Here is a 144,179-nt window from a genome sequence, read left to right as displayed (position 1 = left end):
AATTTGAGTAGAAACCTTTCAGGGTTTTTCCACACCAGCACAATTTGAGTAGAAACCTTTCAGGGTTTTCACCACATCAGCACAATTTGAGTAGAAACCTTTCAGGGTTTTCACCACATCAGCACAATTTGAGTAGAAACCTTTCAGGGTTTTCACCACATCAGCACAATTTGAGTAGGAACCTTTCAGGGTTTTCACCACATCAGCACAATTTGAGTAGAAACCTTTCAGGGTTTTCACCACATCAGCACAATTTGAGTAGAAACCTTTCAGGGTTTTTCCACACCAGCACAATTTGAATAAAAACCTTTCGGGGTTTTCACCACATCAGCACAATTTGAGTAGAAAATTTTCAGGTCTTTCACCACATCAGCACAATTTGAGTAGGAACCTTTCAGGGTTTTCACCACATCAGCACAATTTGAGTAGAAACCTTTCAGGGTTTTCACCACATCAGCACAATTTGAGTAGAAACCTTTCGGGGTTTTCACCACATCAGCACAATTTGAGTAGAAACCTTTCGGGGTTTTCACCACATCAGCACAATTTGAGTAGAAACCTTTTAGGGTTTTCACCACATCAGCACAATTTGAGTAGAAACCTTTTAGGGTTTTCACCACATCAGCACAATTTGAGTAGAAACCTTTCAGGGTTTTCACCACATCAGCACAATTTGAGTAGAAACCTTTCAGGGTTTTCACCACATCAGCACAATTTGAGTAGAAAACTTTCGGGGTTTTCACCACATCAGCAGAATTTTAGTAGAAACATTTCGGGGTTTTCACCACATCAGCACAATTTGAGTAGAAACCTTTCAGGGTTTTCACCACATCAGCACAATTTGAGTGGAAAACTTTCGGGGTTTTCACCACATCAGCACAATTTGAGTAGAAAACTTTCGGGGTTTTCACCACATCAGCACAATTTGAGTAGAAAATTTTCGGGGTTTTCACCACATCAGCACAATTTGAGTAGAAACCTTTTGGGGTTTTCACAACATCAGCACAATTTGAGTAGAAACCTTTCAGGGTTTTTACCACATCAGCACAATTTGAGTAGAAACCTTTCAGGTCTTTCACCACATCAGCGCAATTTGAGTAGAAACCTTTCAGGGTTTTCACCACATCAGCACAATTTGAGTAGAAACCTTTCGGGGTTTTCACCACATCAGCACAATTTGAGTAGAAACCTTTCAGGGTTTTCACCACATCAGCACAATTTGAGTAGGAACCTTTCAGGGTTTTCACCACATCAGCACAATTTGAGTAGAAACCTTTCAGGGTTTTCACCACATCAGCACAATTTGAGTAGAAACCTTTCGGGGTTTTCACCACATCAGCACAATTTGAGTAGAAACCTTTCAGGGTTTTCACCACATCAGCACAATTTGAGTAGAAACCTTTCGGGGTTTTCACCACATCAGCAGAATTTGAGTAGAAACCTTTCGGGGTTTTCACCACATCAGCACAATTTGAGTAGAAAACTTTCGGGGTTTTCACCACATCAGCACAATTTGAGTAGAAACCTTTCAGGGTTTTCACCACATCAGCACAATTTGAGTAGAAACCTTTCATGGTTTTCACCACATCAGCACAAATTGAGTAGAAACCTTTCGGGGTTTTCACCACGTCAGCACAATTTGAGTAGGAACCTTTCGGGGTTTTCACCACATCAGCACAATTTGAGTAGAAACCTTTCTGGGTTTTCACCACATCCGCACAATTTGAGTAGAAACCTTTCAGGGTTTTTCCACACCAGCACAATTTGAGTAGAAACCTTTCGGGGTTTTCACCACACCAGCACAATTTGAGTAGGAACCTTTCGGGGTTTTCACCACATTAGCACAATTTGAGTAGAAACCTTTCGGGGTTTTCACCACATCAGCACAATTTGAGTAGAAACCTTTCAGGGTTTTTCCACACCAGCACAATTTGAGTAGAAACCTTTCAGGGTTTTCACCACATCAGCACAATTTGAGTAGAAACCTTTCAGGGTTTTCACCACATCAGCACAATTTGAGTAGAAACCTTTCAGGGTTTTCACCACATCAGCACAATTTGAGTAGGAACCTTTCAGGGTTTTCACCACATCAGCACAATTTGAGTAGAAACCTTTCAGGGTTTTCACCACATCAGCACAATTTGAGTAGAAACCTTTCAGGGTTTTTCCACACCAGCACAATTTGAATAAAAACCTTTCGGGGTTTTCACCACATCAGCACAATTTGAGTAGAAAATTTTCAGGTCTTTCACCACATCAGCACAATTTGAGTAGGAACCTTTCAGGGTTTTCACCACATCAGCACAATTTGAGTAGAAACCTTTCAGGGTTTTCACCACATCAGCACAATTTGAGTAGAAACCTTTCGGGGTTTTCACCACATCAGCACAATTTGAGTAGAAACCTTTCGGGGTTTTCACCACATCAGCACAATTTGAGTAGAAACCTTTTAGGGTTTTCACCACATCAGCACAATTTGAGTAGAAACCTTTTAGGGTTTTCACCACATCAGCACAATTTGAGTAGAAACCTTTCAGGGTTTTCACCACATCAGCACAATTTGAGTAGAAACCTTTCAGGGTTTTCACCACATCAGCACAATTTGAGTAGAAAACTTTCGGGGTTTTCACCACATCAGCAGAATTTTAGTAGAAACATTTCGGGGTTTTCACCACATCAGCACAATTTGAGTAGAAACCTTTCAGGGTTTTCACCACATCAGCACAATTTGAGTGGAAAACTTTCGGGGTTTTCACCACATCAGCACAATTTGAGTAGAAAACTTTCGGGGTTTTCACCACATCAGCACAATTTGAGTAGAAAATTTTCGGGGTTTTCACCACATCAGCACAATTTGAGTAGGAACCTTTCAGGGTTTTCACCACATCAGCACAATTTGAGTAGAAACCTTTCAGGGTTTTCACCACATCAGCACAATTTGAGTAGAAACCTTTCAGGGTTTTCACCACATCAGCACAATTTGAGTAGAAAACTTTCGGGGTTTTCACCACATCAGCAGAATTTTAGTAGAAACATTTCGGGGTTTTCACCACATCAGCACAATTTGAGTAGAAAATTTTCAGGGTTTTCACCACATCAGCACAATTTGAGTAGAAACCTTTCAGGGATTTCACCACATCAGCACAATTTGAGTAGAAACCTTTCGGGGTTTTCACCACATCAGCACAATTTGAGTAGAAACCTTTCAGGGTTTTCACCACATCAGCACAATTTGAGTAGAAAATTTTCAGGGTTTTCACCACATCAGCACAATTTGAGTAGAAACCTTTCGGGGTTTTCACCACATCAGCACAATTTGAGTAGAAACCTTTCGGGGTTTTCACCACATCAGCACAATTTGAGTAGAAACCTTTCGGGGTTTTCACCACATCAGCACAATTTCAGTAGAAACCTTTCGTGGTTTTCACCACATCAGCACAATTTGAGTAGAAACCTTTCAGGGTTTTCACCACATCAGCACAAATTGAGTAGAAACCTTTCAGGGTTTTCACCACGTCAGCACAATTTGAGTAGGAACCTTTCAGGGTTTTCACCACATCAGCACAATTTGAGTAGAAACCTTTCAGGGTTTTCACCACATCAGCACAATTTGAGTAGAAACCTTTCAGGGTTTTCACCACATCAGCACAATTTGAGTAGAAACCTTTCGGGGTTTTCACCACATCAGCACAATTTGAGTAGGAACCTTTCAGGGTTTTCACCACATCAGCACAATTTGAGTAGAAACCTTTCGGGGTTTTCACCACATCAGCACAATTTGAGTAGAAACCTTTCAGGGTTTTCACCACATCAGCACAATTTGAGTAGAAACCTTTCGGGGTTTTCACCACATCAGCACAATTTGAGTAGAAACCTTTCAGGGTTTTCACCACATCAGCACAATTTGAGTAGAAACCTTTCAGGGTTTTCACCACATCAGCACAATTTGAGTAGAAACCTTTCAGGGTTTTCACCACACCAGCACAATTTGAGTAGGAACCATTCAGGGTTTTCACCACATCAGCACAATTTGAGTAGAAACCTTTCAGGGTTTTTCCACACCAGCACAATTTGAATAAAAACCTTTCGGGGTTTTCACCACATCAGCACAATTTGAGTAGAAACCTTTCTGGGTTTTCACCACATCAGCACAATTTGAGTAGAAACCTTTCAGCGTTTTCACCACATCAGCACAATTTGAGTAGAAACCTTTCTGGGTTTTCACCACATCAGCACAATTTGAGTAGAAACCTTTCAGGGTTTTCACCACATCAGCACAATTTGAGTAGAAACCTTTCAGGGTTTTCACCACATCAGCACAATTTGAGTAGAAACCTTTCTGGGTTTTCACCACATCAGCACAATTTGAGTAGAAACCTTTCAGGGTTTTCAGCACAATTTGAGTAGAAACCTTTCAGGGTTTTCACCACATCAGCACAATTTGAGTAGAAACCTTTCAGGGTTTTCACCACATCAGCACAATTTGAGTAGAAACCTTTCAGGGTTTTCACCATATCAGCACAATTTGAGTAGAAACCTTTCAGGGTTTTCACCACATCTGCACAATTTGAGTAGAAACCTTTCAGGGTTTTCACCACACCAGCACAATTTGAGTAAGAACCTTTCGGGGTTTTCACCACATCAGCACAATTTGAGTAGGAACCTTTCACGGTTTTCGCCACATCAGCACAATTTGAGTAGAAACCTTTCGGGGTTTTCACCACATCAGCACAATTTGAGTAGAAACCTTTCAGGGTTTTCACCACATCAGCACAATTTGAGTAGAAACCTTTCAGGGTTTTCACCACATCAGCACAATTTGAGTAGAAACCTTTCGGGGTTTTCACCTCATCAGCCAAATTTGAGTAGAAACCTTTTGGGGTTTTCACAACATCAGCACAATTTGAGTAGAAACCTTCCAGGGTTTTCACCACATCAGCACAATTTGAGTAGAAACCTTTCGGGGTTTTCACCACATCAGCTCAATTTGAGTAGAAACCTTTCAGGGTTTTCACCACATCAGCACAATTTGAGTAGAAAGCTTTCAGGGTTTTCACCACATCAGCACAATTTGAGTAGAAACCTTTCTGGGTTTTCACCACATCAGCACAATTTGAGTAGAAACCTTTCTGGGTTTTCACCACATCAGCACAATTTGAGTAGAAACCTTTCAGGGTTTTCACCACATCAGCACATTTTGAGTAGAAACCTTTCAGGGTTTTCACCACATCAGCACAATTTGAGTAGAAACCTTTCAGGGTTTTCACCACATCAGCACAATTTGAGTAGAAACCTTTCAGGGTTTTCACCACATCAGCACAATTTGAGTAGAAACCTTTCATGGTTTTCACCACATCAGCACAAATTGAGTAGAAACCTTTCAGGGTTTTCACCACGTCAGCTGAATTTGAGTAGGAACCTTTCGGGGTTTTCACCACATCAGCACAATTTGAGTAGAAACCTTTCAGGGTTTTCACCACAGCACAATTTGAGTAGAAACCTTTCAGGGTTTTCACCACATCAGCACAATTTGAGTAGAAACCTTTCAGGGTTTTTCCACACTAGCACAATTTGAGTAGAAACCTTTCGGGGTTTTCACCACACCAGCACAATTTGAGTAGGAACCTTTCGGGGTTTTCACCACATCAGCACAATTTGAGTAGAAACCTTTCAGGGTTTTCACCACATCAGCACAATTTGAGTAGAAACCTTTCAGGGTTTTTCCACACCAGCACAATTTGAGTAGAAACCTTTCAGGGTTTTCACCACATCAGCACAATTTGAGTAGAAACCTTTCAGGGTTTTCACCACATCAGCACAATTTGAGTAGAAACCTTTCGGGGTTTTCACCACATCAGCACAATTTGAGTAGAAACCTTTCAGGGTTTTCACCACATCAGCACAATTTGAGTAGAAACCTTTTGGGGTTTTCACCACATCAGCACAATTTGAGTAGGAACCTTTCAGGGTTTTCACCACATCAGCACAATTTGAGTAGAAACCTTTCAGGGTTTTCACCACATCAGCACAATTTGAGTAGAAACCTTTCGGGGTTTTCACCACATCAGCACAATTTGAGTAGAAACCTTTCAGGGTTTTCACCACATCAGCACAATTTGAGTAGAAACCTTTCGGGGTTTTCACCACATCAGCAGAATTTGAGTAGAAACCTTTCGGGGTTTTCACCACATCAGCACAATTTGAGTAGAAACCTTTCAGGGTTTTCACCACATCAGCACAATTTGAGTAGAAACCTTTCAGGGTTTTCACCACATCAGCACAATTTGAGTAGAAAACTTTCGGGGTTTTCACCACATCAGCACAATTTGAGTAGAAAACTTTCGGGGTTTTCACCACATCAGCACAATTTGAGTAGAAAATTTTCAGGGTTTTCACCACATCAGCACAATTTGAGTAGAAACCTTTCAGGGATTACACCACATCAGCACAATTTGAGTAGAAACCTTTCGGGGTTTTCACCACATCAGCACAATTTGAGTAGAAAACTTTCGGGGTTTTCACCACATCAGCACAATTTGAGTAGAAAATTTTCAGGGTTTTCACCACATCAGCACAATTTGAGTAGAAACCTTTCAGGGATTTCACCACATCAGCACAATTTGAGTAGAAACCTTTCAGGGTTTTCACCACATCAGCACAATTTGAGTAGAAACCTTTCATGGTTTTCACCACATCAGCACAAATTGAGTAGAAACCTTTCAGGGTTTTCACCACGTCAGCACAATTTGAGTAGGAACCTTTCGGGGTTTTCACCACATCAGCACAATTTGAGTAGAAACCTTTCAGGGTTTTCACCACATCAGCACAATTTGAGTAGAAACCTTTCTGGGTTTTCACCACATCCGCACAATTTGAGTAGAAACCTTTCAGGGTTTTTCCACACCAGCACAATTTGAGTAGAAACCTTTCGGGGTTTTCACCACACCAGCACAATTTGAGTAGGAACCTTTCGGGGTTTTCACCACATTAGCACAATTTGAGTAGAAACCTTTCAGGGTTTTCACCACATCAGCACAATTTGAGTAGAAACCTTTCAGGGTTTTTCCACACCAGCACAATTTGAGTAGAAACCTTTCAGGGTTTTCACCACATCAGCACAATTTGAGTAGAAACCTTTCAGGGTTTTCACCACATCAGCACAATTTGAGTAGAAACCTTTCAGGGTTTTCACCACATCAGCACAATTTGAGTAGGAACCTTTCAGGGTTTTCACCACATCAGCACAATTTGAGTAGAAACCTTTCAGGGTTTTCACCACATCAGCACAATTTGAGTAGAAACCTTTCAGGGTTTTTCCACACCAGCACAATTTGAATAAAAACCTTTCGGGGTTTTCACCACATCAGCACAATTTGAGTAGAAAATTTTCAGGTCTTTCACCACATCAGCACAATTTGAGTAGAAACCTTTCAGGGTTTTCACCACATCAGCACAATTTGAGTAGAAACCTTTCGGGGTTTTCACCACATCAGCACAATTTGAGTAGAAACCTTTCAGGGTTTTCACCACATCAGCACAATTTGAGTAGAAACCTTTCGGGGTTTTCACCACATCAGCACAATTTGAGTAGAAAATTTTCAGGTCTTTCACCACATCAGCACAATTTGAGTAGAAACCTTTCAGGGTTTTCACCACATCAGCACAATTTGAGTAGAAACCTTTCGGGGTTTTCACCACATCAGCAGAATTTGAGTAGAAACCTTTCAGGGTTTTCACCACATCAGCACACTTTGAGTAGAAACCTTTCAGGGTTTTCACCACATCAGCACAATTTGAGTAGAAACCTTTCAGGGTTTTCACCACACCAGCACAATTTGAGTAGGAACCTTTCAGGGTTTTCACCACATCAGCACAATTTGAGTAGAAACCTTTCAGGGTTTTTCCACACCAGCACAATTTGAATAAAAACCTTTCGGGGTTTTCACCACATCAGCACAATTTGAGTAGAAAACTTTCGGGGTTTTCACCACATCAGCACAATTTGAGTAGAAAACTTTCGGGGTTTTCACCACATCAGCACAATTTGAGTAGAAAACTTTCGGGGTTTTCACCACATCAGCACAATTTGAGTAGAAACCTTTCAGGGATTACACCACATCAGCACAATTTGAGTAGAAACCTTTCGGGGTTTTCACCACATCAGCACAATTTGAGTAGAAAACTTTCGGGGTTTTCACCACATCAGCACAATTTGAGTAGAAAACTTTCGGGGTTTTCACCACATCAGCACAATTTGAGTAGAAAATTTTCAGGGTTTTCACCACATCAGCACAATTTGAGTAGAAACCTTTCAGGGATTACACCACATCAGCACAATTTGAGTAGAAACCTTTCGGGGTTTTCACCACATCAGCACAATTTGAGTAGAAAACTTTCGGGGTTTTCACCACATCAGCACAATTTGAGTAGAAAATTTTCGGGTTTTCACCACATCAGCACAATTTGAGTAGAAACCTTTCAGGGATTTCACCACATCAGCACAATTTGAGTAGAAACCTTTCAGGGTTTTCACCACATCAGCACAATTTGAGTAGAAACCTTTCATGGTTTTCACCACATCAGCACAAATTGAGTAGAAACCTTTTGGGGTTTTCACCACATCAGCACAATTTGAGTAGAAATCTTTCAGGGTTTTTCCACACCAGCACAATTTGAGTTGAAACCTTTCGGGGTTTTCACCACACCAGCACAATTTGAGTAGGAACCTTTCGGGGTTTTCACCACATCAGCACAATTTGAGTAGAAACCTTTCAGGGTTTTCACCACATCAGCACAATTTGAGTAGAAACCTTTTGGGGTTTTCACAACATCAGCTCAATTTGAGTAGAAACCTTTCAGGGTTTTCACCACATCAGCACAATTTGAGTAGAAACCTTTCAGGGTTTTCACCACATCAGCACAATTTGAGTAGAAACCTTTCAGGGTTTTCACCACATCAGCACAATTTGAGTAGAAACCTTTCAGGGTTTTCACCACATCAGCACAATTTGAGTAGAAACCTTTCAGGGTTTTCACCACATGAGCACAATTTGAGTAGAAACCTTTCAGGGTTTTCACCACATCAGCACAATTTGAGTAGAAACCTTTCAGGGTTTTCACCACATCAGCACAAATTGAGTAGAAACCTTTCAGGGTTTTCACCACATCAGCACAATTTGAGTAGAAAACTTTCGGGGTTTTCACCACATCAGCACAATTTGAGTAGAAACCTTTCAGGGTTTTCACCACATCAGCACAATTTGAGTAGAAACCTTTCAGGGTTTTCACCACATCAGCACAATTTGAGTAGAAATCTTTCGGGGTTTTCACCACATCAGCACAATTTGAGTAGAAATCTTTCGGGGTTTTCACCACATCAGCACAATTTGAGTAGAAACCTTTCAGGGTTTTCACCACATCAGCACAATTTGAGTAGAAAATTTTCAGGGTTTTCACCACATCAGCACAATTTGAGTAGGAACATTTCAGGGTTTTTCCACACCAGCACAATTTGAGTAGAAACCTTTCAGGGTTTTCACCACATCAGCACTATTTGAGTAGAACATTTTCAGGTCTTTCACCACATCAGCACAATTTGAGTAGAAACCTTTCGGGGTTTTCACCACATCAGCACAATTTGAGTAGAAACCTTTCAGGGTTTTCACCACATCAGCACAATTTGAGTAGAAACCTTTCGGGGTTTTCACCACATCAGCACAATTTGAGTAGAAACCTTTCAGGGTTTTCACCACATCAGCACAATTTGAGTAGAAACCTTTCGGGGTTTTCACCACATCAGCAGAATTTGAGTAGAAACCTTTCAGGGTTTTCACCACATCAGCACACTTTGAGTAGAAACCTTTCAGGGTTTTCACCACATCAGCACAATTTGAGTAGAAACCTTTCAGGGTTTTCACCACACCAGCACAATTTGAGTAGGAACCTTTCAGGGTTTTCACCACATCAGCACAATTTGAGTAGAAACCTTTCAGGGTTTTTCCACACCAGCACAATTTGAATAAAAACCTTTCGGGGTTTTCACCACATCAGCACAATTTGAGTAGAAAACTTTCGGGGTTTTCACCACATCAGCACAATTTGAGTAGAAACCTTTCGGGGTTTTCACCACATCAGCACAATTTGAGTAGAAACCTTTCAGGGTTTTCACCACATCAGCACAATTTGAGTAGAAACCTTTCAGGGTTTTCACCACATCAGCACAATTTGAGTAGAAACCTTTCAGGGTTTTCACCACATCAGCACAATTTGAGTAGAAACCTTTCAGGGTTTTCACCACATCAGCACAATTTGAGTAGAAACCTTTCAGGGTTTTCACCACACCAGCACAATTTGAGTAGGAACCTTTCAGGGTTTTCACCACATCAGCACAATTTGAGTAGGAACCTTTCACGGTTTTCACCACATCAGCACAATTTGAGTAGGAACCTTTCACGGTTTTCACCACATCAGCACAATTTGAGTAGAAACCTTTCGGGGTTTTCACCACATCAGCACAATTTGAGTAGAAACCTTTCAGGGTTTTCACCACATCAGCACAATTTGAGTAGAAACCTTTTGGGGTTTTCACAACATCAGCCCAATTTGAGTAGAAACCTTTCAGGGTTTTCACCACATCAGCACAATTTGAGTAGAAACCTTTCAGGGTTTTCACCTCATCAGCACAATTTGAGTAGAAACTTTTCTGGGTTTTCACCACATCAGCACAATTTGAGTAGAAACCTTTCAGCGTTTTCACCACATCAGCATAATTTGAGTAGGAACCTTTCGGGGTTTTCACCACATCAGCACAATTTGAGTAGAAACCTTTCAGGGTTTTTCCACACCAGCACAATTTGAGTAGAAACCTTTCGGGTTTTTCACCACATCAGCACTATTTGAGTAGATCATTTTCAGGTCTTTCACCACATCAGCACAATTTGAGTAGAAACCTTTCAGGGTTTTCACCACATCAGCACAATTTGAGTAGAAACCTTTCAGGGTTTTCACCACATCAGCACAATTTGAGTAGAAACCTTTCGGGGTTTTCACCACATCAGCACAATTTGAGTAGAAACCTTTCAGGGTTTTCACCACATCAGCACAATTTGAGTAGAAACCTTTCAGGGTTTTCACCACATCAGCACAATTTGAGTAGAAACCTTTCAGGGTTTTCACCACATCAGCACAATTTGAGTAGAAACCTTTCAGGGTTTTCACCACATCAGCACAATTTGAGTAGAAACCTTTCAGGGTTTTTTCACCACATCAGCACAATTTGAGTAGAAACCTTTCAGGGTTTTCACCACATCAGCACAATTTGAGTAGAAACCTTTCAGGGTTTTCACCACATCAGCACAATTTGAGTAGAAATCTTTCAGGGTTTTCACCACATCAGCACAATTTGAGTAGGAACCTTTCATGGTTTTCACCACATCAGCACAATTTGAGTAGAAACCTTTCAGGGTTTTCACCACATCAGCACAATTTGAGTAGAAACCTTTCGGGGTTTTCATCTCATCAGCCAAATTTGAGTAGAAAACTTTCGGGGTTTTCACCACATCAGCACAGTTTGAGTAGAAACCTTTCGGGGTTTTCATCTCATCAGCCAAATTTGAGTAGAAAACTTTCGGGGTTTTCACCACATCAGCACAGTTTGAGTAGAAACCTTTCGTGGTTTTCACCACATCAGCACAATTTGAGTAGAAACCTTTCGGGGTTTTCACCACATCAGCTCAATTTGAGTAGAAACCTTTCGGGGTTTTCACCACATCAGCTCAATTTGAGTAGAAACCTTTCAGGGTTTTCACCACATCAGCGCAATTTGAGTAGAAACCTTTTATGGTTTTCACCACATCAGCACAATTTGAGAAGGAACCTTTCGGGGTTTTCACCACATCAGCACAATTTGAGTAGAAACCTTTCGGGGTTTTCACCACACCAGCACGATTTGAGTAGAAAATTTTCAGGGTTTTCACCACATCAGCACAATTTGAGTAGAAACCTTTCAGGGTTTTCACCACATCAGCACAATTTGAGTAGAAACCTTTCATGGTTTTCACCACATCAACACAATTTGAGTGGAAACATTTCAGGGTTTTCACCACATCAGCACAATTTGAGTAGAAAATTTTCAGGGTTTTCATCACATCAGCACAATTTGAGTAGAAACCTTTCGGGGTTTTCACCACATCAGCACAATTTCAGTAGAAACCTTTAAGGGTTTTCACCACACCAGCACAATTTGAGTAGGAACCTTTCGTGGTTTTCACCACATCAGCACAATTTGAGTAGAAACCTTTCAGGGTTTTCACCACATCAGCACAATTTGAGTAGAAACCTTTCAGGGTTTTCACCACATCAGCACAATTTGAGTAGAAACCTTTCAGGGTTTTCACCACATCAGCACAATTTGAGTAGAAACCTTTCAGGGTTTTCACCACATCAGCACAATTTGAGTAGAAACCTTTCAGGGTTTTCACCACATCAGCACAATTTGAGTAGAAACCTTTCGGGGTTTTCACCACACCAGCACAATTTGAGTAGGAACCTTTCAGCGTTTTCACCACATCAGCACAATTTGAGTAGGAACCTTTCGGGGTTTTCACCACATCAGCACAATTTGAGTAGAAACCTTTCAGGGTTTTTCCACACCAGCACAATTTGAGTAGAAACCTTTCGGGGTTTTTCCACACCAGCACAATTTGAGTAGAAACCTTTCGGGGTTTTCACCACATCAGCACTATTTGAGTAGAACATTTTCAGGTCTTTCACCACATCAGCACAATATGAGTAGGAAGCTTTCGGGGTTTTCACCACATCAGCACAATTTGAGTAGAAACCTTTCAGGGTTTTCACCACATCAGCACAATTTGAGTAGAAACCTTTCAGGGTTTTCACCACATCAGCACAATTTGAGTAGAAACCTTTCAGGGTTTTCACCACATCAGCACAATTTGAGTAGAAACCTTTCGGGGTTTTCATCTCATCAGCCAAATTTGAGTAGAAAACTTTCGGGGTTTTCACCACATCAGCACAATTTGAGTAGAAACCTTTCGGGGTTTTCACCACATCAGCACAATTTGAGTAGAAAACTTTCGGGGTTTTCACCACATCAGCACAATTTGAGTAGAAAACTTTCGGGGTTTTCACCACATCAGCACAATTTGAGTAGAAAATTTTCAGGGTTTTCACCACATCAGCACAATTTGAGTAGAAACCTTTCAGGGATTACACCACATCAGCACAATTTGAGTAGAAACCTTTCGGGGTTTTCACCACATCAGCACAATTTGAGTAGAAAACTTTCGGGGTTTTCACCACATCAGCACAATTTGAGTAGAAAATTTTCAGGGTTTTCACCACATCAGCACAATTTGAGTAGAAACCTTTCAGGGATTTCACCACATCAGCACAATTTGAGTAGAAACCTTTCAGGGTTTTCACCACATCAGCACAATTTGAGTAGAAACCTTTCATGGTTTTCACCACATCAGCACAAATTGAGTAGAAACCTTTTGGGGTTTTCACCACATCAGCACAATTTGAGTAGAAATCTTTCAGGGTTTTTCCACACCAGCACAATTTGAGTTGAAACCTTTCGGGGTTTTCACCACACCAGCACAATTTGAGTAGGAACCTTTCGGGGTTTTCACCACATCAGCACAATTTGAGTAGAAACCTTTCAGGGTTTTCACCACATCAGCACAATTTGAGTAGAAACCTTTTGGGGTTTTCACAACATCAGCTCAATTTGAGTAGAAACCTTTCAGGGTTTTCACCACATCAGCACAATTTGAGTAGAAACCTTTCAGGGTTTTCACCACATCAGCACAATTTGAGTAGAAACCTTTCAGGGTTTTCACCACATCAGCACAATTTGAGTAGAAACCTTTCAGGGTTTTCACCACATCAGCACAATTTGAGTAGAAACCTTTCAGGGTTTTCACCACATGAGCACAATTTGAGTAGAAACCTTTCAGGGTTTTCACCACATCAGCACAATTTGAGTAGAAACCTTTCAGGGTTTTCACCACATCAGCACAAATTGAGTAGAAACCTTTCAGGGTTTTCACCACATCAGCACAATTTGAGTAGAAAACTTTCGGGGTTTTCACCACATCAGCACAATTTGAGTAGAAACCTTTCAGGGTTTTCACCACATCAGCACAATTTGAGTAGAAACCTTTCAGGGTTTTCACCACATCAGCACAATTTGAGTAGAAATCTTTCGGGGTTTTCACCACATCAGCACAATTTGAGTAGAAATCTTTCGGGGTTTTCACCACATCAGCACAATTTGAGTAGAAACCTTTCAGGGTTTTCACCACATCAGCACAATTTGAGTAGAAAATTTTCAGGGTTTTCACCACATCAGCACAATTTGAGTAGGAACATTTCAGGGTTTTTCCACACCAGCACAATTTGAGTAGAAACCTTTCAGGGTTTTCACCACATCAGCACTATTTGAGTAGAACATTTTCAGGTCTTTCACCACATCAGCACAATTTGAGTAGGAACCTTTCGGGGTTTTCACCACATCAGCACAATTTGAGTAGAAACCTTTTAGGGTTTTCACCACATCAGCACAATTTGAGTAGAAACCTTTCGGGGTTTTCACCACATCAGCACAATTTGAGTAGAAACCTTTCAGGGTTTTCACCACATCAGCACAATTTGAGTAGAAACCTTTCAGGGTTTTCACCACATCAGCACAATTTGAGTAGAAACCTTTCAGGGTTTTCACCACATCAGCACAATTTGAGTAGAAACCTTTCAGGGTTTTCACCACATCAGCACAATTTGAGTAGAAACCTTTCAGGGTTTTCACCACACCAGCACAATTTGAGTAGGAACCTTTCAGGGTTTTCACCACATCAGCACAATTTGAGTAGGAACCTTTCACGGTTTTCACCACATCAGCACAATTTGAGTAGGAACCTTTCACGGTTTTCACCACATCAGCACAATTTGAGTAGAAACCTTTCGGGGTTTTCACCACATCAGCACAATTTGAGTAGAAACCTTTCAGGGTTTTCACCACATCAGCACAATTTGAGTAGAAACCTTTTGGGGTTTTCACAACATCAGCCCAATTTGAGTAGAAACCTTTCAGGGTTTTCACCACATCAGCACAATTTGAGTAGAAACCTTTCAGGGTTTTCACCTCATCAGCACAATTTGAGTAGAAACTTTTCTGGGTTTTCACCACATCAGCACAATTTGAGTAGAAACCTTTCAGCGTTTTCACCACATCAGCATAATTTGAGTAGGAACCTTTCGGGGTTTTCACCACATCAGCACAATTTGAGTAGAAACCTTTCAGGGTTTTTCCACACCAGCACAATTTGAGTAGAAACCTTTCGGGTTTTTCACCACATCAGCACTATTTGAGTAGATCATTTTCAGGTCTTTCACCACATCAGCACAATTTGAGTAGAAACCTTTCAGGGTTTTCACCACATCAGCACAATTTGAGTAGAAACCTTTCGGGGTTTTCACCACATCAGCACAATTTGAGTAGAAACCTTTCGGGGTTTTCACCACATCAGCACAATTTGAGTAGAAACCTTTCAGGGTTTTCACCACATCAGCACAATTTGAGTAGAAACCTTTCAGGGTTTTCACCACATCAGCACAATTTGAGTAGAAACCTTTCAGGGTTTTCACCACATCAGCACAATTTGAGTAGAAACCTTTCAGGGTTTTCACCACATCAGCACAATTTGAGTAGAAACCTTTCAGGGTTTTTTCACCACATCAGCACAATTTGAGTAGAAACCTTTCAGGGTTTTCACCACATCAGCACAATTTGAGTAGAAACCTTTCAGGGTTTTCACCACATCAGCACAATTTGAGTAGAAATCTTTCAGGGTTTTCACCACATCAGCACAATTTGAGTAGGAACCTTTCATGGTTTTCACCACATCAGCACAATTTGAGTAGAAACCTTTCAGGGTTTTCACCACATCAGCACAATTTGAGTAGAAACCTTTCGGGGTTTTCATCTCATCAGCCAAATTTGAGTAGAAAACTTTCGGGGTTTTCACCACATCAGCACAGTTTGAGTGGAAACCTTTCGGGGTTTTCATCTCATCAGCCAAATTTGAGTAGAAAACTTTCGGGGTTTTCACCACATCAGCACAGTTTGAGTAGAAACCTTTCGTGGTTTTCACCACATCAGCACAATTTGAGTAGAAACCTTTCGGGGTTTTCACCACATCAGCTCAATTTGAGTAGAAACCTTTCGGGGTTTTCACCACATCAGCTCAATTTGAGTAGAAACCTTTCAGGGTTTTCACCACATCAGCGCAATTTGAGTAGAAACCTTTTATGGTTTTCACCACATCAGCACAATTTGAGAAGGAACCTTTTGGGGTTTTCACCACATCAGCACAATTTGAGTAGAAACCTTTCGGTGTTTTCACCACACCAGCACAATTTGAGTAGAAAATTTTCAGGGTTTTCACCACATCAGCACAATTTGAGTAGAAACCTTTCAGGGTTTTCACCACATCAGCACAATTTGAGTAGAAACCTTTCGGGGTTTTCACCACACCAGCACAATTTGAGTAGAAAATTTTCAGGGTTTTCACCACATCAGCACAATTTGAGTAGAAACCTTTCAGGGTTTTCACCACATCAGCACAATTTGAGTAGAAACCTTTCAGGGTTTTCACCACATCAGCACAATTTGAGTAGAAACCTTTCAGGGTTTTCACCACATCAACACAATTTGAGTGGAAACATTTCAGGGTTTTCACCACATCAGCACAATTTGAGTAGAAACCTTTCAGGGTTTTCACCACATCAGCACAATTTGAGTAGAAACCTTTCAGGGTTTTCACCACATCAGCACAATTTGAGTAGAAACCTTTCAGGGTTTTCACCACATCAGCACAATTTGAGTAGAAACCTTTCAGGGTTTTTTCACCACATCAGCACAATTTGAGTAGAAACCTTTCAGGGTTTTCACCACATCAGCACAATTTGAGTAGAAACCTTTCAGGGTTTTCACCACATCAGCACAATTTGAGTAGAAATCTTTCAGGGTTTTCACCACATCAGCACAATTTGAGTAGGAACCTTTCATGGTTTTCACCACATCAGCACAATTTGAGTAGAATCCTTTCAGGGTTTTCACCACATCAGCACAATTTGAGTAGAAACCTTTCGGGGTTTTCATCTCATCAGCCAAATTTGAGTAGAAAACTTTCGGGGTTTTCACCACATCAGCACAGTTTGAGTAGAAACCTTTCGGGGTTTTCATCTCATCAGCCAAATTTGAGTAGAAAACTTTCGGGGTTTTCACCACATCAGCACAGTTTGAGTAGAAACCTTTCGTGGTTTTCACCACATCAGCACAATTTGAGTAGAAACCTTTCGGGGTTTTCACCACATCAGCTCAATTTGAGTAGAAACCTTTCGGGGTTTTCACCACATCAGCTCAATTTGAGTAGAAACCTTTCAGGGTTTTCACCACATCAGCGCAATTTGAGTAGAAACCTTTTATGGTTTTCACCACATCAGCACAATTTGAGAAGGAACCTTTCGGGGTTTTCACCACATCAGCACAATTTGAGTAGAAACCTTTCGGGGTTTTCACCACACCAGCACGATTTGAGTAGAAAATTTTCAGGGTTTTCACCACATCAGCACAATTTGAGTAGAAACCTTTCAGGGTTTTCACCACATCAGCACAATTTGAGTAGAAACCTTTCATGGTTTTCACCACATCAACACAATTTGAGTGGAAACATTTCAGGGTTTTCACCACATCAGCACAATTTGAGTAGAAAATTTTCAGGGTTTTCATCACATCAGCACAATTTGAGTAGAAACCTTTCGGGGTTTTCACCACATCAGCACAATTTCAGTAGAAACCTTTAAGGGTTTTCACCACACCAGCACAATTTGAGTAGGAACCTTTCGTGGTTTTCACCACATCAGCACAATTTGAGTAGAAACCTTTCAGGGTTTTCACCACATCAGCACAATTTGAGTAGAAACCTTTCAGGGTTTTCACCACATCAGCACAATTTGAGTAGAAACCTTTCAGGGTTTTCACCACATCAGCACAATTTGAGTAGAAACCTTTCAGGGTTTTCACCACATCAGCACAATTTGAGTAGAAACCTTTCAGGGTTTTCACCACATCAGCACAATTTGAGTAGAAACCTTTCGGGGTTTTCACCACACCAGCACAATTTGAGTAGGAACCTTTCAGCGTTTTCACCACATCAGCACAATTTGAGTAGGAACCTTTCGGGGTTTTCACCACATCAGCACAATTTGAGTAGAAACCTTTCAGGGTTTTTCCACACCAGCACAATTTGAGTAGAAACCTTTCGGGGTTTTTCCACACCAGCACAATTTGAGTAGAAACCTTTCGGGGTTTTCACCACATCAGCACTATTTGAGTAGAACATTTTCAGGTCTTTCACCACATCAGCACAATATGAGTAGGAAGCTTTCGGGGTTTTCACCACATCAGCACAATTTGAGTAGAAACCTTTCAGGGTTTTCACCACATCAGCACAATTTGAGTAGAAACCTTTCAGGGTTTTCACCACATCAGCACAATTTGAGTAGAAACCTTTCGGGGTTTTCATCTCATCAGCCAAATTTGAGTAGAAAACTTTCGGGGTTTTCACCACATCAGCACAGTTTGAGTAGAAATCTTTCGGGGTTTTCATCTCATCAGCCAAATTTGAGTAGAAAACTTTCGGGGTTTTCACCACATCAGCACAGTTTGAGTAGAAACCTTTCGTGGTTTTCACCACATCAGCACAATTTGAGTAGAAACCTTTCGGGGTTTTCACCACATCAGCTCAATTTGAGTAGAAACCTTTCGGGGTTTTCACCACATCAGCTCAATTTGAGTAGAAACCTTTCAGGGTTTTCACCACATCAGCGCAATTTGAGTAGAAACCTTTTATGGTTTTCACCACATCAGCACAATTTGAGAAGGAACCTTTCGGGGTTTTCACCACATCAGCACAATTTGAGTAGAAACCTTTCGGGGTTTTCACCACATCAGCACAATTTGAGTAGAAAATTTTCAGGGTTTTCACCACATCAGCACAATTTGAGTAGAAACCTTTCAGGGTTTTCACCACATCAGCACAATTTGAGTAGAAACCTTTCAGGGTTTTCACCACATCAACACAATTTGAGTAGAAACATTTCAGGGTTTTCACCACATCAGCACAATTTGAGTAGAAAATTTTCAGGGTTTTCATCACATCAGCACAATTTGAGTAGAAACCTTTCGGGGTTTTCACCACATCAGCACAATTTCAGTAGAAACCTTTCAAGGTTTTCACCACACCAGCACAATTTGAGTAGAAACCTTTCAGCGTTTTCACCACATCAGCACAATTTGAGTAGGAACCTTTCAGGGTTTTCACCACGTCAGCACAATTTGAGTAGAAAACTTTCGGGGTTTTCACCACATCAGCACAATTTGAGTAGAAAACTTTCGGGGTTTTCACCACATCAGCACAATTTGAGTAGAAACCTTTCAGGGATTACACCACATCAGCACAATTTGAGTAGAAACCTTTCGGGGTTTTCACCACATCAGCACAATTTGAGTAGAAAACTTTCGGGGTTTTCACCACATCAGCACAATTTGAGTAGAAAACTTTCGGGGTTTTCACCACATCAGCACAATTTGAGTAGAAAATTTTCAGGGTTTTCACCACATCAGCACAATTTGAGTAGAAACCTTTCAGGGATTACACCACATCAGCACAATTTGAGTAGAAACCTTTCGGGGTTTTCACCACATCAGCACAATTTGAGTAGAAAACTTTCGGGGTTTTCACCACATCAGCACAATTTGAGTAGAAAATTTTCAGGGTTTTCACCACATCAGCACAATTTGAGTAGAAACCTTTCAGGGATTTCACCACATCAGCACAATTTGAGTAGAAACCTTTCAGGGTTTTCACCACATCAGCACAATTTGAGTAGAAACCTTTCATGGTTTTCACCACATCAGCACAAATTGAGTAGAAACCTTTTGGGGTTTTCACCACATCAGCACAATTTGAGTAGAAATCTTTCAGGGTTTTTCCACACCAGCACAATTTGAGTTGAAACCTTTCGGGGTTTTCACCACACCAGCACAATTTGAGTAGGAACCTTTCGGGGTTTTCACCACATCAGCACAATTTGAGTAGAAACCTTTCAGGGTTTTCACCACATCAGCACAATTTGAGTAGAAACCTTTTGGGGTTTTCACAACATCAGCTCAATTTGAGTAGAAACCTTTCAGGGTTTTCACCACATCAGCACAATTTGAGTAGAAACCTTTCAGGGTTTTCACCACATCAGCACAATTTGAGTAGAAACCTTTCAGGGTTTTCACCACATCAGCACAATTTGAGTAGAAACCTTTCAGGGTTTTCACCACATCAGCACAATTTGAGTAGAAACCTTTCAGGGTTTTCACCACATGAGCACAATTTGAGTAGAAACCTTTCAGGGTTTTCACCACATCAGCACAATTTGAGTAGAAACCTTTCAGGGTTTTCACCACATCAGCACAAATTGAGTAGAAACCTTTCAGGGTTTTCACCACATCAGCACAATTTGAGTAGAAAACTTTCGGGGTTTTCACCACATCAGCACAATTTGAGTAGAAACCTTTCAGGGTTTTCACCACATCAGCACAATTTGAGTAGAAACCTTTCAGGGTTTTCACCACATCAGCACAATTTGAGTAGAAATCTTTCGGGGTTTTCACCACATCAGCACAATTTGAGTAGAAATCTTTCGGGGTTTTCACCACATCAGCACAATTTGAGTAGAAACCTTTCAGGGTTTTCACCACATCAGCACAATTTGAGTAGAAAATTTTCAGGGTTTTCACCACATCAGCACAATTTGAGTAGGAACATTTCAGGGTTTTTCCACACCAGCACAATTTGAGTAGAAACCTTTCAGGGTTTTCACCACATCAGCACTATTTGAGTAGAACATTTTCAGGTCTTTCACCACATCAGCACAATTTGAGTAGGAACCTTTCGGGGTTTTCACCACATCAGCACAATTTGAGTAGAAACCTTTTAGGGTTTTCACCACATCAGCACAATTTGAGTAGAAACCTTTCGGGGTTTTCACCACATCAGCACAATTTGAGTAGAAACCTTTCAGGGTTTTCACCACATCAGCACAATTTGAGTAGAAACCTTTCAGGGTTTTCACCACATCAGCACAATTTGAGTAGAAACCTTTCAGGGTTTTCACCACATCAGCACAATTTGAGTAGAAACCTTTCAGGGTTTTCACCACATCAGCACAATTTGAGTAGAAACCTTTCAGGGTTTTCACCACACCAGCACAATTTGAGTAGGAACCTTTCAGGGTTTTCACCACATCAGCACAATTTGAGTAGGAACCTTTCACGGTTTTCACCACATCAGCACAATTTGAGTAGGAACCTTTCACGGTTTTCACCACATCAGCACAATTTGAGTAGAAACCTTTCGGGGTTTTCACCACATCAGCACAATTTGAGTAGAAACCTTTCAGGGTTTTCACCACATCAGCACAATTTGAGTAGAAACCTTTTGGGGTTTTCACAACATCAGCCCAATTTGAGTAGAAACCTTTCAGGGTTTTCACCACATCAGCACAATTTGAGTAGAAACCTTTCAGGGTTTTCACCTCATCAGCACAATTTGAGTAGAAACTTTTCTGGGTTTTCACCACATCAGCACAATTTGAGTAGAAACCTTTCAGCGTTTTCACCACATCAGCATAATTTGAGTAGGAACCTTTCGGGGTTTTCACCACATCAGCACAATTTGAGTAGAAACCTTTCAGGGTTTTTCCACACCAGCACAATTTGAGTAGAAACCTTTCGGGTTTTTCACCACATCAGCACTATTTGAGTAGATCATTTTCAGGTCTTTCACCACATCAGCACAATTTGAGTAGAAACCTTTCAGGGTTTTCACCACATCAGCACAATTTGAGTAGAAACCTTTCGGGGTTTTCACCACATCAGCACAATTTGAGTAGAAACCTTTCGGGGTTTTCACCACATCAGCACAATTTGAGTAGAAACCTTTCAGGGTTTTCACCACATCAGCACAATTTGAGTAGAAACCTTTCAGGGTTTTCACCACATCAGCACAATTTGAGTAGAAACCTTTCAGGGTTTTCACCACATCAGCACAATTTGAGTAGAAACCTTTCAGGGTTTTCACCACATCAGCACAATTTGAGTAGAAACCTTTCAGGGTTTTTTCACCACATCAGCACAATTTGAGTAGAAACCTTTCAGGGTTTTCACCACATCAGCACAATTTGAGTAGAAACCTTTCAGGGTTTTCACCACATCAGCACAATTTGAGTAGAAATCTTTCAGGGTTTTCACCACATCAGCACAATTTGAGTAGGAACCTTTCATGGTTTTCACCACATCAGCACAATTTGAGTAGAAACCTTTCAGGGTTTTCACCACATCAGCACAATTTGAGTAGAAACCTTTCGGGGTTTTCATCTCATCAGCCAAATTTGAGTAGAAAACTTTCGGGGTTTTCACCACATCAGCACAGTTTGAGTGGAAACCTTTCGGGGTTTTCATCTCATCAGCCAAATTTGAGTAGAAAACTTTCGGGGTTTTCACCACATCAGCACAGTTTGAGTAGAAACCTTTCGTGGTTTTCACCACATCAGCACAATTTGAGTAGAAACCTTTCGGGGTTTTCACCACATCAGCTCAATTTGAGTAGAAACCTTTCGGGGTTTTCACCACATCAGCTCAATTTGAGTAGAAACCTTTCAGGGTTTTCACCACATCAGCGCAATTTGAGTAGAAACCTTTTATGGTTTTCACCACATCAGCACAATTTGAGAAGGAACCTTTTGGGGTTTTCACCACATCAGCACAATTTGAGTAGAAACCTTTCGGGGTTTTCACCACACCAGCACAATTTGAGTAGAAAATTTTCAGGGTTTTCACCACATCAGCACAATTTGAGTAGAAACCTTTCAGGGTTTTCACCACATCAGCACAATTTGAGTAGAAACCTTTCATGGTTTTCACCACATCAACACAATTTGAGTGGAAACATTTCAGGGTTTTCACCACATCAGCACAATTTGAGTAGAAAATTTTCAGGGTTTTCATCACATCAGCACAATTTGAGTAGAAACCTTTCGGGGTTTTCACCACATCAGCACAATTTCAGTAGAAACCTTTAAGGGTTTTCACCACACCAGCACAATTTGAGTAGGAACCTTTCGTGGTTTTCACCACATCAGCACAATTTGAGTAGAAACCTTTCAGGGTTTTCACCACATCAGCACAATTTGAGTAGAAACCTTTCAGGGTTTTCACCACATCAGCACAATTTGAGTAGAAACCTTTCAGGGTTTTCACCACATCAGCACAATTTGAGTAGAAACCTTTCAGGGTTTTCACCACATCAGCACAATTTGAGTAGAAACCTTTCGGGGTTTTCACCACACCAGCACAATTTGAGTAGGAACCTTTCAGCGTTTTCACCACATCAGCACAATTTGAGTAGGAACCTTTCGGGGTTTTCACCACATCAGCACAATTTGAGTAGAAACCTTTCAGGGTTTTTCCACACCAGCACAATTTGAGTAGAAACCTTTCGGGGTTTTTCCACACCAGCACAATTTGAGTAGAAACCTTTCGGGGTTTTCACCACATCAGCACTATTTGAGTAGAACATTTTCAGGTCTTTCACCACATCAGCACAATATGAGTAGGAAGCTTTCGGGGTTTTCACCACATCAGCACAATTTGAGTAGAAACCTTTCAGGGTTTTCACCACATCAGCACAATTTGAGTAGAAACCTTTCAGGGTTTTCACCACATCAGCACAATTTGAGTAGAAACCTTTCGGGGTTTTCATCTCATCAGCCAAATTTGAGTAGAAAACTTTCGGGGTTTTCACCACATCAGCACAGTTTGAGTAGAAATCTTTCGGGGTTTTCATCTCATCAGCCAAATTTGAGTAGAAAACTTTCGGGGTTTTCACCACATCAGCACAGTTTGAGTAGAAACCTTTCGTGGTTTTCACCACATCAGCACAATTTGAGTAGAAACCTTTCGGGGTTTTCACCACATCAGCTCAATTTGAGTAGAAACCTTTCGGGGTTTTCACCACATCAGCTCAATTTGAGTAGAAACCTTTCAGGGTTTTCACCACATCAGCGCAATTTGAGTAGAAACCTTTTATGGTTTTCACCACATCAGCACAATTTGAGAAGGAACCTTTCGGGGTTTTCACCACATCAGCACAATTTGAGTAGAAACCTTTCGGGGTTTTCACCACATCAGCACAATTTGAGTAGAAACCTTTCAGGGTTTTCACCACATCAGCACAATTTGAGTAGAAACCTTTCAGGGTTTTCACCACATCAACACAATTTGAGTAGAAACATTTCAGGGTTTTCACCACATCAGCACAATTTGAGTAGAAAATTTTCAGGGTTTTCATCACATCAGCACAATTTGAGTAGAAACCTTTCGGGGTTTTCACCACATCAGCACAATTTCAGTAGAAACCTTTCAGGGTTTTCACCACACCAGCACAATTTGAGTAGAAACCTTTCAGCGTTTTCACCACATCAGCACAATTTGAGTAGGAACCTTTCGGGGTTTTCACCACATCAGCACAATTTGAGTAGAAACCTTTCAGGGTTTTTCCACACCAGCACAATTTGAGTAGAAACCTTTCGGGGTTTTCACCACATCAGCACAATTTGAGTAGAAACCTTTCAGGTTTTCACCACATCAGCACAATTTGAGTAGAAACCTTTCAGCGTTTTCACCACATCAGCACAATTTGAGTAGGAACCTTTCGGGGTTTTCACCACATCAGCACAATTTGAGTAGAAACCTTTCAGGGTTCTTCCACACCAGCACAATTTGAGTAGAAACCTTTAGGGGTTTTCACCATACCAGCACAATTTGAGTGGAAACCTTTCGGGGTTTTCACCACAGCACAATTTGAGTAGAAATCATTCAGGGTTTTCACCACACCAGCACAATTTGAGTAGGAACCTTTCGGGGTTTTCACCACATCAGCACAATTTGACTAGAAACCTTTCAGGGTTTTCACCACATCAGCACAATTTGAGTAGAAACCTTTCAGGGTTTTCACCACATCAGCACAATTTGAGTAGAAACCTTTCAGGGTTTTCACCACATCAGCACAATTTGAGTAGAAACCTTTCAGGGTTTTCACCACATCAGCACAATTTGAGTAGAAACCTTTCAGGGTTTTCACCACATCAGCACAATTTGAGTAGAAACCTTTCGAGGTTTTCACCTCATCAGCACAATTTGAGTAGAAACCTTTCGTGGTTTTCACCACATCAGCACAATTTGAGTAGAAACCTTTCGTGGTTTTCACCACATCAGCACAATTTGAGTAGAAACCTTTCGGGGTTTTCACCACATCAGCTCAATTTGAGTAGAAACCTTTCGGGGTTTTCACCACATCAGCTCAATTTGAGTAGAAACCTTTCAGGGTTTTCACCACATCAGCGCAATTTGAGTAGAAACCTTTTATGGTTTTCACCACATCAGCACAATTTGAGAAGGAACCTTTCGTGGTTTTCACCACATCAGCACAATTTGAGTAGAAACCTTTCAGAGTTTTCACCACATCAGCACAATTTGAGTAGAAACCTTTCAGGGTTTTCACCACATCAGCACAATTTGAGTTGAAACCTTTCAGGGTTTTCACCACATCAGCACAATTTGAGTAGAAACCTTTCAGGGTTTTCACCACATCAGCACAATTTGAGTAGAAACCTTTCAGGGTTTTCACCACATCAGCACAATTTGAGTAGAAACCTTTCGGGGTTTTCACCACACCAGCACAATTTGAGTAGGAACCTTTCGGGGTTTTCACCACATCAGCACAATTTGAGTAGAAACCTTTCAGGTTTTCACCACATCAGCACAATTTGAGTAGAAACCTTTCAGGGTTTTTCCACACCAGCACAATTTGAGTAGAAACCTTTCGGGGTTTTCACCACATCAGCACTATTTGAGTAGAACATTTTCAGGTCTTTCACCACATCAGCACAATATGAGTAGGAAGCTTTCGGGGTTTTCACCACACCAGCACAATTTGAGTGGAAACCTTTCGGGGTTTTCACCACAGCACAATTTGAGTAGAAACCATTCAGGGTTTTCACCACACCAGCACAATTTGAGTAGGAACCTTTCGGGGTTTTCACCACATCAGCACAATTTGACTAGAAATTTTTCAGGGTTTTCACCACACCAGCACAATTTGAGTAGAAACCTTTCAGGGTTTTCACCACATCAGCACAATTTGAGTAGAAACCTTTCAGGGTTTTCACCACATCAGCACAATTTGAGTAGAAACCTTTCAGGGTTTTCACCACATCAGCACAATTTGAGTAGAAACCTTTCAGGGTTTTCACCACATCAGCACAATTTGAGTAGAAACCTTTCAGGGTTTTCACCACATCAGCACAATTTGAGTAGAAACCTTTCGGGGTTTTCACCACATCAGCACAATTTGAGTAGAAACCTTTCAGGGTTTTCACCACATCAGCGCAATTTGAGTAGAAACCTTTCAGGGTTTTCACCACATCAGCGCAATTTGAGTAGAAACCTTTCAGGGTTTTCACCACATCAGCACAATTTGAGTTGAAACCTTTCAGGGTTTTCACCACATCAGCACAATTTGAGTAGAAACCTTTCAGGGTTTTCACCACATCAGCACAATATGAGTAGAAACCTTTCAGGGTTTTCACCACATCAGCACAATTTGAGTAGAAACCTTTCGGGGTTTTCACCACACCAGCACAATTTGAGTAGGAACCTTTCGGGGTTTTCACCACATCAGCACAATTTGAGTAGAAACCTTTCAGGTTTTCACCACATCAGCACAATTTGAGTAGAAACCTTTCAGGGTTTTTCCACACCAGCACAATTTGAGTAGAAACCTTTCGGGGTTTTCACCACATCAGCACTATTTGAGTAGAACATTTTCAGGTCTTTCACCACATCAGCACAATATGAGTAGGAAGCTTTCGGGGTTTTCACCACACCAGCACAATTTGAGTGGAAACCTTTCGGGGTTTTCACCACAGCACAATTTGAGTAGAAACCATTCAGGGTTTTCACCACACCAGCACAATTTGAGTAGGAACCTTTCGGGGTTTTCACCACATCAGCACAATTTGACTAGAAATTTTTCAGGGTTTTCACCACACCAGCACAATTTGAGTAGAAACCTTTCAGGGTTTTCACCACATCAGCACAATTTGAGTAGAAACCTTTCAGGGTTTTCACCACATCAGCACAATTTGAGTAGAAACCTTTCAGGGTTTTCACCACATCAGCACAATTTGAGTAGAAACCTTTCAGGGTTTTCACCACATCAGCACAATTTGAGTAGAAACCTTTCAGGGTTTTCACCACATCAGCACAATTTGAGTAGAAACCTTTCGGGGTTTTCACCACATCAGCACAATTTGAGTAGAAACCTTTCAGGGTTTTCACCACATCAGCGCAATTTGAGTAGAAACCTTTCAGGGTTTTCACCACATCAGCGCAATTTGAGTAGAAACCTTTCAGGGTTTTCACCACATCAGCACAATTTGAGTTGAAACCTTTCAGGGTTTTCACCACATCAGCACAATTTGAGTAGAAACCTTTCAGGGTTTTCACCACATCAGCACAATATGAGTAGGAAGCTTTCGGGGTTTTCACCACACCAGCACAATTTGAGTGGAAACCTTTCGGGGTTTTCACCACAGCACAATTTGAGTAGAAACCATTCAGGGTTTTCACCACACCAGCACAATTTGAGTAGGAACCTTTCGGGGTTTTCACCACATCAGCACAATTTGACTAGAAATTTTTCAGGGTTTTCACCACACCAGCACAATTTGAGTAGGAACCTTTCGTGGTTTTCACCACATCAGCACAATTTGAGTAGAAACCTTTCAGAGTTTTCACCACATCAGCACAATTTGAGTAGAAACCTTTCAGGGTTTTCACCACATCAGCACAATTTGAGTTGAAACCTTTCAGGGTTTTCACCACATCAGCACAATTTGAGTAGAAACCTTTCAGGGTTTTCACCACATCAGCACAATTTGAGTAGAAACCTTTCAGGGTTTTCACCACATCAGCACAATTTGAGTAGAAACCTTTCGGGGTTTTCACCACACCAGCACAATTTGAGTAGGAACCTTTCGGGGTTTTCACCACATCAGCACAATTTGAGTAGAAACCTTTCAGGTTTTCACCACATCAGCACAATTTGAGTAGAAACCTTTCAGGGTTTTTCCACACCAGCACAATTTGAGTAGAAACCTTTCGGGGTTTTCACCACATCAGCACTATTTGAGTAGAACATTTTCAGGTCTTTCACCACATCAGCACAATATGAGTAGGAAGCTTTCGGAGTTTTCACCACACCAGCACAATTTGAGTGGAAACCTTTCGGGGTTTTCACCACAGCACAATTTGAGTAGAAACCATTCAGGGTTTTCACCACACCAGCACAATTTGAGTAGGAACCTTTCGGGGTTTTCACCACATCAGCACAATTTGACTAGAAATTTTTCAGGGTTTTCACCACACCAGCACAATTTGAGTAGAAACCTTTCAGGGTTTTCACCACATCAGCACAATTTGAGTAGAAACCTTTCAGGGTTTTCACCACATCAGCACAATTTGAGTAGAAACCTTTCAGGGTTTTCACCACATCAGCACAATTTGAGTAGAAACCTTTCAGGGTTTTCACCACATCAGCACAATTTGAGTAGAAACCTTTCGGGGTTTTCACCACATCAGCACAATTTGAGTAGAAACCTTTCAGGGTTTTCACCACATCAGCGCAATTTGAGTAGAAACCTTTCAGGGTTTTCACCACATCAGCGCAATTTGAGTAGAAACCTTTCAGGGTTTTCACCACATCAGCACAATTTGAGTTGAAACCTTTCAGGGTTTTCACCACATCAGCACAATTTGAGTAGAAACCTTTCAGGGTTTTCACCACATCAGCACAATATGAGTAGGAAGCTTTCGGGGTTTTCACCACACCAGCACAATTTGAGTGGAAACCTTTCGGGGTTTTCACCACAGCACAATTTGAGTAGAAACCATTCAGGGTTTTCACCACACCAGCACAATTTGAGTAGGAACCTTTCGGGGTTTTCACCACATCAGCACAATTTGACTAGAAATTTTTCAGGGTTTTCACCACACCAGCACAATTTGAGTAGAAACCTTTCAGGGTTTTCACCACATCAGCACAATTTGAGTAGAAACCTTTCAGGGTTTTCACCACATCAGCACAATTTGAGTAGAAACCTTTCAGGGTTTTCACCACATCAGCACAATTTGAGTAGAAACCTTTCAGGGTTTTCACCACATCAGCACAATTTGAGTAGAAACCTTTCACGGTTTTCACCACATCAGCACAATTTGAGAAGGAACCTTTCGGGGTTTTCACCACATCAGCACAATTTGAGTAGGAACCTTTCAGGGTTTTCACCACATCAGCACAATTTGAGTAGAAACCTTTCAGGGTTTTCACCACATCAGCACAATTTGAGTAGAAACCTTTCTGGGTTTTCACCACATCAGCACAATTTGAGTAGAAACCTTTCGGGGTTTTCACCACATCAGCACAATTTGAGTAGAAACCTTTCAGGGTTTTCACCACATCAGCGCAATTTGAGTAGAAACCTTTCAGGGTTTTCACCACATCAGCACAATTTGAGTTGAAACCTTTCAGGGTTTTCACCACATCAGCACAATTTGAGTAGAAACCTTTCAGGGTTTTCACCACATCAGCACAATTTGAGTAGAAACCTTTCGTTGTTTTCACCACATCAGCACAATTTGAGTAGAAACCTTTTGGGGTTTTCACCACATCAGCACAATTTGAGTAGAAACCTTTCGGGGTTTTCACCACATCAGCACTATTTGAGTAGAACATTTTCAGGTCTTTCACCACATCAGCACAATATGAGTAGGAAGCTTTCGGGGTTTTCACCACACCAGCACAATTTGAGTGGAAACCTTTCGGGGTTTTCACCACAGCACAATTTGAGTAGAAACCATTCAGGGTTTTCACCACATCAGCACAATTTGAGTAGGAACCTTTCGGGGTTTTCACCACATCAGCACAATTTGAGTAGAAACCTTTCAGGGTTTTCACCACATCAGCACAATTTGAGTAGAAACCTTTCAGGGTTTTCACCACATCAGCACAATTTGAGTAGAAACCTTTCGGGGTTTTCACCTCATCAGCACAATTTGAGTAGAAAACTTTCAGGGTTTTCACCACATCAGCACAATTTGAGTAGAAACCTTTCAGGGTTTTCACCACATCAGCACAATTTGAGTAGGAACCTTTCGGGGTTTTCACCACATCAGCACAATTTGAGTAGAAACCTTTCAGGGGTTTTCCACACCAGCACAATTTGAGTAGAAACATTTCAGGGTTTTCACCACATCAGCACAATTTGAGTAGAAACCTTTCGTGGTTTTCACCACATCAGCACAATTTGAGTAGAAACCTTTCGGGGTTTTCACCACATCAGCACAATTTGAGTAGAAACCTTTCGGGATTTTCACCACATCAGCACAATTTGAGTAGAAACCTTTTAGGGTTTTCACCACATCAGCACAATTTGAGTAGAAACCTTTCGGGGTTTTCACCACATCAGCACAATTTGAGTAGAAACCTTTCGGGGTTTTCACCACATCAGCACAATTTGAGTAGAAACCCTTCAGGGTTTTCACCACATCAGCACAATTTGAGTAGAAACCTTTCAGGGTTTTCACCACACCAGCACAATTTGAGTAGGAACCTTTCGGGGTTTTCACCACGTCAGCACAATTTGAGTAGGAACCTTTCGGGGTTTTCACCACATCAGCACAATTTGAGTAGAAACCTTTCTGGGTTTTCACCACATCCGCACAATTTGAGTAGAAACCTTTCAGGGTTTTTCCACACCAGCACAATTTGAGTAGAAACCTTTCGGGGTTTTCACCACACCAGCACAATTTGAGTAGGAACCTTTCGGGGTTTTCACCACATTAGCACAATTTGAGTAGAAACCTTTCAGGGTTTTCACCACATCAGCACAATTTGAGTAGAAACCTTTCAGGGTTTTCACCACATCAGCACAATTTGAGTAGAAACCTTTCAGGGTTTTCACCACATCAGCACAATTTGAGTAGAAACCTTTCAGGGTTTTCACCACATCAGCACAATTTGAGTAGGAACCTTTCAGGGTTTTCACCACATCAGCACAATTTGAGTAGAAACCTTTCAGGGTTTTCACCACATCAGCACAATTTGAGTAGAAACCTTTCAGGGTTTTTCCACACCAGCACAATTTGAATAAAAACCTTTCGGGGTTTTCACCACATCAGCACAATTTGAGTAGAAAATTTTCAGGTCTTTCACCACATCAGCACAATTTGAGTAGGAACCTTTCAGGGTTTTCACCACATCAGCACAATTTGAGTAGAAACCTTTCAGGGTTTTCACCACATCAGCACAATTTGAGTAGAAACCTTTCGGGGTTTTCACCACATCAGCACAATTTGAGTAGAAACCTTTCGGGGTTTTCACCACATCAGCACAATTTGAGTAGAAACCTTTTAGGGTTTTCACCACATCAGCAGAATTTGAGTAGAAACCTTTCAGGGTTTTCACCACATCAGCACACTTTGAGTAGAAACCTTTCAGGGTTTTCACCACATCAGCACAATTTGAGTAGAAACCTTTCAGGGTTTTCACCACACCAGCACAATTTGAGTAGGAACCTTTCGGGGTTTTCACCACATCAGCACAATTTGAGTAGAAACCTTTCAGGGTTTTTCCACACCAGCACAATTTGAATAAAAACCTTTCGGGGTTTTCACCACATCAGCACAATTTGAGTAGAAAACTTTCGGGGTTTTCACCACATCAGCACAATTTGAGTAGAAAACTTTTGGGGTTTTCACCACATCAGCACAATTTGAGTAGAAAACTTTCGGGGTTTTCACCACATCAGCACAATTTGAGTAGAAACCTTTCAGGGATTACACCACATCAGCACAATTTGAGTAGAAACCTTTCGGGGTTTTCACCACATCAGCACAATTTGAGTAGAAACCTTTCAGGGTTTTCACCACATCAGCACAATTTGAGTAGGAACCTTTCAGGGTTTTCACCACATCAGCACAATTTGAGTAGAAACCTTTCAGGGTTTTCACCACATCAGCACAATTTGAGTAGAAACCTTTCAGGGTTTTTCCACACCAGCACAATTTGAATAAAAACCTTTCGGGGTTTTCACCACATCAGCACAATTTGAGTAGAAAATTTTCAGGTCTTTCACCACATCAGCACAATTTGAGTAGGAACCTTTCAGGGTTTTCACCACATCAGCACAATTTGAGTAGAAACCTTTCAGGGTTTTCACCACATCAGCACAATTTGAGTAGAAACCTTTCGGGGTTTTCACCACATCAGCACAATTTGAGTAGAAACCTTTCGGGGTTTTCACCACATCAGCACAATTTGAGTAGAAACCTTTTAGGGTTTTCACCACATCAGCACAATTTGAGTAGAAACCTTTTAGGGTTTTCACCACATCAGCACAATTTGAGTAGAAACCTTTCGGGGTTTTCACCACATCAGCACAATTTGAGTAGAAACCTTTCAGGGTTTTCACCACATCAGCACAATTTGAGTAGAAACCTTTCAGGGTTTTCACCATATCAGCACAATTTGATTAGGAACCTTTCAGGGTTTTCACCACATCAGCACAATTTGAGTAGAAACCTTTTGGGGTTTTCACAACATCAGCACAATTTGAGTAGAAACCTTTCAGGGTTTTCACCACATCAGCACAATTTGAGTAGAAACCTTTCAGGGTTTTCACCACATCAGCACAATTTGAGTAGAAAACTTTCGGGGTTTTCACCACATCAGCAGAATTTTAGTAGAAACATTTCGGGGTTTTCACCACATCAGCACAATTTGAGTAGAAACCTTTCAGGGTTTTCACCACATCAGCACAATTTGAGTGGAAAACTTTCGGGGTTTTCACCACATCAGCACAATTTGAGTAGAAAACTTTCGGGGTTTTCACCACATCAGCACAATTTGAGTAGAAACCTTTTAGGGTTTTCACCACATCAGCAGAATTTGAGTAGAAACCTTTCAGGGTTTTCACCACATCAGCACAATTTGAGTAGAAACCTTTCAGGGTTTTCACCACATCAGCACAATTTGAGTAGAAACCTTTCAGGGTTTTCACCACACCAGCACAATTTGAGTAGGAACCTTTCGGGGTTTTCACCACATCAGCACAATTTGAGTAGAAACCTTTCAGGGTTTTTCCACACCAGCACAATTTGAATAAAAACCTTTCGGGGTTTTCACCACATCAGCACAATTTGAGTAGAAAACTTTCGGGGTTTTCACCACATCAGCACAATTTGAGTAGAAAACTTTTGGGGTTTTCACCACATCAGCACAATTTGAGTAGAAAACTTTCGGGGTTTTCACCACATCAGCACAATTTGAGTAGAAACCTTTCAGGGATTACACCACATCAGCACAATTTGAGTAGAAACCTTTCGGGGTTTTCACCACATCAGCACAATTTGAGTAGAAACCTTTCAGGGTTTTCACCACATCAGCACAATTTGAGTAGGAACCTTTCAGGGTTTTCACCACATCAGCACAATTTGAGTAGAAACCTTTCAGGGTTTTCACCACATCAGCACAATTTGAGTAGAAACCTTTCAGGGTTTTTCCACACCAGCACAATTTGAATAAAAACCTTTCGGGGTTTTCACCACATCAGCACAATTTGAGTAGAAAATTTTCAGGTCTTTCACCACATCAGCACAATTTGAGTAGGAACCTTTCAGGGTTTTCACCACATCAGCACAATTTGAGTAGAAACCTTTCAGGGTTTTCACCACATCAGCACAATTTGAGTAGAAACCTTTCGGGGTTTTCACCACATCAGCACAATTTGAGTAGAAACCTTTCGGGGTTTTCACCACATCAGCACAATTTGAGTAGAAACCTTTTAGGGTTTTCACCACATCAGCACAATTTGAGTAGAAACCTTTTAGGGTTTTCACCACATCAGCACAATTTGAGTAGAAACCTTTCGGGGTTTTCACCACATCAGCACAATTTGAGTAGAAACCTTTCAGGGTTTTCACCACATCAGCACAATTTGAGTAGAAACCTTTCAGGGTTTTCACCATATCAGCACAATTTGATTAGGAACCTTTCAGGGTTTTCACCACATCAGCACAATTTGAGTAGAAACCTTTTGGGGTTTTCACAACATCAGCACAATTTGAGTAGAAACCTTTCAGGGTTTTCACCACATCAGCACAATTTGAGTAGAAACCTTTCAGGGTTTTCACCACATCAGCACAATTTGAGTAGAAAACTTTCGGGGTTTTCACCACATCAGCAGAATTTTAGTAGAAACATTTCGGGGTTTTCACCACATCAGCACAATTTGAGTAGAAACCTTTCAGGGTTTTCACCACATCAGCACAATTTGAGTGGAAAACTTTCGGGGTTTTCACCACATCAGCACAATTTGAGTAGAAAACTTTCGGGGTTTTCACCACATCAGCACAATTTGAGTAGAAAATTTTCGGGGTTTTCACCACATCAGCACAATTTGAGTAGGAACCTTTCAGGGTTTTCACCACATCAGCACAATTTGAGTAGAAACCTTTTGGGGTTTTCACAACATCAGCACAATTTGAGTAGAAACCTTTCAGGGTTTTCACCACATCAGCACAATTTGAGTAGAAACCTTTCAGGGTTTTCACCACATCAGCACAATTTGAGTAGAAAACTTTCGGGGTTTTCACCACATCAGCAGAATTTTAGTAGAAACATTTCGGGGTTTTCACAACATCAGCACAATTTGAGTAGAAACCTTTCAGGGTTTTCACCACATCAGCACAATTTGAGTAGAAACCTTTCAGGGTTTTCACCACATCAGCACAATTTGAGTAGAAAACTTTCGGGGTTTTCACCACATCAGCAGAATTTTAGTAGAAACATTTCGGGGTTTTCACCACATCAGCACAATTTGAGTAGAAAATTTTCAGGGTTTTCACCACATCAGCACAATTGGAGTAGAAACCTTTCAGGGATTTCACCACATCAGCACAATTTGAGTAGAAACCTTTCGGGGTTTTCACCACATCAGCACAATTTGAGTAGAAACCTTTCAGGGTTTTCACCACATCAGCACAATTTGAGTAGAAAATTTTCAGGGTTTTCACCACATCAGCACAATTTGAGTAGAAACCTTTCGGGGTTTTCACCACATCAGCACAATTTGAGTAGAAACCTTTCGGGGTTTTCACCACATCAGCACAATTTGAGTAGAAACCTTTCGGGGTTTTCACCACATCAGCACAATTTCAGTAGAAACCTTTCGTGGTTTTCACCACATCAGCACAATTTGAGTAGAAACCTTTCAGGGTTTTCACCACATCAGCACAAATTGAGTAGAAACCTTTCAGGGTTTTCACCACGTCAGCACAATTTGAGTAGGAACCTTTCGGGGTTTTCACCACATCAGCACAATTTGAGTAGAAACCTTTCAGGGTTTTCACCACATCAGCACAATTTGAGTAGAAATCTTTCAGGGTTTTTCCACACCAGCACAATTTGAGTAGAAACCTTTCAGGGTTTTCACCACATCAGCACAATTTGAATAGAAACCTTTCAGGGTTTTCACCACATCAGCACAATTTGAGTAGAAACCTTTCAGGGTTTTCACCACATCAGCACAATTTGAGTAGGAACCTTTCAGGGTTTTCACCACATCAGCACAATTTGAGTAGAAACCTTTCGGGGTTTTCACCACATCAGCACAATTTGAGTAGGAACCTTTCAGGGTTTTCACCACATCAGCACAATTTGAGTAGAAACCTTTCGGGGTTTTCACCACATCAGCACAATTTGAGTAGAAACCTTTCAGGGTTTTCACCACATCAGCACAATTTGAGTAGAAACCTTTCAGGGTTTTCACCACATCAGCACAATTTGAGTAGAAACCTTTCTGGGTTTTCACCACATCAGCACAATTTGAGTAGAAACCTTTCAGGGTTTTCACCACATCAGCACAATTTGAGTAGAAACCTTTCAGGGTTTTCACCACATCAGCACAATTTGAGTAGAAACCTTTCAGGGTTTTCACCATATCAGCACAATTTGAGTAGAAACCTTTCAGGGTTTTCACCACATCTGCACAATTTGAGTAGAAACCTTTCAGGGTTTTCACCACACCAGCACAATTTGAGTAGGAACCTTTCGGGGTTTTCACCACATCAGCACAATTTGAGTAGAAACCTTTCGGGGTTTTCACCACATCAGCACAATTTGAGTAGAAACCTTTCGGGGTTTTCACCACATCAGCACAATTTGAGTAGAAACCTTTCGGGGTTTTCACCACATCAGCACAATTTCAGTAGAAACCTTTCGTGGTTTTCACCACATCAGCACAATTTGAGTAGAAACCTTTCAGGGTTTTCACCACATCAGCACAAATTGAGTAGAAACCTTTCAGGGTTTTCACCACGTCAGCACAATTTGAGTAGGAACCTTTCGGGGTTTTCACCACATCAGCACAATTTGAGTAGAAACCTTTCAGGGTTTTCACCACATCAGCACAATTTGAGTAGAAATCTTTCAGGGTTTTTCCACACCAGCACAATTTGAGTAGAAACCTTTCAGGGTTTTCACCACATCAGCACAATTTGAATAGAAACCTTTCAGGGTTTTCACCACATCAGCACAATTTGAGTAGAAACCTTTCAGGGTTTTCACCACATCAGCACAATTTGAGTAGGAACCTTTCAGGGTTTTCACCACATCAGCACAATTTGAGTAGAAACCTTTCGGGGTTTTCACCACATCAGCACAATTTGAGTAGGAACCTTTCAGGGTTTTCACCACATCAGCACAATTTGAGTAGAAACCTTTCGGGGTTTTCACCACATCAGCACAATTTGAGTAGAAACCTTTCAGGGTTTTCACCACATCAGCACAATTTGAGTAGAAACCTTTCAGGGTTTTCACCACATCAGCACAATTTGAGTAGAAACCTTTCTGGGTTTTCACCACATCAGCACAATTTGAGTAGAAACCTTTCAGGGTTTTCACCACATCAGCACAATTTGAGTAGAAACCTTTCAGGGTTTTCACCACATCAGCACAATTTGAGTAGAAACCTTTCAGGGTTTTCACCATATCAGCACAATTTGAGTAGAAACCTTTCAGGGTTTTCACCACATCTGCACAATTTGAGTAGAAACCTTTCAGGGTTTTCACCACACCAGCACAATTTGAGTAGGAACCTTTCGGGGTTTTCACCACATCAGCACAATTTGAGTAGGAACCTTTCACGGTTTTCGCCACATCAGCACAATTTGAGTAGAAACCTTTCGGGGTTTTCACCACATCAGCACAATTTGAGTAGAAACCTTTCAGGGTTTTCACCACATCAGCACAATTTGAGTAGAAACCTTTCAGGGTTTTCACCACATCAGCACAATTTGAGTAGAAACCTTTCGGGGTTTTCACCTCATCAGCCAAATTTGAGTAGAAACCTTTTGGGGTTTTCACAACATCAGCACAATTTGAGTAGAAACCTTCCAGGGTTTTCACCACATCAGCACAATTTGAGTAGAAACCTTTCGGGGTTTTCACCACATCAGCTTAATTTGAGTAGAAACCTTTCGAAGTTTTCACCACATCAGCACAATTTGAGTAGAAACCTTTCAGGGTTTTCACCACATCAGCACAATTTGAGTAGAAACCTTTCTGGGTTTTCACCACATCAGCACAATTTGAGTAGAAACCTTTCTGGGTTTTCACCACATCAGCACAATTTGAGTAGAAACCTTTCAGGGTTTTCACCACATCAGCACATTTTGAGTAGAAACCTTTCGGGGTTTTCACCACATCAGCACAATTTGAGTAGAAACCTTTCAGGGTTTTCACCACATCAGCACAATTTGAGTAGAAACCTTTCAGGGTTTTCACCACATCAGCACAATTTGAGTAGAAACCTTTCAGGGTTTTCACCACATCAGCACAATTTGAGTAGAAACCTTTCGGGGTTTTCACCACATCAGCACAATTTGAGTAGAAACCTTTCGGGGTTTTCACCACATCAGCACAATTTGAGTAGAAACCTTTCGGGGTTTTCACCACATCAGCACAATTTCAGTAGAAACCTTTCGTGGTTTTCACCACATCAGCACAATTTGAGTAGAAACCTTTCAGGGTTTTCACCACATCAGCACAAATTGAGTAGAAACCTTTCAGGGTTTTCACCACGTCAGCACAATTTGAGTAGGAACCTTTCGGGGTTTTCACCACATCAGCACAATTTGAGTAGAAACCTTTCAGGGTTTTCACCACATCAGCACAATTTGAGTAGAAATCTTTCAGGGTTTTTCCACACCAGCACAATTTGAGTAGAAACCTTTCAGGGTTTTCACCACATCAGCACAATTTGAATAGAAACCTTTCAGGGTTTTCACCACATCAGCACAATTTGAGTAGAAACCTTTCAGGGTTTTCACCACATCAGCACAATTTGAGTAGGAACCTTTCAGGGTTTTCACCACATCAGCACAATTTGAGTAGAAACCTTTCGGGGTTTTCACCACATCAGCACAATTTGAGTAGGAACCTTTCAGGGTTTTCACCACATCAGCACAATTTGAGTAGAAACTTTTCGGGGTTTTCACCACATCAGCACAATTTGAGTAGAAACCTTTCAGGGTTTTCACCACATCAGCACAATTTGAGTAGAAACCTTTCGGGGTTTTCACCACATCAGCACAATTTGAGTAGAAACCTTTCAGGGTTTTCACCACATCAGCACAATTTGAGTAGAAACCTTTCAGGGTTTTCACCACATCAGCACAATTTGAGTAGAAACCTTTCAGGGTTTTCACCACACCAGCACAATTTGAGTAGGAACCATTCGGGGTTTTCACCACATCAGCACAATTTGAGTAGAAACCTTTCAGGGATTTTCCACACCAGCACAATTTGAATAAAAACCTTTCGGGGTTTTCACCACATCAGCACAATTTGAGTAGAAACCTTTCTGGGTTTTCACCACATCAGCACAATTTGAGTAGAAACCTTTCAGCGTTTTCACCACATCAGCACAATTTGAGTAGAAACCTTTCTGGGTTTTCACCACATCAGCACAATTTGAGTAGAAACCTTTCAGGGTTTTCACCACATCAGCACAATTTGAGTAGAAACCTTTCAGGGTTTTCACCACATCAGCACAATTTGAGTAGAAACCTTTCTGGGTTTTCACCACATCAGCACAATTTGAGTAGAAACCTTTCAGGGTTTTCACCACATCAGCACAATTTGAGTAGAAACCTTTCAGGGTTTTCACCACATCAGCACAATTTGAGTAGAAACCTTTCAGGGTTTTCACCATATCAGCACAATTTGAGTAGAAACCTTTCAGGGTTTTCACCACATCTGCACAATTTGAGTAGAAACCTTTCAGGGTTTTCACCACACCAGCACAATTTGAGTAGGAACCTTTCGGGGTTTTCACCACATCAGCACAATTTGAGTAGGAACCTTTCACGGTTTTCGCCACATCAGCACAATTTGAGTAGAAACCTTTCGGGGTTTTCACCACATCAGCACAATTTGAGTAGAAACCTTTCAGGGTTTTCACCACATCAGCACAATTTGAGTTGAAACCTTTCAGGGTTTTCACCACATCAGCACAATTTGAGTAGAAACCTTTCGGGGTTTTCACCTCATCAGCCAAATTTGAGTAGAAACCTTTTGGGGTTTTCACAACATCAGCACAATTTGAGTAGAAACCTTCCAGGGTTTTCACCACATCAGCACAATTTGAGTAGAAACCTTTCGGGGTTTTCACCACATCAGCTTAATTTGAGTAGAAACCTTTCGAAGTTTTCACCACATCAGCACAATTTGAGTAGAAACCTTTCAGGGTTTTCACCACATCAGCTCAATTTGAGTAGAAACCTTTCTGGGTTTTCACCACATCAGCACAATTTGAGTAGAAACCTTTCTGGGTTTTCACCACATCAGCACAATTTGAGTAGAAACCTTTCAGGGTTTTCACCACATCAGCACATTTTGAGTAGAAACCTTTCAGGGTTTTCACCACATCAGCACAATTTGAGTAGAAACCTTTCAGGGTTTTCACCACATCAGCACAATTTGAGTAGAAACCTTTCAGGGTTTTCACCACATCAGCACAATTTGAGTAGAAACCTTTCAGGGTTTTCACCACATCAGCACAATTTGAGTAGAAACCTTTCGTGGTTTTCACCACATCAGCACAATTTGAGTAGAAACCTTTCGGGGTTTTCACCACATCAGCACAATTTGAGTAGAAACCTTTCGGGGTTTTCACCACATCAGCACAATTTGAGTAGAAACCTTTTAGGGTTTTCACCACATCAGCACAATTTGAGTAGAAACCTTTCAGGGTTTTCACCACATCAGCACAATTTGAGTAGAAACCTTTCAGGGTTTTCACCACATCAGCACAATTTGAGTAGAAACCTTTCAGGGTTTTCACCACATCAGCACAATTTGAGTAGAAACCTTTTGGGGTTTTCACCACATCAGCACAATTTGAGTAGAACCTTTCAGGGTTTTCACCACATCAGCACAATTTGAGTAGAAACCTTTCTGGGTTTTCACCACATCAGCACAATTTGAGTAGAAACCTTTCAGCGCTTTCACCACATCAGCACAATTTGAGTAGGAACCTTTCGGGGTTTTCACCACATCAGCACAATTTGAGTAGAAACCTTTCAGGGTTTTCACCACATCAGCACAATTTGAGTAGAAACCTTTCGTGGTTTTCACCACATCAGCACAATTTGAGTAGAAACCTTTCGGGGTTTTCACCACATCAGCACAATTTGAGTAGAAACCTTTCGGGGTTTTCACCACATCAGCACAATTTGAGTAGAAACCTTTTAGGGTTTTCACCACATCAGCACAATTTGAGTAGAAACCTTTCAGGGTTTTCACCACATCAGCACAATTTGAGTAGAAACCTTTCAGGGTTTTCACCACATCAGCACAATTTGAGTAGAAACCTTTTGGGGTTTTCACAACATCAGCACAATTTGAGTAGAACCTTTCAGGGTTTTCACCACATCAGCACAATTTGAGTAGAAACCTTTCTGGGTTTTCACCACATCAGCACAATTTGAGTAGAAACCTTTCAGCGCTTTCACCACATCAGCACAATTTGAGTAGGAACCTTTCGGGGTTTTCACCACATCAGCACAATTTGAGTAGAAACCTTTCAGGGTTTTTCCACACCAGCACAATTTGAGTAGAAACCTTTCGGGGTTTTCACCACATCAGCACTATTTGAGTAGATCATTTTCAGGTCTTTCACCACATCAGCACAATTTGAGTAGGAAGCTTTCGGGGTTTTCACCACATCAGCACAATTTGAGTAGAAACCTTTCGAGTTTTCACCACATCAGCACAATTTGAGTAGAAACTTTTCGGGGTTTTCACCACTTCAGCACAATTTGAGTAGAAACCTTTCAGGGTTTTCACCACATCAGCTCAATTTGAGTAGAAACCTTTCAGGGTTTTCACCACATCAGCTCAATTTGAGTAGAAACCTTTCAGGGTTTTCACCACATCAGCACAATTTGAGTAGAAACCTTTCGGGGTTTTCACCACATCAGCACAATTTGAGTAGAAACCTTTCAGGGTTTTCACCACATCAGCACAATTTGAGTAGAAACCTTTCAGGGTTTTCACCACATCAGCACAATTTGAGTAAAAACCTTTCAGGGTTTTCACCACATCAGCACAATTTGAGTAGAAACCTTTCAGGGTTTTCACCACATCAGCACAATTTGAGTAGAAACCTTTCAGGGTTTTCACCACATCAGCACAATTTGAGTAGAAACCTTTCAGGGTTTTCACCACATCAGCACAATTTGAGTAGAAACCTTTCAGGGTTTTCACCACACCAGCACAATTTGAGTAGGAACCTTTCGGGGTTTTCACCACATCAGCACAATATGAGTAGAAACCTTTCAGGGTTTTTCCACACCAGCACAATTTGAATAAAAACCTTTCGGGGTTTTCACCACATCAGCACAATTTGAGTAGAAACCTTTCAGGGTTTTCACCACATCAGCACAATTTGAGTAGAAACCTTTCGGGGTTTTCACCACATCAGCACAATTTGAGTAGAAACCTTTCAGGGTTTTCACCACATCAGCACAATTTGAGTAGAAACCTTTCAGGGTTTTCACCACACCAGCACAATTTGAGTAGAAACCTTTCAGGGTTTTCACCACATCAGCACAATTTGAGTAGAAACCTTTCGTGGTTTTCACCACATCAGCACAATTTGAGTAGAAACCTTTCGTGGTTTTCACCACATCAGCACAATTTGAGTAGAAACCTTTCAGGGTTTTTCCACACCAGCACAATTTGAGTAGAAACCTTTCGGGGTTTTCACCACATCAGCACAATTTGAGTAGAAACCTTTCAGGGTTTTCACCACATCAGCACAATTTGAGTAGAAACCTTTCGGGGTTTTCACCACATCAGCACAATTTGAGTAGAAACCTTTCAGGGTTTTCACCACATCAGCACAATTTGAGTAGAAACCTTTCAGGGTTTTCACCACACCAGCACAATTTGAGTAGAAACCTTTCAGGGTTTTCACCACATCAGCACAATTTGAGTAGAAACCTTTCGTGGTTTTCACCACATCAGCACAATTTGAGTAGAAACCTTTCGTGGTTTTCACCACATCAGCACAATTTGAGTAGAAACCTTTCGGGGTTTTCACCACATCAGCACAATTTGAGTAGAAACCTTTCGGGGTTTTCACCACATCAGCACAATTTGAGTAGAAACCTTTTAGGGTTTTCACCACATCAGCACAATTTGAGTAGAAATCTTTCAGGGTTTTCACCACATCAGCACAATTTGAGTAGAAACCTTTCAGGGTTTTCACCACATCAGCACAATTTGAGTAGAAACCTTTCGTGGTTTTCACCACATCAGCACAATTTGAGTAGATACCTTTCTGGGTTTTCACCACATCAGCACAATTTGAGTAGAAACCTTTCAGCGCTTTCACCACATCAGCACAATTTGAGTAGGAACCTTTCGGGGTTTTCACCACATCAGCACAATTTGAGTATAAACCTTTCAGGGTTTTTCCACACCAGCACAATTTGAGTAGAAACCTTTCGGGGTTTTCACCACATCAGCACTATTTGAGTAGATCATTTTCAGGTCTTTCACCACATCAGCACAATTTGAGTAGGAAGCTTTCGGGGTTTTCACCACATCAGCACAATTTGAGTAGAAACCTTTCGAGTTTTCACCACATCAGCACAATTTGAGTAGAAACTTTTCGGGGTTTTCACCACATCAGCACAATTTGAGTAGAAACCTTTCAGGGTTTTCACCACATCAGCTCAATTTGAGTAGAAACCTTTCAGGGTTTTCACCACATCAGCACAATTTGAGTAGAAACCTTTCGGGGTTTTCGCCACATCAGCACAATTTGAGTAGAAACCTTTCAGGGTTTTCACCACATCAGCACAATTTGAGTAAAAACCTTTCAGGGTTTTCACCACATCAGCACAATTTGAGTAGAAACCTTTCAGGGTTTTCATCACATCAGCACAATTTGAGTAGAAACCTTTCAGGGTTTTCACCACATCAGCACAATTTGAGTAGAAACCTTTCAGGGTTTTCACCACACCAGCACAATTTGAGTAGGAACCTTTCGGGGTTTTCACCACATCAGCACAATATGAGTAGAAACCTTTCAGGGCTTTTCCACACCAGCACAATTTGAATAAAAACCTTTCGGGGTTTTCACCACATCAGCACAATTTGAGTAGAAAATTTTCAAGTCTTTCACCACATCAGCACAATTTGAGTAGGAACCTTTCGGGTTTTTATACCACATCAGCACAATTTGAGTAGAAACCTTTCAGGGTTTTCACCACATCAGCACAATTTGAGTAGAAACCTTTCAGGGTTTTCACCACATCAGCACAATTTGAGTAGAAACCTTTCAGGGTTTTCACCACATCAGCACAATTTGAGTAGAAACCTTTCAGGGTTTTCACCACATCAGCACAATTTGAGTAGAAACCTTTCGGAGTTTTCACCACATCAGCACAATTTGAGTAGAAACCTTTTGGGGTTTTCACCACAGCACAATTTGAGTAGAAACCTTTCAGGGTTTTCACCACATCAGCACAATTTGAATAGAAACCTTTCAGGGTTTTCACCACATCAGCACAATTTGAGTAGAAACCTTTCAGGGTTTTCACCACATCAGCACAATTTGAGTAGAAACCTTTTGGGGTTTTCACCACAGCACAATTTGAGTAGAAACCTTTCAGGGTTTTCACCACATCAGCACAATTTGAATAGAAACCTTTCAGGGTTTTCACCACATCAGCACAATTTGAGTAGAAACCTTTCAGGGTTTTCACCACATCAGCACAATTTGAGTAGAAACCTTTCAGGGTTTTCACCACATCAGCACAATTTGAGTAGGAAGCTTTCGGGGTTTTCACCACATCAGCACAATTTGAGTAGAAACCTTTCAGGGTTTTCACCACATCAGCACAATTTGAGTAGAAACCTTTCAGGGTTTTCACCACATCAGCACAATTTGAGTAAAAACCTTTCAGGGTTTTCACCACATCAGCACAATTTGAGTAGAAACCTTTCAGGGTTTTCACCACATCAGCACAATTTGAGTAGAAACCTTTCAGGGTTTTCACCACATCAGCACAATTTGAGTAGGAACCTTTCGGGGTTTTCACCACATCAGCACAATATGAGTAGAAACCTTTCAGGGTTTTTCCACACCAGCACAGTTTGAATAAAAACCTTTCGGGGTTTTCACCACATCAGCACAATTTGAGTAAGAAATTTTCAGGTCTTTCACCACATCAGCACAATTTGAGTAGGAACCTTTCGGGTTTTTATACCACATCAGCACAATTTGAGTAGAAACCTTTCAGGGTTTTCACCACATCAGCACAATTTGAGTAGAAACCTTTCGGGGTTTTCACCACATCAGCACAATTTGAGTAGAAACCTTTCAGGGTTTTCACCACATCAGCACAATTTGAGTAGAAACCTTTCAGGGTTTTCACCACATCAGCACAATTTGAGTAGAAACCTTTCAGGGTTTTCACCACATCAGCACAATTTGAGTAGAAACCTTTCGGAGTTTTCACCACATCAGCACAATTTGAGTAGAAACCTTTCGGGGTTTTCACCACAGCACAATTTGAGTAGAAACCTTTCAGGGTTTTCACCACATCAGCACAATTTGAATAGAAACCTTTCAGGGTTTTCACCACATCAGCACAATTTGAGTAGAAACCTTTCAGAGTTTTCACCACATCAGCACAATTAGAGTAGAAACCTTTCGGTGTTTTCACCTCATCAGCCAAATTTGAGTAGAAACCTTTCGGGGTTTTCACAACATCAGCACAATTTGAGTAGAAACCTTTCAGGCTTTTCACCACATCAGCACAATTTGAGTAGAAACCTTTCAGGGTTTTCACCTCATCAGCACAATTTGAGTAGAAACCTTTCTGGGTTTTCACCACATCAGCACAATTTGAGTAGAAACCTTTCAGCGTTTTCACCACATCAGCATAATTTGAGTAGGAACCTTTCGGGGTTTTCACCACATCAGCACAATTTGAGTAGAAACCTTTCAGGGTTTTTCCACACCAGCACAATTTGAGTAGAAACCTTTCTGGGTTTTCACCACATCAGCACAATTTGAGTAGAAACCTTTCAGCGTTTGCACCACATCAGCACAATTTGAGTAGGAACCTTTCAGGGTTTTCACCACATCAGCACAATTTGAGTAGAAACCTTTCAGGGTTTTCACCACATCAGCACAATTTGAGTAGAAACCTTTCAGGGTTTTCACCACATCAGCACAATTTGAGTAGAAACCTTTCAGGGTTTTCACCACATCAGCACAATTTGAGTAGAAACCTTTCAGGGTTTTCACCATATCAGCACAATTTGAGTGGAAACCTTTCAGGGTTTTCACCACATCAGCACAATTTGAGTAGAAACCTTTCGGGGTTTTCACCACATCAGCACAATTTGAGTAGAAACCTTTCAGGGTTTTCACCACATCAGCACAATTTGAGTAGAAACCTTTCAGGGTTTTCACCACATCAGCACAATTTGAGTAGAAACCTTTCAGGGTTTTCACCACATCAGCACAATTTGAGTAGAAACCTTTCTGGGTTTTCACCACATCAGCACAATTTGAGTAGATACCTTTCAGCGTTTTCACCACATCAGCACAATTTGAGTAGGAACCTTTCGGGGTTTTCACCACATCAGCACAGTTTGAGTAGAAACCTTTCGTGGTTTTCACCACATCAGCACAATTTGAGTAGAAACCTTTCGGGGTTTTCATCTCATCAGCCAAATTTGAGTAGAAAACTTTCGGGGTTTTCACCACATCAGCACAGTTTGAGTAGAAACCTTTCGTGGTTTTCACCACATCAGCACAATTTGAGTAGAAACCTTTCGGGGTTTTCACCACATCAGCTCAATTTGAGTAGAAACCTTTCGGGGTTTTCACCACATCAGCTCAATTTGAGTAGAAACCTTTCAGGGTTTTCACCACATCAGCGCAATTTGAGAAGGAACCTTTCGGGGTTTTCACCACATCAGCACAATTTGAGTAGAAACCTTTCGGGGTTTTCACCACATCAGCACACTTTGAGTAGAAAATTTTCAGGGTTTTCACCACATCAGCACAATTTGAGTAGAAACCTTTCAGGGTTTTCACCACATCAGCACAATTTGAGTAGAAACCTTTCAGGGTTTTCACCACATCAGCACAATTTGAGTAGAAACCTTTCAGGGTTTTCACCACATCAGCACAATTTGAGTAGAAACCTTTCAGGGTTTTCACCACATCAGCACAATTTGAGTAGAAACCTTTCAGGGTTTTCACCACATCAGCACAATTTGAGTAGAAAACATTCGGGGTTTTCGCCACATCAGCACAATTTGAGTAGAAACCTTTCGGGGTTTTCACCACATCAGCACAATTTGAGTAGAAACCTTTCAGGGTTTTCACCACATCAGCACAATTTGAGTAGAAACCTTTCACGGTTTTCACCACATCAGCACAATTTGAGAAGGAACCTTTCGGGGTTTTCACCACATCAGCACAATTTGAGTAGGAACCTTTCAGGGTTTTCACCACATCAGCACTATTTGAGTAGAACATTTTCAGGTCTTTCACCACATCAGCACAATATGAGTAGGAAGCTTTCGGGGTTTTCACCACACCAGCACAATTTGAGTGGAAACCTTTTGGGGTTTTCACCACATCAGCACAATTTGAGTAGAAACCATTCAGGGTTTTCACCACACCAGCACAATTTGAGTAGGAACCTTTCGGGGTTTTCACCACATCAGCACAATTTGACTAGAAACCTTTCAGGGTTTTCACCACATCAGCACAATTTGAGTAGAAACCTTTCAGGGTTTTCACCACATCAGCACAATTTGAGTAGAAACCTTTCAGGGTTTTCACCACATCAGCACAATTTGAGTAGAAACCTTTCAGGGTTTTCACCACATCAGCACAATTTGGGTAGAAACCTTTCGGGGTTTTCACCTCATCAGCACAATTTGAGTAGAAAACTTTCGGGGTTTTCGCCACATCAGCACAATTTGAGTAGAAACCTTTCGAAGTTTCCACCACATCAGCACAATTTGAGTAGAAACCTTTCGGAGTTTTCACCACATCAGCACAATTTGAGTAGAAACCTTTCAGGGTTTTCACCACATCAGCACAATTTGAGTAGGAACCTTTCGGGGTTTTCACCACATCAGCACAATTTGAGTAGAAACCTTTCAGGGGTTTTCCACACCAGCACAATTTGAGTAGAAACATTTCAGGGTTTTCACCACATCAGCACAATTTGAGTAGAAACCTTTCGTGGTTTTCACCACATCAGCACAATTTGAGTAGAAACCTTTCGGGGTTTTCACCACATCAGCACAATTTGAGTAGAAACCTTTCGGGGTTTTCACCACATCAGCACAATTTGAGTAGAAACCTTTCGGGGTTTTCACCACATCAGCACAATTTGAGTAGAAACCTTTCAGGGTTTTCACCACATCAGCACACTTTGAGTAGAAACCTTTCAGGGTTTTCACCACATCAGCACAATTTGAGTAGAAACCTTTCGGGGTTTTCACCACATCAGCACAATTTGAGTAGAAACCTTTCGGGGTTTTCATCTCATCAGCCAAATTTGAGTAGAAAACTTTCGGGGTTTTCACCACATCAGCACAGTTTGAGTAGAAACCTTTCGTGGTTTTCACCACATCAGCACAATTTGAGTAGAAACCTTTCGGGGTTTTCACCACATCAGCTCAATTTGAGTAGAAACCTTTCGGGGTTTTCACCACATCAGCACAATTTGAGTAGAAACCTTTCGGGGTTTTCACCACATCAGCACAATTTGAGTAGAAACCTTTCGGGGTTTTCACCACATCAGCACAATTTGAGTAGAAACCTTTTAGGGTTTTCACCACATCAGCACAATTTGAGTAGAAACCTTTCAGGATTTTCACCACATCAGCACAATTTGAGTAGAAACCTTTCGGGGTTTTCACCACATCAGCACAATTTGAGTAGAAACCTTTCAGGGTTTTCACCACATCAGCACAATTTGAGTAGAAACCTTTCAGGGTTTTCACCACATCAGCACAATTTGAGTAGAAACCTTTCAGGGTTTTCACCACATCAGCACAATTTGAGTAGAAACCTTTCAGGGTTTTCACCACATCAGCACAATTTGAGTAGAAACCTTTCAGGGTTTTCACCACACCAGCACAATTTGAGTAGGAACCTTTCACGGTTTTCACCACATCAGCACAATTTGAGTAGGAACCTTTCACGGTTTTCACCACATCAGCACAATTTGAGTAGAAACCTTTCGGGGTTTTCACCACATCAGCACAATTTGAGTAGAAACCTTTCAGGGTTTTCACCACATCAGCACAATTTGAGTAGAAACCTTTTGGGGTTTTCACAACATCAGCCCAATTTGAGTAGAAACCTTTCAGGGTTTTCACCACATCAGCACAATTTGAGTAGAAACCTTTCAGGGTTTTCACCTCATCAGCACAATTTGAGTAGAAACCTTTCTGGGTTTTCACCACATCAGCACAATTTGAGTAGAAACCTTTCAGCATTTTCACCACATCAGCATAATTTGAGTAGGAACCTTTCGGGGTTTTCACCACATCAGCACAATTTGAGTAGAAACCTTTCAGGGTTTTTCCACACCAGCACAATTTGAGTAGAAACCTTTCGGGTTTTTCACCACATCAGCACTATTTGAGTAGATCATTTTCAGGTCTTTCACCACATCAGCACAATTTGAGTAGGAAGCTTTCGGGGTTTTCACCACATCAGCACAATTTGAGTAGAAACCTTTCAGGGTTTTCACCACATCAGCACAATTTGAGTAGAAACCTTTCAGGGTTTTCACCACATCAGCACAATTTGAGTAGAAACCTTTCTGGGTTTTCACCACATCAGCACAATTTGAATAGAAACCTTTCGGGGTTTTCACCACATCAGCACAATTTGAGTAGAAACCTTTCGGGGTTTTCACCACATCAGCACAATTTGAGTAGAAACCTTTCAGGGTTTTCACCACATCAGCACAATTTGAGTAGAAACCTTTCAGGGTTTTCACCACATCAGCACAATTTGAGTAGAAACCTTTCAGGGTTTTCACCACATCAGCACAATTTGAGTAGAAACCTTTCAGGGTTTTCACCACATCAGCACAATTTGAGTAGAAACCTTTCAGGGTTTTTTCACCACATCAGCACAATTTGAGTAGAAACCTTTCAGGGTTTTCACCACATCAGCACAATTTGAGTAGAAACCTTTCAGGGTTTTCACCACATCAGCACAATTTGAGTAGAAACCTTTCAGGGTTTTCACCACATCAGCACAATTTGAGTAGGAACCTTTCATGGTTTTCACCACATCAGCACAATTTGAGTAGAAACCTTTCAGGGTTTTCACCACATCAGCACAATTTGAGTAGAAACCTTTCGGGGTTTTCATCTCATCAGCCAAATTTGAGTAGAAAACTTTCGGGGTTTTCACCACATCAGCACAGTTTGAGTAGAAACCTTTTGGGGTTTTCATCTCATCAGCCAAATTTGAGTAGAAAACTTTCGGGGTTTTCACCACATCAGCACAGTTTGAGTAGAAACCTTTCGTGGTTTTCACCACATCAGCACAATTTGAGTAGAAACCTTTCGGGGTTTTCACCACATCAGCTCAATTTGAGTAGAAACCTTTCGGGGTTTTCACCACATCAGCTCAATTTGAGTAGAAACCTTTCAGGGTTTTCACCACATCAGCGCAATTTGAGTAGAAACCTTTTATGGTTTTCACCACATCAGCACAATTTGAGAAGGAACCTTTCGGGGTTTTCACCACATCAGCACAATTTCAGTAGAAACCTTTAAGGGTTTTCACCACACCAGCACAATTTCAGTAGGAACCTTTCGTGGTTTTCACCACATCAGCACAATTTGAGTAGAAACCTTTCAGGGTTTTCACCACATCAGCACAATTTGAGTAGAAACCTTTCGGGGTTTTCACCACATCAGCACAATTTGAGTAGAAACCTTTCGGGGTTTTCACCACATCAGCACAATTTGAGTAGAAACCTTTCAGGGTTTTCACCACATCAGCACACTTTGAGTAGAAACCTTTCAGGGTTTTCACCACATCAGCACAATTTGAGTAGAAACCTTTCGGGGTTTTCACCACATCAGCACAATTTGAGTAGAAACCTTTTAGGGTTTTCACCACATCAGCACAATTTGAGTAGAAACCTTTCGGGGTTTTCACCACATCAGCACAATTTGAGTAGAAACCTTTCAGGGTTTTCACCACATCAGCACAATTTGAGTAGAAACCTTTCAGGGTTTTCACCACATCAGCACAATTTGAGTAGAAACCTTTCAGGGTTTTCACCACATCAGCACAATTTGAGTAGAAACCTTTCAGGGTTTTCACCACATCAGCACAATTTGAGTAGAAACCTTTCAGGGTTTTCACCACACCAGCACAATTTGAGTAGGAACCTTTCAGGGTTTTCACCACATCAGCACAATTTGAGTAGGAACCTTTCACGGTTTTCACCACATCAGCACAATTTGAGTAGGAACCTTTCACGGTTTTCACCACATCAGCACAATTTGAGTAGAAACCTTTCGGGGTTTTCACCACATCAGCACAATTTGAGTAGAAACCTTTCAGGGTTTTCACCACATCAGCACAATTAGAGTAGAAACCTTTCGGGGTTTTCACCTCATCAGCCAAATTTGAGTAGAAACCTTTTGGGGTTTTCACAACATCAGCCCAATTTGAGTAGAAACCTTTCAGGGTTTTCACCACATCAGCACAATTTGAGTAGAAACCTTTCAGGGTTTTCACCTCATCAGCACAATTTGAGTAGAAACTTTTCTGGGTTTTCACCACATCAGCACAATTTGAGTAGAAACCTTTCAGCGTTTTCACCACATCAGCATAATTTGAGTAGGAACCTTTCGGGGTTTTCACCACATCAGCACAATTTGAGTAGAAACCTTTCAGGGTTTTTCCACACCAGCACAATTTGAGTAGAAACCTTTCGGGTTTTTCACCACATCAGCACTATTTGAGTAGATCATTTTCAGGTCTTTCACCACATCAGCACAATTTGAGTAGAAACCTTTCAGGGTTTTCACCACATCAGCACAATTTGAGTAGAAACCTTTCAGGGTTTTCACCACATCAGCACAATTTGAGTAGAAACCTTTCTGGGTTTTCACCACATCAGCACAATTTGAGTAGAAACCTTTCGGGGTTTTCACCACATCAGCACAATTTGAGTAGAAACCTTTCGGGGTTTTCACCACATCAGCACAATTTGAGTAGAAACCTTTCAGGGTTTTCACCACATCAGCACAATTTGAGTAGAAACCTTTCAGGGTTTTCACCACATCAGCACAATTTGAGTAGAAACCTTTCAGGGTTTTCACCACATCAGCACAATTTGAGTAGAATCCTTTCAGGGTTTTCACCACATCAGCACAATTTGAGTAGAAACCTTTCAGGGTTTTTTCACCACATCAGCACAATTTGAGTAGAAACCTTTCAGGGTTTTCACCACATCAGCACAATTTGAGTAGAAACCTTTCAGGGTTTTCACCACATCAGCACAATTTGAGTAGAAATCTTTCAGGGTTTTCACCACATCAGCACAATTTGAGTAGGAACCTTTCATGGTTTTCACCACATCAGCACAATTTGAGTAGAAACCTTTCAGGGTTTTCACCACATCAGCACAATTTGAGTAGAAACCTTTCGGGGTTTTCATCTCATCAGCCAAATTTGAGTAGAAAACTTTCGGGGTTTTCACCACATCAGCACAGTTTGAGTAGAAACCTTTCGGGGTTTTCATCTCATCAGCCAAATTTGAGTAGAAAACTTTCGGGGTTTTCACCACATCAGCACAGTTTGAGTAGAAACCTTTCGTGGTTTTCACCACATCAGCACAATTTGAGTAGAAACCTTTCGGGGTTTTCACCACATCAGCTCAATTTGAGTAGAAACCTTTCGGGGTTTTCACCACATCAGCTCAATTTGAGTAGAAACCTTTCAGGGTTTTCACCACATCAGCGCAATTTGAGTAGAAACCTTTTATGGTTTTCACCACATCAGCACAATTTGAGAAGGAACCTTTCGGGGTTTTCACCACATCAGCACAATTTGAGTAGAAACCTTTCGGGGTTTTCACCACATCAGCACAATTTGAGTAGAAAATTTTCAGGGTTTTCACCACATCAGCACAATTTGAGTAGAAACCTTTCAGGGTTTTCACCACATCAGCACAATTTGAGTAGAAACCTTTCAGGGTTTTTTCACCACATCAGCACAATTTGAGTAGAAACCTTTCAGGGTTTTCACCACATCAGCACAATTTGAGTAGAAACCTTTCAGGGTTTTCACCACATCAGCACAATTTGAGTAGAAACCTTTCAGGGTTTTCACCACATCAGCACAATTTGAGTAGGAACCTTTCATGGTTTTCACCACATCAGCACAATTTGAGTAGAAACCTTTCAGGGTTTTCACCACATCAGCACAATTTGAGTAGAAACCTTTCGGGGTTTTCATCTCATCAGCCAAATTTGAGTAGAAAACTTTCGGGGTTTTCACCACATCAGCACAGTTTGAGTAGAAACCTTTTGGGGTTTTCATCTCATCAGCCAAATTTGAGTAGAAAACTTTCGGGGTTTTCACCACATCAGCACAGTTTGAGTAGAAACCTTTCGTGGTTTTCACCACATCAGCACAATTTGAGTAGAAACCTTTCGGGGTTTTCACCACATCAGCTCAATTTGAGTAGAAACCTTTCGGGGTTTTCACCACATCAGCTCAATTTGAGTAGAAACCTTTCAGGGTTTTCACCACATCAGCGCAATTTGAGTAGAAACCTTTTATGGTTTTCACCACATCAGCACAATTTGAGAAGGAACCTTTCGGGGTTTTCACCACATCAGCACAATTTCAGTAGAAACCTTTAAGGGTTTTCACCACACCAGCACAATTTGAGTAGGAACCTTTCGTGGTTTTCACCACATCAGCACAATTTGAGTAGAAACCTTTCAGGGTTTTCACCACATCAGCACAATTTGAGTAGAAACCTTTCGGGGTTTTCACCACATCAGCACAATTTGAGTAGAAACCTTTCGGGGTTTTCACCACATCAGCACAATTTGAGTAGAAACCTTTCAGGGTTTTCACCACATCAGCACACTTTGAGTAGAAACCTTTCAGGGTTTTCACCACATCAGCACAATTTGAGTAGAAACCTTTCAGGGTTTTCACCACATCAGCACAATTTGAGTAGAAACCTTTTAGGGTTTTCACCACATCAGCACAATTTGAGTAGAAACCTTTCGGGGTTTTCACCACATCAGCACAATTTGAGTAGAAACCTTTCAGGGTTTTCACCACATCAGCACAATTTGAGTAGAAACCTTTCAGGGTTTTCACCACATCAGCACAATTTGAGTAGAAACCTTTCAGGGTTTTCACCACATCAGCACAATTTGAGTAGAAACCTTTCAGGGTTTTCACCACATCAGCACAATTTGAGTAGAAACCTTTCAGGGTTTTCACCACACCAGCACAATTTGAGTAGGAACCTTTCAGGGTTTTCACCACATCAGCACAATTTGAGTAGGAACCTTTCACGGTTTTCACCACATCAGCACAATTTGAGTAGGAACCTTTCACGGTTTTCACCACATCAGCACAATTTGAGTAGAAACCTTTCGGGGTTTTCACCACATCAGCACAATTTGAGTAGAAACCTTTCAGGGTTTTCACCACATCAGCACAATTAGAGTAGAAACCTTTCGGGGTTTTCACCTCATCAGCCAAATTTGAGTAGAAACCTTTTGGGGTTTTCACAACATCAGCCCAATTTGAGTAGAAACCTTTCAGGGTTTTCACCACATCAGCACAATTTGAGTAGAAACCTTTCAGGGTTTTCACCTCATCAGCACAATTTGAGTAGAAACTTTTCTGGGTTTTCACCACATCAGCACAATTTGAGTAGAAACCTTTCAGCGTTTTCACCACATCAGCACAATTTGAGTAGGAACCTTTCACGGTTTTCACCACATCAGCACAATTTGAGTAGAAATCTTTCAGGGTTTTCACCACATCAGCACAATTTGAGTAAGGAACCTTTCATGGTTTTCACCACATCAGCACAATTTGAGTAGAAACCTTTCAGGGTTTTCACCACATCAGCACAATTTGAGTAGAAACCTTTCGGGGTTTTCATCTCATCAGCCAAATTTGAGTAGAAAACTTTCGGGGTTTTCACCACATCAGCACAGTTTGAGTAGAAACCTTTCGGGGTTTTCATCTCATCAGCCAAATTTGAGTAGAAAACTTTCGGGGTTTTCACCACATCAGCACAGTTTGAGTAGAAACCTTTCGTGGTTTTCACCACATCAGCACAATTTGAGTAGAAACCTTTCGGGGTTTTCACCACATCAGCTCAATTTGAGTAGAAACCTTTCGGGGTTTTCACCACATCAGCTCAATTTGAGTAGAAACCTTTCAGGGTTTTCACCACATCAGCGCAATTTGAGTAGAAACCTTTTATGGTTTTCACCACATCAGCACAATTTGAGAAGGAACCTTTCGGGGTTTTCACCACATCAGCACAATTTGAGTAGAAACCTTTCGGGGTTTTCACCACATCAGCACAATTTGAGTAGAAAATTTTCAGGGTTTTCACCACATCAGCACAATTTGAGTAGAAACCTTTCAGGGTTTTCACCACATCAGCACAATTTGAGTAGAAACCTTTCAGGGTTTTCACCACATCAACACAATTTGAGTGGAAACATTTCAGGGTTTTTACCACATCAGCACAATTTGAGTAGAAAATTTTCAGGGTTTTCATCACATCAGCACAATTTGAGTAGAAACCTTTCGGGGTTTTCACCACATCAGCACAATTTCAGTAGAAACCTTTAAGGGTTTTCACCACACCAGCACAATTTGAGTAGGAACCTTTCGTGGTTTTCACCACATCAGCACAATTTGAGTAGAAACCTTTCAGGGTTTTCACCACATCAGCACAATTTGAGTAGAAACCTTTCAGGGTTTTCACCACATCAGCACAATTTGAGTAGAAACCTTTCAGGGTTTTCACCACATCAGCACAATTTGAGTAGAAACCTTTCAGGGTTTTCACCACATCAGCACAATTTGAGTAGAAACCTTTCGGGGTTTTCACCACACCAGCACAATTTGAGTAGGAACCTTTCAGCGTTTTCACCACATCAGCACAATTTGAGTAGGAACCTTTCGGGGTTTTCACCACATCAGCACAATTTGAGTAGAAACCTTTCAGGGTTTTTCCACACCAGCACAATTTGAGTAGAAACCTTTCGGGGTTTTCACCACATCAGCACTATTTGAGTAGAACATTTTCAGGTCTTTCACCACATCAGCACAATATGAGTAGGAAGCTTTCGGGGTTTTCACCACATCAGCACAATTTGAGTAGAAACCTTTCAGGGTTTTCACCACATCAGCACAATTTGAGTAGAAACCTTTCAGGGTTTTCACCACATCAGCACAATTTGAGTAGAAACCTTTCGGGGTTTTCATCTCATCAGCCAAATTTGAGTAGAAAACTTTCGGGGTTTTCACCACATCAGCACAGTTTGAGTAGAAATCTTTCGGGGTTTTCATCTCATCAGCCAAATTTGAGTAGAAAACTTTCGGGGTTTTCACCACATCAGCACAGTTTGAGTAGAAACCTTTCGTGGTTTTCACCACATCAGCACAATTTGAGTAGAAACCTTTCGGGGTTTTCACCACATCAGCTCAATTTGAGTAGAAACCTTTCGGGGTTTTCACCACATCAGCACAATTTCAGTAGAAACCTTTAAGGGTTTTCACCACACCAGCACAATTTGAGTAGGAACCTTTCGTGGTTTTCACCACATCAGCACAATTTGAGTAGAAACCTTTCAGGGTTTTCACCACATCAGCACAATTTGAGTAGAAACCTTTCAGGGTTTTCACCACATCAGCACAATTTGAGTAGAAACCTTTCAGGGTTTTCACCACATCAGCACAATTTGAGTAGAAACCTTTCAGGGTTTTCACCACATCAGCACAATTTGAGTAGAAACCTTTCGGGGTTTTCACCACATCAGCACAATTTGAGTAGGAACCTTTCAGCGTTTTCACCACATCAGCACAATTTGAGTAGGAACCTTTCGGGGTTTTCACCACATCAGCACAATTTGAGTAGAAACCTTTCAGGGTTTTTCCACACCAGCACAATTTGAGTAGAAACCTTTCGGGGTTTTCACCACATCAGCACTATTTGAGTAGAACATTTTCAGGTCTTTCACCACATCAGCACAATATGAGTAGGAAGCTTTCGGGGTTTTCACCACATCAGCACAATTTGAGTAGAAACCTTTCAGGGTTTTCACCACATCAGCACAATTTGAGTAGAAACCTTTCAGGGTTTTCACCACATCAGCACAATTTGAGTAGAAACCTTTCGGGGTTTTCATCTCATCAGCCAAATTTGAGTAGAAAACTTTCGGGGTTTTCACCACATCAGCACAGTTTGAGTAGAAATCTTTCGGGGTTTTCATCTCATCAGCCAAATTTGAGTAGAAAACTTTCGGGGTTTTCACCACATCAGCACAGTTTGAGTAGAAACCTTTCGTGGTTTTCACCACATCAGCACAATTTGAGTAGAAACCTTTCGGGGTTTTCACCACATCAGCTCAATTTGAGTAGAAACCTTTCGGGGTTTTCACCACATCAGCTCAATTTGAGTAGAAACCTTTCAGGGTTTTCACCACATCAGCGCAATTTGAGTAGAAACCTTTTATGGTTTTCACCACATCAGCACAATTTGAGAAGGAACCTTTCGGGGTTTTCACCACATCAGCACAATTTGAGTAGAAACCTTTCGGGGTTTTCACCACATCAGCACAATTTGAGTAGAAAATTTTCAGGGTTTTCACCACATCAGCACAATTTGAGTAGAAACCTTTCAGGGTTTTCACCACATCAGCACAATTTGAGTAGAAACCTTTCAGGGTTTTCACCACATCAACACAATTTGAGTAGAAACATTTCAGGGTTTTCACCACATCAGCACAATTTGAGTAGAAAATTTTCAGGGTTTTCATCACATCAGCACAATTTGAGTAGAAACCTTTCGGGGTTTTCACCACATCAGCACAATTTCAGTAGAAACCTTTCAGGGTTTTCACCACAACAGCACAATTTGAGTAGAAACCTTTCAGCGTTTTCACCACATCAGCACAATTTGAGTAGGAACCTTTCGGGGTTTTCACCACATCAGCACAATTTGAGTAGAAACCTTTCAGGGTTTTTCCACACCAGCACAATTTGAGTAGAAACCTTTCGGGGTTTTCACCACATCAGCACAATTTGAGTAGAAACCTTTCAGGTTTTCACCACATCAGCACAATTTGAGTAGAAACCTTTCAGCGTTTTCACCACATCAGCACAATTTGAGTAGGAACCTTTCGGGGTTTTCACCACATCAGCACAATTTGAGTAGAAACCTTTCAGGGTTCTTCCACACCAGCACAATTTGAGTAGAAACCTTTAGGGGTTTTCACCATACCAGCACAATTTGAGTGGAAACCTTTCGGGGTTTTCACCACAGCACAATTTGAGTAGAAATCATTCAGGGTTTTCACCACACCAGCACAATTTGAGTAGGAACCTTTCGGGGTTTTCACCACATCAGCACAATTTGACTAGAAACCTTTCAGGGTTTTCACCACATCAGCACAATTTGAGTAGAAACCTTTCAGGGTTTTCACCACATCAGCACAATTTGAGTAGAAACCTTTCAGGGTTTTCACCACATCAGCACAATTTGAGTAGAAACCTTTCAGGGTTTTCACCACATCAGCACAATTTGAGTAGAAACCTTTCAGGGTTTTCACCACATCAGCACAATTTGAGTAGAAACCTTTCGAGGTTTTCACCTCATCAGCACAATTTGAGTAGAAACCTTTCGTGGTTTTCACCACATCAGCACAATTTGAGTAGAAACCTTTCGTGGTTTTCACCACATCAGCACAATTTGAGTAGAAACCTTTCGGGGTTTTCACCACATCAGCTCAATTTGAGTAGAAACCTTTCGGGGTTTTCACCACATCAGCTCAATTTGAGTAGAAACCTTTCAGGGTTTTCACCACATCAGCGCAATTTGAGTAGAAACCTTTTATGGTTTTCACCACATCAGCACAATTTGAGAAGGAACCTTTCGGGGTTTTCACCACATCAGCACAATTTGAGTAGAAACCTTTCGGGGTTTTCACCACATCAGCACAATTTGAGTAGAAAATTTTCAGGGTTTTCACCACATCAGCACAATTTGAGTAGAAACCTTTCAGGGTTTTCACCACATCAGCACAATTTGAGTAGAAACCTTTCAGGGTTTTCACCACATCAACACAATTTGAGTAGAAACATTTCAGGGTTTTCACCACATCAGCACAATTTGAGTAGAAAATTTTCAGGGTTTTCATCACATCAGCACAATTTGAGTAGAAACCTTTCGGGGTTTTCACCACATCAGCACAATTTCAGTAGAAACCTTTCAGGGTTTTCACCACACCAGCACAATTTGAGTAGGAACCTTTCGTGGTTTTCACCACATCAGCACAATTTGAGTAGAAACCTTTCAGAGTTTTCACCACATCAGCACAATTTGAGTAGAAACCTTTCAGGGTTTTCACCACATCAGCACAATTTGAGTAGAAACCTTTCAGGGTTTTCACCACATCAGCACAATTTGAGTAGAAACCTTTCAGGGTTTTCACCACATCAGCACAATTTGAGTAGAAACCTTTCAGGGTTTTCACCACATCAGCACAATTTGAGTAGAAACCTTTCAGGGTTTTCACCACACCAGCACAATTTGAGTAGGAACCTTTCGGGGTTTTCACCACATCAGCACAATTTGAGTAGAAACCTTTCAGGTTTTCACCACATCAGCACAATTTGAGTAGAAACCTTTCAGGGTTTTTCCACACCAGCACAATTTGAGTAGAAACCTTTCGGGGTTTTCACCACATCAGCACTATTTGAGTAGAACATTTTCAGGTCTTTCACCACATCAGCACAATATGAGTAGGAAGCTTTCGGGGTTTTCACCACACCAGCACAATTTGAGTGGAAACCTTTCGGGGTTTTCACCACAGCACAATTTGAGTAGAAACCATTCAGGGTTTTCACCACACCAGCACAATTTGAGTAGGAACCTTTCGGGGTTTTCACCACATCAGCACAATTTGACTAGAAACCTTTCAGGGTTTTCACCACACCAGCACAATTTGAGTAGAAACCTTTCAGGGTTTTCACCACATCAGCACAATTTGAGTAGAAACCTTTCAGGGTTTTCACCACATCAGCACAATTTGAGTAGAAACCTTTCAGGGTTTTCACCACATCAGCACAATTTGAGTAGAAACCTTTCAGGGTTTTCACCACATCAGCACAATTTGAGTAGAAACCTTTCACGGTTTTCACCACATCAGCACAATTTGAGAAGGAACCTTTCGGGGTTTTCACCACATCAGCACAATTTGAGTAGGAACCTTTCAGGGTTTTCACCACATCAGCACAATTTGAGTAGAAACCTTTCTGGGTTTTCACCACATCAGCACAATTTGAGTAGAAACCTTTCGGGGTTTTCACCACATCAGCACAATTTGAGTAGAAACCATTCAGGGTTTTCACCACATCAGCACAATTTGAGTAGGAACCTTTCGGGGTTTTCACCACATCAGCACAATTTGAGTAGAAACCTTTCAGGGTTTTCACCACATCAGCACAATTTGAGTAGAAACCTTTCAGGGTTTTCACCACATCAGCACAATTTGAGTAGAAACCTTTCAGGGTTTTCACCACATCAGCACAATTTGAGTAGAAACCTTTCGGGGTTTTCACCTCATCAGCACAATTTGAGTAGAAACCTTTCAGGGTTTTCACCACATCAGCTCAATTTGAGAAGGAACCTTTCGGGGTTTTCACCACATCAGCACAATTTGAGTAGGAACCTTTCAGGGTTTTCACCACATCAGCGCAATTTGAGTAGAAACCTTTCAGGGTTTTTCACCACATCAGCACAATTTGAGTAGAAACCTTTCGGGGTTTTCACCTCATCAGCACAATTTGAGTAGAAACCTTTCACGGTTTTCACCACATCAGCACAATTTGAGAAGGAACCTTTCGGGGTTTTCACCACATCAGCACAATTTGAGTAGGAACCTTTCGGGGTTTTCACCACATCAGCACAATTTGAGTAGAAACCTTTCAGGGTTTTCACCACATCAGCACAATTTGAGTAGAAACCTTTCGAAGTTTCCACCACATCAGCACAATTTGAGTAGAAACCTTTCAGGGTTTTCACCACATCAGCACAATTTGAGTAGGAACCTTTCGGGGTTTTCACCACATCAGCACAATTTGAGTAGAAACCTTTCAGGGGTTTTCCACACCAGCACAATTTGAGTAGAAACCTTTCAGGGGTTTTCCACACCAGCACAATTTGAGTAGAAACATTTCAGGGTTTTCACCACATCAGCACAATTTGAGTAGAAACCTTTCGTGGTTTTCACCACATCAGCACAATTTGAGTAGAAACCTTTCGAGGTTTTCACCACATCAGCACAATTTGAGTAGAAACCTTTTGGGGTTTTCACCACATCAGCACAATTTGACTAGAAACCTTTCAGGGTTTTCACCACATCAGCACAATTTGAGTAGAAACCTTTCAGGGTTTTCACCACATCAGCACAATTTGAGTAGAAACCTTTCAGGGTTTTCACCACATCAGCACAATTTGAGTAGAAACCTTTCAGGGTTTTCACCACATCAGCACAATTTGAGTAGAAACCTTTCGGGGTTTTCACCTCATCAGCACAATTTGAGTAGAAACCTTTCAGGGTTTTCACCACATCAGCACAATTTGAGTAGAAACCTTTCGGGGTTTTCACCACATCAGCACAATTTGAGTAGAAACCTTTCACGGTTTTCACCACATCAGCACAATTTGAGTAGAAACCTTTCACGGTTTTCACCACATCAGCACAATTTGAGAAGGAACCTTTCAGGGTTTTCACCACATCAGCACAATTTGAGTAGGAACCTTTCGGGGTTTTCACCACATCAGCACAATTTGAGTAGAAACATTTCAGGGTTTTCACCACATCAGCACAATTTGAGTAGAAACCTTTCAGGGTTTTCACCACATCAGCACAATTTGAGTAGAAACCTTTCAGGGTTTTCACCACATCAGAACAATTTGAGTAGAAACCTTTCGAAGTTTCCACCACATCAGCACAATTTGAGTAGAAACCTTTCGGAGTTTTCACCACATCAGCACAATTTGAGTAGAAACCTTTCAGGGTTTTCACCACATCAGCACAATTTGAGTAGGAACCTTTCGGGGTTTTCACCACATCAGCACAATTTGAGTAGAAACCTTTCAGGGGTTTTCCACACCAGCACAATTTGAGTAGAAACATTTCAGGGTTTTCACCACATCAGCACAATTTGAGTAGAAACCTTTCGTGGTTTTCACCACATCAGCACAATTTGAGTAGAAACCTTTCGGGGTTTTCACCACATCAGCACAATTTGAGTAGAAACCTTTCGGGATTTTCACCACATCAGCACAATTTGAGTAGAAACCTTTTAGGGTTTTCACCACATCAGCACAATTTGAGTAGAAACCTTTCGGGGTTTTCACCACATCAGCACAATTTGAGTAGAAACCTTTCGGGGTTTTCACCACATCAGCACAATTTGAGTAGAAACCCTTCAGGGTTTTCACCACATCAGCACAATTTGAGTAGAAACCTTTCAGGGTTTTCACCACACCAGCACAATTTGAGTAGGAACCTTTCGGGGTTTTCACCACATCAGCACAATTTGAGTAGAAACCTTTCAGGGTATTCACCACATCAGCACAATTTGAGTAGAAACCTTTCAGGGTTTTCACCACATCAGCACAATTTGAGTAGAAACCTTTCGGGGTTTTCACCACACCAGCACAATTTGAGTAGAAACCTTTCAGGGTTTTCACCACATCAGCTCAATTTGAGTAGAAACCTTTCAGGGTTTTCTCCACATCAGCACAATTTGAGTAGAAACCTTTCAGGGTTTTCACCACATCAGCACAATTTGAGTAGAAACTATTCGGGGTTTTCACCACATCAGCACAATTTGAGTAGAAACCTTTCAGGGTTTTCACCACATCAGCACAATTTGAGTAGAAACCTTTCAGGGTTTTCACCACATCAGCTCAATTTGAGTAGAAACCTTTCAGGGTTTTCACCACATCAGCACACTTTGAGTAGAAACCTTTCAGGGTTTTCACCACATCAGCACAATTTGAGTAGAAACCTTTCAGGGTTTTCACCACATCAGCACAATTTGAGTAGAAACCTTTGGGGGTTTTCACCACACCAGCACAATTTGAGTAGGAACCTTTCGGGGTTTTCACCACATCAGCACAATTTGAGTAGGAACCTTTCGGGGTTTTCACCACATCAGCACAATTTGAGTAGAAACCTTTCAGGGTTTTCACCACATCAGCACAATTTGAGTAGAAACCTTTCAGGGTTTTCACCACATCAGCACAATTTGAGTAGAAACCTTTCGTGGTTTTCACCACATCAGCACAATTTGAGTAGAAACCTTTCGTGGTTTTCACCACATCAGCACAATTTGAGTAGAAACCTTTCGCGGTTTTCACCACATCAGCACAATTTGAGTAGAAACCTTTCGGGGTTTTCACCACATCAGCACAATTTGAGTAGAAACCTTTTAGGGTTTTCACCACATCAGCACAATTTGAGTAGAAACCTTTTAGGGTTTTCACCACATCAGCACAATTTGAGTAGAAACCTTTCAGGGTTTTCACCACATCAGCACAATTTGAGTAGAAACCTTTCAGGGTTTTCACCACATCAGCACAATTTGAGTAGAAACCTTTCTGGGTTTTCACCTCATCAGCACAATTTGAGTGGAAACCTTTCGGGGTATTCACCACATCAGCACAATTTGAGTAGAAACCTTTCAGGGTTTTCACCACATCAGCACAATTTGAGTAGAAACCTTTCGGGGTTTTCTCCACATCAGCACAATTTGAGTAGAAACCTTTCAGGGTTTTCACCACATCAGCACAATTTGAGTAGAAACTATTCGGGGTTTTCACCACATCAGCACAATTTGAGTAGAAACCTTTCAGGGTTTTCACCACATCAGCACAATTTGAGTAGAAACCTTTCAGGGTTTTCACCACATCAGCTCAATTTGAGTAGAAACCTTTCAGGGTTTTCACCACATCAGCACAATTTGAGTAGAAACCTTTCAGGGTTTTCACCACATCAGCACAATTTGAGTAGAAACCTTTGGGGGTTTTCACCACACCAGCACAATTTGAGTAGGAACCTTTCGGGGTTTTCACCACATCAGCTGAATTTGAGTAGGAACCTTTCGGGGTTTTCACCACATCAGCACAATTTGAGTAGAAACCTTTCAGGGTTTTCACCACATCAGCACAATTTGAGTAGAAACCTTTCAGGGTTTTCACCACATCAGCACAATTTGAGTAGAAACCTTTCGTGGTTTTCACCACATCAGCACAATTTGAGTAGAAACCTTTCGCGGTTTTCACCACATCAGCACAATTTGAGTAGAAACCTTTCGGGGTTTTCACCACATCAGCACAATTTGAGTAGAAACCTTTCAGGGTTTTCACCACATCAGCACAATTTGAGTAGAAACCTTTCGAAGTTTCCACCACATCAGCACAATTTGAGTAGAAACCTTTCGGAGTTTTCACCACATCAGCACAATTTGAGTAGAAACCTTTCAGGGTTTCCACCACATCAGCACAATTTGAGTAGGAACCTTTCGGGGTTTTCACCACATCAGCACAATTTGAGTAGAAACCTTTCAGGGTTTCCACCACATCAGCACAATTTGAGTAGGAACCTTTCGGGGTTTTCACCACATCAGCACAATTTGAGTAGAAACCTTTCAGGGTTTTCACCACATCAGCACAATTTGAGTAGAAACCTTTCAGGGGTTTTCCACACCAGCACAATTTGAGTAGAAACATTTCAGGGTTTTCACCACATCAGCACAATTTGAGTAGAAACCTTTCGTGGTTTTCACCACATCAGCACAATTTGAGTAGAAACCTTTCGGGGTTTTCACCACATCAGCACAATTTGAGTAGAAACCTTTCAGGGTTTTCACCACATCAGCACAATTTGAGTAGAAACCTTTCAGGGTTTTCACCACATCAGCACAATTTGAGTAGAAACCTTTCAGGGTTTTCACCACATCAGCACAATTTGAGTAGAAACCTTTCAGGGTTTTCACCACATCAGCACAATTTGAGTAGAAACCTTTCAGGGTTTTCACCACATCAGCACAATTTGAGTAGAAACCTTTCAGGGTTTTCACCACATCAGCACAATTTGAGTAGAAAACTTTCAGGGTTTTCACCACATCAGCACAATTTGAGTAGAAACCTTTCAGGGTTTTCACCACATCAGCACAATTTGAGTAGAAACCTTTCAGGGTTTTCACCACATCAGCACAATTTGAGTAGGAACCTTTCAGGGTTTTCACCACATCAGCACAATTTGAGTAGAAACCTTTCAGGGTTTTCACCACATCAGCACAATTTGAGTAGAAACCTTTCTGGGTTTTCACCACATCAGCACACTTTGAGTAGAAACCTTTCAGGGTTTTCACCACATCAGCACACTTTGAGTAGAAACCTTTCTGGGTTTTCACCACATCAGCACACTTTGAGTAGAAACCTTTCAGGGTTTTCACCACATCAGCACAATTTGAGTAGAAACCTTTCAGGGTTTTCACCACATCAGCACACTTTGAGTAGAAACCTTTCGTGGTTTTCACCACATCAGCACAATTTGAGTAGAAACCTTTCGCGGTTTTCACCACATCAGCACAATTTGAGTAGAAACCTTTCGGGGTTTTCACCACATCAACACAATTTGAGTACAAACCTTTCGGGGTTTTCACCACATCAGCACAATTTGAGTAGAAACCTTTTAGGGTTTTCACCACATCAGCACAATTTGAGTAGAAACCTTTCAGGGTTTTCACCACATCAGCACAATTTGAGTAGAAACCTTTCAGGGTTTTCACCACATCAGCACAATTTGAGTAGAAACCTTTCTGGGTTTTCACCACATCAGCACAATTTGAGTAGAAACCTTTCGGGGTTTTCACCACATCAGCACAATTTGAGTAGAAACCTTTCAGGGTTTTCACCACATCAGCGCAATTTGAGTAGAAACCTTTCAGGGTTTTCACCACATCAGCACAATTTGAGTTGAAACCTTTCAGGGTTTTCACCACATCAGCACAATTTGAGTAGAAACCTTTCGTGGTTTTCACCACATCAGCACAATTTGAGTAGAAACCTTTCGGGGTTTTCACCACATCAGCACAATTTGAGTAGAAACCTTTCGGGGTTTTCACCACATCAGCACAATTTGAGTAGAAACCTTTTAGGGTTTTCACCACATCAGCACAATTTGAGTAGAAACCTTTCGGCGTTTTCACCACATCAGCACAATTTGAGTAGGAACCTTTCGGGGTTTTCACCACATCAGCACAATTTGAGTAGAAACCTTTCAGGGTTTTCACCACATCAGCACAATTTGAGTAGAAACCTTTCTGGGTTTTCACCACATCAGCACACTTTGAGTAGAAACCTTTCGTGGTTTTCACCACATCAGCACAATTTGAGTAGAAACCTTTCGCGGTTTTCACCACATCAGCACAATTTGAGTAGAAACCTTTCGGGGTTTTCACCACATCAGCACAATTTGAGTAGAAACCTTTTAGGGTTTTCACCACATCAGCACAATTTGAGAAGGAACCTTTCGGGGTTTTCACCACATCAGCACAATTTGAGTAGAAACCTTTCGGGGTTTTCACCACATCAGCACAATTTGAGTAGAAACCTTTCGGGGTTTTCACCACATCAGCACAATTTGAGTAGAAACCTTTCTGGGTTTTCACCACATCAGCACAATTTGAGTAGAAACCTTTCGGGGTTTTCACCACATCAGCACAATTTGAGTAGAAACCTTTCAGGGTTTTCACCACATCAGCGCAATTTGAGTAGAAACCTTTCAGGGTTTTCACCACATCAGCACAATTTGAGTTGAAACCTTTCAGGGTTTTCACCACATCAGCACAATTTGAGTAGAAACCTTTCGGGGTTTTCACCACATCAGCACAATTTGAGTAGAAACCTTTCGGGGTTTTCACCACATCAGCACAATTTGAGTAGAAACCTTTCGGCGTTTTCACCACATCAGCACAATTTGAGTAGGAACCTTTCGGGGTTTTCACCACATCAGCACAATTTGAGTAGAAACCTTTCGGGGTTTTCACCACATCAGCACAATTTGAGTAGAAACCTTTCAGGGTTTTCACCACACCAGCACAATTTGAGTAGAAACCTTTCAGGGTTTTCACCACATCAGCACAATTTGAGTAGAAACCTTTCGGGGTTTTCACCACATCAGCACAATTTGAGTAGAAACCTTTCGGGGTTTTCACCACATCAGCACAATTTGAGTAGAAACCTTTCGGGGTTTTCACCACATCAGCACAATTTGAGTAGAAACCTTTTAGGGTTTTCACCACATCAGCACAATTTGAGTAGAAACCTTTCGGGGTTTTCACCACATCAGCACAATTTGAGTAGAAACCTTTCAGGGTATTCACCACATCAGCACAATTTGAGTAGAAACCTTTTGGGGTTTTCACCACATCAGCACAATTTGAGTAGAAACCTTTCGAGGTTTTCACCACATCAGCACACTTTGAGTAGAAACCTTTCAGGGTTTTCACCACATCAGCACAATTTGAGTAGAAACCTTTCTGGGTTTTCACCACATCAGCACACTTTGAGTAGAAACCTTTCGTGGTTTTCACCACATCAGCACAATTTGAGTAGAAACCTTTCGCGGTTTTCACCACATCAGCACAATTTGAGTAGAAACCTTTCGGGGTTTTCACCACATCAGCACAATTTGAGTAAAAACCTTTCGGGGTTTTCACCACATCAGCACAATTTGAGTAGAAACCTTTTAGGGTTTTCACAACATCAGCACAATTTGAGTAGAAACCTTTCAGGGTTTTCACCACATCAGCACAATTTGAGTAGAAACCTTTCAGGGTTTTCACCACATCAGCACAATTTGAGTAGAAACCTTTCTGGGTTTTCACCACATCAGCACAATTTGAGTAGAAACCTTTCGGGGTTTTCACCACATCAGCGCAATTTGAGTAGAAACCTTTCAGGGTTTTCACCACATCAGCGCAATTTGAGTAGAAACCTTTCAGGGTTTTCACCACATCAGCACAATTTGAGTAGAAACCTTTCAGGGTTTTCACCACATCAGCACAATTTGAGTTGAAACCTTTCAGGGTTTTCACCACATCAGCACAATTTGAGTAGAAAGCTTTCGTGGTTTTCACCACATCAGCACAATTTGAGTAGAAACCTTTCGGGGTTTTCACCACATCAGCACAATTTGAGTAGAAACCTTTCGGGGTTTTCACCACATCAGCACAATTTGAGTAGAAACCTTTTAGGGTTTTCACCACATCAGCACAATTTGAGTAGAAACCTTTCGGGGTTTTCACCACATCAGCACAATTTGAGTAGAAACCTTTCAGGGTTTTCACCACATCAGCACAATTTGAGTAGAAACCTTTCAGGGTTTTCACCACACCAGCACAATTTGAGTAGAAACCTTTCAGGGTTTTCACCACATCAGCACAATTTGAGTAGAAACCTTTCGGGGTTTTCACCACATCAGCACAATTTGAGTAGAAACCTTTCGGGGTTTTCACCACATCAGCACAATTTGAGTAAAAACCTTTCGGGGTTTTCACCACATCAGCACAATTTGAGTAGAAACCTTTCAGGGTTTTCACCACATCAGCACAATTTGAGTAGAAACCTTTCAGGGTTTTCACCACATCAGCGCAATTTGAGTAGAAACCTTTCGGGGTATTCACCACATCAGCACAATTTGAGTAGAAACCTTTCATGGTTTTCACCACATCAGCACACTTTGAGTAGAAACCTTTCAGGGTTTTCACCACATCAGCACAATTTGAGTAGAAACCTTTCAGGGTTTTCACCACATCAGCACAATTTGAGTAGAAACCTTTCGGGGTTTTCACCACACCAGCACAATTTGAGTAGGAACCTTTCGGAGTTTTCACCACATCAGCACAATTTGAGTAGAAACCTTTCAGGGTATTCACCACATCAGCACAATTTGAGTAGAAACCTTTCACGGTTTTCACCACATCAGCACTATTTGAGTAGAACATTTTCAGGTCTTTCACCACATCAGCACAATATGAGTAGGAAGCTTTCGGGGTTTTCACCACACCAGCACAATTTGAGTGGAAACCTTTCGGGGTTTTCACCACAGCACAATTTGAGTAGAAACCATTCAGGGTTTTCACCACACCAGCACAATTTGAGTAGGAACCTTTCGGGGTTTTCACCACATCAGCACAATTTGACTAGGAACCTTTCAGGGTTTTCACCACATCAGCACAATTTGAGTAGAAACCTTTCAGGGTTTTCACCACATCAGCACAATTTGAGTAGAAACCTTTCAGGGTTTTCACCACATCAGCACAATTTGAGTAGAAACCTTTCAGGGTTTTCACCACATCAGCACAATTTGAGTAGAAACCTTTCAGGGTTTTCACCTCATCAGCACAATTTGAGTAGAAACCTTTCACGGTTTTCACCACATCAGCACAATTTGAGAAGGAACCTTTCGGGGTTTTCACCACATCAGCACAATTTGAGTAGGAACCTTTCAGGGTTTTCACCACATCAGCGCAATTTGAGTAGAAACCTTTCAGGGTTTTTCACCACATCAGCACAATTTGAGTAGAAACCTTTCGGGGTTTTCACCTCATCAGCACAATTTGAGTAGAAACCTTTCACGGTTTTCACCACATCAGCACAATTTGAGAAGGAACCTTTCGGGGTTTTCACCACATCAGCACAATTTGAGTAGGAACCTTTCGGGGTTTTCACCACATCAGCACAATTTGAGTAGAAACCTTTCAGGGTTTTCACCACATCAGCACAATTTGAGTAGAAACCTTTCAGGGTTTTCACCACATCAGCACAATTTGAGTAGAAACCTTTCAGGGTTTTCACCACATCAGCACAATTTGAGTAGAAACCTTTCGAAGTTTCCACCACATCAGCACAATTTGAGTAGAAACCTTTCGGAGTTTTCACCACATCAGCACAATTTGAGTAGAAACCTTTCAGGGTTTTCACCACATCAGCACAATTTGAGTAGAAACCTTTCAGGGGTTTTCCACACCAGCACAATTTGAGTAGAAACATTTCAGGGTTTTCACCACATCAGCACAATTTGAGTAGAAACCTTTCGTGGTTTTCACCACATCAGCACAATTTGAGTAGAAACCTTTCGAGGTTTTCACCACATCAGCACAATTTGAGTAGAAACCTTTTGGGGTTTTCACCACATCAGCACAATTTGACTAGAAACCTTTCAGGGTTTTCACCACATCAGCACAATTTGAGTAGAAACCTTTCAGGGTTTTCACCACATCAGCACAATTTGAGTAGAAACCTTTCAGGGTTTTCACCACATCAGCACAATTTGAGTAGAAACCTTTCAGGGTTTTCACCACATCAGCACAATTTGAGTAGAAACCTTTCAGGGTTTTCACCACATCAGCACAATTTGAGTAGAAACCTTTCGGGGTTTTCACCTCATCAGCACAATTTGAGTAGAAACCTTTCAGGGTTTTCACCACATCAGCACAATTTGAGTAGAAACCTTTCAGGGTTTTCACCACATCAGCACAATTTGAGTAGAAACCTTTCACGGTTTTCACCACATCAGCACAATTTGAGTAGAAACCTTTCACGGTTTTCACCACATCAGCACAATTTGAGAAGGAACCTTTCGGGGTTTTCACCACATCAGCACAATTTGAGTAGGAACCTTTCGGGGTTTTCACCACATCAGCACAATTTGAGTAGAAACATTTCAGGGTTTTCACCACATCAGCACAATTTGAGTAGAAACCTTTCAGGGTTTTCACCACATCAGCACAATTTGAGTAGAAACCTTTCAGGGTTTTCACCACATCAGCACAATTTGAGTAGAAACCTTTCGAAGTTTCCACCACATCAGCACAATTTGAGTAGAAACCTTTCGGAGTTTTCACCACATCAGCACAATTTGAGTAGAAACCTTTCAGGGTTTTCACCACATCAGCACAATTTGAGTAGGAACCTTTCGGGGTTTTCACCACATCAGCACAATTTGAGTAGAAACCTTTCAGGGGTTTTCCACACCAGCACAATTTGAGTAGAAACATTTCAGGGTTTTCACCACATCAGCACAATTTGAGTAGAAACCTTTCGTGGTTTTCACCACATCAGCACAATTTGAGTAGAAACCTTTCGGGGTTTTCACCACATCAGCACAATTTGAGTAGAAACCTTTCGGGATTTTCACCACATCAGCACAATTTGAGTAGAAACCTTTTAGGGTTTTCACCACATCAGCACAATTTGAGTAGAAACCTTTCGGGGTTTTCACCACATCAGCACAATTTGAGTAGAAACCTTTCGGGGTTTTCACCACATCAGCACAATTTGAGTAGAAACCTTTCAGGGTTTTCACCACATCAGCACAATTTGAGTAGAAACCTTTCAGGGTTTTCACCACATCAGCGCAATTTGAGTAGAAACCTTTCAGGGTTTTCACCACATCAGCACAATTTGAGTTGAAACCTTTCAGGGTTTTCACCACATCAGCACAATTTGAGTAGAAACCTTTCGTGGTTTTCACCACATCAGCACAATTTGAGTAGAAACCTTTCGGGGTTTTCACCACATCAGCACAATTTGAGTAGAAACCTTTCGGGGTTTTCACCACATCAGCACAATTTGAGTAGAAACCTTTTAGGGTTTTCACCACATCAGCACAATTTGAGTAGAAACCTTTCGGGGTTTTCACCACATCAGCACAATTTGAGTAGGAACCTTTCGGGGTTTTCACCACATCAGCACAATTTGAGTAGAAACCTTTCGGGGTTTTCACCACATCAGCACAATTTGAGTAGAAACCTTTCAGGGTTTTCACCACACCAGCACAATTTGAGTAGAAACCTTTCAGGGTTTTCACCACATCAGCACACTTTGAGTAGAAACCTTTCATGGTTTTCACCACATCAGCACAATTTGAGTAGAAACCTTTCGAGGTTTTCACCACATCAGCACACTTTGAGTAGAAACCTTTCAGGGTTTTCACCACATCAGCACAATTTGAGTAGAAACCTTTCAGGGTTTTCACCACATCAGCACAATTTGAGTAGAAACCTTTCTGGGTTTTCACCACATCAGCACACTTTGAGTAGAAACCTTTCGTGGTTTTCACCACATCAGCACAATTTGAGTAGAAACCTTTCGCGGTTTTCACCACATCAGCACAATTTGAGTAGAAACCTTTCGGGGTTTTCACCACATCAGCACAATTTGAGTAAAAACCTTTCGGGGTTTTCACCACATGAGCACAATTTGAGTAGAAACCTTTTAGGGTTTTCACCACATCAGCACAATTTGAGTAGAAACCTTTCAGGGTTTTCACCATATCAGCACAATTTGAGTAGAAACCTTTCAGGGTTTTCACCACATCAGCACAATTTGAGTAGAAACCTTTCTGGGTTTTCACCACATCAGCACAATTTGAGTAGAAACCTTTCGGGGTTTTCACCACATCAGCACAATTTGAGTAGAAACCTTTCAGGGTTTTCACCACATCAGCGCAATTTGAGTAGAAACCTTTCAGGGTTTTCACCACATCAGCACAATTTGAGTTGAAACCTTTCAGGGTTTTCACCACATCAGCACAATTTGAGTAGAAACCTTTCGTGGTTTTCACCACATCAGCACAATTTGAGTAGAAACCTTTCGGGGTTTTCACCACATCAGCACAATTTGAGTAGAAACCTTTCGGGGTTTTCACCACATCAGCACAATTTGAGTAGAAACCTTTTAGGGTTTTCACCACATCAGCACAATTTGAGTAGAAACCTTTCGGGGTTTTCACCACATCAGCACAATTTGAGTAGGAACCTTTCGGGGTTTTCACCACATCAGCACAATTTGAGTAGAAACCTTTCAGGGTTTTCACCACATCAGCACAATTTGAGTAGAAACCTTTCAGGGTTTTCACCACACCAGCACAATTTGAGTAGAAACCTTTCAGGGTTTTCACCACATCAGCACAATTTGAGTAGAAACCTTTCGGGGTTTTCACCACATCAGCACAATTTGAGTAGAAACCTTTCGGGGTTTTCACCACATCAGCACAATTTGAGTAGAAACCTTTCGGGGTTTTCACCACATCAGCACAATTTGAGTAGAAACCTTTTAGGGTTTTCACCACATCAGCACAATTTGAGAAGGAACCTTTCGGGGTTTTCACCACATCAGCACAATTTGAGTAGAAACCTTTCGGGGTTTTCACCACATCAGCACAATTTGAGTAGAAACCTTTCAGGGTATTCACCACATCAGCACAATTTGAGTAGAAACCTTTCATGGTTTTCACCACATCAGCACACTTTGAGTAGAAACCTTTCATGGTTTTCACCACATCAGCACAATTTGAGTAGAAACCTTTCGAGGTTTTCACCACATCAGCACACTTTGAGTAGAAACCTTTCAGGGTTTTCACCACATCAGCACAATTTGAGTAGAAACCTTTCAGGGTTTTCACCACATCAGCACAATTTGAGTAGAAACCTTTCGGGGTTTTCACCACATCAGCACAATTTGAGTAGAAACCTTTCAGGGTTTTCACCACATCAGCACAATTTGAGTAGAAACCTTTCAGGGTTTTCACCACATCAGCACAATTTAAGTAGAAACCTTTCAGGGTTTTCACCACATCAGCACAATTTGAGTAGAAACCTTTCGTGGTTTTCACCACATCAGCACAATTTGAGTAGAAACCTTTCGGGGTTTTCACCACATCAGCACAATTTGAGTAGAAACCTTTTAGGGTTTTCACCACATCAGCACAATTTGAGTAGAAACCTTTTAGGGTTTTCACCACATCAGCACAATTTGAGTAGAAACCTTTCAGGGTTTTCACCACATCAGCACAATTTGAGTAGAAACCTTTCGGGGTTTTCACCACATCAGCACAATTTGAGTAGAAACCTTTCAGGGTTTTCACCACATCAGCACAATTTGAGTAGAAACCTTTCAGGGTTTTCACCACATCAGCACACTTTGAGTAGAAACCTTTCAGGGTTTTCACCACATCAGCACAATTTGAGTAGAAACCTTTCAGGGTATTCACCACATCAGCACAATTTGAGTGGAAACCTTTCACGGTTTTCACCACATCAGCACAATTTGAGTAGAAACCTTTCGGGGTTTTCACCACACCAGCACAATTTGAGTAGGAACCTTTCGGGGTTTTCACCACATCAGCACAATTTGAGTTGAAACCTTTCAGGGTTTTCACCACATCAGCACAATTTGAGTAGAAACCTTTCAGGGTTTTCACCACATCAGCACAATTTGAGTAGAAACCTTTCGTGGTTTTCACCACATCAGCACAATTTGAGTAGAAACCTTTCGGGGTTTTCACCACATCAGCACAATTTAAGTAGAAACCTTTCGGGGTTTTCACCACATCAGCACTATTTGAGTAGAACATTTTCAGGTCTTTCACCACATCAGCACAATATGAGTAGGAAGCTTTCGGGGTTTTCACCACACCAGCACAATTTGAGTGGAAACCTTTCGGGGTTTTCACCACAGCACAATTTGAGTAGAAACCATTCAGGGTTTTCACCACACCAGCACAATTTGAGTAGGAACCTTTCGGGGTTTTCACCACATCAGCACAATTTGACTAGGAACCTTTCAGGGTTTTCACCACATCAGCACAATTTGAGTAGAAACCTTTCAGGGTTTTCACCACATCAGCACAATTTGAGTAGAAACCTTTCAGGGTTTTCACCACATCAGCACAATTTGAGTAGAAACCTTTCAGGGTTTTCACCACATCAGCACAATTTGAGTAGAAACCTTTCGGGGTTTTCACCTCATCAGCACAATTTGAGTAGAAACCTTTCACGGTTTTCACCACATCAGCACAATTTGAGAAGGAACCTTTCGGGGTTTTCACCACATCAGCACAATTTGAGTAGGAACCTTTCAGGGTTTTCACCACATCAGCGCAATTTGAGTAGAAACCTTTCAGGGTTTTTCACCACATCAGCACAATTTGAGTAGAAACCTTTCGGGGTTTTCACCTCATCAGCACAATTTGAGTAGAAACCTTTCACGGTTTTCACCACATCAGCACAATTTGAGAAGGAACCTTTCGGGGTTTTCACCACATCAGCACAATTTGAGTAGGAACCTTTCGGGGTTTTCACCACATCAGCACAATTTGAGTAGAAACCTTTCAGGGTTTTCACCACATCAGCACAATTTGAGTAGAAACCTTTCAGGGTTTTCACCACATCAGCACAATTTGAGTAGGAACCTTTCGGGGTTTTCACCACATCAGCACAATTTGAGTAGAAACCTTTCAGGGGTTTTCCACACCAGCACAATTTGAGTAGAAACATTTCAGGGTTTTCACCACATCAGCACAATTTGAGTAGAAACCTTTCGTGGTTTTCACCACATCAGCACAATTTGAGTAGAAACCTTTCGAGGTTTTCACCACATCAGCACAATTTGAGTAGAAACCTTTTGGGGTTTTCACCACATCAGCACAATTTGACTAGAAACCTTTCAGGGTTTTCACCACATCAGCACAATTTGAGTAGAAACCTTTCAGGGTTTTCACCACATCAGCACAATTTGAGTAGAAACCTTTCAGGGTTTTCACCACATCAGCACAATTTGAGTAGGAACCTTTCAGGGTTTTCACCACATCAGCGCAATTTGAGTAGAAACCTTTCAGGGTTTTTCACCACATCAGCACAATTTGAGTAGAAACCTTTCGGGGTTTTCACCTCATCAGCACAATTTGAGTAGAAACCTTTCACGGTTTTCACCACATCAGCACAATTTGAGAAGGAACCTTTCGGGGTTTTCACCACATCAGCACAATTTGAGTAGGAACCTTTCGGGGTTTTCACCACATCAGCACAATTTGAGTAGAAACCTTTCAGGGTTTTCACCACATCAGCACAATTTGAGTAGAAACCTTTCAGGGTTTTCACCACATCAGCACAATTTGAGTAGAAACCTTTCAGGGTTTTCACCACATCAGCACAATTTGAGTAGAAACCTTTCGAAGTTTCCACCACATCAGCACAATTTGAGTAGAAACCTTTCGGAGTTTTCACCACATCAGCACAATTTGAGTAGAAACCTTTCAGGGTTTTCACCACATCAGCACAATTTGAGTAGGAACCTTTCGGGGTTTTCACCACATCAGCACAATTTGAGTAGAAACCTTTCAGGGGTTTTCCACACCAGCACAATTTGAGTAGAAACATTTCAGGGTTTTCACCACATCAGCACAATTTGAGTAGAAACCTTTCGTGGTTTTCACCACATCAGCACAATTTGAGTAGAAACCTTTCGAGGTTTTCACCACATCAGCACAATTTGAGTAGAAACCTTTTGGGGTTTTCACCACATCAGCACAATTTGACTAGAAACCTTTCAGGGTTTTCACCACATCAGCACAATTTGAGTAGAAACCTTTCAGGGTTTTCACCACATCAGCACAATTTGAGTAGAAACCTTTCAGGGTTTTCACCACATCAGCACAATTTGAGTAGAAATCTTTCAGGGTTTTCACCACATCAGCACAATTTGAGTAGAAACCTTTCAGGGTTTTCACCACATCAGCACAATTTGAGTAGAAACCTTTCGGGGTTTTCACCTCATCAGCACAATTTGAGTAGAAACCTTTCAGGGTTTTCACCACATCAGCACACTTTGAGTAGAAACCTTTCAGGGTTTTCACCACATCAGCACAATTTGAGTAGAAACCTTTCAGGGTTTTCACCACATCAGCACAATTTGAGTAGAAACCTTTCGGGGTTTTCACCACACCAGCACAATTTGAGTAGGAACCTTTCGGGGTTTTCACCACATCAGCACAATTTGAGTAGAAACCTTTCAGGGTATTCACCACATCAGCACAATTTGAGTAGAAACCTTTCACGGTTTTCACCACATCAGCACAATTTGAGTAGAAACCTTTCGGGGTTTTCACCACACCAGCACAATTTGAGTAGGAACCTTTCGGGGTTTTCACCACATCAGCACAATTTTCAGGAGTCAAATAAAATGAATTCCATGATTTCCTGGTCATTGTTCAAACTGTATTTTTTCATCACTGAAGCAAGATTTGGGCTGATGACCTTTCATGTTGTACATGTAGATATTTGCAAAGTTTACTGTGCTAGTCAAAATGTCATTGATTCTAAAACTGCTGTCTCGGGGTAGGCATATGATCTCAAATGCATTACCTTTAAAATTCTAGTATTAATCATGTCATTAATTGCTACCTTGAGTACAAGTTTGAGAAAAAATTGAAAAAATAAATGAATGTCCATATTCCTAACATATATCATGCACAACCAAAAAATCATTAGAAAGATTGGGGAGGAGTTTCAATGCTGTGTGAAGTGTTAAATTATTCTTTTATTCACAAAGACTAGTTATTTATGATATTTTGTTTAAATCATTGCCTCAAAAATTGATATTCATGATAATCTGTGAATTTGTATTGCTGATGTCTAAATGCCTTCTGATTTCCTATCGAGTCAGAATTGTTCTAAATTGTTTCCTGTGGTAATGGCTGAAAAATGATTCCAAGTTGAGCTACCAGTGAATTTATTTCCACTAATTTATTGTTACTCTTATAAAAAAATGTATTTAAATCATGACTGTAAACTTTGTGGAAATTTGGTTTTCTATTGTGAAAACCAGCTTACACTGCCTTTTTGGCGTTCTAGACTGTGAATAATTCTGTAACATCATAATACATAGCATGGTTTATAAATATATCTTTGATGATTTGAATGCCAAAGTCTAATTTTATCACTGCATTTGATCCTAACACAAAGCCTTAAAACTGTATGAGGATGAATAGTGATGGTTAATGGTACATTTATATCTATTACACAGAGCTGCAATTAAACCCAACTGTCAATTTTATTTAAGTTAACTTGATATTGTGTTTAGCAGTTTCCTGATCATTTTGTCAAACGAATTTTCACTGGATTTTACTTTCGCTGATTTACTGTGAAAAAAACTTCAAATGAAAATACAGTATTGTATATTAAAACAAAATTGAAATTAACATCACCAAAAATATGATCTGATGGCTGAATATTGTCCCCAGGTTTATATTGACACTCCAATGTATTGAGTTTAAATTGATTACTTTGAGAGCGCTGTTTTACACAAATTGAAATCTATGCACATATCACAGGGTACAGCTGGGTTGATTTATTCCTATTGACAGTGTATTAGAAAAGAGCAAGCCATGTATTGACTTAACATTACAGCTGTATTCTGTTATGCGATAACAATTAACTTTCCATTGTGTGTTATTGAATCTATTGGCATATATAGAGGTATAATGACCTTTCAGTCAAATTCAATCTGTTTTATTGATTCTTTGTAATTGAATAATATGTAAACAGTTGAGTGCTATTATTGACCTCTGTTTAGTCTTATTTTACCTGTGATCCCACTGATGCGTCGACAAAGACTCATACCGGTAATTAGTTTGACATTATTTGAAAGGTTACTCATATCTTGATTATTGTTCAGTATATATTACATATTTCTATAGATTGATATATTGTAATACAGACTACAATATAATGGCATATGAAAACATGCTGAGTAAATTTGGGTCATTCAAAGTCTGTCAAAAAATAATTCCTTATGTATCCCAGTTTGGTCAATTTCAATAGTCAATGGAAAATGATGATCATCTCATCCAAAGTCTGCAAAGATACAATAAAAATGTACCAAAAGTAGCAGCATGATGGCAGGGCTAATGCAATTGTAAGATATTGACTTTCATTGTTAATATAATGCCCTTTGACATTTAGGAGGCAATACATGTTCTGTATAATGACTTCATTAATGACCCACATGGTAGTATTCAAGCACAAACTATATTGTAATTTTGACTTGTAATCTACATTGATATTGTGTATTTAACATAATAACCAAATTATCATGATTAGTTTTCATGTGTAATTGTAAATCTGATGAAATCACTGAAATATTCTAAAAATAAATTCTAAGGTGCTGTGTTAGAGATTTTTTTCATGTCTAGACATTAATATTATGACTTACAATTAATGATAATTCTTGGGGCACATAAATAATTTAGAATTATGCTTAGATACTAATGGAACTATCCTACCTTAAACAAACACAAACTTTTTAACTGACCTAACAAAGTGCAAAATGTAATTGTTTTGATGACATTGATTTTGACAAAATTCTCAAAAAAAAATAAAATAATTAATTGCATTGGATTGAAGCATCTTGCGTCTGGAATATTTGTTGAGAATAAGTCAGTAATGAACTAATGGGATGGTTGACTTATTTAATTTTCTCTGAATTCAAATATTGTTAAGTTTTATTTGAAGCTGCCGTAGAAAATGAGGGGATTGGATGAAAGCCTCTGACTTCTTGTTAGCTACGAGGGCTAATTAAAACATTCAGTGATTCAAACATGTAACTGTTTACATGAGCAATTGAAACTTTGGCTTACCGATATAACAAATACACATTGTGCAACCACCCCATTCTGTTCACATGTTACAATGCTGCTGTTTTATTTTTGCCACTTTTGTACACATCTTTTTAAATAGAAAAAAAACACATTATACTTTGTTGTAATGGTAGAGTGCCAGCTGCTTGGATACAGCAGCAATATGTTGTCATGGCTATGTGCAAATATGTTTTTCTGAAGATTTCTTTTTCTTTGAGCAACAATGAGTTCCCACTTTTAATTTTGTTAGCTCAAGTTAGTTTTTTGATTTCATAAAGGGGCCTTTTAGAAAATAAGAAATGTAACAAAAGAATGTATGAAAAGTTGTGTTAATAATTCTAGGTATGGTAGTGCTACATTCCTGTAAATTTACTTGTTTGGTCTAGATAGTTTCCATTATATGACCACAATGAAATTCAGTAATAATGCATTGGAAATCAAGCTTGATAACTTGTGGTCAAGTGTAATAGTTGCAGCTTTTTTTTTTCTTAGGTGTTTTTAATTTTATTCATGAATATCAGTCAATGCTCTTATCATGTGATTATAAATGAAAGCATTGATTGGTAGATGAGCAGGTGTTTCAACCATCTTGATTCAAACAGGCAATCACATTGAGGGCCTTTTCATTTTCTGTAGAGACTTTGTATATTTTATTAGTGCATCCTTTGTGAGAAACCCAATTTTTTCACTCCTGTATACATGTGAAGGCAGCCATTCTCCATTTGTGTTGTATTTTGTTAATAAAATGATAAAACCAAATTTAGTGAATTTGTTATTGCATGCACAAACTATACACTCCTTCCCAATATTGCAATACACCCTTTGAGTGTCATTGTCAACTGTTGGCACCATCTGCAAATTTATTTACAGTCCCACATGAAAAGTATAGGAATAAATTTTGATCTGAGGCTGTATTGTTTGAAATTATGACGAAATTTACGGACAATTTTACTTGATGTGTATAGAATTTGCACTAATGTCTGTTATGAGAAATAATCGGCACTCAAAAACGTTTGTCAACCACAAAACATCTTCCCATTGTTTCAAGGATGCTCTCCACAAGCATATGAAATTGTCAGCATGGTTTTATTCACATTTTGAAAAGAAAATTGTACTAAAATATATTTATTCTGTATTTATAACAGTTAATTCGACAAATGAAAATTCACAGAAATTTGTTTCAGCTATTAGAACAGAATGATAGAGCTTTTATAATACTAGTTTAAAAACACTTCAAAAACAAAGATTGCAGGGTTTGAAAATGTAGATTCTCAGGAGGCAACAGTACTGTTGACCTCTCTCCACTGGACACAGACTATTTAAGTTGATTTGCATACAAAGCAGAGCTTGCAACATGATAGCTATTCCTAGAGGGCGTTTTTTTTACTTTTCATATAATACAATAGTCACACAATGAATATAATAAGGCAGTCCATATTTGTCTCAGTGAATCATTAATTTTTGACATACACCTGTACAAAATACTTAGGCAAAATCCAGCTAAGGTTTTATGAATCTATTCACGTCAAAATGCAGCACTTTTTTTCTGCGATGAGGCATTTGTTTTTATACTAAAATATCTGAATTACTTTGAATAAAGCTGGAAATTATGTCCCTTAAAATAATTAAACAAATAAGGCACCAATGTTTTTGTAAGATATTCGGTAGACTGATTCCCCACTGTTGGTTCAACCCCAGAACTTGTCTGTTTTCAAAATTAATTATGACAATGCATATTTATATTGAAACAAACTGATAAAGGGAATAATATTATATAACAAAGGGCAAAATCACCAGAGTTTAACTATGTTTAACTCTGCTGTCATCTGCCAATAATTACTTTTTCAACATCTTTTTTACTGCACATAACAAAATTAATAGCATCCCCCTCCCAGGCAAAGGGGAAAAGGCATGTCCCCCTTTAATCAATTTTAAAATAGTTTAGTTTAGTGAAAATGTAGAGGGGTGTCAGGGCTACATTTTGATGGGAATTATAGTGGTGTTACTGAAACAAACCTAGGTCCTGGTAATATACAAAGCCTAGAATTACAAAGAAGTCAAGTTTGTTATTAAAGGTACATCAAGGCTTACTCAGATTTATGAATGCAGTTTATTGAGCATGTATGAGACATAGTTTGGTTGCACTTGTGTACTCTGAGATTTTGGATGGGGGTCAATGAAAGTTTTCAGTTATCAGATTAAGGGAAATCATTTTATGATGAGTTTTGCCTACATCTGTTTGCAGATGTTCCGTGTATTATTTTAACATGAGTATTGTATAATGAAATAATGGGGACTGTGACCTTCATGTCTTGTTTGCCAGATGATATTTTTCTTGAGGTAATGAAAAATACCAAAGCCCTTTCACTATACCTTAAAGATACTATCTATAAATCCCTTGATTAAAAGTTGCGAGAATATTGAAGTTATTATTTTGTTATTTCTTTAGTTTTCTGTTTTACTGTTTTATTACATTTGTTTATTTATGTCTTGTTATTCTCTTACTAAATCCTCTGATGATTTAGTTGTGTAAAAAAAGTTATTATTATCATAATATGCGCCCTCGTCAGGAGACTCACAAGGCTGTGTGCATTCGAATAAATCTGTCGACGAGGGCACAAGTGACTCACGTCGACCATGTTGGGCTACGGTGCACAGAATGTTAAAAATATCAGCCATATTTAGTAGTACTATGCGTCATTATGCGTATATTAACACATTTCCCCATTCCATGTGGTACCTTCGACTAAGATAAATATTATATAGCAAAAGTGTTGGGGTTTGAACATTTGTATTATTATATACCGGTTAAAATTTATATATAAACCAAATTTTAAATAATATAATATTATATATCTTATATATACTAGTATTTATACTGAATACATATTTATATATTATTATTATTATACTCGGCATAGAGAATATTGATGTAGGAGATGACACATTCATCATTCAATCTAACAATTTTGAGGGATATTCTCGGAGGTGAATTTGTCCAGATTTGTAGGCATCTGAAAAATGCGTTTCACAACTTGTCTCTTATTTAGTTTTATGCTGCATTCAGGATGGCGGCCCCCATATCGTAAGTGCCAGCTGACTGTGGCTTGAAAATATTGAGCCAAGACGTGAAGTACACCCCCAAGCGGAAACATCCGTAAAAATGCGCTTTCTGCCTATTATTTCATCCACATTATTAGAATGAGTGTACACACAACTACAAATTGCAATTATAATAAAATAAATAATATAAATAATATTCAAACTAAGTCCATCATCATAAACCATATTGGAATGAGGAGTTAAATAATTTATGGAAAAAGATGCATGAAGCTGAGCGAAGATTTCAGTCATATAATTTGCATAATCGTACAGTTAAAAATGTATTACGTAATGATTTTAAAGCTGCTCAACGTGTTTTTGATAAAAGATTGCGGTACTTTTATCGCCGTTACAGGAAAGGAAAGTGTGTACTCATGATCCTAACATGTTCTGGAATCATGTTAAAAATTTAGGACCTCCTAAACGAAAAAAATATAATTATGGAAGTTTATGATGATGAAGATGGTATTGTATCAGATTTTAATGAGGTTTTGGATACTTGGCGAAATTAATTCTCTTCACTGTATAATAGTGATGGAGAGGATTATGATACTGAATTTCGGAATCAAATAAAAATACGAAAAGATATTTTATAACAAAGATTGAGTGAATCTGATTACATATCAAACCCTGTATTATATGGTAATATTACATATGACGAGCTCCGTAAATTAGTAAGTAATATAAAAATGGGAAAAAGTCTTTGGATTGATGAAAAATTGTTATTCCAGCTCAGTAGCCAATCAGCGACAGCCTTACAGTCAGATGACAATTTCGGTTTCAAATACCCCAGGAAAGTGTTCAACATGTATGTTCTTCGTGTAATTAGGTGTTTGTATGCAAGAAATTTTTCCACACAAAAACGCTGAATTCGGCCGAATTGTGTTATCGGTTGGCTTAATATAACCCCAGCGAATTGCATTTTTGTGAAAGGTTGGTATATTTGGCCAGGTTTGTAGGAATTTGAAAAACGCGTTTCACAACTTGTCTCTTATTTAGTTTTATGCTGAAGGCAAGATGGCGGCCCCCATATAGTAAATATTTTATTTATTTTATTATCACGTGTGCGCCAGCTGACTTTGTAATATGGCTAGATACTGGAACACGTTATGCATGTTAGACGAATCAAGGTTAACTAAGAAAGTGTTTCTATGGGAACATGCTCTGGGATATGAAAATTGGTCATCTGATATATATATAACAACCTTTATTGATATCGTATCCCTTCTGGGATCTAGATTAGAATATAAGGAACAATAAAATACATAAGTAATAATAATAATAGAAAAGAAATAAATAGTAATACTGTGAAAATATTATTTGGTGTTATTTTGAGGCAGCTGGTAAATTGCTTTTCATGAAATTCTCTCTTTTAGTGAAACAGTTGCTGATAAACTTGGCAATTGCTTGGACGGTTTCAGAATTTTTGTTATTGAGAAGTGCTTTCAGATTACCGGATAAGTTTACGTTTTCAAACAAAGCATGTCTTTCAAATTTGTACAGGTTACAATTGAAGAGGAAGTGTACTTCATCTTCAATTTCATTGGAGTCACAGACAGGGCATGTTCTATTTGAGATATCTATGTTGTGATATCGCCCAACTTCAATCTGAAGTATGTGGGCACTTATCCTCAGTTTAGTCATAGATGATCTGTGGATGGGTTTTTTAATAATTTCAAGGTATTTTTCAAGTACAAAATCAGTTTTCAGCTGTCTGTAGGTACGAAGTTTATTTTTGTGATTAGTGCCTTTATTGTCATTATGCATTGTTTCTGTGCAGTGTTTTTCAAACATATTTTTTGGTTTTTTTGCAAACATCAGTAATTTTTTTATGCCTGTGGTCCAATTACTGACGTTTTCTTTGTCCACATTGGTGCCAAGTTTGTAGGCCTCAGAGATCAGAGTGTTTTCAGCCAGTAATTAATCATACGTTTGATATGTTAGGTATTGAGGACATATATTTATGCAATAATAGCCAGACAAGACCACTGCTACGTATACCGCAGACAGTACACCACATCAACGTAAAAAATACAATTCCCAGTCTCCCCCCAAAATCACATCACTCTAGTTCTTGTCACGAGTCGAGAGAATGAAAGCCGATAAAGAAATCTCTTCAATGTTTCAATCAACTCTAAGCCACCATCTTCGAATTATGGTAAGGGAGGTCAGAAACGAAAAAAAAAATTGCAAAGTGAAGGGTTCTTCAAAAAAAAAAAAATATTTGTCACTATATGACTTAGGAAAAATATGCTAATTCTTCCTGCCAAGATAAGGGGACACAGAATACAAGAAGAAACTAGGTCATATATAAATGGATGTCAATAATTCTGGTTTGTGGATTAATTAAGAGCAGAGGGAAAATTAATATCTGCATTTCAATATTAATTTCAAAAACAATTTCACTCTAGTTGCATTTAGATTGTATACCATATATGCTCTATTAGAAGAGCATCTCCAATAGAAGCACATGTACGACAACAATTGCATTGATTGTATACTGATTTATTAAAATATGATGTATTTTGACCATTTAAACACCTCTGTTATTTACATAAGAGCAAATACGGTATTGCATGCAATATCTCTAACAATTTAGCTGTTTTAGTTTGTAAATGTATTTAGACTAAAACAGAAACATTGTTAGAAAAAGTTGCTTGCAATATTGTTGACTACTGTAAAATACTTTATTTTCACTGAAAACAGCTTTCTGGCATTGTGTGGATCTAATTTTCACTATGTTGTATTAAGGCTCAATGCAACGTATAGAGAAATCTGCATTTTCACTGGAATTTATTTTGCAGAAAATTGACTACAGGCAAAACAAATAAAATACAAGACATGAAATGTCACAGTCCCCGTTATTTGATTATAAAGTAGTACAAGGAACATCTGCAAACAGGTGAATGAATATGTACTCTATGTGGGTACAACTCATCATAAAGTGATTTCCCATAATCTAGTTTTGTACTGACAACTAAAAACTTCCACTGACCCATGTTCAGAATCTCAGAGTACACAAGTGCAACAAAACTATTTGTCATACATGTATACTTGCTCAAGAAACTGCATTCATAAATCTGAGTGAACCTTGATGTACATGACTTCTTTGTTAATCAGGTCTTAGTATATTACCAGGACCTGGGTATCAGAATCATTCTCATGTTGTCAAATACAATTTTTTATTAATACAGTAAGGTTTATTATTTAAAATGTATTCATTGTACATAGAACAACATCTGTTAATTTAAACAATTGTAAAAGCTATGTTTTCAGAGCAAGTACATGGAAGCCAGTAAAGGTTGGTCTGCTCATAACCTTCAATGGAGAAGTAACAATAATTGTTTGAAGTTTTTTTAGTGCAGTGATATTATTGCATTTCATCATTATTAATGGGTATAAAATACTGTAAACCATTTAATTTTTACTTCTAGATATATTCAGGATTCTATGAAATTTCAATAAAGTCCCTGACACTCCATGTTGTAGGAACCCAGAAAAAATTGACTTGCAAAATTGAAGCAGTTCACAGCACCACTGTAAAAAAACAAAGTTTAAAATGAGTATTGTTAAAGATATACACATGTGGGTTCATAAGACATACCGGTATGTACCAATCTGAGCGGTTCTAGAGATTAGTATCACAAGATTTTACTCTCCGTGATTCAATATCAGCCCTATGTATAACGCTGTGTTGATCAGGTGAACTAATTGACAATGGCCCTACAGGTATCGTTATGCAATCACAGTAGTTTTGTATTCTTCTTGCATTTCGACCATGGAAAAATATTTGTTTTTGAGAGTGGCCGAATTATTAGAAGAAAAACAGAAACTATTTTTTTTTTAGTATAAATTCTAGTAACTGAAATGCAGGATTGGTAAAGAACAAGACAATAAGCAAGATTGATAAACCTTCAGCGAGCACTCCTGAAATTTCAGATCATTGGTACCATGTTTTTGGATACATTCAATAAAATTGGGTTATTTATTTGATGTAACGGAAATTCGTTTGAGATGTTACTGGATTTTTGTATTCAGTTTTCCATTTCAACCACCATCATCACTTAGTAAGCTGAGATCATGCATAAATGCACAGTGTAGTGCCACCAGAAAACCAATTGCTTGAGAATATTTTGCACCATTACAAATATTATATTAATTCACAGACAACAAAATAAAGATTTTCAATAACATACAAGTTTTCCCACAGTTTATCTCTGGAAGAAGTTGGAAACAGATAACAGGAAGGGGCTACATGGCTACATCTTTTTTTTTTGAATTTGAATCAAGCATGATTTTTAATTTTTTTTTTTTTACAAATGTCTATTTCAGGGCAACAGAAACAAAAACAATAAATGTGTAGGTAGGCATTTTAACAATTGCACTATTAATATTGGATGAAAACGTCATTACCGATATAAATCATAATTCTGTTCAAATTAAAAATAAGATCACATTTAATTTAGTCAGTTTTCATAATGAAATACATAATAACATGTACTTATAAATTTGAATAAGGTTCAACGGCTTTTTCATTTAGTGCCAGTTTATACACCATAAAACTTCTGTTTTAGGTGTCACACTCAAAGAGTGAAAGGCCTTTGGTTTGGCATCGCGAAATGTTGGAATTGAATCCCCCCAAAAATTCAGTAAAGTTTACGAAAAGTAAAGTATTTTCTAAAAAAAGTTTCGAATAAATACAAACACGAATACATTGCTTAGTTGTTGATCACGGTAGCACAATCTGGTCATTCTGTGTTTCGCAAGTGAATAACTTACTTGTTTTCGAAGTATTGCAATTGTTTATTATTATTCAGTAATGATTATAATACGCACAAAAAAATAATTCGTTGAATTTTTATGAATTGGAAGTAATATTCAACCGAATGATTTCGGTCGAATGTAAATGCGATGCGATGCGATATCCGCCATGTTATTTCAGTACACGTGGTCATTTAAATATGTTTATGACGGCTCAGTGACCTCGTGGTGAACGCAACAGGGGATTCACCGATGTTTAGCAAGATCTTTATGCTTTGATTTTGACGGGGAAAATGGCATGATTTTTTTTAAATCGAAAAATTAGTTGTTTTCAAAAAATAAACTGAGCATTCAAAGAATAATTTAACATTGTTCACAGAAATAACAGCCCATTGTCGAAACGAAGCTTACCCATTCACGCTATTCACAATAAACACGATACTCTTGAATAGGTGTCAATGACTACGGTAAAATATAAATTAGACTCTTTTAGGCATCAGGAGTGAATGAAATATCCAAAACATTAAAAAAAAAAACTGCCGAAAAAACGGGCGATTTCACGGTCCGTTCACAGACTGGTCCGTTGCAGACTGCTCGACCGACCGTCCATCCGCCATGTTGAATCGCACAAGGTCGCCAAAATCTTCATTGCAACTAACAGTTCAATGCTCACAACATAGAAAATACGAATATAATCATAGGCAACCTGCTATTATATAATGAATAAATTGATCGACACAGGGAAATTCTCCCCTCCCCCCCCCCCCCCCGAGTTGTGAATATTTCGGAAATCGCTACACAAGCAAAAGACCGGAAAACGATTTACCGGTACTTGAAAACTATGTCCTCGTGAATTAATCGTTCGTGTACAATAATTTGACAGGGTATACAATTCACAAACTAGTTTCGTAGATTAGAGACAATTGTTTGCTTTTTTTGGTTTTTCACAAGAATATAAAGCTGGCAATCATCATAATATTCACGTCCGTACGTCATGAAATGTACACCAATAAACTGGAAAACTTATGCCGCCTTCTTGAAGTTCTTGAAATCAAATAAAGTTACTAGTTCTTCTAGTAACGAGTGAATGAGACCACTGAGCCAAACAGAATACATGTATAAACAGTACTATAATAAATTGCACGCAATGGAGAAATCACGTGCCGTAATAACAGCAGCCTTACTCACAGATCTAATCTACTGTAAAATATTTTTTTTCAGCTGGAATTATCATTCGCTGAAAAGACTTTTTCTGGGTGTTTTGTATTGAATTTATTTTCATTGATTATTGACAAGTTGACTGTAAAATATAAGAAAAGGGTATATTCGCTGGATTTTATTTTAACTGAAACATTCCTTCAGCGAAAATAGCAAAAAAATGTTGCAAGCAAAAATAAAGTATTTTACAGTAATTAATTTATTCTGAGCATGCGCAGACGTTTTGTCAATGTTGCCGGGAGAGGCAATTTTTGATAAAATCGTGAAAAAGACCCACTTGGGATTTTCAGATCTGGAAAAAAAATTACGTGCATACTCGGAGGGGACATGTTCATCAACCTGCCAAGTTTCACTGATATCTGCTGTAAAATTTCTGAGAAAATGTTAGAGACGGAATTATGGACATAACCTGAATTATTAGTCCCCTTTTCAGGCTGCGCCTGAACGGGGACTAAAAATGCCAGTGCCAATAAAGCATTCCACGCTATGTTATGTGACCACAATAATAGACAAGATACATTCATGATTGTATGGAACCATGTCGTATTAAACAAGTACAAATAAAATAAATATCAAAGGAAGCTTAGAAAGAACTCTTGAGTGCTGAGAGTATTGGAGACACATTAAAATTAATCAAAATTAAAGATTTGCTTTTCAAACAAGAAGCTTGTCTGCTATTTGAGATGCACAACATGAAAAAATGTGATTCACATTATCAAAATTTATAATACATACAGAAAATACATTTGATTTTTCATCCATGGTTTTTATTCTAATTAGTTCCAGAGCACCTCTGCAATGAATTCAATTTAATACATTATCAGAAATGGACTAATCATGTCTGTGTATTACTTCAATGAACCAAATGAATTATTCTACAAATTGAGAAATTATTATGTATAGATTTAGGTCTGTATATTGTTCCAGTTATAATGTGATGATTAGTCATAACTATTTTAGTTGAAAGCTGAAAAGTAAATTATTATAGATGTATATAAACCTAAAACTAACTTGATCATCACATTGTGTTAGAGTATATAATATGTACCAAGATTCATTAAATTAAGATAAGTACTGTCACAGACCATCTATGTACGAAGTTTCATTGAAATGTGATTATAACCAAAAATTATGATTTATTATGCAAATTAAGTAATTAATATGATCTGATTTTAACCCAAAACTAATCACGTCTGTGTATTGTCCTAGAACATCTATGTACCAAGATTCATTGAAAAGTAATGAAGTAACAGTACTTGAAATATCAAAAGCTAAAAATTGATTAATTAAGCAAATTAGATAATTAATATTTCTCATATTTGTCTGTGCATCGTCCTATGTATCTATGCAAGTTTCATTGAAATGTGATTAGTACCTGAGATATCAGTGGAAAAGCCGAAAATTGACTAATCAAATCTGCGTATTAGCCCAGAGCACCTCTTCACCAAGTTTCATTAAAAAGCAACATACGGTTCTTGAGATATCAGATCACACATACAGACAGGATAACTGCAAAGAGTCCCATTGTGTGCTTCGCACACGGGAGTCAAAAATAAATAAAATGTAATAAAATAAATATTAAAATAAATGAGAAATTTTTTTTTGTCAGTAAATGTTTTACATCACACTCTTACAGAGCAATAGAGTGATCTTTTGTAACAGGATGTGGGGACGATGCACTTTCTCTTCTTTTTTTTTCTTTTTGTTTTCACACTGCCGACGAACCTTTTTAATCCCAGTCCGAAAACGGAGATTATTAATTTGGGTTCCGTCCGTCCTTCTGGATCCATTTATCGGACAGCCTTTGACCGATCTCATTCAAACTTGGTATACAGACAATCTATGGTGACCTACATATGCCAATTTTCGTTACGATTCAATTAAATATGGCTGACTGGCAGCCATTTTGCACCCTCAAATTTTCTAAATTCTGATATTTAAACGTGAACAGGGCGATTTCAATCAAACTTTGTATGGTGATCATGCATATTGGGTTATTGGTGCACGTCACTTTTTTTCAAGATTCGGTTCAAAATGGCCGACTCAGGGCCATTTCATTTTTGTGCTGATTACTCTGAAAGTTTTTACATAGGTACTATACTTCAAGACAATACAACACCATGTTTTGTTTAGAGATTTGATCAAATTTGTCGAAATGGCGGCCATTTTGTTTAATATCTTAAATTCAGTCTGTAACGTGTCTGGAACTGTTTCCCGAAGCTGAATGGGGCGATTTCAATCAAACTTTATGTAATAATCATGTTTATTGGGTTACACGTGCAGGTCATATTTTTTTTCAAAATTTGAACCAAAATGGCAGACTGTTTTGTCTTGAGATTTGATCAAATTTGTCGAAATGGAGGCCACTTTGTCAAAAAACGTAAAATAGCAGTAAAATGTCTTTTCTACCTCCGTTGAAGATAATGAAAAAAAAATGTTGGATATGATGAACTCCTAAAAAAAAAAAAAAATTGCAAGCAAACCTACTGATAAAAATAAAATTTCCAAACACATAAAAAAAAAAAAATTTGCCTTTCACTCAGCTGACCTCCCCCCCCCCTCAAAAATCAAATGGTCCAACCCTAATATCCTCTGTTGCCTTTGCTTGCTCCACATGCGCTCGGTACGTTTCTGTAATAATAAAAGAAATATACCCCTATCGTAAATTTCTTTTATTATCACAGAAACGTACCGAGCGCCTGTGGCTTGCTCTGCATAATAATAAACTATGACAATGCTTGAAAAAAACACCTACACTAAATGCATTTAAAAATTAGAGACAGAAAAAAATTCTATATCAGATAGGGGAAAAAAGTAGGCTTCATTTCAATCTTCCTGCCCCCTCCTGCTAACGGTATTAGCCGTATTTCTGGCATTTGACAGCCGGATATCGTGAGAAGCAACGCAGATAAATTTATTTATTCTGTGGGCGTGGTGGAGACGGTTGGCGGGTTGACTTTTATTTTTCGCGCGTCAACCTTTTCACTTTGGCGCGTAGATGTTTTGACTTTACAAGTTGTTTGATAGCTAGCATAAAGATTGTGCGACGCGTACAGTCGGCGGCACCTTTTTTTATGACGTTTTGAACACTTAGATGGATCAATTTGAGCAGTATATGTCCAAAATATCCTATCCTACATAAATTTGACCAGGATTACTTGAAAGTTGATTTTGTGCTGTTTTCTCTCTCGAATTTAGCTATTTTCACCGGCGTTCCACACCAGCTCGCACAGACAGAGCCTTACATGCGTTGTGTTGTCACAGGAAGCGCTGTCTCAGCACAGACAAAGGACGCCGACCTCAGCACCAATGAAATATGTAGTACAGTGGTGCGCGTCTGAGCAATGTGGAATGTCTTGTGACGTAGCTCCGCCCCGAGAATTTGAAACCAAAATTGTCAACCAAACTGTAAGGCCATTACTGATTGGCTATAGGGTTGGATGACGATTTCGGTTAGGAGGTTATAAGTCCACTCATGAATTTAAAAAAACCCAGAATTTATTCATTTGGCAATATAAGGATATTGGCCTAAACAAATTTGGGGGTCACCAGCCTTTTTTTCGAGAAATTGATGGTTGTACTTTAGTGGAAAGTCGCCATTTTGACACTATTATAACACTTTTACCACAGGTTCCTATGGCAGAGATATTATGCAATATCTCAAAATCCAGAGTTAGCAGGACCAGCGCAATATAAACGTGACATTGATAATAGACATCAAATAAATAGAAGCTGACATTTTTGGACTAACGTTATGTAATTGAAACACAAGCATTAGATGGCTTACAGAAGAGGCTATAGTTAATATGGGCAAATGATTTGCTTGAGCCATTGGTAAATTTATGGAATTGATTATGCTGTGACAATGTATACATGTATGAACAATTATGTGAATACAGTGTTGTGTGTTATAGGAAGAAGGTGATGTTTCAAGTCTTTTTTTGGTTATGTCATTTGAATCAAGAGGGTGAGGTTAAAGTACTTGATCGGGAAGAATGATTATATTTGTTCTTTGGCAGTGAATGGCTTGTTTGTACTTGACTGTGACCCACCCACCACTCGATTGTAATTTGGCCAGTTGCTATTAGACATCACAAGCAGACCAGTTGGAAGACAACCAGGTAAAAATAGTGTGAATAAAATAATCGTCTGTAAGGAAAGGAAATAATAAAGTTTTTATTTTTTATTTTAACCAACAATAAACAACAAGTTTACAAAAAACATTTGAGTAAGAATAAAGTAAAAATAATTGTCAAGTTTAACCAGTAGGAGGTACAGGTGATGGTTGAATTATCTCGCCTGGAAGAAAATAAAAAAACAAGTAAGTGGTGAGGATTATATAAAGGTAATGAATGATTTGAGTAAGGTGTTGAGTAGAGTAATGTTCAATAGAAAGAACATTGTTGAAATAGATAATGCTTTGGAAATGATTGGACTTTCCATAATTAAATCTTGAGGCACATTGAGGATGCTGAAAGCACTACCGTGCATTCAAGCATCCTCATTGAAAATAAACACAGGTTATGCACATTTACATTATAATGAGGTAAATTAGTGTTGTCAACGTTGTATTTTGTAGGCAGTTCAAAATTGTTAATTATTCATTTGTATACTTTTCATTTGCATATCTTCGTTCGTTTGTTTAATTCCTCCACTGCACATGATTCTCGTAGCCAATTCGCTTCGTTCTGTTTACATGCACTGTTTACATCGCACGCTGTTCGTGCCCAGTCATTTCTGTTCGGGTTATTTTCAATTTACTTTCTCGCTATGCCAAGAAGTAAGCGACGCTCAACATGCTCTGGCTGCAAGCTCGATGTGGAAGCTCACACCTGGGGCAAGCACGGAAAATTCTGCACCGGTCCACCGCCGGAGGAAGAGAACTGCCGTCCCTAAGTAGTCTCCTTCCACCTCGAAGCACCGACGTCACTCGCCCACAATCTCACACGTGGAACCACATAGATATTTTGACGAGTTTTCAGACGGGGATGAAGACGACCAAGCCGAGTTAGCTATTTTGCAGCGCCGGAAACAATCCTTGTTGGCGAGAATCGCGAAGCAAAAATTACAAGCGGAAATCTCCCAGCTAGAAATGGAATTCAAAAGTTGTTCCTTGAACGCACATCCACCAACCACAGGCCTATCATCCACGCGCCAACAGGGCACATCGCCTTCTGATCACCAAATCTCTGACATTTCACTAGCCGAACTTCGCAAAATGACGAATCTCCGATCGCAGGTTGATCACGATTTGTCACCATACTTCAACGCCATTGGAGCGAACAAAGGACACGAGGCTGAGAACAATGGACCAGCTGGTGAGTACATTATTCGCAACAGTCTCATTAATTCCCCCGGGCGTCACGCCGGGAAAAAGTTGCCTGGTTTGAAATCTCCAGAACAGTTTGTTCCATCATTCTTTTCTTTACATGAACTGAAATACGACGACTTATCACTTGAACAATTTCTACAGGGCTACACGCTCTTACTGCAGGACCCATCCATGCCCAAAGCAGAACAAAAGGGCCGGTTACATCTCCTGCACGATTTGTTTGTTAAACTACCATTGTACAAATAGCCCATTGTCCGGAGCTATCACGCAGCAGTGGCTCGTTTAATCGATGATAACAGACGTACATGGGACAGCGATTACTCAGACGTGAAAGATCTGTTTTTCGATTTCTCAGCCGACAAGTTGAAATCAGTCACCCAGAAACTGACAACAAACAACGGCAACAGAAATACCTCCAACCCAGACGGTTCGCCCGTATTAGTGTGCACAGCTTTCAACGAGAAAGGTTCTTGCTCATTTGATCCATGCAAATTTAAACACATTTGCAATCATTGCTATGTCACCCGCAATCGCTTTAATAATCACAGCGAAAAGGACTGCAAACAGAAGTCAGGCACGTCCATGTCATCTCTGCACCGCGACAAACCAATCTCCTCGTGACTCCATGCGCAGCCCTCAGACATCACGTCAACGACCTGTAACCTCCCCGTTAGATCAACGCCTATACACGTATCTCCGGACAATAATGTTATCTCGCTCGATTCGGTTAGCAACAACATCACCGGGTCTGACCCAACACTTTCAGTCATCACAAGCGTGTCAGGGGGCTCCACACCTACGCCACCAGCAGCTACATCACCGTTGTCACTTACGCACACGGCATTACCCAAGCTCAGCCCCACAGTCTTCATCGATAACAAGTTCGAATCCCTCGCTCTCGCCGGTCAGTCAACAACCACACTGACATCAAGCATGATCAAAGCGCCAACATCGCAGGCGGTCCTCAGCGACATGAACTTCGACCCTGCACCTCATCACAACACAAGCAGGTCGAGGGCTACACACTCGTCATTGACATCATCATCAACTACAACAACAACAACAACTTCTCCACCATCAGCTGATCATTCGTCACTGTCGCCCAGAAACTCTGTGCCGCCAGATCACATTATTTCTAACATTGACGGCAGTATTGCACAACATTACATTGATTTACATCGCAGAATCTCCGCTTCAGGCCTTTATAACTTTCAAGGTTGTCACATCCCGGTCTCTTCCGGTCTGAACATTCAGTCTTGGCGCCATCTTCTACGCAATTACGACGATGACATCTGCGACTTCTTAGAATTTGGTTGGCCCATCAACTACTCGCGCGACTTTCTTCCTACTTCGCAAGCAACGAATCACACCTCGGCTTTACATTTCGCTGAGCATGTGGACAGTTTTCTGGAATCAGAGCTATCTCTCGGTGCATCTGTTGGACCGTTCGACACTCCGCCATTGTCACACCCGCTCATTACCTCACCATTAATGACCGTGGCTAAGAAGGGCTCATCTTCCCGTCGCGTGGTCGTGGACTTAAGTTTTCCAGAAGGCTACTCGGTCAACGACGGCATCCTAGGAGACAGTTACATCGGGGATGATTATAAGCTCAGATATCCTACAGTTGACTCCATGTTAGATCGCATCCGAACACTTGTTTCCGGTTGCCTCCTTTACAAACGCGACCTCAGCAGGGCATACCGTCAACTTCGCGTGGATCCGAGAGACTACCACCTTCTCGGCTATTCTTGGAAAGGGAAATACTACTTTGACGTTTCACCACCTTTCGGGTTACGCACAGCGGCCTTAATGTGTCAACGGTCAACCAACGCAGTGCGTCACATCCTACGCAACCAAGGGCACGAGGTGATCAATTATATCGACGATTTCGGCGGAGCCGAGTTACCAATCAACGCTACTGCGGCTTTTGAGTATCTAGGGAATCTGCTGAACGAGCTCGGCCTTCAAGAATCCGTGGCTAAAGCATGTGCTCCTGCTACTAGTATGACTTTTCTCGGTTCTGAATTTGACACAGTCAACATGACCATTGCCGTGCCCGCCGCGAAACTCACTCAAATTCATGAAGAACTATCCAACTGGGACAATCGCTCCTCTTGTTCCCGCACAGAATTACAAAGTCTCATCGGTCTCTTGTCCTATGTCTCAAATTGCGTCCGCCCGGGTCGCTTGTTTATTTCCCGCATGCTGTCCACTCTTCGCACATTCTCTGCTAAACATTCCCGCACCCGCATCGACGCAGAGTTTCGCAAAGACCTCTTATGGTGGAAGACGTTTTTACAGGACTATAACGGCGTTTCTATCATACACACCCAACCTTGGTCCCCGCCAGATACTGTCGTGTGTACAGACGCATGCCTTTCAGGCTGCGGCGGCGTCTCAGTTACCCAGTTCTTCCGCTCTCCTTTCCCACAACACATCATCAACATGGGCTTGTCTATCAATGCATTGGAATTGCTTGCAGTCGTGGTCGCACTCAAGCTCTGGTCCCATACTTGGCGCGGGCTTCGCTTGCAAATAACCTCTGACAACACTACAACGGTTGCATTGATCAACTCTCATCGTACCCATTCAGATTTCGAACTCAGCTGTTTGCGGGAGATTGCATACTTCCAAGCACGTTTTGAATTCAATCTCTGGGCTGTACACATCCCCGGTCGGAGCAATGTTGCCGACGCTCCAAGCCGTTCACATTTTATCTGGCATTTACAAGTCTCGTGTGGAAGAGTTACAGTCAAACTTTGGCATCTCAGAAGTCGTTGTACCTCAGGAAACGTTCCAGTTTATTCATCCTTGGTAACTTGTAGCATTTTCTTTTTCGCTCCTGCAGGTTGTCAAGCTCCGCTCGCCGATCTGGACCACCAGGCGTTCCGCTCACTCCACTCAGCTTTTGCTTCTGGTTCATTGCGCAACATTACAACTCATTGGCGTGCATTCTTCCTCTTCTGCCGTTTCTTTTGCATCCAGCCAGTTCCGGCCACAACACGAACGATTATTCGCTACACACAGTTCCTCGCCCGCTCGTTTTCATGCACGGCCTCTATCCGCAACTACCTCAACGGCGTTCGGCTGCTGCATCTTTTCGTCTCCGAGACCCCACCTTCACTCGACTCATTCGAACTGCGCCTTGTCCTCCGGGGAATACAGCGTATAACAGCGCACCAGCCTCGCCGCAAGTTGCCTATCACACTGGATATCCTTCTTCGAATTCATCGTCTCTTGGACTTTACACGCCCGCTGCACATTACGCTGTGGTCCGCTTTCCTCATCGCATTTTTTTCGTTCCTGCGTAAGTCCAACCTGGTGCCCCCTTCAGATACAGCTTATGACGCCCGCATTCATCTCTCGCGGGGCAGCGTCGGATACAACACCACAGGTTTGATCATCCGTATCACATGGTCCAAAACCATACAGTTCGGTGAACGAGTTCTGCACATTCCCATCCTAGCTATCCCTGGCTCCGCCCTCTGCCCAGTATCAGCCTACAAGCAGATGGTGGACATGTTGCCAGCACCTTCAGAAGCTCCTCTGTTCCTTGCGCCGTCATCTACCGACAGACTGCATCCTTTGACCTACCAGTCTTTTGTTCGACATCTGCGATCATTGCTCAGCTCCACAGGGCTGGACCCAAACAGTTACTCCGGTCACAGCTTTCGTCGCGGAGGTGCCTCCTTTGCATTTCAGTCGGGTGCAGACCCTGAAGCAATTAAAGCACAAGGCGACTGGCGCTCACAAGCTTACCTGCTCTACATGGAATCTTCATTTGGTCGTCGCCTCAGGACGGCATCATGCATTCGCGCTGCTATCAAGTCTGGCCAAGTTGATCTGACACTTTGAACATTTGCTTTTGGCGGCTTTCATTTTTGGCCTTTTAATGCTGTATTTCACTGTATGCCAGAAAAGTAATTTTAGATTCAACAGAATTAAACTAACTTTTTATTTTCTTTTGCCGCCAATTCGCTTGAGTCGGGTTCGTTCTTTGCCAGTGAATAATTGTTGTATTTTGTAGGCAGTTCAAAATTGTTAATTATTCATTTGCATAGCTTCGTTTGTTTAATTCCTCCACTGCGCATGATTCTCGTAGCCAATTCGCTTCGTTCTGTTTACATCGCACGCTGTTCATGCCCAGTCATTTCTGTTCGGGTTATTTTCACCCACCCACCCATTTTTTATCGCAGTCATGCCAGCTCGCTTTTCTATCATTTTGCATTAGTATCACACTTTGTTTTGTTTCGTTCTTGTTTTTGAGTGCTTTTTATCGTTTTGTCACAGTTCTGTTCGTCAACAGAGTGTCATGATTAAATCTGGTATGATGTGCATGAAACGACTCATGGTGCAAAAGCACATGAGTGTTGACGGAAGACCCAAATGATAGGTATCACCACCAACAACCAATTTGGTAGTAGTCATATTGTGGAAAATACTATATCTTGTTGTCTGTATATATGCAGCAACAATAAATTGTACAAAACCAGTAGTTAACTGTTTACAACATTGTACAAGACGGTATTATAGACCCATAGCATGCAAAGTTACAGGGTGTCGTACAAATATACCCCCTTACTTTTAGGCTATTGTATGTTCATCCAACTGTCCATTCAAAATGAATCGGAAATAAAGTAGGTGCAAAGAGACTATATGAAATGTAATTGTACTTCATTGAGTTATCATTGATGATATCAATTCCATCAGACTGATAGAACCGGTAAAAGTAATGAATTTATCGCATGGCAATGGTAATGTGTCATCTGACATATAACCGGAGTGAATTGACCATGTGCAAAAAACAGCATTGTTGGTTTTCATAAGACAGCCCACACACATGCTATAAGGAGTAAAATCTTGGTATCACCAATGACAGGGCTGTAAATGAGTCAGCATCAAACCAGAAACACAGAATGTAAATGCATGGACCTGTTTATCCCTCATTATTTATGTGGACCATGTTGAAAAGATCTCAAACCATTATGAGGCCAATGAAAAACAAATTTGGTGTTTCCAGTATTAGGGTAAAAAATAGGCAGGGATTTTATTATTTTAGATTTATTTTTCCCCCAAAATGTTTGGTCTACATCAAATACAATCATTTTAAACAATTGTTCTTTTACATGCTGATAATAATATCAACTTGTGTTCATTTTAGAAAAAGGTAACTCATTTCCATAAAAATAAAATTTGGCCTTATTAACAAATGACAACACATGTCATTGTTTAAGGTTGAGATTAGTGGCATGAACTGTTGATCGATGGCACCATTTCAAGAATGGCAGCTGGTGACCGCAAAACTTTCACTGATGTACATGTGTATGTAGACATGAGCACAAGGAATTGGCCCCTATCAGTTTCTGCCTAATAAATAACAGTTATGTACATTCCTGCTGTGGCCATTTATCTACAACAGCAACATCACAAGCATGATAAGAGCATTTTTGATGTACATATTGCAGCTCTGTTTCTTGCATGTGACAAAAATACGCCTAAATCACAAGAAAATTGTAGTGTGCCAAACAATGGTCATGAAAAAGTAAGAATGAGTACAGCCAGCCATGCCAATGTGGTAAATGAAATAAAATGCGTAGAGTGGACGTCACGATTTTTGCGTATCAATTTTTCTCCGCTTTTTTCAACAAATAGTTCATATTTTTCTCCTGGGAAAACGTCGTCAATCTTATTTTATTAACCTGAACTTTGCCTTGACAGCGCAAATTATAACCAAATAAGCGTCTTTGGTTGATTTCTGGCACCCAAAATTGATTCTCGTCTCAGTCCTAATTATGCGTTTAGGAATGACCTGGTGATCCAAACTTGACCTCGCATGAAAATACTGCCGCCTACGGCGGGTCCCGGGATCATTGCATCTAGCCTGGTGACATAGGCTGAAAAAATCATATATTGTTAATGATGGAGTACTTTTTGTTCTAAATTATTTAAACAAATCTGGGTTTTAAAAAGTGTCAAGAAATGGAATTGTTCTAAAAATAGCTATTTTCAAAAAATATTAGAACACGTTTCTCAAAAGGCACAACTGTAACACACAATAATGCTATTTCATTGTACCATGGGACATTAGATTCATGATTGTACATAATAAACTAATGAACATTGTCATGCGATTTATGACCAATTTTGTCAAAAATTATGACTAGGCTTCTACCTTGCAAGGGATTGTCCGCGCATAAAAACGACGAAAGAAGTCGAAGTTTATTAGCGGTTGTGTAACCTCCAACGTGCAAGTTTGGTTTCCCCATGATTTAAGGGAAACTCTTTATTTAGTTTCAAACCATATTCAAGATGGCTACCCTCATATAGTACATATATCGGTTTGCATTTATATTATTATATGTATACCAAATTTTGACAAATTTAGTAATGAAAATAAATTCATATCATTACTACGTGATGAGAAAATGTCAGTTCCTTTAGCGCAATATTTAAAAAACTGTTTTAATACAAGACAGCAGCACCTACATAAACCACGGTTACTAAAAAAGAGTAACCGTGCATAAACTAAGCCAGTAACACATTCCTTGTATACAAATATATCTTTTTTTTTGTTCCTTTTTATGTAGTTATTTTTCTTTTACTAATATCTGATTTGTAACCCTTTTCATCCCCTCCGGGGGATGTTGTGTGTTAATAAATAAATATTATCACTTGTACGCCAACTGAACTGCGTACAACAACATGGCTGACGAGAATATAGTGTAGTATATTTTAGTATAGAATATATGTTTTTCTGGATTCCATGACAAGCAATGAAACAGAAGAGTGTTGAACCACCATTGCAGTGTAAAGTACATGAATACATACTGTCGAGCAACCATATCAGTGTAAAGAATGTGCTAAGCGTTTTGTCTGGAAAAACAATCTGATAGCAAACATGAAAATGCACACAAAGGAGCAGCCATACCAGTGTAAAATGTGACAATCAGTTCATCAGAATGGAAACCCTGAAGCAACATAAAAGAGTGCACACCGGTGAGCAGCCATACCAGTGTATAGAATGTGGCAAGTGTTTTAACCGGACAAGCAGCCTGAAAACACACATGAGATTGCACACCGGTGAGCAGCCATACCAGTGTAATGAATGTGACAAGTGTTTCACCCAGAAAAGCAGTCTAAAAAGACATATGATCGTGCATACCGGTGAACAGTCATACCAGTGTAAGGAATGTGACAAGTGTTTTACCCGGACAAGCAACCTGAAAACACACATGAGATTGCACACCGGTGAGCAGCCATACCAGTGTAATGAATGTGACAAGTGTTTTGCCTGGAAAAGCAGTCTAAAAGCACATATGATATTGCATACCAGTGTAACGAATTTGACAAGTGTTTTGCCTGGAAAAGCAGTCTAAAAGCACATATGATATTGCATACCAGTGAGCAGCCATACCAGTGTAAGGAATGTGACAAGTGTTTTACCCGGACAAGCAACCTGAAAACACACATGAGATTGCACACCGGTGAGCAGCCATACCAGTGTAATGAATGTGACAAGTGTTTTGCCTGGAAAAGCAGTCTAAAAGCACATATGATATTGCATACCAGTGTAACGAATTTGACAAGTGTTTTGCCTGGAAAAGCAGTCTAAAAGCACATATGATATTGCATACCAGTGAGCAGCCATACCAGTGTAAGGAATGTGGTAAGTGTTTTTCCTGGAGCAACCTGCAAGTACACATGAGAGTGCATACCGGTGAGCAGCCATACCAGTGTAAAGAATGTGATGTATGTTTTGCCTGGAAAAGCAACCTGGAAGCACACATGAGAGTGCATACCGATGACAGACATTTTACCTGGGCCGACAACAATAAAACACACAATTTATTGAATAGTATTGGGCAACGTTATAGTATTAAAAAATTGAAAGAAACTGGAGTCGATGGACAAGTAGAGGTATTCCGTGTAATATTCACGTAGAGCAGTCACGATATAATGTGATGCAATGAACACCTTGTTGTATCTTGTTAGCATAGCTGTCACTGAAAGATTACCAAGTACTGCTATTCATGCAAGGAATTTGCCATAGACTTGCTATAAAATACTTCTTAAAAAGCTATTATTTGATGTTCAATTCTATTGGTAGACATGTCAGATTTGTTGTGTATATTTAGTTGATATTAATAATATTCTTCTCTTGTTATTGAAAATGTCTTTTTTGTTAAAACAATTGGTGATCCCCTCAGCTAGAATTGCCCTTAAAATCAATTTTGTGTACGCGTATGTCTTCACAAATTAATTCTTATGTGATTTTTTTAGCTGGGTCAATTTCGCTCAAACTTGGTAAGCAATACTTTTTTTTTTTTTTTTTTTTAAGCAATACTTAGCAGATAGGTTTTACCATCACTTTAGTTAGGTGGTAAAGGCCAAAAGACTGATTTTTGAATAGATTTGCACTAAGTGTATCTCATCCTACAATGAGTGTGGGCACAAAATTAGTATTTGTTTTTTTTTTGATATTGAGAGATCATCGGTGCTGATATTGTTACTTTATTAACTTAAACCCAATGCAACTTTGAATGAACTATACATGCTGCATTCAATCAAAGAATCTAGAAAATACAAAACAGTGTCAAATTGCAAGAATATAATTGCACTAGTAATTATGTGAAGTGACTTCTGAAGACTGAATGCTCTTTGTGAACTTTGTATAAATGGCCCATGTTTTAGTTATAAACATTAGCTTCACATTCATGTCCTACCCATGATGCTTTGCATTTTTCTTTCCATCATGGTGTGCAGTTTTTAATGTCTTTGCTGACACTGATAGTAGTCATTTGTGAAACTTTCAATATATATAATTCAAACTTTGAAATTTTATCAGCCAATTTAGTTTCTTGTATTTCCTGCATGTATATTTTTCTTAGTGAGATAATATAATGCATTGTGGTGCATTTTCTTCTTGTGGTTTGCTGTGTTTTAGACAAATTTTAACATTTTATTTTTCGAATCTGGCTGACCGACGGCTATTTTGTTTTAATGAATGCAGTTCTTGTGCCATATCTCTGACTTGCTTTGACTGATTATGTTCAAATTTTATCATTCATTATAGATCATGTCATAAATGTACAGATATAATGCTTTGACTATCTGATTCAATGGCCGAATGGTGGCCTTTTTGTGCTAAAAAAATATCAAAAATCAGATCTTGGTTATTTATGGATGGATTTTGTTCAAACTTGGTACTTACATAAGACATAATGGGTCCTTGATGCACGTCATTTTGTTTTTCAGATAAGATTCAAAATGGCCAACTGGCGGCCATTTTGTTTTAATGAATGTGGTTCTAGTGCCATATCTGACATGCTTTGCCTGATTATATTCAAATTTTATATATTCGTTATATATATGTATTCAAAATGGCTGCTTTTGAATGCTGTTCCAGAGCAATATCTCTCAATATGGACAAGTACTTGTTTGATGATCAGCTACAAATGTCAATCATTTTAATGTTAAAAAAATCATATTCCTGACATGGTTATATTCTATATTACTATAAAGAAAACTATACATCTTAAATTTGATAACTAATGGGGACTGTTCCATACATGGCTTGTATTTTTCAAATCTGATTCAAATTGGCTATATCTCTCAAGTTTGATAACTAGCGGCTTGTAAATTTTGACTTGTTAGACGCAATATCTGAGCTTTTGCCAGTCAAGAAAAGAAGATTGCAAGTCTATGTTACTTGTTTAATTCTCGTATTTAATGCACAAAAATATGCAGCATTTAAAGATGTATTGAAAATAACTACGAAGTACTGTACTCCTAAAGCAATTGCATTCAACACCTGTATTTTGTACTCAAATTGTTTTAACTATTTTTACGATACAGCATTCAGAGATGCCAACATTGTCAATCAAGTATGTCAAGTCTTACATAAAATACATTGTAAAAATCATCCTAACAGTATCTGTTTCTATTAAAGAATATAAAATTTCACCTTTCTTAAAAGCTGTGCCTCACAGTTACACATGTATGAAATGAAATTTGCAACACCAACAGAAAAAAGTGCCTACGTAGTAAAATGTATTGCACGGCTTTGCAAACTTAAAGCAAATGATGCAGACCCAGATACAATACATACATCTGACTGAGAGCATCTACCTAGCTGTTTTTTAAGCAGAGGGTGGAAGGTGCAACTCCTCTTACGGCTGACCTGTAATATTAAAAACGTCTCTGACCAATATTCAATACAATCAGATTTCTGTAACAGAATACATAATCTGCCACAATTTCCTTTTCATTCAGAAAATGAAAGACAGTGTGACTGGTATATACTCAATTTGACAATTGGGTGGTTGAATTTCATGGGGAACATGTTTTGTCATTTTTTTTAATCTAAAGATCAAATCACTTTAAAACTTTTTGGGCTTTTATAGTCTGTTTTAAATTATCTTATTCAACAAATTGGAAAACTAAACCAAAAAACAATTCAGTGTTTTACACTAATGTCATATGTGATAGAACATTCGTAACACTGAAACTAAAGACACTAAAATGTATTACAGTCAAAGTTAAATTATCTAATCAACTGAGATTCCATGGAATATAGTTTATAAAATTTTGAGCTGGTGACTTATGAAGTTAATGAGATATTACTAGCACTGTATCTAGGCATTAGTAAAGTGGTATATAGTGGGTGGAACAAAGCACAGATTATAGGCTGTATGTAGGCATTAGTAAGTGGTATATAGTGAATGGAACAAAGCACAAATTATAGGCTGCATGTATTTAAACAATGAGATATTACTAGCACTGTATCTAGGCATTAGTAAAGTGGTATATAGTAAGTGGACTATGGCACAGATTATAGGCTGCATGTATTCAAACAATGAGATATTACTAGCACTGTATCTAGGCATTAGTAAAGTGGTATATAGTAAGTGGACTATGGCACAGATTATAGGCTGCATGTATTCAAACAATGAGATATTACTAGCACTGTATCTAGGCATCAGTAAGTGGTATATAGTGAGCGAGATTATATTAAATCCCAACAATTTCAAATTAATAGTACTTTCATATTAATCCTTGTCTGCTGTTTGTCAAAGAAATCTTACACGGAAAAAAATATCCTGATGTCACAGATTATATGTTGTCCATCTCTTGTATGATTTCCAACTATTTGATGAGCATTTTGTAAATTTAAAGATGCATACAATACACAATCAACATGTTCACATCTAAACTGGTATAGCAAAATATCCGCTTTAAATTGCTTAATCCTGCTGACCATTTTCCAGTACCTTGTAAGTACAAATCAGCTAAGTTTGAACTGTATACATTAGGTAAAATATGATGCTTATATACAACATTTAACAATGGAAAAATACACTTAAGTTTAAAAGAAAATTAAATTACAAAAAATATTCATTGCTGTAACCACAATTATTGTACATCTAGCACCAAAAACAATACAATTTGTTGTTCCATCAAAAAACTTTATTCAGCACTTGTTCAAATTTTCCCCTATACGATGGAAACCCATGTCCCTGACATTGACATGTTCCATGTTATTACTCGACATTCAAATAGTGTGCAATGGAAATGTTCACACTGTGCATAACATTTTTTTTTACAATTCATGCTATAATCTCAATAAATTACTACAAGCAGAAAAAAGATGGATAAAAATAAATGACTGAATACAATGCAGCTAATATCAACCAATCAAAAAGTTCAAGTTTAATCCTGAAATACAAACTGTCCATGTTAATACAAGGTCCATAGCACCAAGAGCCAAATGATTTTTTCAGACTGTTTCCCAAACTTTCTTGCATTTTTCTCCAAGACATTTTGACCCTTAAATCAGACCAACATCATCACCAAAGCTCATCAAAGCTCTGAGGATATGGTAGTTACCTGGAGAAAACTGGCCTTTCGAAAAATGTTTGTTGCTTTGACTGTAAACCATAATACAGGAATGACTATCTTTATTGACAAGGTATCATATTTATTATTAATAGACAAGTTTTAATTTTAAATTAAACAATAGAATCAGAAAAGCACCAACAATGTGTATGATTTACACATATATATAGCATTACTCACCACCATCATATCGACTTCGTTTTTTAGCATCTGACAAGACACCATAAGCTTCACCAATTTCTTTGAATTTGATTTCATTTTGTTTCCTTTCTTCATCAGACGCGTTTGCATGTCGATCTGTAATCGCAATGTACCACATATAAATTGATTATAAGGATGAAGAAAATTTATTAGAAATATAGGGTAACTGTAATATACAATTCAAATCAAAATGGCCTCTACCTTGATTACAGATCATACTGTAAACAGTTTCATTTCCAAGGCTAGAAATTACCATGATTTGACGATTTTAATAATAATCATGTTCAATCAAAAAAAAAAAATCCCTCTGGCGTGACGAGCAAATGATACGTTCACAGCTACAACATTTTGTGATTTTCATTGACATGTGGAATTTGTATAATTTAGTCTAACAGTAGATCACCATGTACAACATGGTTAGTCAATCATGTGAATAACTGTTGGGAAAAACATCATCATACCGGGATGGTGTTTGAGAGCTCTCTTCTTGTATGCTTTCTTTATTGCATCCTTCGATGCATTTTTCTCAACTCCCAATATCTTGTAATAATTTTTCCTTTTACTCTTGTTTAATTCTAGTTTAGCCTTTTCAAGGAGTCGTCTGTTCTCTGCAAAAAAATATATGGATGTGTTTTTAAACTTAAATGTACAAGAGTAATGAATCAACAAACAAATAAACAATTTGATAGGTTACACAAGTTCATATTATTCAGCTGAAGTGGTGATTAAGAGCCACATATCATGAAAAAACTCTTGGTATGTAAAAACATTGCACTGCACCATTGGAAAACAGAGCCAGGGAAGAAATTTGTATCTCACAAAAAGAACAAACTTGCATTAAGTATTGTAGAACACAAACATGTTGATCTTTTCAATATTGAACAAGCCATGCATGGCACAGTCCCCGTTAGTTATCAAATTTAAGATATATAGTTATGGTTATAGTAATATAGCTGGAATATAACCATGTCAGGAATATGATTTTTTAACATTAAAATGATTGACATTTGTATCTGATCATCAAACAAGTACTTGTCCATATTGAGGGATATTGCTCTGGAACAGCATTCAACATCAGCCATTTTAAATACATGTATATATATATAACATGATGTATAACTAATATATAAAATTTGAATATAATCAGTCAAAGCATTTAAGAGATATGGCTCTAGAAGCCCAATCATTAAAACAAAATGGCTACCAGACAGCCATTCGAATCCGATCTGAAAATAAATGATGTGCATCAGGAACCTGTAACGTCTAACATATGTACCAAGTTTGAACGAAATCCATATAAAAATGCTTGATATTTGATGATTTTTTAGCACAAAAATGGCCACCATTTGGCCATTTTGAATAGGATCGTCAAACCAATATATCTGTCTATGACATGATGTATAATGAATATTTAAAATTTGAACATAATCAGTGAAAGCAAATCAGAGATATGGCACGAAAACCACATTCATTAAAACAAAATGGTCGCCAGTCGGCCATTTTGAATCTTATCTAAAAAACAAAATTATTTGCATCAAGGTCCCATAATGTCTAATGTATATACCATGTTTGAACAAAATCCATCTGTTAACAGCTGAGAAATGCTTGTTTTTGATGATTTTTAGCACAAAAATGGCCGCCATTCGGCCATCTTGAATCAGATCGTGAAACAAATTGACGTGCACATGTATACTATCATGTATGATGTATGTGTGAAGTTTGATTGTGATTGGTTCAGGCATTTCTAAGATACAGGTCCGGACGCACGCACGGACGCACGGAGGTCAAAACATAAGTCCCCGTTTTCTGACTGCGTCCGAACGGGGACTAAATATGACTCAATTGATATAGAGATTCAGATAACTATCATACCTCTATTTTTGTCCATTTGGTAGACTTTTTCATAGTCTCTCACAGCTTCTTCATATTTCTCTGAATCTGTGTAACTATAAAATATACAACAGTTGTTACACACCACATTAGTTTATAAATAAATATGGAATTTTCACGGATAACTTATTTGCTCTATTTTCGCATCACTAACACAAGAACATATGATAGCCAAGTCGAGCAACGCACACCCGTAAAACTTTTTCCTTTTGAAAATTGCCAGCTCAATTTGATAGGATGTATTAAAGCAATTGAGTTGGTAGTTTTCAAGAAGAAGTCAAAATAAAATTGTTGATGGACAAAGGATGGACGATCACCTATATGAACACCTCAACTCTGTAATCTACGATGACAGCAGAGCCTAACATTATATCCATTGCACACAGGATCATTGAAATACAATTCAGCTATTCCAAACTCTCTAAAGATCATGTCTGTAATACTGTAAAATGACTAATTTTCACTGGGTTTAAATTTCGCTGATTTAGCTTTTCAGGCATATTCAGTATGTTTTAAATTCACGACTTTATCATTTAGATAATGTGTTCTGTGCTATATTTTACATATTCACTGGGTTTAAATTTGGCTCATTTTTCAGTCAGCAAAATTAGCAAAATTAAAACCCAGTGAATAATTAACCCTTTTACAGTAATACATTTCCAAGTTAACCTACTAATCTCAAAGTTAGTCTAAGAGTATTAGTATGAAGTATTAATACACCTTGTGAATCGCAGACAGAAAGCCACCAAATTATACTGATTATGGAACCTGCATAAAAATATGAGCATAACAAATCTAACTTACCACTTCGCCCTTCTGAGGTATGCTTTAACATATTTATCATCAAGTTCTATCGCTTTAGTACAATCTTCAATGGCTTCCTCTACTTTATTGAGCTGAAATACAGGTGGGTATTTAGTATAGAAATGAATACCATAAAAGTACTGCCACACAAATTACGTAATTAATTACGCAAATTAGGTAATTACTATGCATAGATTTCTATTATATTGTCATTGGGTCTGGGCATTATTTTAATCAACAATTTTCATGGATGTCTGATCTAAAATAGTTGGTAATTCACATCACCATACTTGCTACTGTTATAATACAGGAATACAACCTACCTTACAACAGACAGTTGCTCTATTATAAAAAACTTTGGCGTTAATAAATACATTATTTGGGTCAATTTCTAAAGCTTCTGTATAAATTGTATAGGCTTCTTTATATTTTTTTTCATTAAATACTGCATTGCCTTCTTCCTTTTTGCTCATCAATACTTTACATTTCTGAAATTAGAGAATAATTGTTGACATAGCTGCTTTTGTACATGCAATAACATACCTACCCACTGGTAAATGGACTTGAACATAAAGGCCACCTGTTTGATGTAACCAGAGACCACCTTTATATAGCCCACCTACCCACTGGTAAATGGACTTGAACATAAAGACAACCTGTTTGATGCAACCAGGGACCACCTTTATATAGCCCACCTACCCACTGGTAAATGGACTTGAACATAAAGGCAACCTGTTTGATGTAACCAGAGACCACCTTTATATAGCCCACCTACCCACTGGTAAATGGACTTGAACATAAAGGCAACCTGTTTTATGTAACCAGGGACCACCTTTATATAGCCCACCTACCCACTGGTAAATGGACTTGAACATAAAGGCAACCTGTTTGATGTAACCAGAGACCACCTTTATATAGCCCACCTACCCACTGGTAAATGGACTTTAACATAAAGGCAACCTGTTTGATGTAACCAGAGACCACCTTTATATGGCCCACCTACCCACTGGTCAATTACTAGGCAAGGTTCCCCTAGTTTAATTATGCTATTTTATATCTTGTACTGCATCACTATTTTTGTTTGGGCTCGATATTTATGACCCCTAAACATACTTTCTTGAGATATTGATGACATCATACTTCAATTGATGCCAAGCTAAGCTGCTTGCATTTTAGGGAAATTTAATCGATAACAAATTTCCCTCTCCCTGGAGTACCAGGATGCATGACTTTTGGGGTCATGCATAACTTACATTGAATGCTGTTTTAGATTGACTGTGATCTGGTGAGAGTCGAAGAACTTGTTCAAAATGCTGAAGTGCTTTGTCTACATTATCTTCATAGTATAAACATAGGCCTCTGATATAAATAGCGTCGACATTCATGCTGTCAAACTGTAATACATCACTGAAAAAAAAATTATAATTAGTTTATTATTAGTTTATAAGAAATACACTAGCCAGTGAGACACACCATAAATAGAACATGTCAAACTGTGTCACCTTTCACATAATATAAACCCTTTTCATAAGCCGAGGGACCTCAGTATCCTTTGGGAGAGGCCTTTCAGGTGAACTTAGAAATTTCTTAATTTTTTTTTAACCCATTATTGTGTCCAATTAGAATGTTGTCAGCTTAGTTAAAATCTATGGTAAATTATTGTTTTTACAGAAATTTTGAAAAAATTATTTCACAATTGATAGACTGTCAACAGTTCTTGGGTCTAATAAAGAGTCACTTATTTTCAAACGCCATAGAAGTTTTAACGAAATGCCGAAGGCATTTCAAGCGAGGGCCGTAAGGCCCAAGAGACTGTTATAGCCTGCAAGACTCGCCTTGACATTAATTATGCATGCAGAGAATGACGAAGACAAATTTGAATATGGGCGGTACTATTGACCTCTCTGGGTCATTCACTCACAATCAACGGTGAAACTACTATGACAATGGAAGTTGGGTTGTCAATAAATTCGCCAACGGTGTCCCAATAGAAAGGGCGCAATTTCGTATGTCAGTGATTTTCCAGTGCCTGTCACGTAGTAACGAACAAGTTTTTCCCATATAAGAAACCTTCCACGGCACTTTGCTGAATTTCACGTATTGTTAAAGCTCGCAAAATGTTATCAGGACAAGACATTTCTGCCATACAGACGACAGAGGAGTTTTTGTGGTCAAGTTTCTACTTCCTGTTTATTGGTGACCCTTTTTGCTCATGATTGGTTGATCGGTGTATGACGTAGTTTGAGTCACAAGTCTCTGGGCAATTTCCACGTAATTCCACATGAGGGCGTTACATGCTATAACAGTCTCTCGAGCCTTATGGCCCGAGCATGACATGCCCGAGAACTGTTGACAGTCTAAACTGCAGATTACTCTATTTACTGTATTAGGAGCATTAACAACAGACTGCCTTTACTGTATACCTGCTCATTAAATATCATTTAGTTTGGCTGTAGTGAATCTTCTGACATTTACATAAGCAAGTACAGAATGGATACAAACATAGAACTTTTACATTTATCCGACATTGCTTCAAAATAACACTGTACACTCAAACTAATACTTACTTTGCTATCTCTTGTGCTTCAGGATAGCGCTTCAACTCCACTAGGACTGCTGCTTTAAGTGTTTTAAATTTTGAACATGCAGGTGCGTGATCAATAGCTCTTTCCATGCAGAATAAAACCTGTATGAAAATGAAAATAAGTCATATCAATCGTGTTGTTTTTCCTGTGATCCCCCCCCCCTCACTCCTTGTACTAAGGCAGATGCTTTTACCAGAATAAAGCCAAAATTATATCCTAGATAAATTCTGCTACATTGAGAGAATTTTTCTCCGAGTTAAAGGTGGGCACGTCAATGTGTGAGATTGTTGTTCTCATTTTATAACTGTTAAACTGTCAGTCACTGTGATGTGTTGTGTTTGATATGGGTCCCTTGATATATATATACAACAGGTATAAAATACATTGTTTACACAAAACTTGAATGTGCTGCATGTGATAACTAACACTCAGCAAATTACATAATGTTCTTGATTATGTTTGCAATACGTAAACATAAAGTGACATTTAAAGTGACACTTCGCACAGAAGCAGGCCCACGCAAAAATAAATGTTCACATAGCAAAAATAACTACTTTTGACTGAACTAAGAATAATAGTCAAGAATACTGTTTTGATGATATTGATGAGACTGTAACAAAGTAGTGCAGTAGGGATCCATATCATGTGATACCAAACTCTGATCAAGCTTAGAATACATGAATCATTTGCAGTTTCTGTATGAAGTGTGATTTATATATGTGTCACACTGAATGCAAGCTGTATTAATGCATAAACTGATTATCACTCAATGGTTTTAAATTTCATTATTTGACCTTTCAAACATATTTAGCGTGATTTAATATTCTCAGTAGGGCTTGAACTTTGGTATTATTAACTTAGACTTGATTGAAGGAACAAATTAACCATTAGGCAAAACAGTTTTGAACATGCAGTTTTAAACTTAAACCATCTTAAATCAAATCTAAAGCATTATGTGAAATACTAGTATAGCCTGAATTTGTGCTCATTGTGTAATTTCATTAATTTCTGCATGACTGAAAGTTTTAAATACCCATTTAATTGTTCAATTTTGATTTATTAAAGGATGTAGTGTACCAATGTGCATAGATTTCTTAGGATTTACCTCAGTTTTAAACAAGTCATTGAAAATGACACAGTCCCCGTTAAGTTCTCTTTGTGCTCGTCATATTAAAGCGAAGGGGTTGTCACGAGCGTGTCCATGAAACTTGAGTTCCAAGTGGCGTATACAACAGATTGTTTATTTACATCAAAACATGTGTTCCGTGTAGTAGTAATATGGTCAAAAATAAAAACAGCCGTTATTCGGCCATCTTTGATCTGATTATGAAACACACTGATATGTATGATGTATGTCCCAAATACGAATGAAAATGGTACATAAATTGTGGAAATATAGTAGTAAGGCCAACAAGTCAGATGGCTGTCAATCGGCCATCCTTTGAAACAAATTGTCATGGACATGCATCCTAACATGTATAAAGTACATGTATGTGCCAAATTTGAATGAAAACTGACAGATACGTCCAAGATACCGCATAAAAAAACAAAAACAAGATGCCTGCCAGTCGACCATCTTTGATCCAATTGCGAAATAAATCGTCATGGACATGTATCCTAACATGTATAATCTATGTACCAAGTTTGAATTAAAACTGACAAAGCATGTCCAAAATACAACATTTTCAAAAAACAAGATGGCTGCCAGTCGGCCATTTTGAATCGAATCGCTAAACCACTGCATTTGCATATGTCCCACATAAGGTACTAGGCACATGCAAAGAATGAACGGAATCGGTTCACAGGATTCTGAAATATGACGTTGGATAGACTAACGCACGGACAGACGGACGGACGGTCGGGGACATGTATCCTAACATGTACTAAATTTGAATGAAAACTGACAAAGCATGTCCAAAATACAACATTTTCAAAAAACAAGATGGCTGCCAGTCGGCCATCTTTGATCCAATTGTGAAATAAATCATCATGGACATGTATCCTAACATGTATAATCTATGTACCAAGTTTGAATGAAAACTGACAAAGCATGTCCAAAATACAACATTTTCAAAAAACAAGATGGCTGCCAGTCGGCCATTTTGAATCGAATCACTAAACCACTGCATGTGCATATGTCCCGCATAAGGTACTAGGCACATGCAAAGAATGAACGGAATCGGTCCACAGGATTCTGAAATATGACGTTGGATAGACGGACACACGGACAGACTCAGGAACTCACGGACGGTCAGGGACATGTATCCTAACATGTATGATCTATGTACTAAATTTGAATGAAAACTGACAAAGCATGTCCAAAATACAACATTTTCAAAAAGCAAGATGGCTGCCAGTTGGCCATTTTGAATCGAATTGCTAAACCACTGCATGTGCATATGTCCCACATAAAGTACTAGGCACATGCAAAGAATGAACGGAATCGGTCCAAGGGATTCTGAGATATGACTCCGGACGGACGCACGGATGCACAGACACACAGACGGACGGACGCACGGAGACCGAATTATAAGTCCCCGTTTTCGGACTTCGTCCGAACGAGGACTAATAATGAGGGGGAATTCTCAAATATTTCCCTCGAAATCATAATGTTAAATATTTCACATATACGAAGCCAAAGCTTCTGCAAACATACAGTAGATGTCTGGTACAAATGTTAGTTGCATATACATAAATCAAACATTCCACATTCACAGCACAAATAATAATATTACCTGTCCATAATTAGATTTATTATAGTTCTTCACAGCCATATCATAGTAGTGTTTGATTGCTTTGGCTGCTTGCATCTATGAAAATAACCAAACAGAAAATTTGTAATTTTCATTGAGAGATATGTACCAACATACCGTACTTCCCCAAGTATAAGCCTAGGGGCCTGAACATATAAAATCAGGAAAATTAGGGGGTGGGCTTATATTCGAGGACCACCTTAGAAAAGATAATTTTTGGGGGGTTTAAAAATTACATTTTTCATTCACAGCGTCGGTCTCAGAGAAATATTACGTTTTTTTGATTTCCACAACACTTTTTACAATAAAGAAACAAACTTGTTCATAAAAATACACACATTTTATTACAATACGATTTACATACCATCTGAATTTACGGTGCTAAAATGGACAAGGCCTGTGGGAAAACAGTCGAAGGCAAGATCGTTATCATTATCTTTGTTGTGGAATGTTTTCGATACGGTTATTCGGAGAAGTAAAACGATGTTCAATTACCCGGTTTCACGACTTGACAATCACATTTTTGGAGTTTCTAAAACTACTACTCAAAAGAAATGTGGATTACTTCAGTATTGCAACATTGCCGGCCTGAAATTAATGCGAGTTTTCTCGTAAAAGCAGGAACCAAACTACCGCACCACTCACGGTTTTTACTCTATGAAGTACACTTTTTACATGCATATTTTAATAAATGTCGTCGATGCCCAGTAAAAACACCATGGGCTTATACTCGGGGATGCCCTCAACTTGTTAAATGTCTAAATACATAGGGGTGGGCTTATACTCGGGGAGGGGCTTTTGCTCGGGGAAGTACGGTAATATTAAAGAAAAAGCCCGGGCAAACAAAATAATGCTCCCAGATGAAAGAGCTCCACAAATTGTCATCATTCATAGATTAAACTTTTCATCAATCAATTTTCTAGTGGCTATGTCGTCACTTTACCCATAACCCTTTACTGGAATCAGGATGGTGAATGACATAATAGTGATGAAAGGTTGAATATCCGGAGAATAAAAAGTGATACAAAAAACGTTTTCCTACATTTGTTGAGCTCTTTCATTTGGAAGCATTATGTTTGTCTGAATTTTGCAATCCGTAATGCATTGTGCAAAACCAAATTCCCTCAAGTTTTTTTGAAACAGCAAGATCCTTAATTAATGTTTTAGATTGCTTGTACATTTTTTTAAAAATTTGTCATTAAACATTTTCTCCTTCTTCAAATTCTGCAGGCAGTCCAGTGTACTGTGCAGCATTATTCACAACAATTACTGTTTTAGATGAATACAGTACATTTCAAGACTAGCTTATAAAGTAACTGATGAATCTAATCCAGCCACAGGGCTTGAGAAATGCGAGGGTGTTCATTTTGAAAACACCTTGTCTCATTGAAACTATGAAGTAAACATTTAAGGGGGCACTAAAGCAGTCAGGTATGTCATCATATCTGCTGTGAATTTGCACACTACGTACCTCAGTTGTAGCATTTTGGTTTTCTGGATCTAATGATAAGACTATTTCTAATGACCTAATGGCAGGATCTGCATTTCCCAGTGCTATATTACACTTGGCTTCTCTTAAATGTCCCTGTATGTAACAAATTAAATTTTATGTTAGCAAATCATCGACTTTGCACTACAACAGTTTCTGTGCACTTTCAAAAAAACACAAATTAATTCTACTAGTAATACAGTATTTGTTAGATTATGATATCAGGTTCCATAGCACCAAGAGCCAACTTTTTTTACAGACCTTTTCCCAAACTTTCTTGCATTTTGACCCTTAATTCAGGCCAACATCATCACCAAAGTTCTGACAATATAGCAGTTCCCTGGAGAAAACGAGCCTTTCTAAAATGAATTAATAACTGAAAAAAATTTAAAGACTTTTCAAAGATTTTTTTATTTTTCCTGTAATTTAAAGACAACTCAAATACTTTTCAGACCTCAAAAAATCCAAGACTTTCGAAGGATTTTCCCAACGCTATGGACCCTGGATATCACTTATTCATAGAGCTTGTTGATGTGAGAGACATTATGAACCAAGGGTAGTAACAATATCAGCTCATGACATCACAACTAGCACCCAGCTCTATGAATAAGTGTTATTATACATCTGTCACAGTAACGCCATAAGTTACAGCGTGCCGTAATTTTGTGGTATTTTACAGGGTATTTTCATCCTACCATATTAGGAAATGCGATTTTCAAATATGGAATGATTACGCGCGTAAGCGTCCTCTAATAATAAAAACAAATATGGCTGCCACCAGGGTTTGACCACACTTCATAAAAAGAAATTCGCTGATTCAGTTCTAAAATATTTAGATTCCGACATTCCCATGATGTATAATAACAAGGTTATTACGAAAATACCTCAAAGTATGCACTGTACTGTCTTCGTGCATACTTTGAGGTATCTTCGTAATAACCTTATAGTATCAAATGATAACATTTTTATCACACAATCATCTAGATTGTCAAATGATAGAGAAATCATGTTTTACAGAGCTATGCTCATGAATCATGTTAATTTATGTATGGCATCCAAGAGCATTAGTTGTGCATTTGCAGTCATAGACACAGATAGTTTTAGAAATCAACAGAGATGTAAACCACCTTAGTGATTTTTTTTTTCAAAATAATACCTTAGTCAGCATTATTATGGATATTGTCATTACACTATCTGAGTAAGCCTTCAGCAAAAATAAAATCCAAGTGATAATTAAGTATTTTACAGTAGTTGGTTAACATAGGTTTCAGTTTAAAGTGTTTGATTAATACATGTTTAATTAAGCAGGGTTTTCCAGAGTTTGAAAAATTAAATGGTGCGCACTGGAGCAGGTGAGGTGGGTGTGGCATTTAACTTTTGAAATTACATTTTACAGGGTTTATTTTAAATTTGTCACAAAAATTGAGTTTTCACATTTGTTTGGGACGAAGCAATATAAAGTTTGGTTCATAAGGAACTGTACCAAAAAATTCAAGTAAAATCAAATCTACACAATAGAAGATCTGCAGTTAACAGTTTGTGTGATGGTCTATATTGTAATCAATTCATTGTCTGAGACCAGGGCATGCATAGAATACTAAATACCAACATCATAATAACAACAAACACAAAAATTGAGATTGCCCGGAAGCCTTGCACCTTAACAAAATTACTGTCAAGTTGAACAGACTTTCTTGCATCAGCTAACCCATCTGAGAATTTTTTTAGCATAATATACACAGCTGCTCTGTTGCCATAGTAACTTGCACAGTTTGGGCATGCATCTGAAATAAAGGAAACAGTACAAAAAGTTATTACATAAAGATTACACTTTATGAATCATGTTGTGTTGAATGCAAAAGCAAACAGAAAATGTGAGTATTATTATACATCTGTCACCGTAACGCCATAGGTTACAGCGTGCTGTAATTTTGCAGTATTTTACGGGGTATTTTTATCCTACCATATAAGGAAATGCAAATTCCAAATATGGAATGATTACGCATAAGCATCCTCTAATAACAAGCCATGCATGGCACAGTCCCCGATAGTTATCAAATTTAAGATATATAGTTATGGTTATAGTAATACAGCTGAACTATAACCATTTCAGGAATATGATTTTTTTAACATTAAAATGATTGACATTTGTATCTGATCGTCAAACAAGTACTTGTCCATATTGAGAGATATTGCTCTGGAACAGCATTCAAAATCAGCCATTTTGAATACATGTATATATATATATATAACATGATGTATAACGAATATATACAATTTGAATATAATCAGTCAAAGCATTTAAGAGATATAGCTCTAGAAGCCCAATCATTAAAACAAAATGGCCGCCAGTCAGCTATTTTGAATCCAATCTGAAAAATAAAATGACATGCATTAGGAACCTGTAATGTCTAACGTGTGTTATAAGTTTGAACAAAATCCATCCATAAATGCAAGAAATGTTTGATATTCGAGGATTTTTTCAGCACAAAAATAGCACACTTTGAAAAAGATCAACAAACCAATATATCTGTGACATGATGTACAATGAATATTAACAAGCAGCCTGTCGGCTGAGATAGCTCTGCTGGCAATTAAAGAACAGAAGATATCATGTAGTACCTTATATGTAATATCAAAGCAATTGGACTTGCGGTTTCTAACAAGAAGTCGAAAATATCACTTTTTACCAAAAATGACAAAAATATTCACCAAAATTAGAGAATTAAAGATATCATTACAAAATGAACAAATCTGAGAGAGATCCACATGTAGTACCTATATATGTAATATCAAAGCAATTGGACTTGCGGTTTTCAACAAGAATGACAAAAATATTCACCAAAATTAGAGAATTGAAGATATCATGAAATGAACAAATCTGAGAGAGATCTACCCAAGGTACATATACACCAAGTATCAAAGCATTCAGGCTTGTAGTTTTCAAGAAGAAGAAGTCGAAAAAGTAAAACATTGACACGGACGACGACGGAGGACAATCACTCATATGATAAGCTCCGCTCGACAAAGTCGACAGCGGAGCTAAAAATTTGAACATAATCAGACAAAACAAGTGAGACATATGGGTCTGGAAACCCATTCATTAAAACAAAATGGCCGCCAGACAGCCATTTTGAATCTGATCTGAAAAATAAAATGACATGCATATCAGGAACCCGTAATAGTTGCTTTTTATGATTTTTTAGCACAAAAATGGCCGCCATTCGGCCATCTTGAATCAGATCGTAAAACAAAATGATGTGCATCAAGGTCCTATAATGTCCAACGTATATCCAAGGTTTGAACAAAATCCATCTGTAAACAACCGGGAAATGCTCAATTTTGATGATTTTTAGCACAAAAATGGCCGCCATTCGGCCATCTTGAATCAGATCATGAAACAAATTGACGTGCATATGTATGATATAATGTACGATGTATGTGTGAAGTTTGATTGTGATTGGTCCAGGCATTTCTAAGATACAGGTCTGGACGCACACACGCACGCACAGAGGTCAAAACATAAGTCCCCGTTTTCGGACTGCGTCCGAACGGGGACTAATAAAAACAAACATGGCTGCCACCAGAGTTTGCCCTGACTCTACACAAAGAAGTTTGCTGATTCTTTTCTAGACATTTTGGATTTGGGCATTCCCAATGGTGTATTCCTTAGAGAAAAAAAATCTATAATAAGCAGGGTTTTTTCTAGAAAAAATTAACAAGAGGGAACCTGGAAACGCCATATCAGAAGGCTTCTGTGCCATTTTAACAGTGTATCTATCGCCATTGAAATATTTTTGTAGTAATTTTAGTGTATTTGGTGTCCAGACACATTGTCAGCTGGTGTTGCTGGGAAGTTTTCATGGATAAAAATACATTTGAGAAAGTTTTCATGTTGTATAGCAGCACGGAAGTGCGTCGCTCAAGAAATATATTTATGACTTGAAAGTTCAATTGGCAATTCGCTAAGAGGGCGCCAGCCGAGAGTATCAGGCCGCTGCGCCCCGGTTCAGACAGTACGCTATGCAGCGGAGGTCGATGCACGTCAGTTGATACTCCAGCTGTACTGTCTTCGTGCATACTTTTGAGGTATCCTCGTAATAACCTCATAATATTTGTTGTTCATGAGCTACCGTACATGTCTACAGTGTTTTTCACAGTCCAAAATAGTTGATGGGTGGCATAATTAGCATATATGTGCATATCATTTGCATACAATATTCTAGCATTTATATATACTAGAATGTTTCACGTCACAAACTGCAATACACATTCTTTAATTGAAACATATTTACAAACTACAATCTTTTGAAACACAAAGAAATTGATATTATAATTTACATTTATGGAAAACAACATCAATATTGTACAAAAATTTTGGTTCGAAGCCATTGATTTATGCTTTATATTTCAGGATCATAAAATGAAATGAGTTTGGTTTACGAAGACCAAGTACAAAACATAGTCAAGTTATAATGTAGAAAATACAAGGTGATTTGTCCACGGAGCCAAAACCGGAAAAAAATTTCAAAGTAAAACCCCTAACCTATTTTTGTTGTTTTTGGTATCAGTTACAGTATAGACAGACTGTACATGTATACATGTATGGTCAGCTACGACATGTTAAGTTTTCACACAGAGTTATTGTGGAATTAAGAAAAAAATACTAGCATTTGGCAAAATACAAGAATATACTATGTTCTCAGAAGATTCACAATAAAAAATTGATAAAGTGGAAAAGAAAACTAAAATATGTATTCAATTACAAATACTCATGTAGCATAAATGTATGTCAACATAAACATGAAAGTGACTTTTGTGATTAGACATTTGGAGTTCAAAATTCACCTTAATCTGAAGACTTGCTGATTGTGTAGTTTCTTTATATATGCAAATTGTATAGCCACAGTGTTCAGGAACAGGTGAATTTACAGCCAATTGTTCATTTCATCAGATTGGAGTACGAATGTAGTTTTTTTATCACCCTTGTCAAGAATTATCTGGATATCACACTTTGAATTTACTTGTCTGTATGAATGCTGGTATGATTGCATTTTCCAATGTATTTAAATCTGTGTGCATTGTCTGACATCAACGGAATGGAAAGTCATTGTGATTTGCATCAGTTTTTCGTTTATAGGTCACTACATAACGGTAGGTGACTAAATACTGAAGAAATGATCTCATGTCACAATTCTGAAAATAAAACTGCCTATTTGTTGTGATTTTGTCAATGAAGGTCAAAATAAAGAAATACACCATCAATAAATGATTCTTATGACTTGTACTTACTGATAGCTTCTGTATAGAGTTTAACAGCATCTTTGTAATTTTGTTCTAAATAACATGCATTGCCTTCTTTCTTTTTGGACTCTGCTAAACTGTCAAGACAAAATTTAGCCCAGTGAGTTTAACAAACTGCTATATATCAATGAAGAGATACATGTAGTTGGAGATAATTTGTGGAAGATGTGTTGTTTATGTTGATTAGCAAAATGATTTTACTAGTTCTGATTCTTTCCCTCTAATGACTGCACTGTAATTAAGTGTTTCACATGGCTAAAATAGATTTTGTAATCAGCACATCAACCAAGATGGCTGCCAATTTCAATCTTTTCCATGGCAACATTGTGCTGTGTGCAATTGACAACTACAATATTTCCCTATATTTACAAAACACTATTGTAATGTTGGAAATGTACGTAACAATAATAGGATGCGATGCTTTTGATAATGTATTGCAAATTTGTGGTGTTTTTTTAGGAAAAATGAACATTTTTTCAGATTTCCTAGAATCACGACTTTGTCTTCAGACATGCGTATATTCTATGTAGTTGTAGACATTTTTAGTAAAATAAATAGAACAAAAATATATTTCAGATGTTGGCTAAAATTATCGAGAAATTTACACACATGACATCAACCATGGAGCCAAAAAAAGGAGAGTTAACTCCCTTTGATGCTATTATTACAATGACTTCTGCCGACTATTTGGTCAACAGATAACACTTGACAGGTTTATGGGGGGATTACTGGACGTGAATATTTAATTAGTCATGATCGGACGTTCTAGGATGAGTTCGGTTGTTATTACAAAGCAGGGTGAGGGACGAAAACAAATTTATAACGACTCAAGTAGGAAAAAAACATGGCCAGAATTACACAGTAACTTCTAAATTGGTGATGCGTAATACACAAGTAATTGTGATGGAATCAATGTAGTGGGGAACAAAGTATCGTTAACCTTCAAGCCGCCACAATATAACTATCCCTTAATATTAGCTATCAACAGAAATCAAAGCAACGCAAGTCAAATTCAATCGGCGATTACCGGTTTGGCCGTGATATGCCGCTATTGGCACCCACATGACGTAGAATAGGTCAGCTTACTATTTAACTAAATTTCGGCGTCCGCAGGAAAAGATTTTACGAAAAAAATAGAATTTACCGGAGCTCAAATTTAACGCGTCGTTTATCCAAAGAATGTGTTCAGTTGTCTATGAGGGCCCACACAGGAAGTAGGAGAGATCAACAGAAATGAAAAACGTGATTGTGAGTTTGGCCATGGGAGCTCGAACTTCAATTCAAGCTTGTTGGAAAGTACATGGAAAACACTATATATCGGTGGTAATTTTATCGTCTGCGGCCAAGTATTTTATTTTCAAATCAATTTCTTGTGAGCAATGTTTTCGACATTACGAGAACCACATACATTGTAATAACTTTCTGAAAACCAGTCTGATTTCCATGACTCAAATGCAGACCTGTAGTACTGACGACACTCTTCAGTAATTACCGCCATGCGCATGTTCACCGACCTTTGACGTCAACTGCGCAGAATTAAAACGACCTCAGGAAGGCGATGACGGCTGAATAATCAGTGTGACGGCAGAAGTCATCGACATGAAAGGCACGTAAACACAAAAGAATAATCAGCTTAAAATCAGTTCAGTCTCCTTTTTTTCAGCTCCATGCATCAACCTATTAGTCAGTGAAAAACTCAAAATGATCGAAACGCTAAGTAACTTATACCAAACTTCGTAATAGAACCATGACATCACTTCCGGTAAAACATATATCAATATTTCTACTGTTTTTATTAAAGCCAAAGCAACGCCAACCAATGAAGTAAGTGACCTAGTGTTTAATCACGTGATTTTCTGTGTATTTTTAGTATAAATCATTACTCTCGTCACGTGGCTTGGACCGCGGTAATACGCAATGGGGGACCAACCCGACTATAGTATTGGATTTAGCTAAATTAGAAGTAAAAAATGTAATGTAGTCGATATGAATAAATCCACGCTTTCTTCAAGCAATTTCTATGCTGAAGGATAAACAAAGTTTCGATCCAAACTACACGGTCACCATGTAACGTGCGTGTGACAACAGTCGGAACGGTCAGAACCGGCGAAAAAATGCAAAACGAAAGGCGAATATCAGCAACTTAAACTTCTCTCGTTCTCAAAAACACTCCTAACTTCGATCCAAATGAGGAAGAAGATTTTCTAATCAAAATAAACATAAAACAACTCACAGTTCTGGAGTCTGAAAGCCGTGGTTTGGTATTTCTTCAGAGATGTCCATAGGTTGATCGCAATGTTCGTCCGCCATGTCTGCCTCGTCGTTTATCCAATAATTGTGTGCTCTATCAGGGCCCACACTGGAAGTAGGAGAGATCAACAGAAATGAAAAACGTAATTGTGAGTTTGGCCATGGGAGCTCGAACTTCAATTCAAGCTTGTTGGAAAGTACATGGAAAACACTATATCGGTGGAAATTTTATCGTCTGCGACCAAGTATTTTATTTTAAAATCAATTTTCTGTGAGCAATGTTTTCGACATTACGAAAACCACATACATTGTAATAACTTTCTGAAAACTGAAAACCACGCGCGCACACACGCACGCACGCACACACGCACACACGCACACACGCACACACGCACACATTTCAAAGATGTATACAGTTTATAACACTAACAGCCTAAAATGATCTGTTAACTTTTATTGTGGCACAATGAATTAAATTATTATTACAATGTATTATTATAAAAACAAATAATTAAATATTACAGTCAGGCCATGAATTCTAATAATGTGCTACTCAAGGAAGCTTTTGTGGTTAACCAAAACAGTAAAAGTAAATGGTATCTAGAAGTAACATTGTTATTAAACAATATCCAACAATATCATTCAGTTGACTGTGATAAATTAACCTCGACACAAATGAAACAAATTGATTTTGGCATCAAGGATTTATTCCTAACAAAATGGAAAGGTGAGGTCCATAATGATAACCACACCAAAGCAAATGAGAATCAAAGAAAGCTTAGAAAGAACTCTTGTGTGCTGAGAGTATTGAAGACACATTAATTCAAAATTACTTGTACATGAGATATTGATAGAAAAGCTGAAAACTAATTATGTACATCAGGTAACTAATATGAACAGAACAGAACAAAAAAATTATGAATTATGCTAATTAGAGAATTAATATGAACAAATTTTTTTTTTTTTTTTTTTAATATTTTTTTTGTGCCAGGCGACAGTTCTGGACATTGAGTGTCACTGTTGTCTCTCCTGACTTTTTTTTTTATTTTCTTTCTGTGCAAATTGCAAGTGCTAGTGATGACACATAGTGCATGTTGCCACAGAAGTCATATTCATGTTTGGGACTACATGACAGGGCTGTGTGGCCATCTCTCTGTCAAATGGCAATTTGTAATGCGCTATCCTGGCGTCAACCAGACTTGGTCGAACACAAGCACCTGCGGACCTTAACCAAGGTTCCCCCCAAAGTCGCATTCGTTAGTGAATGAATCTCGGCCAGTGGAATTGGCCTTCCCATTGAGTCTGTGGCACACTCGCCCAGGGTGGGGGTCGACCCTTTGATGTTTAGCCTAAGGTAGGATTTGAACTTGGGTCTACCGATCAGGAGTCTGATGCGACAACCACTATGCTACCAGTGACCGGTGAACAAATGAACAAATTTTAACCCAAAATTAATCAGGCCTGTCTATTGTCCTAGAGCATTTATGTACCAAATTTCATTCAAATGTGATGATCAGTAATTGAGATAGTGTTAATTAATTATGTTAATTAGGAGATTAATAAGCATAAATATTTACCAAAAACTAATTGGGTTTCTGCATAGTTCTCTTTAAAAGTTTCATTAAAATCCAATTTGTGGTTCTTTATATATCAGTGGAACATTATGCAAATTAGGTAATTAATATCCAATTAAAACTAATTAGGTCTCTGCATAATCCTAGAAGATCTATGTAGCAAGTCTCATTGAAATGTGATGATTACTACTTGAAATATCAAAAGCTGAAAATTAATATGTACTCGTATTACCTTAAAAACTATCAGGTCTGTGCAGTGTCCTATGACATCTATGTACCAAGTTTCATTGAAATGTGATGATTACTACTTGAAATATCAAAAGCTGAAAATTAATTAATTATGCTAATTAGGTAATTAATATCTACTGATATTACCCAAAAAACTATCAGGTTTGTGCAGTGTCCTATGACATCTATGTACCAAGTTTTATTGAAATGTGATGATTAGTACTTGAGATATCAGTGGAAAAGCCGAAAATTGATTAATCATCATGCAAATTAGGTAATTAATATTGCACAGATTTTTACCCAAAACTAATCAAATCTGCGCATTAGTTTGGAGCATCTGTGTGCCAAGTTTCATCAAAATCCAATGAGTGGTTCTCTTTAGATATCAGCGGAACAGTCATGAAACAGCCAAAAATCAGCTAATTATCATGCAAATTAGGTAATTAATATGCATGGATTTTTACCAAAACCTAATCAAATCTGCGCATTGGTCCATAGCATCTATGCACCAAGTTTCATCAAAAACTGATGTATGGTTCTTGAGATATCAGTGGGACGCACACACACACACACTAAAAAACTTTGAACTACCTAGTGTGCTTACCAAATTTCGTCTTAGTGACCATAGTCTCAAAATTGAAATGGGTAGTCATAAAAAAAATTCTATTAAACAGGGTTTGTGACATGTTTAACAAAGGTCTAATTATGGATGAAATGCATTTTCTGCTGGAATGGAACAAATATAATAAGTTGTGTGCCAAACACACAAAAAAAGCAATTTTTAGAAAATAACGTTCGTTTTCTTCAATTGTTGGCGCCTTTTTTGTTGCAAAAATGCTGGTCATGAAAATGAAAAACGTAATTTTGTTGGGGATTTCGAGAGCTTTACAACGGTATGTAGATCGACCATATACACGTTATGTCCCTCATAGGAGTAGTGAATAAAGTATTTTGTCATTAATTTGCATACCATATATTTAGTCCCCGTTCGGACGCAGTCCGAAAACGGGGACTTATGTTTTGCCCTGTGTGCGTCCGTCCGTCCGTCCGTGATCACCTGTATCTCGAACATGCATGGACCGATTAAGTTCAAACTTCACTCATACATCACACATTATATGGGACATATGCACATGCATATTTTTCATGATCCGATTAACGATAGCCGAATAGCGGCCATTTTAAGGCCGAAAATGCATCAAAATCGCACATTTTCACCATTCCGGACCCGGATCTCAGTTATGCATGGACGGATTTTGTTCAAATTTGGTACATACATTAAACATAATAGGACCTTGATGCACGTCATTTTTTTTTTTGGATCGGGTTCGAAATGGCCGACTGGCGGCCATTTTGTTTTAAAGAATTCAGTTCTGGATCCATATCTGAGACATGCTTGGATTGATCGAGTTCAAACTTCACACACACAAGGTACATCATGTCACAAATATGTATGTGCATTTGTTTCATGATCTCATTAACGATAGCCAAATGGGGGCCGCTTTAAGGCCGAAAATGCATTGAAATCGCACATTTTCACTATTCCGGACCCAGATCTCAGTTATGCATGGACGGATTTCATTCAAATTTGGTACATACATTAAACATAATAGGACCTTGATGCACGTCATTTTTTTTTTCGGATCAAGTTCGAAATAGCCGACTGGCGGCCATTTTGTTTTAAAGAATTCTGTTCTGGATCCGTATCCGAGACATGTCTGGATTGATCAAGTTCAAACTTCACACACACAAGGTACATCATGTCACAAATATGTATGTGCATTTGTTTCATGATCTCATTAACGATAGCCAAATGGGGGCCGCTTTAAGACCGAAAATGCATTGAAATCGCACATTTTCACCATTCCGGACCCGGATCTCAGTTATGCATGGATGGATTTTGTTCAAATTTGGTACATACATTAAACATAATAGGACCTTGATGCACGTCATTTTTTTTTTCGGATCAAGTTCGAAATAGCCGACTGGCGGCCATTTTGTTTTAAAGAATTCTGTTCTGGATCCGTATCTGAGACATGTCTGGATTGATCAAGTTCAAACTTCACACACACACAAGGTACATCATGTCACAAATATGTATGTGAATTTGTTTCATGATCTCATTAACGATAGCCAAATGGGGGCCGCTTTAAGACCGAAAATGCATTGAAATCGCACATTTTCACCATTCCGGACCCGTATCTCAGTTATGCATGGATGGATTTTGTTCAAATTTGGTACATACATTAAACATAATAGGACCTTGATGCACGTCTTTTTTTTTCGGATCAAGTTCGAAATGGCCGACTGGCAGCCATTTTGTTAAAGAATTCAGTTCTGGATCCGTATCCAAGACATGTCTGGATTGATCAAGTTCAAACTTCACACACACATGGTACATCATGTCACAAATAGATATGTGCATTTGTTTCATGATCTGCTTAACAATAGCGGAATGATGGCCATTTTAAGGCCGAAAATGCATCAAAATCACGTATTTTCACAATTCCAGAACCGGATCTCAGTCATGCATGGATGGATTTTGTTCAGATTTAGCACAATGTGTTGTACATATGCAGGTGCATTTCGGTCATGATCTGCTTTGAATGTATATGTCACTCAAATATGAACGGAACGGGGACGTGTCATTGACAATGACTTGTCACTATTGAGATAATATATACACTATTGAGATACTATGGGTATAGGGATAAAATGAACGTTTTCCATGTATCTGTTTTTGATACCAATGCATGTCATTCGTTTCTCTCAATATTATTTTCTGACATATTATTCATAATAAATTATGTAGTATTAAAGTGAGAATATACTAAATATAGTTAATAACAAATGATTTTCAAAAAAAAACCACGCCCCCTCCACTTGCCCCATTTCTCCAGTAAACGCGACACACATTGATTGTTTGAAGTTGAAGAATTAATACCTAGAAAATAGTGTCATTACAAATTTGACAATTTAGGCTGACTTTAGAATAGTTTTACCAAGTGTAAATAATAATTTATTATTACGACAGATTTTTTATATTAAATATTGAGATTAGTTTAATAACAAATGATTTTCAAAGAAAATGTGCCAGGCCCCCTCCACATGCCCCATTTTTTACAGTCAAAGACTTCATAGAAAATAGTGTCATTACAAATTTGACAATTTAGGCTGACTTTGGAATAGTTTTACCAAGTGCAAATAATAATTTATTATTATGACAGATTTTTGATATTAAATATTGAGATTAGTAATGCATCTAGATCTTTTGTGCTGAACTTACCATGGACAGTTTGCATGTGACGAGTGATACCTGGCTTGATTTTATATACAACATGGAGATGTGATGCACATAGTGTGCATTTGTATTCATTGTGTGTGCCAAATAAAATTTCAAAATGTGATTCAGCAGAATCCAACAAATTCACTTCAATGTGTTCAGTGTATTTAATTTCAAATGCTAGTGAAGCTGCTTCAAGTTTCTTATCAAGTTTGTTAAGATCATCCTTTTTAGTAACTTGAAGTAACTTTGCTGAATGATTTGCTTCATTAATTTCAACCTTGGTATCAAATTGGTCGACCAGTTTTGTTTCATATTGCTTCACATCATGTTTTTGATCTTCAGATAACTTTGCAAACTTTTGTATAAATTCCAGTTGTTGGTCGATCTTTTGAGCCTCGTTGAAGAGCTTGTCAATTAGTTTACCCACGTTTCTCAATTTAGCATGAAGGTGATCCATAGTGTATTCATTTATGGGGTCATACTTTTTAAGAGGATGATTACTCTGACCATTACTTTTTTCTTCTGCCCATGAAATCATATCCGCAAGAGTGATAAACATATCATATTCATGATTTGGATTGTGACATTTATGAACTGTAGCCAAACATAAATTGCAGAAAAAAATGGTATTCTTTCTCTGCAAGACCAAACTTTTATACTTTTCATTTCATCCCCTTTATACCATGTTGGGTAAATTTTTCAGTGCATGCCAGAACAGGAATATCAACTTCTATCAGTGCATCACTCTCTGGGGCATTTATAATGGCAAATGGAATGCGGCTTGCATCAGAAGACTGGATTTGGATTTCTCCATACTTCATTACCATTATATTTTATCAGACGTATAGCACCACTGATGGCAAATACCTTGAAATTTTGGGACACTCCCTTGAAATCTTGGAAAGTGTGGCCACCCTCACCTACAACTATTTCTAAATTCTGTCTCTCATTTTCATTTTCATCATCAAGGTCATAATCCAATTTCTTTTCAGTCAATATGTTGAGGACACTTCTCCAAACCAGGCCTTCAATATCATGAACAAACCAGCCCTTTTTATTTTGAGAGGCAGTTTCTGACACCATAGTGTGGAACCGTTTCAAATTATTTCACAAAGTGGTTAATTTGAGAATTCTTGAAACATTTTCTGCTTCTGAATCATTCCATAATTTAGTGTCATTTGTAGTCTGATCTAATTTCTGGGAAGATGGTGCTGCTAATAAAGCCAATTTAACAGAAGGAGGCAGAATATCTGATGTAATGGCTTCCTTGAAAAATGATACAGATAATACTGATTTGGGAAATGTTTTATCTTTATTTAATCGTAATTGCCAAAGGGCACTCTCATCAAATCCAGACAACTTTCACCTACTGCCTGGTGCTGATTTAAGATTTTACTGATGTAGGCTCGACTCCCAGTGGCTTTCTTAGAAATGGCTGATCTTTTCGTGCTAAATAGAACTGCAAGAGAGACTTCCAAATATTTCTTTGAATCATCCCATTCGTGACCTTTTAAAATTTCCAGCAAACTTCTCACCACTTGTCTTACTTGAGATGGCCCTTTTTGAATGATCAAATCGGAAAGTTGCCCTATTTCATTAGCAACGAGCGATCTCGCCTTCATCAGCTTAAGCTGATGAAGGCGAGATCGCTCGTGAAAAGCACGGCTGGCAATAGAGCTTGCCGTCATTCCCATAACGAACAAATCATTCGACGCGATAGCATAAAATCGCCTACAAACCATTCGAAGTGAGCACATCGTTTTAACTTTCTCGAACTGTGAACTATAGTCATCACTGTCATTAAAAAGGCAACAAAACCCGAATATTCGAGTCAAAATCTCGGAAGAAAGATCAGAAAGCGAACGACCTTGTGTGCCGACGGACAACATCGGCGATCGAGTGAGCAGTTTAAGCCAATTTCCCACGTAATTTTGCGGCTAAACTTGCCTGCTTGACTCTTGTGGATACTCTTAGCATGATTGTGTAGGAATACGTCCAGAAAATGCTATATTGGTACAATAAATCGCACGATAAGCACATGGAAGGCTAACCCGGAAACAACTCAAGCGCTAAAAACGGTTTTTGCGCAGAACGATGCCAGAATTTCAGTTCTGCGCATAGCAATATGCGTTGGTACAATGCTTAACTTGTTGGCCTTTTCTCCATGCCCAATATTATGCGCAAGTCCACGCGAGTAGTAACATTTCTTCGCTTTCACATACGTTTTCCATTTTACATTAAAAGACAAGTACTGGAACCATGTGTTCCCCAATATTCTCGCTTTCGCGGTCTGAGCACCATTTTACCCGCAAAAAAATAATTCCTCGGAAAACATTAAAGTCCTCGCTTGCGCAATTCTTTGCGTTTAACGTGAACGAACCGGTCTGTAAAAGTGGGTCGCAAATCGTGTTGAATAAAACGACAACTGAAGGTACATCGCTTATTATTTTAGCGAATAAACATTTTACGATCAAGCGTATTCGAATATTCACAATTGGAGTTGTTTCGATGCGTAGTTCAGCCCCGGACGAACATATATATATATATATATATATATACCGGTCACTTCCGGACTCTCCCAGTTTTTAGTAGGACTGGTGTGTAATACGCAATTGGGGACCAACCCGACTATAGTATTGGATTTAGCTAAATTAGAACTAAAAATGTAATGTAGTCGATATGAATATATTCACGCTTTCTTCAAGCAATTTCTATGCTGAAGGATAAACGAAGTTTCGATCCAAACTACATGGTCATAGTGTGACAACAGTCGGAACGGTCAGAACCGGCGAAAAAATGCAAAACGAAAGGCGAATATCAGCAACTTAAACTTCTCTCGTTCTCAAAAACACTCCTAACTTCGATCCAAATGAGGAAGAAGATTTTCTAATCAAAATAAACATCAAACAACTCACAGTTCTGGTGTCTGAAAGCCGTGGTTTGGTATTTCTTCAGAGATGTCCATAGGTTGATCGCAATGTTCGTCCGCCATGTTATTCTTGCTAATTTAAGTCTCGTCTTGTCTCGAATAGTTCGAGATCATTTTGAAGAGGGTGTTGCGCACAATATATATCCAAGGAAAACACTCCCGGCAAACAACATTGTTGTTGTAGCTTTTTATAGAAATCACCATTGCACAAGTTAGAACGAGAAGCAATTAGCGGGGATTTATTTTTAACCGACTCAAAACATTTTTATTTCCATCAACCCAAATAACTGTTCACCAGCAACACTTCAGTTTCAATATTTTGTTTATAATGATAATAAATACAAAGAAATACAATACAATACAATAAAATTCAAAAGAGATAAAATATAAGAAAAATGTTAGTAAAATATAATAAAAAATAAATTAATTACTTTCTGTGGCTTTAAAAATTGTGCTCTTAATATATTTTGCTAAGGTTATATATTATTCTCCATAATTTGTTTAAATGGGAGCAGAGGTGTGGCTTTTGACAGTCTGTACATGAAATCTGAGATCTATGAATGAATTCTGTCGATAAAAACAACTTGTATATGCTGCGAAATGCCCTAAATACTAGTATCGGGTATAAAACAAGCTGTGAAGCAGACGACAAACTTCCGCTTTTCCTGGTGTCATTTCGCCTCTAGAGGGCCAGTCAAATGACGTCATCAGTGAACACTGATAATTGAAGCCATTCATGCTAGTACGCCAATCCCATAGAAATGCTACTATGAAAGACCTTGTTAACTGACTACTTAAAAGTTGAAACATGGCGAAATGTTGTGCGCATGAATGCCATAACGATTCATGTTAAGTTTCTCGAAATCCCAAATAAATCACGTTGTTGGTTGCGAGAAATCGGCGGAAAAACTAACCTGAAAGCACAGTCCCTCTATCATAGAGGGACTGTGCTGAAAGTGAAGACAGTACAGCGTTCTGGCTATAGTAAACAGTGAGTGAATAAATATTGTACGAGTTAAAACTAAATGAGAAATATGCTAATATCACTTGAACCACAGTACTCATTTTGCCCAACTTCCCAGATTTTAAACGATCGCTTAATTTCCGACCGCACTGTATTTTCCGACCGGAAAACGACCACATTTTTACCGTTTTTTCTCTCTCGCTCGTATATTGAAAACACCGACCGCTCGCCCAAACACTGGTCACCGGCACAGGAGTAATCAAAATGTTTGGGGATATACAACAAGTGTTAACTATTATAAATTCTGAACGGCTCTTCAAATCTATACCACTCTGTATCGTTCGCGAACAACTTCATTTGTGTCAAATACTAGAGTCGGTACAATATTGTAAACAAATGCCATGATATCTCAGTCATATCGCTATTGTATACACTACCTGTTTTATTCTTGTTTACACAAACGTTGAATAGCCGTCAAACATATTTAGTTTTTAACTATCTATAATTATATGCACGCACTTTGACCCTTTGACCTAGATTTGATTGGGATGGAATATTTTATTTTAAACAATATTCTGACGTTACTTACTGCCCCCAAAATGTTTCAACACAATTGCGGTATGACTGTCCGATTTACAAGTGTATTGGGTAATATATTAATAACCATTCTCACCAATCACTAGCTTAGGAGCGAGTAGGAAACAAACAGCCGCAGGTCGCCCAGAAAGGACTGAGAAATTAAAAAGATTATATTTCCACAAAGTTAAATAAATCTGGCTTCATCAAAAGCTTGGAAACTAGTTATAATATTTTGCAAAAGACTGAATGATCAACGACATCATTTTAGAATTTTAAGTACTTTCATTGCGTAACTTACTGCGCGGCGATGCTGACGTCAAGTGTGTGTTGACCGAAGTTTGACCCCCAAGTCACGCACTGAACAGGCGCGTTGTCTTAGCAATCATTTTCTTTCATGCTCCGCGCGTCGATCTTGTAAAATTGTTATTAGTTCTGACGGTGCTGTACGGAAACTTGTATATTTTGAGGTCGTTTACTTAGTGCGCTGCTTTTCTAATTACGCAAATTTGTTTACAATGTTGTACCGGCTCTAAAAATTTCAACATTGTAATATATCGGTTTCATAATAATTACGCAAAGTCAGTTATTTAATATTGGACACAGGTGAAGTTTCCTCCGCGAATGATACAATGTGGTATAGATTTGAAGAGTAGTTCGGAATTTAATAATAGTTAGTACCCGTTGTATCCCCAAACTGTATCACTCAAAAACACTATTTCGATCACTACTCTGCCAATGACCAGTGTTTGGGCGACCGGTCGGTGTTTTCAATGGGTCGGTGAGAGAAAAATTACGATAAAAATGCGGTCGTTTTCCGGTCGGAAAATACAGTGCGGTCGGAAATTAAGCGATAAGCGGTCGATTAAAAGTGGAAAGTTGGGTGAAATGATTACTGTAATGATATTAGCATATTTCTAATTTATTGTTTTAACTCAAACAATATTTATTTACTCACTGTTTACTATAGCTAGAGCGCTGTACGTGTCTTCATTTTCAGGTTAGTTCTTCTGCCGTTTTCTCGCAACCAACAACGTGATTTTTTTATTTGGGATTTCGGGAAACTTAACATGAATCGTTATGGCATTCATACGCACAACATTTCGCCATGTTTCAACTTTTAAGTAGTCTAACAAGTTCTTTCATAGTAGCATTTCTATGGAATTGGCTTACTAGCATGAATGGCTTCAATTATCAGTGTTCACTGATGACGTCATTTGACTGGCCCTCTAGAGGCGAAATGACACCAGGAAAAGCGGAAGTTTGTCGTCTGCTTCACAGCTTGTTTTATACCCGATATTTAGGGCATTTCGCAGCACATACAAGTTGTTTTTATCGACAGAATTCATTCATAGATCTCAAATTTCATGTACAGAGTGTCAAAAGCCACACCTCTGCTCTCCTTTAAATATGGAATTCACATCCATTGTGTAAATATTTATTGCACACTCATCAAACAGGTTTTTTTCTTTGTTCTTGTTACGTCCCCGGGACAAGGTCTAGTTGTCAAATAGAACCACGCCCCTGAAACTAACGTACGAGCCCCCACTTCCGGTAATGGAAGAATGACACAATAAAATGCTACAAAATTAGATTTATTGTATTAGTCCAATCAGTAGTGACAGTAATAACAGTGAGCATAGACCAGGGTTGATAAATATTAACATTACAAATAATATCTAGTAGTTTAATATGACAGGTGGACGTTTTCAATAATAATCACTACAAAAATATATTCAACTATAAGCCACAGGCGCTCGGAACGTTTCCTGGATAATAAAAAATGACCTAAAGTGGGATCGGCATAGTTAGTCGGTCGCCGGTAAATTCCCCTACTACTCATATAATAACACAAGGTAGGAAAGCGTTGACACCATGACATCGAAACTTCCCGAAAATAACACGATTTTCCAAATTATATTTCGATCCGCTTCACACAACTCAAGCATGATATCGGTAGAAACTATCGATCGACTTACATTTCCTTTATTCGAACTAAAACGGGTTAAATCCTGTGAAAATCGAAACACCAGAGCAATATGAATCAACCCATCTACGCGGATATTTTGAAGCAGAGGCCCGAGCATGCGTAAATGTTTGGAACTGCGCATGTTTGGAACTGCGCATGCACGAGGAAATAAAGGAGAGGCAAGTCGATCGATAGTTTCTACTGATATCATGCTTGAGTTGTGTGAAGCGGATCGAAATATAATTTGGAAAATCTTGCTATTTTCGGGAAGTTTCGATGTCATGGTGTCAACGCTTTCCTACCTTGTGTTATTATATGAGTAGTAGGTGAATTTACCGGCGACTGACTAACTATGCCGATCCCACTTTAGGTCATTTTTTATTAGCCAAGAAACGTTCCGAGCGCATGTGCTATGAGCATGTCTCTAAATCAGTGCCAGTTCGTTGGGTTAACAATTCGGCGAGAGTCTGCGGTCTTGACGAGGTGTATTGTACTCACAGTTCGACGAGAAACGACGTTTTGATTAGCAAATAATAATTATCTTCCGAATTCTGGAATTCACTCGTCAGCCAGTCATAAGACTCCACAAAGAAGAGCACAACCACGTTATCTCAACAGCAAAACGGACCGGCGTACAGCAAGGGCAGCAACCACGTGCAAGGACTCCTTTCATAAGACTGCAGCTCGTCTCGTGCTCCGCAACTCCTTTCAAGCTCTGCTCTGTTTTACATAGTCAAATCGGACCCCTCAGGTCGATCATGGTTCAGACCCTTGCATGACGTATCTACTCCCTAGCTTGGAGGTAATTTATATGTCATACGTAACGCAGTTCCCAACTCTTAACTTAGCAGCTATTCAAAACCTGCACAATATATATGCTCAACCAAATTACAATATATTTTAACTTAAATATTTCTATACTCAATCGGTAAAACACAAAAATTGCAAATCACCACGCCCTCATCTAGCAAACATTCAACCTTTTGTCCACAAGCCATATTAATTTAAGGTAGCGAGAAGGTTTTGTGACGTTTTTAAATAAAACATTCTCTGTCTGTTGTCTCGTTCAGAACAGTAATTTAGGTTATATATATATCAAAAGACTAAGTATAGAGGTGCAAGTTCGCACAAACTGGACAGACATTGTTTACATAATTATCACGTGACATCAAAAATGGCGAACCTTGTAAAAATGACTAAGTACGCGATTGCGAGAGCACACTGCGGAATTTCCTGGTGAAATTTAAGTTATGCATTGTCCGTAATCAAGTAACACTATGAAATCAATCTCTACAAGTCTCATAAAATTACAGGTACGTAACAGTTCTATATAGCCAGTACAAAATATCAGGAAATGTTTTTCATCTCATAATGCTTCAGTGTTACATTTTTAAAGTGTCTATTTTCTAATTCTATTTTGGGCTTTGTTCTTCTACCTAATTCTATTTCTAAGTTGTGGTCACCCAGACGAAATTTTGATAGCATTTTCCTGAGGCTAAAATTTGAAATGTTTTGCAAATAATTTTCCATTTCATAACTTACTTTGAGTAATTTGTATGTTCTCAGTTTTGTTCCCCTATTTTCATTGGTTTCACTGAAATTTAGTTGTTCTCTCCATTTTTGAATATAATTCTCAGATAGTCTGAGTTTTACTTTTTGACTCCCATGTGCGAAGCACAAAATGGGAGTCTTTGCAGTTAGTGTGTCTGTATGTGTGTGTGTGTGTGTGTATGTGTATATGTGTGTCCGATTGTTCCACTGCTATCTCAAGAACCATACATCGGTTTTTGATGAAACTTGGTGCATAGATGCTCTGTGCCAATGCGCAGATTTGATTAGGTTTTGGTAAAAACCCATGCTCGTTAATTACCTAATTTGCATGATAATTAGCTAATTTTTAGCTGTTCTATGACTGTTCCACTGATATCTAAAGAACCACTCATTGGATTTTGATGAAACTTGGTACATAGATGCTCTGAACATATGCGCAGATTTGATTAATTTTTGGTAAAAATCCGTGCTTATTAATTACCTAATTTGCATGATAATTAGCTATTTTTTAGTGGTTCCATGACTGTTCCACTGATATCTAAACAACCACTCATTGGATTTTGATGAAACTTGGTACATAGATGCTCTGAACTAATGCTAGGTTTTGATTAGTTTTTGGTAATAATCCGTGGATACTAATTACCTAATTTGCATAATGATTAGTCAATTTTCGGTTTTTCCACTGATATCTCAAGTACTAATCATCACATTTCAATGAAACTTGGTACATAGATGTCATACGACACTGCACAGACCTGATAGTTTTTATGGTAATATCAGTACATATTAATTACCTAATTTGCATAATTAATTAATTTTCAGCATTTGATATAAGTAGTTAGCATTACATTTCAATGAAACTTGGTACTTACATACTCAAGGACTATGCAGAGATTGATTGTTTTCGATAAATATTTGTGCATATTAATCACCTAATTTGCATAATTAGTTAATTTTCAGCTTTTCCACGGGTAACTCAAGTACTAATCATCGCATTTCAATGAAACTTGGTACATAGATTCTTTAGGACTATGCAGAGACCTGATTAGTTTTAGGGTAAATAATTGTGCATATTAATTACCTAATTTGCATAATTAATTTTCAGCTTTTCTACTGATATCTAAAGTACTAATCATCACATTTCAATGAATCTAGAATTATGCAGACCCAATTAGTTTCCGGTAAATATTTGTGCATATTAATCACCTAATTTGCGTAATTAACCAACTTTCACACTGATATCTCAGGTACTATACATCACATATCAATGAATGTACATGGATGCTGTAGGACAATAGACAGACCTGAATAATTGTGGGTTAAAATCTGTACATATTAATTACCTAATTTGCATAATTAACCAATTTTAAGCTTTCACACTGATATCTAAAGTACCGTAAAAACTCCAAAATTTCGACCGGTTTTAAATAATTGGTGTTGGAAATGTGACGTGTTTTTAGAGTCAAAATTAAGGTGCATTTTCGGACGGTCGAATTATTCAGAATAGAAATCAGCAAAAAAAAATGGGGATGATAGACAGTGTGCTTCATTAGTTTTTTAAAAATGCAATGTCCGTCAATTGACGTAAACTTCCTCATGTTTCACGGTAAAAGCAAAGGTCGTGGCCGAGTTGTAACTCAAAATCTAAACAAAGTCATCAATCAGTGAGTATTATGACAAGCAAAACAAAACATCAAGACGCGGAGAAGAGGTCAGCACAAAACTAATAGGTCAAAAAACAAAGCTGTCTCGCACTACCTAGGAAAACTTGCGAATGTTCGAAGTACAGGTACCCATTGGACAAAAGATACATGGAAGTTTAGCAAACGATCTCCCCGACCCAGTGCAATGTATCTGGTTAGAATCAAAGCTCACGTGTCCCTTATTTGAGCGACCAAATTCTGCCGTAAATTCGCCCTTGGATTAAAAAATAAAATGGGATTTAAGAAAATAAAATGGGACTTTTAAGGTGTATTTTGGCGTCATTTTTCGGACATTTCAATCAATCCTGCCGGCTAAAATAGAGTCTAAGTTTTACCGTAGTCATTGACGTCTGTCTATTCAAGAGTACACGTGTATGATTTTTATCGTGACTAGCAGGAGCGGGTAAGCTTCCTTTCGAGAATGAGCTGTTATCACTGTGAACAATGTTAAATTATTCTTCAGATGACCAGTTTATTTTTTAAAAACAACTAATTTTTTTATTTAAACAAAATCATGCCGTTTTCGCATCAAAATCCAAGCCAAAATATCGTACTACAACATCAATCTCTTCCGCATTGCGTTCAATAACATGAACATATTTAAATAAGCTATGGTAATTTGAACACGTTGGCATCATCCAGCTTTTTGATTGGTTAATTAGCGATTTGACCTATTTGACCTAAGAGAACATGGCGGATATCCTACAGCATCAAACGTTTATACGAGACCGGAATCATTCGCTTACGATGAAACTAAGTTGACTTTTATTTGTATTTCATAACCATTCAACAAATTTATTTTGTGTACATTATTATAATCACTACTGAGTACAGTAATAATCAACAATTCAGAAACGCAGCATGCCGAGATTTTTGTGTTCGTTTTTATTTGAAACTTCGTTTGTTTAGAATATATTTTCGTTAGGCCACACTGATTTAATTTTATGGATGACATCCTCTGGAGACCCCAAAACTAATGCGAGAGGGCGAAAAAAAAAAATCCTGCCAAAAAAAAAAAAATCCTGCTAAAAGCACAGGACTACGGAGCTGCTATTACGAATTGAACCACAGAACACAATGTATCAAAGAACAACAAGAAGTCTTTATTTGTAGGAGGCACATGTTGATATACACATCTCGTACTGTATTACTGTCACAGGTATAACCATTTCAGACAAGCTCTAGTACATGTAGTCATGATGAAGTACAGTAGAACGTCTATTATCCGAAATGTTCGGTTATGCGAACCTACTGTGTGTCCCCCAAAGTTTGTATGCAGGTCTGGCTGTGTTCCGTATAATACAAAAGTCAACTGTGAACAATAAATACTACAGTCGCCTTGTGTGATTTCCTGGTGCAACACTTTCAATAAAGCTGTTATCAACATGTAATCCGACGTCTTTCACGTGTACGTTCATTGTTTACAGTTGTTGTGGACGGATAAAGTCCAGTACAGGTCCTTTCCCTTATTAACACACAGCAAGACAATCTCAGTATGCGAAGTCAGTCAAAATGAAGGACTACTCCGTTTATTTAGAAACTGGATGACAAAACTAACAAGACTCACAAGTGAAACGTGCTTTCGGTCGGACGCGTGTTTTTGCGTGTATAGCGCGTGATCGTTGAGATTACTTCTCCTACGTTCGCAATGGGTCCGACTTTTAAAATGGTCAATCTGGTAAGATTGTGTTTGTTTCTAAACTTGTAATGCTTATAACTCAGCGACTAAAGGCCGGATCGTAATCAGAGAAACATGTATAAGTAATTATAAACACGAACTAGAACATAAAAACATTTGTATAACCATCGATCAATAATTGCACAATAAATGGGAATTTTCGATCTCCGCGCGACATATTCCGGGGGCCGACAAAATGGCCTCAATTATTGACGATTTCACAGTAAAAGTGAAGTCTGTAACATAAACATGAATCAATTGTTCAGAATTAACAAATACCCTGTCAATGAAATGAACATTAACGTAATACTATAGCTCATAGTATGGGAAGTTTCAAACATAATAACATCAAACTGAGATCAATATACTCATATTTGTAATTGAGAAATGAATAAATGTCAGTTTATTTATTATTGTACATCAGACGCAGGTTGGTGACTTCAAATGCTTCTCTCCGTGGTCGCGATGACTGCGTTGTGTTTGAATTCTTGGTGGGGGACATTTGGTCTGCTCTGTCCTCAGTTGCGTCTTCTGGGACACCGTTCTCATTCGGGGGTTTCCCGGTAACTGGTGACGTCATAGTTGCATTTCCCTCAGTCAGCTGTTCGTTGTCGACATCCGGGACGGTTGGTGGCGACTGTATGGCGCTAGTCCGTTGTTCTTCGACTTGACTCGTCTCCAATAAATACAACTTATTAACGGGACGATTTGTTTTTCCAAGTTTGGTCTTGATTTCGACGACACGTACAAGTCCATCTTTGCCGGGTAGTAAGCGGGTAACTTTTGCCATGTGCCAATTCACTCGTTTCTCCACGTCGCTATGAACGAGTACAATGTCGCCCACTTTTATAGTGTTGTTTTTCACACCTCCGGCGGTGTGAGTGTGGCGTTCTCGGAGCGCGGTGAGATACTCGGCTGACCACCTTTTCCCAAATTGGCGTTGTAGTTTTGCCAAATGTTCAAAGCGAAGATTTACATTATGATGAGTTAGTGCGATAGGATCACTCAGGTGGTTTGACGCGTCATACGGTAGACTGTATACATTTCTCCCGATCATAAGGTGAGATGGGGTAAGTGGTACCAAGTCGTCTGCGTGGCTAGCGATGTGCGTCAACGGGCGGTCATTTATGACAGATTCTACCTCTGTTAATATAGTTTGCAGTTCGTCAAACGTCATGCATGCTTTTCCCAGTACTTTCTTTAAAGTTGATTTGGTTATTCCAATCATACGCTCGTAGAAGCCACCTACCCATGGCGCGCGTTTCGGGATAAACTTCCACATTGTACGGTGATGCGCTAACAATGCTTGAACTTCGGGGTCGTTCATTAGTCGTCTCAGTTCGTGAGCTGCGGAAATAAATGTAGTAGCATTGTCCGATATTAACATTGATGGAGTTGAGCGGCGGGCAGCGAATCGGCGAAAAGCTAGCAGGAAAGATCGGGTAGACATGTCCGGTACGAGTTCAAGGTGAACTGCCCTTGTAGTCGCGCATGTAAACAGACAAACATACGCTTTAGTTACTGTTTTGTTGGGTGCGCTTCTCACGTATAAGGCGCCAGTATAATCAATACCGCTGATTCGAAATGGAGGTGTCGCGGTTACCCGACATTCTGGGAGCGGAGTAGATATCGGTTTTGCGTAAGCTGGTCCGCTGACTTTCCGGCAGACCACACACTTGTGGAGCTCGTGATTCACAACGCGGCGTATAGAATTTATCCAATAGCGATCTCGCAAGGCGTTAACCGTAGACTGGGGTCCGCGGTGCATGATACGATCATGTGTAGCTCGTACGATAAGTCGGGTTAACTGATGATCACGTGGTAACAATATCGGGTGTTTGGTATCATAAGGTAGATCTGCGTATTGAAGACGACCGCCTAGGCGTAGTAATTTATCCTCGGCAATAAATAGCTTTAGTTGGCTTCTAAGATGGCCGTATTTCTTATTGTCATTTTTGGTAGACACGAATATATCAGCAAAGTGTTCATGTTGAATGTCAGTAATCCAGTGTATTTCTGCATTATTTAATTCCGTGGCACTGGGTTTATCTTGGGTGCATTTCTCTTTCGATTTCAGTAGTTGTATGAATCTCAACACATAAGCAGTAATTCGCAAAAGTTTGTTGTAATTGTTATTGTAATCATCCAGATTGATCACATATTGTAATCCAACAGGTACTTCCTTAGTGTTTACGGTGCGCGATGCATTGTGACTGCCGACTGGTACCGACGGAGTATTCTCACGGGTAAGGCTTTCCCGGGTCTGTGACGTCACTGCGGGGCTTCTATCTAATGATGACGTCATTGATTCTTTGTTGACATAGGTAGCGGGGATATCCTGATGAACTAGCGGCGCGAAATCGATGTCCCCAGTTGGTGTCAATGCTACGTGATTGACAGATATGTTTGGCTTGTCAAACAACTCGCATGTTGGCCAAGAATCACGATTTCCCAGCCACGGAGGACCTTTCCACCACAATTCAGAATCGCGTAATTCCTTGGAGGTGATACCGCGAGTAAGCAGGTCTGCTGGATTGCATTTGGTCGGCACGTACTTAAACTCTTGTGGTAAACTGACGATTTCACTTACGCGATTTGCAGTGAAAGTGTCCTGTTTTCCGCGTGCATTTAACCAGTGCAAAACGATCTGTGAGTCCGACCAGAGAAACTGTTTTGCAACATTATACTTTGTAGACAGTGCTGTAGATACAAATTTGCTCAACCGCGTAGCAATTACGGCTCCCATCAATTCTAACCTTGGTAAGGTCAATGTCTGGTTATTTACTGGAGTTACGCGTGTCTTAGACATGGCGAGCGAAGTTCCATTTCCTGATTTTACGTATACAACTCCACCGTATGCTTTGTCAGACGCATCCGCGAACGCATGTATTTCAACTTCGTTGTTGACAGTAGTGTCCGTTTCATTGAAATAGCGTCTTCTCACGTTTATCTTGGAGGCGGAGTGGAGGTTTTCGGCAATTACTTCCCAATCGTTGCGTAACTTATCAGAGATAGGAGTGTCCCAGTGTTGATTCTGTTTCCATAACGTTTGTATTAATCGTTTAGCGGCGATATGCGCGGGCGTCAACAAACCCAATGGGTCATACAAACTAGCGGTGTAACTAACAATGTCACGTTTGGTAATCAGTGGGTCGTTACTAGGCAACTCGATTTGTTTACATTGTAGTATGTCGCGATTTGTGTCCCATTTCATACCGAGAACTGTCACGGGGTTATCGGATTTTCCCCGTCCATCATGGGCGGCGAGTTCGCGTATAGCAGCATCATTAGAACTCCAACTTCTTAAGTTGAACCCGCGTGTAGCCAATAACTGTGTCGCATCGTGATAGTATTGGATGGCTTCACTCGTGTTTGTGCTCCCGGTTACGACATCGTCTACGTAAATGTTCTGTTGAAGATTATTCGCGGCTGGTACGTCAGTGTTATTGTCGATGAGTGTTTTGATGGCCGCGTTTAATATGAACGGGCTTGGACTTGCACCAAATAAAACAGAACAAAATTGATAAGTAGAAAAGTCGCTGTTGACGTCTTTGATGTCCGATAGCCATAAGAACTTAGTGTATTGGCGGTCTTCTGTACTTAATCCAATTTGTAGAAAGGCCTTTTCAATGTCACTTGTTATGGCAACCGGATTCGCTCTGAAGCGCAGTAGGATACCAGTGAGGTCGTTCAACAAGGGAGGGCCTATCTCTAAACAATCATTCAAACTCGGTTGACCGGCCCCAGATTTAGCACTGCAATCATAGACGACACGAATTGGGGTGGAGGCAGAACTTTCTCGTTTTATTGCCCTATGCGGTAGATAGTGACCTGTATTGTTATTGTCCGGTACAACTTTCTCTATGTAACCTTTATCCAGCTGATCGGTAATCACCTTATCATACGCCTGAATAATGTCACGTGGTAATTTTCGTACCATTTTCGTACGCGTGCGCTGTTCAGTTGCGTAGTAGTTAGTTGGCAGGGGATCGTGATTTGGTTTCCATGGCAACTTGGCGCTAAATCGACCATTGACTACGTCCAAGCAGTTTTGACTATACTGCTTGTACTGTTCTGTGTGACTAACTGTTACTTGATCTTGATTGATTTGTTCACGGATCCCTATAGATTCTAAGTCCCAAAATGATGCAATGTTCTTGTCTAACACCTGACTAGTTCGTAGTGCTTGTATTTCGGCGGTGAAATGGAAAGCGGTTACACTATTGGAGCGCGTATTTCGTACGTGTGTTTGACCAGTGAACGCCGCGGCGCGTGTTACGTGGTTTCGGTCGACAGGCCCCGAAAGTAAATATCCGAATACGGAATCGACGGCGGTGGGTCCCGGGCCTCTAATAACATGATTACGGACATAGTCCCAGTACTTGTCGGCTCCAATCAGAATGTCTATTCTTATAGTAGACTCGCTGGGCATCGGTTTTTGGGCTA

The 144,179-nt window shown here is 39.0% G+C and overlaps 2 protein-coding genes across 3 annotated transcripts in view; both read right to left on the bottom strand.

The window, feature by feature from the left end:
* Positions 1–85,566: 85,566 nt before the first annotated feature.
* Positions 85,567–131,353, bottom strand: LOC102800448 (dnaJ homolog subfamily C member 7-like). 2 transcript variants are annotated; one of them, XM_085491398.1, is made up of 14 exons: positions 131,279–131,353; positions 123,259–123,384; positions 121,014–121,102; positions 117,381–117,505; positions 115,704–115,817; positions 114,215–114,289; positions 111,462–111,580; positions 110,148–110,301; positions 109,218–109,382; positions 108,895–108,986; positions 108,073–108,146; positions 106,662–106,808; positions 106,180–106,296; positions 85,567–86,327 (listed from the first exon to the last, which is right to left on the bottom strand). In XM_085491398.1, exons 1-14 carry the CDS (start codon positions 131,326–131,328, stop codon positions 86,317–86,319), a joined length of 1,458 nt encoding a protein of 485 aa, XP_085347524.1. In that variant the 5' UTR covers positions 131,329–131,353; the 3' UTR covers positions 85,567–86,316. The 2 variants fall into 2 exon arrangements, with proteins under 2 accessions (XP_085347524.1, XP_085347523.1); XM_085491397.1 differs by lacking the exon at positions 85,567–86,327 and adding an exon at positions 103,810–106,031.
* An 8,783-nt stretch (positions 131,354–140,136) lies between these two features.
* Positions 140,137–144,179, bottom strand: part of LOC146733838 (uncharacterized) — a 4,068-nt gene continuing 25 nt past the window's right edge. Inside the window, exon 1 of the mRNA XM_085490999.1 lies at positions 140,137–144,179. This exon is cut by the window's right edge and continues 25 nt beyond it. Coding sequence (XP_085347125.1) covers positions 140,137–144,179 — 4,043 coding nt within the window.

Source organism: Saccoglossus kowalevskii, chromosome 16 (assembly GCF_978046115.1).
Source record: "Saccoglossus kowalevskii chromosome 16, keSacKowa6.1, whole genome shotgun sequence".
NCBI classification, from domain to species: domain Eukaryota; kingdom Metazoa; phylum Hemichordata; class Enteropneusta; family Harrimaniidae; genus Saccoglossus; species Saccoglossus kowalevskii.
Note: the sequence above shows the minus strand (reverse complement) of the source record. Positions and strands in the feature narration are given on the sequence as shown.

Coding starts and splice junctions, on each gene's coding strand:
- LOC102800448 (XM_085491397.1), bottom strand. CDS start 131,328: ATGGACATCTCTGAAGAAATACCAAACCACGGCTTTCAGACACCAGAA. Junction 117,506..121,013: donor ACTCTATACAGAAGCTATCA/GTAAGTACAAGT, acceptor CCTTTATTTCAG/ATGCATGCCCAAACTGTGCA. Junction 106,809..108,072: donor CCAAATGGACAAAAATAGAG/GTATGATAGTTA, acceptor ATTTTTTTGCAG/AGAACAGACGACTCCTTGAA.